Source organism: Balaenoptera musculus, chromosome 17 (assembly GCF_009873245.2).
Source record: "Balaenoptera musculus isolate JJ_BM4_2016_0621 chromosome 17, mBalMus1.pri.v3, whole genome shotgun sequence".
NCBI classification, from domain to species: domain Eukaryota; kingdom Metazoa; phylum Chordata; class Mammalia; order Artiodactyla; family Balaenopteridae; genus Balaenoptera; species Balaenoptera musculus.
Genome location: NC_045801.1, coordinates 62,525,465 through 62,669,643, shown reverse-complemented (window position 1 = coordinate 62,669,643; position 144,179 = coordinate 62,525,465). Strand labels below are relative to the sequence as shown.

The following is a 144,179-nucleotide window of genomic DNA, read 5'->3' as shown; positions in this document are numbered from 1 at the left end:
TAAAAGTTCTCTCTTAAAAAAAAAAAAAAGATATTTTGGAGACAACTGGAGAAATTTAAGCAGAAAATAGGTATCAGATAATATTAAGGAATAATAACTGTCTTTGTTAGATTTGATAATGATGTTCATTTTTAAATTTCCATAGCCATTAGAAATGACCCTCAGGTTCAAGGAAGAGATTCTCCTTCACCTCACAAACTACCCCCACCTCCATCTCCCTGGCAGAAAAAAACCAGGACATACACAAGCTGTGTATGTGCCTGAGGTCTTCCCTGCCAAGGAAAAGGCAGAGCCTGTGACACAGGGGACTAAAAGCAGCTGGACTTTCTGGCAGAAAAGGAGAAGAAATATGGGAAACCAAATAGTCTAATTTCTTAAAGGACCCACAAAGGGATCAATGGGCAAATCCTGCAATATTGATAATGTCATGTGATTTATGAATGCTTGAATTCTAGTGATTCAGTAGACCGGTGAGTTAGGAGCAGTCCTATGAGAATATGCTTGTTGGAGCATGAAGAGGCAGAGCTGACGAGTCCTTACTTGAGTCTGTGTCTCCCCAGAGTGGTTTATTCTTAGTCTCCCAGTGGCTGATCTCATCAGAGAAATAGAGGCAGTTTAGCAACCAGCAGCTTGGTTATTGGATTGGAAAAGGCAACAGGCCAGGAATCCAAGGCTTGTATTCTTATCCCAGCTCTGTCATTAGCAAGCTTGGTCAAGGCTCTTAACGTCTCTGGGTTTATTTCCTTATCAATAAAATGAGTAAATCAGACTGTAAAATCTTCAAGTTTTCTTTCCAGATTTCAAATTCCACGCACCTATCAGAGGGAATCAAAATTTGAAATGATTTGTTTAAAATACTATGTTTAAAAGTCTAAGATAAAATGCAATGGAAATGATGTACTATTTTGAGTTTTAAAAAAATCACTTTTATAAGTAAAATAAGGAACTTGGCTTCATTGTAATTTTTGTAGAAATACTGGGGTGCTTTAGTTAACAATTTAAAAATGCTAACGTAATCCAGCTGAGCTGTAAATGGGATTTCAAAAAGTATCAGGGGAATTCCCTGGCGGTTCAGTGGTTAGGACTCCCTGCTTTCACTGCTTTGGGCCCAGGTTCAATCCCTGGTCGAGGAACTAAGATCCCACACACCGCAGGGGCGCAGACAAAAAAAAAAAAGTATCGAAAACTCCAAATTCATGATTTAGAGTGATACTTTAAAAAAAGCATATCTACAAAAAAAAAGTATTATTTTTCTAATTTTGAATCTAAACTAGTCATTTCATGTGGATCTCCTAAGAAGAGACAACGAAAATTAACAAAATAACAGATGGTTTCTATATGTGACCTATTCTGCGTGACTTACTTTACATGTCAAAAACAATTGATTTATATACATATCTGGTTTGTAAATAAGATTGCAAGTCAGGAGTATTTTGTCTTCACTTTCTCCCCTTTCCCTGTGCCTCCCTATCAAGAATTCTCTTACCCAGGTCTGCAGACCTTGAGCACATTCCTTGCTTGCTTCTCCCCTAGACCTCTTAGAAAGTTATCCTTTTTGGGGGGAAGGAGGAACCGTTTAAAAACCGAATGAAAACCATGGACCCACTCCACAGAAAAATGCTCATACTCATAAAATTTTGTATTTTAGGGGGTTACCTGACCCTCAGAAGTCCATCCATTGGCGGAAGTTTGTAAACCTCAAGGTAAGAACACCTCTGCTGAAGAGCCAATGATGGATACCCTTTGCCCCTTTTAAAACCTGTCTATCTTTTACGTAGACACAATTTCATAGCACTTGTTTTCTTTTTTTCTCTTGTTTATTTTCCTGTCCTTCTGAAAAGCAGTGTGCTGTGTGAGAAGCTCTGGATTGGGAACCAGAAGAGTTGATCACTTACCTTGATTCTTCCCGGGGGTGATACTAAACTTACTTAACAACAGATGTGGCACAGGTACCAACTGTGCAGAACAGAAGCTGCTCAGTGCTGGAGAAAGGGCCTGGATGCTCTCTGCCCCAAGGGCCAGGTATCTGTAGTCAGATCATGGGTAGCTGTGGGGGGGATGCCGAGGCCACAGAAGGAGATTCTTTTGGGGGTCTGAGGGCAGTGGCTATTTACTAACCACTATAAAAGTATTTCAGTGTTTTCTTTCGGGAGTGATAGAAATGTTCTAAAAATTATGGTGATGATTGACCAACTGTTTAAATTTACCGAAAATTATTGAGTAATTATTATGGGTGACGTTTATGGTATGTGAATTATACCCCAATAAAGCTGTTTTAAAACAGGAGCATTTCAATATTTTAACAAAACAGCCATAACAGTAAGTCCCGGCTGGCCTTCAGACTGGCTTTCCCATTAATGATATAAGATCAGAGGCTGGTCAGGTGTCTCCCTGGGTCTAGATTTTTAATCTGTAAAATGGAGAGTAAATGGTTTCTTCAAAGCTTTCCAGATAAATTCTTTCCCTTGTCAAAAAATCCCATAATTGTGTTATCATAATTTATATTGTCCTTCTTTACCTACTTATAAAGCCGTCATTGCCCAAACACATATTTACCCTTCCTCTGCTGTTTAGGAGGGATAGCAACCCTAGTGATTTTGTCCCTGCCAGACAGTTCTTTCTTATCCTATGACTTTACCTCCTGCCTACCTTTCCCGTCCTTTGTGTGTGTGTGTGTGTGTGTGTGTGTGTGTGCGTGTGTGCCCCTTTTTCACCTATCTCCACTTAACACGTATTAGAAAAGGCACTAGGGCTTCCCTGGTGGCACAGTGATTAAGAACCTGCCTGCCAACGCAGGGGACACAGGTTTGAGCCCTGGTCCGGGAAGATCCCACATGCCACAGAGCAACTAAGCCCATGGGCCACAACTACTGAAGCCCGCACGCTTAGAGCTCGCGCTCTGCAGCAAGAGAAGCCACCGCAATGAGAAGCCCTCGCATGGCAACCAAGAGTAGCCCCTGCTCGCCACAACTAGAGAAAGCCCGCGCGCAACAATGAAGACCCAATGCAGCCAAAAATAAAAATAAATAAAATAAATAAATTTATTAAAAAAAAAAAAAAGAAAGAAAAGGCACTAGACTTGGAATCAGAAGGGCTAGACTTTGAATCCTAACTCTGCTACTTAGTTCTGTGACCTGGAGTTGGTCATTTAAGTTTGTCTGAACCGGGCTTCCGTGGTGGTGCAGTGGTTGGGAATCCACCTGCCAATGCAGGGGACGAGGGTTCGAGCCCTGGTCCGGGAAGATCCCACATGCCGTGGAGCAGCTGAGCCCGTGCGCCACAGCTGCTGAGCCTGCGCTCTAGAGCCCACGAGCCACAACTGCTGAGCCCATGAGCCTAGAGCCTGTGCTCCACAACGGAAGAAGCCACTGCAATGAGAGGCCCGCTCACCGCAGGGAGGAGTGGCCCCCGCTCGCCGCAACTGGAGAAAGCCTGCGCGCAGCAGCAAGGACCCAACGCAGCCAAAAATAAAATAAATAAATTAAAAACAAAATAAATTTCTCTGAACCTTAGTTTCATCATCTGTAAAATGGGGGTGAAAATGGCAACATGTGGTTGGTGGTGGAGTCCAGATGCGATCATGGATGTGAAGGAGCTTGGTGAATGGCACAACACCACATGGATGAGAGGTGATGCCTAGTTATTCTTCTGAATTACTCTGTTCTCTCTGCAGTGGACAAATGAGATGCTGGCTAAGGAGTGGAGTGTATGGCAGTGATTGAGAAATACCCATGCCAAGATCCCCAGATTTCACACCACTTTGTGAACATAGAAGAGACTGGACACTCTGCTCTGAACTGAAATTGCCATACACAAATATTCAAGGTTGAAATCTTGCATCTCCCCGCCCCACCATTGCCCTTTTCCACATGGCATCCTCCCAGATCCGCCCTTATTAATGACGATCAAGAGAACAGCTACCTTGGATTGAATATTTATATGTGCCACACAGGCACTGTGAGAGGCACTTGTATTTCCTATACTATTTAATCTTTAAAACAATTCCCATTTTATAGGCTAGGAAACAGGCTTAGAGAGGCTAGGTAGTTTGCCAGAGTCACCCAGCTTCTGAATAGAAGAGTCAGAATCTTACCTTGGAAACTCTAACTCCATTACTCTACAGATCGAGTTCATTAACTAGTATGCCATATTGTCCTTCCAAATCCATTCTCTTAATGACCCATGTAAGTGAGGTTTTAAAATAAAAGTAACTCTAATCAAATTGATTCATTTTAAACTATGAAACCTAACAGGCAAGGTAGACTTCACATTTTGCTAAGAATATCTGATGCCCCTAAATATATCTAATTGGTGAGTTTTCAGACAGTTTGACAAAATACAAAATACGTGGCAATTTTGTCCCCAAAGCATATATTGAATGCCAGGCATTGGGGATACAAAGATGATAAAGATAGCCTCCTTATTCACATTGCTTGCAATCAGGAAAACAGTTGAAAGAGAGGATATTGGTAGAATAGGGAAAAAGTTATTTACTGGCTATGACGGGATTATAAATGAGGGGCACTTGACCTTGCCTAGGAGCTGAAGATGGCTTCCTGAAAGAGCCAAAGCCTGAGCAGAGGTGAAAAGGAGAAAAGAGGCATTCTGTGCAGAGGGAGCATGAGTGGATGTCTACAGAGGATGGAAAACATTTTGGTGTCACCCAAAAGAAACTGATGGAAGGAGGTGAGAGACAAGAGGCAGGCCAGATCTGGTCATGGAAGGCTTTGTTGGCTGGCAAGGTTGGACTTTATCTTACAAACCACTTGGCGGGACTTCCCTGGTGGCGCAGTGGATAGGACTCCACGCTCCCAATGCAGGGGGCCTGGGTTCAATCCCTGTTCAGGGAACTAGATCCCACACACATGCCACAACTAAGAGTTCACATGCCACAACTAAGGAGCCCATGTGCCTCAACTAAGGAGCCTGCCTGCCCCAACTAAGACCCCACGCAACCAAATAAGTAAATATTAAAAAAAAGAAGAAGAAAGAAATCATATGGCAAATTTGAGTTATTTTCAAATGGGAGGTGGTGAGGCCAGATTTATATTTTGAAATGACTCTTCTGAACAGATTTGATCAGGTCAGATCAGAAAAGAAAAATCAGAAAAGGAGGCTATTGTAAGGGCCTGACAGATGGAGGATGAGGGCTTGGACTAGGGAACGTAGAAAAAGGACTCTTGAGATATTTAGGAAGGGGAACAGACAGGGCTGAGATTTGTTGCATATAGGGGACAAGGAAGGAGTTGAATGCCAGGTTTCTGATTTGAAAGTAAAAGAGTTGGTACAGACAGAAGAAATGAAAATAGAAGGGAAAGAAAAAATGATTCCATTTTGGACATATTTGAGGATTTAAAGTTTCCCATAGGTCATCTCTCATGCCTTTTAAAAATGAAACTTGTAAAATCTATCTCAAATGAATTCACTAGGAAATCCTGGGAACAGAGGCTCAGCTGATGTGGAGGGCCCTTTTTCTGTCAGTCTCTGTGGTGTTCAAGATGGCCTCTAGTCTCTAGACTCATATCCATCCTACCAGCTCAGTAACCCCAGTGGATTGTTCTAACAGCAAAGATCTGGGAGGGGGGTCCAATTGGCTTAGCTCTAATCGGCTTCATCTCTCAACCAATCAGTGATCTGATTGATCAGGCCTGGGCTGTAGCATGGGTGGGAGTGGAGCCAGCCCCACTCAGATCACATGAAATGAGACTTCCCATAAGAAAGAAGCTTCTTACACTAGGGTGAGGGGAGAGAAGAGGTGCAAGAGAGACAAAAAGTACAGATGTCCACTACTACATCTCAACTGGAATATATTCAGCAGACATTCTACACCACGGGCTTAAGCTGGGAGAGGATATGGAGGAGCTTTCATTTAAGTGAAGTTTTGGATTATGATGTAATACTAGACGGCCTGAAAATTTTAATGACTGATAAGAAACTGTTCTTTTTTTTAAAGAAACTGTTCTTGTGACAGAGGGACTGCAGATGTTCTGGCACCTTCCTGAGATTTCATCCAAGGCAAGGAAAACCCATGGAGCAGGTTTTAAAGGACAATGGGAGACAGCACCACATGGAGTCCAGCTCATTCAGTAAAATGATTACATTTGAAACCATGAAAATAAAGAGATCACTCCAAGAGAGAGTTTAAGGGAGAAAAAAACATAATGCTGAGGTCAGTGGCTAAAGGAACACCAACATTTAAGAGAAATGTGGCCTAGAAGTCAAAAGAGTCTTGAGGAGGGAGTAATTAATCAATAATGTAAATTCCTTCAAGATTTGTAAAACAAACACACAAATAAAAACTGAATTGGCAATGTGGAGTACATCAGTGCTCTTCATCAGATTACTTTTTGTTGTAGTGAACTGTGGAGCGAACTGGTAAGTGAAGATAAAGAGGCATCAAAGGCTTGGACTTCCCTGGTGGTGCAGTACTTAAGAATCCACCTGCCAATGCAGGGGACATGGGTTCGATCCCTGGTCCAGGAAGTTCCCACATGCCGCAGAGCAACTAAGCCTGCGAGTTGCAACTACTGAGCCCTCGTGCCACAATTACTGAAGCCCACGCGCCTAGAGCCCACACTCCGCAACAAGGAGAAGCCACTGCAGTGAGAAGCCCGTGCACCGCAACAAAGAGTAGCCCCCGCTCGCTGCAGCTAGGGAAAGCCAGCGTGCAGCAACGAAGACCCAACACAGACAATAAATAAAAAAATAAATTTATATTAAAAAAAAAAGAGAGACATCAAAGGCTTGGAGGAGATGAGAAAAAGGGAGATAAGACTGCACTAGTGACAAATGCAAGGTCAAGAGTAGGGAGAAGTTTTGTTTCTTTTTTGTTTTCAGAAAGTGATTTGAGCATTATCATAAGCTAAAAGGAGTCAATAGAGGAGGATATTTGAAAATGTTAGGCATTTAAAGAGGGAAGGCTGTGTGGGTCATATACCTTTGGTTTGATGTGGAGAAAGATTCCTATTAGCTTCTTAAATCATAATACGCACAATGAAGACCCAACGCAGCCAAAAAAAGAGAGAGAGAATCAATGACAGAATTAGAAGATCACTGTTTTGCAGCCACCAATGTAGTAACTGATTCAGGCAAAGAGCATCAATGGACACAAATTCCATTAGGTGAAATGTTGTTGAGGAACAGGATAGTCACAAAGTATCAAAGTATCAACCCTCAGATTCCTTGTCAATTTTAAAGGGGAAAGCTTATCTTTATTAATAGAGGAATCTGGCAGACAGTGCATGAACCAAGTGATGAAACCAATGATGAGACAAACTAAAATTATGTGCCTCCTGGTGGGATTTGACGGTAATATAGCATTACTCATTTAGTATTCTTTGACTAAAATTTTAACCTGAATCTAATCATGAAGGAACAATCAGTCAAATCCAGACTGTGAGACATTCTAGAACACAGTTGGCCTGGGCTCTTCAAAAATGTCAGTGTGACCAAAAAAAAAAAGAAGTGGAGGATGGCTCTGGAATTAAAGAAAAATAAAAAGACAAAACAATTAAAGGCAATAAATAATCTTCAATAAACGCTAGATTTAAATTTTATTAGAACAGGACTTCCCTGGTGGCGCAGTGGTTGAGAATCCGCCCGCCAATGCAGGGGACACAGGTTCAAGCCCTGGTCCGGGAATATCCCACATGCCATGGAGCAACTAAGCCCGTGAGCCACAACTACTGAAGCCTGCGCTCTAGAGCCCGCGAGCCACAACTACTGAGCCCACGAGCCACAACCACCAAAGCGTGCACACCTAGAGCCTGTGCTCCACAACAAGAAAAGCCACCACAATGAGAAGCCCGCACACCGCAACGAAGAGTAGCCCCCGCTCGCCGCAACTAGAGAGAGCCCACGTGCAGCAATGAAGACCCAATGCAGCCAAAAATAAATAAATTTATAAAAAAAAAATTTATTAGAACAGTTTGGGAAATTTTACTGTTATCGAATCAAAGTTAAATTACCTTGTCCTCACTGTATTGTGTTATGTCGGGGAATAAACTAGTCCTTAGTAGAAACATGTTCAAGTATTTATGGGTGAAGTGTCAGGATTTCTGCAACTTTCAGAAAATTGCAAATTTCACACACACATGTATATGTATTCTATATAATGAGAGAGCTATAGACATATAGAGAAATATATAGATTTTTTTTTTTTTTTTGGCTGTGCCGCATGGCATGCAGGATCTTAGTTCCACCACTAGGGATTGAACCCATGCCCCCTGCAGTGGAAGCGTGGAGTCTTAACCACTGGACTGCCAGGGAAGTCCCATATAGATAATTTTGATAGTTGATGTGTCAATTCAGCTAGGCTATAGTACCCAGTTATTTAGTCAAACACTAATCAAGGTATTGCTGTGACAGTACAGTTGGCTCTCCATATCCGCAGATGTGAAACCTGCAGGTAGAGAGGGCCGACAGTATCCATATTGTGCTATGCTATTTTATTTTATTTTATTATTTTATTATTTTTGGCTGCGTTGGGTCTTTGTTGCTGTGAGCGGGCTTTCTCTAGTTGCGGTGATCGGGAGCTACTCTTCATTGAGGTGCACGGGCTTCTCATTGTGGTGGCTTCCCTTGTTGTGGAGCACAGGCTCTAGGAGCACGGGCTTCAGTAGTTGCAGCATGTGAGCTCAGTAGTTGTAGCTCTCGGGCTCTAGAGCACAGGCTCAGTAGTTGTGGTGCACGGGCTTAGTTGCTCTGCAGCATGTGGGATCTTCCCAGACCAGGGATCGAACCCGTGTCCCCTGCAGGGACAGGTGGATTCTTAACCACTGCGCCACCAGGGAAGTCCCTGTACTATGCTATTTTATATATGCAATTTGAGCATTGGAGGATTTTGGTATCCACAGGGGCTTTTGGGTCTTCTGGAGCCAATTTCCTGGGAAAAGGAGGGACAACTGTACTTTGTAGATGAGTACATCTAAAATCCAGTTGACTTTATTTTTTTTTAATATTTGTTTATTTATTTATGTAGGCTGCACCGGGTCTTAGTTGCGGCGCTTGGGATCTTCATTTCAGCATGCAGGATCTTTTAGTTGCAGCATTCAGGATCTAGTTCCCCGACCAGGGATCGAACCCAGGCCCCCTGCATTGGGAGCAGTGTGGAGTCTTACCCACTGGACCACCAGGGAAGTCCCGCATGAGACAATTTCTTAAACTAAATCTTGTTATATATATCTCTATCTATCTATCTACCTATCTATAGAGAGAGGGAAGGAAAGAGAGAAAAAGAACTATATATCTATATAGAGCTACAGATTGATAGAAAGATAGATATGGATATATCCTATTGGCTTCCTTTCTCTGGAGAATCCTGACTGATAAAATAATAGATATAGATATAGATAAAGCAAATGTGGCAAATGTTAACAACTGCTAAATCTAGGTGAAGGGCATATGGATGTTCATTGTACTATTAACTTTTCTCAACATTTGAAAGTTTTTATCATAAAAATTGATGGAAAGATTAAAAGTGTGTTTTAATGAAAATTTTGGAAAGGTAATACAGCTCAATCAGCGCAGAGACATAGCCTAATAAAAATACTGGTATTTAAACATAAAGAGTGGTGATTGTACAGCACAGGGAATACAGTCAATATTTTATAATAACTATAAATGCAGTATAATCTATAAAAATTTTGAATCACAGTGTTGCATGCCTGAAACTAAGATAATATTGTAAGTCAATTGTACTTCAAAAAAAAAAAAAGAAAAAAGAAAGAAAACTGTAAATATTGCCTTAAAAAAATCAAGAACAAATCAGTTTGGCATCAGAATCCTCCACTTTAGTATTAGCAAACAGTGAATTAGTGTCTTAAAAAATCCTTGGAGAAGGGAAAATGTGGTCCTAAATTTTAGAATCATTTAAGCAAAAACTCATGGAAGTGGGAGCTCAGTAGTTGTGGTGCACGGGCTTAGTTGCTCCACGGCATGTGGGATCTTCCCAGACCAGGAATTGAACCCATGTCCCCTGCATTGGCAGGCAGATTCTCAACCACTGTGCCATCAGAGAAGCCCTGGTTATCTGTTTTAAATATAGCACTGTGTACATGTCAATCCCAAACTCCCAATCTATCCCTCCCGCTCCCCGACCCTTTCCCCCTGGTAACCATAAGTTCATTCTCTAAGTCTGTGAGTCTGTTTTGTTTTGTTTTTTTTAATTTGCCCTGCCTCGCAGCTTGTGGGATCTTTGTTCCCTGACCAGGGATTGAACCCGGGCCCTCAGCAGTGAAAGTGCGGAGTCCTAACCACTGACTGCTGGGAATTCCCATTTCTGGTTTGTAAATAAGTTCATTTGTATCATTTTTTTTTTTTTAAGATTCTGCACATAAGCAATATCCTATGATATTTGTCTTTGTCTGACTTACTTCACTTAGTATGATAATCTCCAGGTCCATCCATGTTGCTGCAAATGGCATTAATTTTATTCTCTTTAATGGCTGAGTAATATTCCATTGTATATATGTACTACATCTTCTTTACCCATTCATCTGTTGATGAATATTTAGGTTGCTTCCATGTTTTGGCTATCGTAAACAGCGCTGCAATGAACATTGGGGTGCATGTATCCTTTCAAACAATGTTTTTCTCTGGATATTTCCTCAGGAGTGGGATTACTGGATCATATGGTAGTGCTATTTTTACTTTCTTAAGGAACCTCCATATTGTTCTCCATAGTGGATGTACCAGTTTACATTCCCACCAAGAGTGTAGGAGGGTTCCCTTTCTCCACACCGTCTCCAGCATTTATTGTTTGTTGACTTTTTGATGATGGCCATTCTGACTGGCGTGAGGTGATATCTCATTGTAGTTTGATTTGCATTTATCTAACAATTAGCAATGTTGAGCATCTTTTCATGTACCTCTTTGCCATCTGTATGTCCTCTTTGGAGAAATGTCTACTTAGGTCTTCTGTGCATTTTTTAAAATTAATTTTTATTAGAGTATAGTTGCTTCTACCTATTTTTTGATTGGGTTGTTTTTTTTGATATTGAGCCACATGAGCTATTTGTAAATTTTGGAGATTAATCCCTTGTCGGTTGCATCGTCTGCAAATATTTTCTCCCATTCTGTGGGTTGTCTTTTCGTTTTGTTTATTGGTTTCCTTTGCTGTGCAAAAGCTTTTCAGTTTAATTAGGTCTCATTCATTTATTTTTGTTTTTATTGCCATTACTCTAGGAGATGCATTGAAAAAGATACTGCTGCGATTTATGTCAAAGAGTGTTCTGCCTATGTTTTCCTCTAAGAGTTTTACAGTACCCGGTCTTACATTTAGGTCTCTAATCCATTTTGAGTTTATTTTTGTGTATAGTGTTAAAGAATGTTCTAATTTCATTTTTTTACATGTAGCTGTCCAGTTTTCCCAGAACTTTTTTTTTTTTTTTTTTTTGCCCTCTCTGCTCAGCATGCAGGATCTTAGTTCCCCAACCAGGGATCGAACCCTCACCCCCTGCAGTGGAAGTGTGGAGTCTTAACCAGTGGACCACCAGGGAAGTCCCCTCCCAGCACCATTTATTGAAGAGACTGTCTTTTCTCCATTATATAGTCTTGCCTCCTTTGTCGTAGATTAATTGACCATCAGGTGCATGGGTGAGAATATCTAAATAAATGCAATACAACTACACCTCCACTAGAATGGCTAAAATAAAAATGTCAATACTGAGTGTTGGTTTATAAGAATGTGGAGTAACTGGAATTCTCATACACTGCTGGTGAAAGCATAAATTGGTACGACCACCTTAGGAAACCATTAGCCAAAAACGTGTAACACCAAGCATATGCATTCCCTATGAATCTGCAACTTGACTTCTGGCTTTTACACAAAATGTGTATCTATGAGCCCTAAAAGCCATGTACAAAAAAGTTCATAGCAGTATTTTTTGTAACAGCTCAAAACTGGAGACAACCTAAATGTCCATCAAAGGTGGAATGGATAAATAAACCTATACTGTGCTGCATGTCAATTATATCTCAGTAAAACTGGGAAAAATAAGCACTAGCCCTTCTTTTCTTGAAAAGGAGCAACTGTCTTGCCAATTACTGAATTAAAAAAGAAATCTGAGTTCTCTAAATAATATCAGTTTCTTGTCTAGTTCTCTTGTGATCCCCTCAAGGACTAATTATAAAGTTAAACCTCCAAAAGACCTAAATAAAATAGTGGTGGAAAAAGGAGATGGTGGGAAAAACAAAAAAGGAAAGTAGTTAACACATGTAAATATACACAGGGCATAGCAGGGAAGAATATAAAGGAAAGGTTGTAATTGTCATTTCTACAACAGGTAGTAAGGTTGAAGCAGGTTTTTATGATTTTCCTCTTCCATTACTATGTTTCCTTTGCCGTCAGCCAGTAAACCTCCTGGCTGGAGTTTTTTACCCAGTAGCGTGACTCGAACTTTTATTCCTGAGGGATCTAAGCTCCTGGTGATCTTGTCTTTATGGAGTTGGCAGTAATCTTCCATTAACTTTGATGCTGAATCCTGGGAGTCCCCAGGGATCCATTTGTAGTCTTACTCTGAAACAACGGCAGGTGAGGTGAGAATTACCTCTCCCCAGAAGATATCTCCAGGTATAAGGGAGTCCCTGCTTCTTACCAAAAGATGGTGGCAGATTGATTTAACTGTTGAGGAGGGTCATGAGGGGTTCAAAATGATCCCTGTTCAATTTTTTAGGTTACCACCCTTTTCTCAATCAATATCTTAAATTTTACATGGTAGGCATATAACCACCAGACGCTAACTGAACTGACATTTTAATTCTGCTTATTGGATCAATCTTCAAGTTTGGTTTTACAATGATCAGAAAGCTATCTGTGGTTAAAGAACAGAATACTAGAAATTTCCTAGGATTCTACTGTGCCTTGAAATTTGTGGGATTTGAGGTTGTCCTCTTTCTTTAAGCCATCCAGTACCATTAAAAGCAACCACTCCAGGGAATTCCCTGGCGGTCCAGTGTTTAGGATTCCATGCTTCCACTGCAGGGGGGCACGGGTTTGATCCCTGGTCAGGGAACTAAGATCCTGCAAGCCACACGCGTGGCCAAAAAAATAAAAAAGAAAAGCAACCATTCCACTTCTCAGGCTATAAATTCACACCGTTAACTCTTTTTTGTTTTTTTAAATTGAAAACAGGGTTTCGTTATTTTAACTGATAATTGGAGTACAGGCTAGTGGTAAGATAAAATCAGAAACTGAGTTTAGTACATTTTGCTTTTGTTCAGAACAAAATATCAGCTGATACGTTTTTAATTTTTCCTGAAATTATTTCCATTAGATTTAAAATTTTTATTTATTAAATTTTTATTGGAGTGTAGTTGATTTACAATGTTGTGTTAGTTTCAGGTGTACAGCAAAGTGAATCAGTTATATACATATATCCACTCTTTTTTTTTAAGATTCTTTTCCTGTATGGGCCATTACGGAGTATTGAGTAGAGTTCCCTGTGCTATACAGCAGCTTCTTATTAGTTATCTATTTTATGTATAAGAGTGTGTATATGTCAGTCCCAATCTCTCAGTTTATCCCTCTCCCCCTTATCCCCGGTAACTGTAAATTTGTTTTCTACATCCGTGACTCTACTTCTGTTTTGTAAATAAGTTCATTTGTACCCCTTTTTTAAAGATGCTGCATATAAGCGATATCACATGATATTTGTCTTTCTGTGTCTGACTTACTTCACTCAGTATGACAATCTCTAGGTCCATCCATGTTGCTGCAAATGGCTTTATTTTGTTCTTTTTGTGGCTGAGTAATATTCCATTGTATTTATATACCACATCTTCTTTTTTTTTTTTTTTTTTGAAAAGTTAAAAATTCCTTAATTTTTTATTCCTGGTACCACTACCACAATTTACAGGGCAATATACCTGATGTAATGAAAAGAAAAAGAAAAAGACAAAGCTACAACAGATAAAAGACCTCAGGAATGTACATCTAATTGACACTCCATTGCATTAGTCAATAGCTGCACTTTTTGCAAACTGTGGCTAGGACAGTCCTGAACAAGAAGGGTTTCCTGTTTAAGCTGCAGTAACTTTTCTGACTACGGATCATTGTTCCTCCTGTGGCAGATTTTTACAGTTCCTCTAAATGCATTTGGGACGACTGTCTCAAAGTAACCTGCAGCTTTCCTGACAACTCCTCGCTCTCTCTCCTTCTAAGAATTGTAGCCCTTTTCTTCTGAGTTTTTAGAACCTTCTGCTACCATATCCACCACTTCCACCACCAGGTCCATACCCACCACCATAGGGACTTCCCGAGCTTTCCACCAAAACTGCCCCCCTTCATGGGTCCATAATTTGATTGCTGTTGTCCACTAAAATTTCCAAAATCATTATAGCTCCCACCACCAACGTAGTTACCTCCAAAATTTCCTCCTTCATTGTAACCATCATATCCTCCACCACCGCCACCATATCCACCACCTTGGTTTCCATATCCTGGTCCACCACCACCATAGCCTCCTCTACTACTGTAACCAGGACCACCGCCATAGTTACCACCGTCGCCTCCAAATCCGTTATATCCACCATCACCTCCTCCATAACTACCTCTGCTGCCACCACCTCCACCACCATAGCCTCTTCTTCCACAAAAGTTTCCACCACGGCCAAAGTTACCTCCACCACCTCCAAAGTTTCCCCCACGACCCATAAAGTTGCCAGATCCACCTCCACGACCTCTTTGTGATCCAGCAGATTGCACTTCTTGTTTAGAAAGGGCCTTTTTCACTTCACAAATATGCCCATTAATAGTGTGGTATTTCTGAACAACAATTTTATCAACTGTATCATGATCATCAAAAGTTACAAAAGCAAATCCTCTCTTTTTTCCACTCTGCCTGTCTTCCATAACTTCTATGGTTTCAATCTTGCCATACTTTTCAAAGTAGTCTCTCAAATTATATTCTTCTGTATCTTCTTTAATACCACCAACAAAAGTTTTCTTCACTGTTAGATGGGCACCAGGCTTTACAGAATCCTCTCTAGAAACAGCTCTCTTTGGTTCCACTACACGCCCATCAACCTTGTGTGGTCGAGCACACATTGCTGCATCCACCTCTTCAACCCAAGAGTAAGTCACAAAACCAAAGCCCCTGGAACGGTTTGTTTGGGGGTCTCTCATCACCACACAATCTGTAAGTGTGCCCCATTTCTCAAAATGTTCTCTTAAGCTATCATCTGTAGTTTCAAAGCTCAGACAACCAATAAACAGTTTTCTCAACTGTTCTGGTTCCTTTGGATCATGGCCCTCCTCCCCCCGGCGGCGGCGGCGGCGACGGCCAGAGTCGGGCTGGGGGCGACCGGGCGGCGGTTTTACCTCCATTTTGAGACCGGCCTCGCCTCTTCCCTACCACATCTTCTTTATCCATTCCTCTGCTGATGGACTTTTAGGTTGCTTCCATGTCCTGGCTATTGTTAATAGTTCTGCAATGAACATTGGGGTGCATGCATCTTTTTTTTTTTTAATTTTTATTGGAGTACAGTTGCTTTACAATGTTGTGTTAGTTTCTGCTGTACAGCAAAGTGAATCAGCTATACATGTATATATATCCCCTCTTTTTTGGATTTCCTTCCCATTTAGGTCACCACAGAGCACTGAGTAGAGTTCCCTGTGCTATATGGTAGGTTCTCATTAATTATCTGTTTTATACATACTATCAGTAGTGTGTATATCTCAATCCCAATCTCCCAATTCATCCCACCCCCGCTTTTCCCCTTGGTATCCATACGTTTGTTCTCTATGTCTGTGTCTCTATTTCTCCTTTGTAAATAAGATTGTCTATACCAATTTTTTGAGATTCCACATATATGTGTTAATATATGATATTTGTTTTTCTCTTTCTGACTTACTTCGCTCTGTATGACAGTCTCTAGGTCCATCCACATCTCTACAAATGACCCAATTTTGTTCCTTTTTATGGCTGAGTAATATTCTATTGTATATATGTACCACATCTTCTTTATCCATTCCTCTGTTGATGGATATTTAGGTGGCTTCCATGTACTGGCTATTGTGAATAGTGCTGCAGTGAACATTGGGGGACATGTATCTTTTTGAATTCTGGTTTTCTCTGGATATGTGCCCAGTAGTGGGATTGCTGAGTCACATGGTAGTTCTATTTTTAGTTTTTTAAGGAACCTCCATACTGTTCTCCATAGTGGCTGTATCAATTTACATTCCCACCAAAAGTGCAAGAGAGCTCCCTTCCTCCCCACTTCCTCGAGCATTTATTGTTTGTAGATTTTGTGATGATGGCCATTCTGACCAGTGTGAGGTGATAGCTCTTGTAGTTTTGATTTGCATTTCTCTAATAATTAGTGATGTTGAGCATCTTTTTATGTGCTTTTTGGCCATCTATATGTCTTCTTTGGAGAAATGTCTATTTAGATCTTCCACCTATTTTTTGATTGGGTTATTTATTTTTTTGATATTAAGCTGCATGTGCTGTTTGTATATTTTGGAGATTAATCCCTTGTCAGTTGCTTTGTTTGCAAATATTTTCTCCCATTCTGAGGATTTTTTCATTTTGTTTATGGTTTCCTTTGCTGTGCAAAAGCTTTTAAGTTTAATTAGGTCCCATTTGGTTTTTTTTGTTTTTATTTTCATTACTCCAGGAGGTGGATCTAAAAAGATCTTGCTGCGATTTATGTCAAGGAGTATTTTGCCTATATTTTCCTCTAAGAGTTTTATAGTGTCCGGCCTTACATTTAGGTCTTTAACCCATTTTGAGTTTATTTTTTGTGTATGGTGTTAGGGAGTGTTCTAATTTCATTCTTTTACATGTAGCTGTCCAGTTTTCCCAGCACCACATATTGAAGAGACTGTCTTTTCTCCATTGTATATTCTTGCCTCCTTTTTCATAGATTAGGTGACCATATGTGTGTGGGTTTATCTCTGGGCTTTCTATCCTATTCTATTGATCTATATTTCAGTTTTTGTGCCAGTACCATACTGTTTTGATTACTGTAGCTCTGTAGTATAGTCTGAAGTCAGGGAGCCTGATTCCTCCAGCTCTGTTTTTCTTTCTCAACATTGCTTTGGCTATTCGGGGGTCTTTTGTGTTTCACACCATTAATTCTTGATGTCTTCCATCTTATTCTTTCATAGGTGCATTGAAATCATCCAAAGCCCTGTCCTCAACAGTAAAGAAATAACTTGAATAGCTATTTAACCTTCCTGAGCTCTTTGATTTCAGATTCCCATTTATGAATATTGTGGAATTGCCACCACTTTTGGCCCTACCTGGGCAAGGTAATCACAATTAGATTCCTCCATTTTCTGGAGGGTTTGTTGCCTGCAACCTACCCTCAATATCAATTTCTGTAGGAGTTATAATTCTCAACAGAAAGCCTAGGTAGAAAAGAGAAGGCAATTATTGGAAGGATGTGGAGGGTTCCTTGGTCATGTTCCTGTGCCCTGGCAGTCAGGAGGCAGGGAAGAAGTCTCCGTCTTTTTAAAAAATTTATTTATTATTTATTTGGTTGTGCTGGGTCTTAGTTGAGGCACGTGAGCTCCTTAGTTGTGGCATGCAAACTCTTAGTTGTGGCATGCATATGGTATCTAGTTCTCTGACCAGGGATCGAACCTGGGCTCCCTGCATTGCGAGCACGGAGTCTTAGCCACTGCGCCACCAGGGAAGTCCGCAAGAAGTCTCTTTTTTGATTTCTGTAGCAGGGTGGGGATGCCCCCTTCACCTGGATTTAGATAATGGGTATTTCCCAAACCCAGGGTGGGGATTTCTATGCTGTTCAGCCAAGAGAAAAGAAAAGAAAACATTCTACAAATGTCCACTACATTTTCTACTTCTCTCTTTTAGATTTCAGAATTTTTCAGTTGACACTTCCGGGATTTTCCTGTGAGATTCTATATTGCCTGAAGATATTTTTGTCTCTCCTTTTCCAGTATTTATACCTACATAAAAAAAATATACAGCAATGTCTGGATATTTCCAAGAAATGCTGAATAGTGTATTGATAGCAAGTATTCTTATGTTTTTTTATTTTGAAGTATAGTTGACATATAACATTATATTATTTTCAGGTGTAAAACATGATTTGATATTTGTATATATTGCAATATGATCACCACAATAAGTCTAGTTAACATCTGTCACTATACACAGAAAATTTTTTTTTCTTCTGATGAGAAGTTTTAAGATTAACTCTCTTAGCAGCTTTCAAATGTGTAATATAATATTACTAACTACAGTCACCATGCTGTACATACATCCCCATGACTTATAATTGGAAGTTTGTATATTTTGACCCTCTTCACCCATTTTGCTCACCCCTCACCCCCCACCTCTAGCAACCACCAATCTGCTTTCTCTATCTGTGAGCTTGGGTTTTTTTTGGTTTTGTTTTGTTTTTACATATAAGTGAGATTGTATGGTATTTGTCTTTCTCTGACTTATGTAAGTTAGCTTAATGCTCTCAAGGTCCATCCATACTGTTGCAAATGGCAAGCTTTTCTTCTTTTTAAAGGCTGAATAATATTCCATTGTATTTATATACCACAATTTCTTTATCCATTCATTCTTTGGTGGACATAGGTTATTTTCATATCTTGGCTATTGCAAATAATGCTGCAATGAACAGGGGGGTGGTGCGTATATCTTTTCGAGTTAGTGATTTTGGTTTTGTTTTTGGATAAATACCCAGAAGTGGAATTGCAGGATCATACAGTAGTTGTATTTTTAATTTTTTGAAGAACCTCCATACTGTTTTCCATAGTGGCTGTATCATTTTACATTCCCATCAACAGTGCATGAGGGTTCTCTTTTCTCCACATCCTCACCCACACTTGTTAAGTGGTCCTCATTTTCAATGAGAGCACCTCTGATAAATGTTTTTTGTTAAGTATGATAACTTTAGCTTAATGTTGCTTTAAAATAATAAATGAAACATTCTATTCCTAGTGTATTAGTTTAAAATTAGGAGTGGAAATGATATTTTGCCACATTATTTTTAAACCTCTATTGAAATGATCCTACATTTTTCTTTCAGTAACTTTGTATCAATAAATTTTCTTACCTTAAACCATCCTTGTTTTCTTAGAATAAACCTCATTATGGTGTAGTATACTTTGACTACAGTCTGGATTTGATTTGCTAGTATTTTATTTAGGATTGTTGTCTCTATATACCTGTGGTATAGGCCTATAGGAATTTTTTTTTTTTTTTAAGGCTACTATCTCAGAATTTGATATCAGGATTATACTAGCTTTGTAACAGGAATTTAGAAATTTGCTATCTTTGTGAATCGTGCTCCTTGAAGATTAAAAAAAATACTAGAATAATCTAGTCTTTGTTTCTTTGGGAGAAATATCTTGACAACTACTTCACTTCCTTTCATGGTTATTGATGTATTCAGATTTTGTCTTGGTTTAATTTTCATAATTTCTATTTTCCTAGAAAATCAATCACAATTTAAAAATTTGGTATAAATAATAATCTCTTATAATTTAAGAGCTTTTCTCTGTTTTGGGGTATTAACTTTCTCATAACAAATGTTGAGTATTATTTTCTATCTCATCCATATATTTTTGCTTCCTCATTTTTCTCTTGACATGTCCCATGTTTTTCTACTGCTCTGAACCAGCTCTTCTATTTATAAATGTTCTTCTAATTTACTAATTCCTATTTTCTAATTGTTTTTGCTATTTTTGTTAATTCTTTCATCCTGATTTCGTTGGCATTTGTTTCAAACATTTTGAATTTAATGCTTAGTTTGTTTTCTCATTCTCTCATATATAATAAAGGCTATGAATTTGCTTAGGATGGATAGCTGCACCTCATAAAATGTTACTCTATCCTTTCTTTAAAGAGTAGTCGTCAATCATAACTTTTTTCTCTGTGGTTATTTGATGTTTAAAAACTTCAACGGGTACTTTTGAGTATATACCTAGGCCTATACCATGATGGGTCACATGGTTTGACGTTTTGAAGAACCACCAAACTATTTTCTACAGTAGCTGCACCATTTTACATCTCCACCTGCAATGTTGAGTTGTAATTTTTACACATCCTGGTCAACATGTTAATGTCCATCTTTTTTATTATAGCTATCCTAGGGGGTGTGAAATATCATATTGTGGTTTTGATTAGCATTTCCCTAATGCCTCATGACTTGGGCAGATTTTCAGGTATTGTTGGTCATTTGTACATCTTCTTTGGAGAAATGTTTGTTCAGAGACTGCTATTATTTTTCGTGGGAGAACACCAAGAATCTAGTTCAGCAACAACAATCTTGAACCCAGCTTTCCTGCCTTCGCATTCAGTATTCTTCTCTGCAAATGGCGGACTGGATGATGTGTAGACATCTGCAGTTAGGCTCAGACAAATCTTTTATTTCAACATTAGTTAAGACATAAAACTGAAGGATCCAGTGGCATATGATTGAGGTACTACCTTTCCACACCAATGAGCCTGATTCAAGTCAACATTTATTGAACGCCTACCATGTTTAAAGCACCCTGCTAGGGACTGGGAGAGAGAATGAGATCAACACCCCCTCAAAATATGAAATAATTCCCTTCTTTGTTCCTGTTTTCTTACAATCTAGTTTTTAGAAGATAAGGCGAAAATTGCCATTAGGAAAAGAAGAAATACATAGCTGTATTTAAGAACAATCACATAACTTAAATTGTGCTTTCATTAGCTCTTGGCTTTTTATGACTTTACTATTGCCATTCCACCAGTCAAAGTAACTTCATAGACTCAGCTCTTTAGGAATTTAAGTTTTCATTGGAGAGTTCCTTCAGTATTTAAGGATGGAATGGTACTTTATCAGGTAGATCATACTCTTCCCGGTAACAGAAAAACGGTCTTTTTTATGGGGGTGGGGGGAACGTGCGGCCCGGCTTGCGAGATCCCAGTTCCATGTCCACGGATTGAACTTGGGCCCGGCAGCGAAAGCTCCGAGCCCTAACCACTGGTCTGCCAGGGAGTTCCCCAAACTGTCTGTTAATATGATGTTGCAGAGAAACCAAACTGCTGGAGGCACAAGGCTTAAACCTTGTCTACTTTGAACAAAGTAACACAGATGATGTTTTACACTGTAAGGTAACAATTTTATAAAACCCATTTGAATCACAACTTTGATGCAGCTTTTTAAAATTTGGTTTTGTGACATGTCATGCTACTGGCATGATTACTGGCTGCATGAGAAAGCTAGTCTAATTCCTTTAATTACATATCTTCTTCCTGACCTGGCCTGGCCACTCATCTTTATTCAGTAGGTTTGGATCAAAAACATTCATTGACTGTTGCAAAACATTTAAAGAAAAGCATCTCCCACCACTGAGGCTATTCAAAAGAACATTTATTATAAGCTCTGAAGTCAGTTCCAGAAACATTTTTGAGCAACAATAGCCCTACTAAGTGAAGGAAGATGTTCATTTGGATAGAAATGTTATATACTTTAAAAGGCATTTATTACTTTATAAGCCCAGCTCATGCATTAACTCCCTATCCCAATGCCACCATTTCAATATTCTGTATATTATTTTTCAATGCTCTTAACAAACATCTTTTCTGGATGTAGCATTCACAGGGTGTTTCTAGAATCTAAGCACCATGTTTGTTCTAATTTGAACTATGATCTGGATCTAGAATCCCACCATAAATTAGCTTGTGACCTTGGAACTACCATAACTTTTTGTCTTGGATCCTCATTAAAACAAAAACCAAATATCAAAAAGGAACATATCGGCTGATTCAAATGGTGGCTGTAAGAAACTAAGGAAACATGCATTTTCAAAAACAGCTGAGTGAAATTACAGAAAAACAAAAATTTTCTTTGATGGTCTGAAGAAAATGTACTTTACAATTCAAAATTATACTTGAGATGGATGTACAGACCCTTGAAGTTTTCTAGAGCAGAAATGACACTATACTGATTCAAACGGAAAATATATTTGATAAGTCTGCATCAAAATTTAATATGCCTGTAGTTAAAATTCTACTGATGTATTTTAAAAATCCTAACGGTGGATCTGGGCCAGCTGGTATGCATAGGCAGAATTAATCACAAGCTTTACTTCATGATGTAAAAGGCGGCTGAAATTAAAAAAATTTAGACAATTCTGGTTGAATAAAAAGACATGAAATTTGAATTTTTCTTATAAGCTGTCATCTTATACATGCTTCTCTAAATAATGAAGCAATAGATGCTATCACAAATAAAGGTGTTAGCATATAAATAGATACCTAATATTAACATTTTTGTATTAAAAATGATGGTAAGCATCTAGTACTATAAAGAGGGGAAAACAAACCTAATACTGATGCACCTGTGTCCTGTATTAGAATAATAACATAAACACAAAACTTATAGAACAATATGGTGATTAAGACCATGAGTTCTATCTCAAAGCAATATTAAAATTTTCCCAGTTTAAAAAACATAGTGTGTGTGTATGGGGAGGGGGGCGGGTGGGCAACTAAGGGAATGTGGAGAAAGGAAACAATATTCTATAGGGCATTAAAAAAAAAGTCTTCTGTTTTCAGATAAAGAAATATGGAGTAAATAAAGAAAATACATATGTACCTAATTGAGGACAAATTACTACATTAGAGCATAAATGAAAACTGAGTTTTGGGCTGACCTGGCATTGCATATACTGGTATGAAAACCGTACATAAATTTCCCGTTGTATCATAAAGTTAATGATGACCATCACTAAAATTGAATTTTCTTTATATAGCAGGCAATAGAAAACAAGTATCTAAATTAATCTAGTTAATGTATTTAGTACTGCTGTGTAATATTTAATGCTTAATCAAAAGTAGCAAAAGCTGAAATTTTTAGACTGTTACTTAAAAGATGTGGCAAGAAAGGCATTTTTTCTCATTTATAATTCTTCTAATCTGATCATCTGTAATGTTACAATCTTAGATTTAAGCAATATCCACAAACACAATCTTGTTCATTAAAAACTGTGGTAAACATCACCCTACTGATGTGTAGTCTCCTTAATTTCCTAGAAGTGAAATGAAGACCCAGTCACCTGTTCAAGATAACATGGCTTATTAGCACAAGATTTTATACTTTTTAACTCTTACTTTGGTGCTGTGATATAACAAAATACTTCTAGACTAATAAATATTTGTTTAAACCAACAAACCATTAGGTGTAATATATAATATTTAAGAGTTTCTTATTATAGCCTAATAGGAATATAAAGACTTAGCACAAATATGACTAGCCTGGAATTAAATCAGATTTGTATATTGCAAATAAAACACCATATATAAAATCAACCGCATCTATTGACTTCCAGATCTTATGTGTTTTACCAAACTTAGATATAACTAAACAGAAGCTCAACTTAGCACTGCTAAGTCTAAATACAACCAAGCTTTGTTAATTTGTATGAATTTTCCTCTACATAGATAGGAATTACTAGATTTAAACACTCTTCAATCTTTAACAGCAACTTTATATAATTTCTCAGAATACCTGCACCATTTTGAAATAATTGATAAATTTAGCAAAACGACCCACAGCTGACAGCTCCATATATAGCAAGATGTCTCTAAATGTATTTCTCTTTTAACATGAGCTGAATTTACTTATAGTAAATTGTATTCCTCAATATTAACAGCTCTTCAAAAGGAGACTTATCTGCCAATAATAATTGCATGAAAGATAAGCAGTCTAAAAAGCATATAATAATCTAGACAATACAAAAATGAAATATTAACTGAATAAAACAAAGGATTTTGTGGTACTATTTTCTGTGCAGAAAAAGTATTGGGTAGATTTGCACATAATTCAAAAAGTAAACTAATCACCAAGTGTCAGAAAACTATTAAGGTCTCAATACTATATAAAATCATCTCTTAAACTGAACCAAATAAAAATTCCTGCTATTCAATCATATGGCAAGATGTCCTGAAGCCAATAGTTTCATACATCTTCAGAAAAAGAGAAAATTAAGGCTAAAAAGATCAAACACCAAGTGTTCATCAAACCTTTCAGTCAATAGTCTTTATTAACATGCAAGTATCATTTGCCGCAAGCTATACAGTTTTTCCTAATCTTTCAGTTCTATTTCAATATTTTGAACTTAAGGTAACTTCTGGACCTAACATATAAAGTAACCTACTAAAATGGGTCAAAGTTAAACTGTATTCTAGCTATCACCTTGACCTTTAAGATCACCACTTAGGTTTATAATTGGCATTATTCGTCACCAAGTAGCAGAATATAATTCTTGTACTTGATAATTCTATACTAAAATATGTAACAGTGTGTCTTAAGATGTTACTAAAATATATGCAACTAACATTTATATTTAATTGCTTTCAATAACAATGTTAGGTCTTCTAAGAGGAAAAATTACTTTTATTGATCTTGGTTGTTTATGGTTTTTGCAGGTTCTAGAAAAACTGGTCCATATTGAACCAGTCTTAAAGAAGTAAGCTGAAGACGTAAATTTATAGACCCTATAATAACAGCTTTGTTTTACTACTAAGACAGAGACAATAATAAACCCAACTCTAGTGCTTCTTTTTCCACGACTAAGCAGAGACGCTCTATAATATAACGTTCTTCAAATTTTTTTTGTCTTAGTGTAAAAGCTGAATGACCTCTTCTATAAGTTTGAGTTCAGTAGAAGACCCAGATTATGGATATCATATCTAGTGGGACATACTTTAATTAACAGAAGATAATTAATATACTACATCAAAGTGCATTATTACTGCATCTCTCCACGTTTTTCTTATTTTATAACATTTCAGTTGAATGGAGGAAGACTGGAATTGTCAGAGAAGTCTTGCTCTTAGGATCTAGATGAAAAAGTTCATAGTGAGTCTTTTAAAACATATTTAAATAATGAGAAGTGTAATCACAACAAGGGACTGTGTAAGAATGAATATTGCAAAGAAAACTTTATAGTCAATGGACTGGCCGAAATGCACAATGCACATGAAACTTAAGTCATGTAGTTTACTTGTTGACCATGTGGCTACAGTTCAAAAAGTCTCTGCTCCAAAAGCTGTACCTAGTAATCTTCCAAAATTGATTTTAAATAAAGTTCTTAAATTGTAGCAATAAACAAAAAGACAAGAAACACTTAAACAATACTGCAGTTTATCAAAAGACACATAAGAAATTTCAACTCTCATGTCTTTGACAGTTATAAAAATCAATATTTTGGCTAAGTTATAAACATGTTTATAATGCAATTATATGCAATTGCATAACTCTAGTAATGCTAATGACAGCTCTAAGATCAGAATAGGTTTTTAAAAAAACACTAAAAACATAAAAATATGTAGCCCCATTATTTACCTGTAGAACGTGTTGAGCTTATGCCTAAATTTCAGCATTTACTATATCACCACTGCTCTAACTTTAAAAATCACATCCAAAGGATAAGGCAAAACCACCTAAGAATTGGCATATTTGTTTATTTCTCAATTTGTGAAAATGTCCTTAATTTGTTGATGTAGCAAACAAATTTCAACTCTGATTGCTATGCAAAAGAACAGAAGATAATCTGCTTTGCAACGAACTTTAAAGTTCAATTGCACACAGGCAACATGCTATATATGAAAAAATTACTAACTGAACTACGGGTATTAAATACTGAAAAAAGTTAACAGTTTATTATAATTTATTTTATTTAACAATCTAGGAAGTTTGCAGCCATCAGCAGTTCCAGTGCAATTTCAGGTGCAATTGGAAATTCAGGAATCTCCGTGGAGCTGTTAGTGTAGCGAACCTTGTAGGTAAAATACATGCATACTTTTGACAGCACATGTGAAGGGATCTCTCTAAAATTGACTTCATTCGTTTCGTTCTCAGCAAATTGACCTGGAAGAGAAAATGAATTTGTTCGTGATATATGGGCTGACCTGTGTTCCTCCAAAATTCATATGTTTAAGTCCTAACCCCCAATACTTGAATGTGACTATGTTTGGAGATAGGTAATTAAGACCCTAATCCAATATGACTGGCATCCTTATCAGAATAGGAGATTAGGCTGCAGACACACAGAGGTAAGACAACAATGTGAAGACACAGGAAGAAGACAGTCATCTACAAGGCAAGGAGAGAGACCTCAGAAGAAACCAACTCTGCCAACACCTTGATCTCAAATTTCCACCCTCCAGAATTGTGAGAAAATAAATTTCTGTTTAAATCATCCAGTCAATGGTATTTTGTTATGGCAGCCCTAGCAAAACTAATATAATGCAAAAAGGATAAACCCAACTAGCATCAAATGAAATATGTAGAAATATGTAGATTTCTGAGCAGAAACATAAAAAAAATCTTTATTAAAAAGATTCAGTCTAGGAAATTAAGTATTTATAGATCACCAGGAGCTCTGTGCTATGTTGTCATATAAATATAAATAATAAATGAAAACACTGTACTTAATCTTTTCAAGAAAGTAAATCCATTGTTTTCCCCTTTAGTTTTTAAAAATATGGTCATGTTAATGAGATCTCATAAGCTACTTCCTCCCTTTGTTTAATAACAGTTCATAAACTGTTTTTAGTGATCTCTCAGAATTTCTTTAGCTATATGATTTCTTTACTGTTGGGATAAAATATTTTCTTGGCAGTCTAGCACTAGCACTGTGCACTGAATATAAAAGGCAGAAAAATGTACTTTCTGAGAATGTAGTATTTTAAAAGTTTTCTAGTAATTGTCTCTTGGTTGGAGGTAGGATGGGATGCGGAGAAAGAAGCATTCAGCAGATAATTCATAGCAACGAGGTAAATTTTTGTTTGCCAATAACGAAAACTCTCTTTCTTAAATGTATGTACGAAATATTACCAATAGGCACTTATTAAGCCTTTGACTAGACAAACATTAGTGTTTTCTTTAGGTGAAATTGGTATAACAGCTGGGAATGTAAATTGGTATAGCCACTATGGAGAACAGTATGGAGGTTCCTTAAAAAACTAAAAATAGAGTTACCATATGATCTAGCAATCCCACTCCTGGGCGTATATCCAGAAAAGACGAAAACTCTATAATTCGAAAAGATACATGCACCCTTATGTTCATAGCAGCACTACTTACAATAGCCAAGACATGGAAGCAACCTAAATGTCCACTGACAGACGAATGCATAAAGAAGATGTGGTATATATATACATTGGACTACTACTCAGCCATAAGAAAAGAACAAAATGCCATTTGCAGCAACATGGATGGACCGAGACACTGTCATACTGAGTGAAGTCAGACACATAAAGACAAATATCAGATGATACCACTTATATGTGGAATCTAAAAAAAAAAGGGTACAAATGAACTTATTTACAAAACAAGTAGAGTCCCGGATGTAGAAAACAAACTTATGGTTACTGGGTGGGAAAGAGGGGGTGGAATGAATTGGGAGATTGGGACTGACATATATACACTACTATGTATAAAATAGATAACTAATGAGAACCTACTGTAGAGCACAGGGAACTCTACTCAATGCTCTGTGGTGACCTAAATGGGAAGGAAATCTAAAAAAGAGTGGATATATGTATACGTATGACTGACTCACTTTGCTGTACAGCAAGAAACTAACACAACATTATAAAGCAACTGTGCTCCAATAAAAATTAATAATAATAATAAAAAAAAGAAATTCATGTAAAAGTCACCATCTTAAGATGCACAATTCAGGGTACATTCACAATGCTGAGCAACCGTCCCCTCTATCTGGTTCCAAAACATTTTCGCCACCCCACGTAAAACCCACACCGCAGCCTCTGGAAAACACCCACCTACTTTCTTTCTCTATGTTTTTGGGGTTTTTTTGGCCACACTGCACAGCTTGCAGGATCTCAGTTCCCTGACCAGGAATTGAACCCAGGCCACAGCGGCAAAAGCACCAAATCCTTAATCACTAGACCACCAGGGAACTCCCCTCTACTTTCTGTCTCTATGGATTTATCTATTCTGGATATTTCGTACAAATGGAATTATACAACAATGTGTGTCTGGCTTCATTCACTTAGCATAATGTTTTGAAGGTGCATCCACCTTGTAGCATGCAACAGTACTTCATTCCTTTTCATGCAAACATTAGTTTGGCGCTGAAAGTTTGAAGCTTCAAAGATAAAACTCTTGTTTTTAAATTAAAGGAGATCAGGCTTTGTAAAAATCCTTTAATCTCAATTTTTAGTTAAAATTTTGTTGGCATCGGGATTTTTCCCCTAAAGTACATCCTAGTTCCGTCCAGTAGAAAAGTCTAAAAGCACTTCAACCCAGGAGCAATGAGTACTGCTAGCACCCACAGTGGGGTATCTAAGTACCATTTTCCACTAAAAAACAAACCGAAAAAAAAAAACTACCCCCCCCCCCAAACCCCAGGGCTCTTGAACGAATGGGTGTTTTTAGGATTGAGGAATAATGTACAAAATGAACCGGAGAAATTTTGTTATTACAGGAAGTAGTATAGCTATTCAAGACTAATAAAGCTGTGTCAAAAGGACACAGGAGCCAACCTGATGTGCTCCTTCTGGCATAAAAACGGAGCCATTTGAGCATCAGTAAGAATGCCTGCACCTGACTGAAAAGTATCCAATAAAAAGTATATACGCAAACAAACAAACAAAACAAACGTTCTTTACTGTTGGAGGATGCTGGAGAACCAATTCATTACTCTGAAAAATTACACGTAAAGGGAAAAAAAAAAATCAAACATTTATCTTTTCTTTCCCGTACAGACTATATTTCAGGGTAACCAAATAGTTCTTTATAGGAGAGTTCTAACTAATAAATGCAGAAGAAATTACAGAACTAGAAAATCTCTGTTTTATAATTCCAAATGAAGTAAATCTCAGCAATAATCACAGTGAACGCTAGAACTAAATATTATATGAAAGTATGACTGGGGAATTGCTCATGGACAAATCAGCTCGATAACCCTGGAACCCACTAATCAGTCTTGACATTGCTAAAAGACGTGATACAATAGGACTACAAGAGTTCCACCTATAAAGTATTCTTGCTAGAAAGATAAACTGGATTCTGCTCAAGGCTCTAGGGTTCTAATTATGAATTTACAAGATGAAACATGATTAAGTATAACCTGGATGTGGACATTACACAAATAACTTTGTTTCTAGTAAAATTGATAGTCTGAAAAAAAAAAGCAGGGGGGAGGTTGCAGGGGGACTATCATAGATTTTGCAAGTGAAATAACCTAATGTCAGGAATTTGCTTGAAATAACTCTTTTTAAAAAAGTTAGGATAATAGACAAAACAAGACTGGCAAAATGTTGACAACTATTGAAGCTAGTTTATGGGTACAGGAAGGTGTGTTATGCTATTCTCTCCAAGTCTGTGTATGTTCTAAAATCTCCACAGTAAAAAATATAGAAAAGGGATTGCAAAGGATCTGAAATAGCCAAAACAATTTTGAAAAAGAAAAACAAAGTTGGGGGCCTCACACTTCCCAATTTCATAACTTACTACAAAGCTACAGAAATCAAAATAGCGTGATAATGGTATAACGACAGATACATAGATCAATGGAAAAGAATTGAGAGCCCAAAAATAAACCTACACACCTATGGTCAACTGATTATCAACAAGGATGCCAAGATCATTCAGTATGGTCTCTTTGACAAATAGTAATGGGATGTCCACATGCAAAAGAATGAAGCTGATTCACACTATATGCAAAAATTAACTTAAAATCAAGAACCTAAATGTAAGCGCTTAAAACACAACTCTTGTAAGAAAACAGAAGGTAAATCTTCATGACATTGAACTTGGCAATGGATTTTTAGACAGGACTCCAAAAATCAGAAACAACAAAAGGGAAAATAAATTGGACTTCATCAAAATAAAAAACTTCTGTGCATCAAAAGATACTATCAAGAAAAAACAGCCTACAGAATGAAGAAAATATTTGCAAATCATTTATCTCATAAGGTATAAAGAATTTATAAAGAACTCTTTATAAATTTCAGAATTTATAAAGAACTTATAAAGCGTACAGAATTTATAAAGAACTCTTAAACTCAACAACAAAAAGACAAGTCAATTAAAAAATGGGCAACAAAATTGAATAGACATTCGTCAAAAGAAAATATACAAATGACCAGCAAGCACATGAAGATATATTCAACTTCATCAGTCATTAGGGAATTGCTAATCAAAATTACAATGAGATACCACTTCACACCCACTAAGATGGCTAGAATCAGGAAAATGGAAAATAACAAATGTCGAGAGGATGTGGAGAAACTGGAACCCTCATACACGGCTGGCAGGAACGTAAAATGGTTCAGCCACTGTGCAGACAGTTCAGCATTTCCTCCAAGAGTTAATTACCCTATGCTCCAGAAATTCCAATCCTCAAGAAAAATTTTCTTGAGGTAAAACGGGAACAGTAGATATGTGGGAAGCAATAACTTCTATAGGTAAACTTTACATGTAACCAGGAGCACAAATCACCAGAGTCCTTCTGTGGTGAACTGACCATGGAAGCATAAGGAAATGATCCTTCCTATTACAAAATAATCAATTAGGTTTTTTTTTCTTTTAATTTTATTTATTTATTTATTTTTGGCTGTGTTGGGTCTTCGTTTCTGTGAGAGGGTTTTCTCTAGTTGTGGCGAGCAGGGGCCACTCTTCATTGCGGTGCGCGGGCCTCTCACTATCGCGGCCTCTCTGGTTGCGGAGCACAGGCTCCAGATGCGCAGGCTCAGTAGTTGTGGCTCACGGGCCCAGTTGCTCCGCGGCATGTGGGATCCTCCCAGACCAGGGCTCGAACCCGTGTCCCCTGCATTGGCAGGCAGATTCTCAACCACTGCGCCACCAGGGAAGCCCCTCAATTAGGTTTTATTGAAACTATGGTAAATAACTGAAAACAGGAAATAGCAGAAGACATTTTTTTCCCAATGCAATATAACCATGCAGTAATTAATGTTAGAACAGTTACTGTCTTTCTTTTAATGTTATGAGTCATTTAATTCAACTTAAAAACACATTCATCAAACATTAAAAAAGTGAGGATATATTAAGAGGAAATAAAGAAATGTACCTACCTGGGCCACTCAACATGGCTTTTATTGTTCCTGATGTTAGAGCATGTTCTCTTTTTACAATAAATTCATGACCATCCGAAGATATCAATTTGACATACATGGCGTCAGGGCCCTCACAGCCACCATAGGTTTTCTCTTCTCCATCTAAAGTAAAGTAAGTAGTAAAATAATTTTTGAATCACAAAATTTATTAAAAGTAAACAGGTTTACCAAGGTTAATATCTGAATAACTCAGAGCGGAAACATTTCTGGAGAGTAATAGCCACCAAGATTTTAAAGTTTTTAACTCCTAGTTTTATTATTCTCTACATATTTTCCAATATCAGAATAAACTTTACATTCAAGAATGTTTACTTCATTTATTTTTATTTTTAATTTTTGGGCACACGGCTTCTGGGATCTTACTTCCCCGACCAGGGATTGAAACTCGGCCACAGCAGAGAAAGCGCCAAGTCCTAACCACTGAACCACCAGGGAACTCCCAAGGATGTTTACTTTAGATGAAAATTTACCAGTATTTTTCATGGATGTATTAACAATTTGTGAACACAGCAGCACATTCAAATTTGAAGACTAAAAGAAAATATTCAAAGAGTAAAACTTTAATTCTATGACTTGAAATACTCATTTCTAAAATAAGGTGCATAGTATGCTTATGAATAAATGTTTATATGCCATGTGAGCACAACTTCTGACAAGCCCTGTATTCTAAAATGTAGGGCCTTCTTTACTCAGCATTTTACTCTTGATCCGTAAAAAAACAATCAAAACATTTTACTGCCCAGTTTAAATTATTGCATGAATATTGAAATAATGACTACAGACAAATAATCAAGCTTTAAAAATTCAAAGTGGAGGTGAGGTAGCTACCAGCTACCCTCAATGCCACCATGCTGGCTTCAGCCACAGGAGTTGGCTCAACGTAACTTTTTGAGGGAGTATATATTTTTATACAACCCTTTAAGATCTTTTCTCACACGTATAACTTTACAATTTTATACTGACAGAATTTTAATTTTCATGGTACCAATATCTGAAAGAAAATATCTCTTAAGGCTTATTCTAAAAACTTAGGAAGACTTAGCGAGAAGAAGTACAGAGGATAAAGCTGAAGTACTGTTCAGTTACAAACATCCATTTACTCATTCACTTGTTAATAATTTAGAAATCCCTAAAACTGAGATTAAAAAATATCAAAATCACTTATGTACTACCGCTGCCAAAAATGTTTAATCTGAATCTACTCAGGAGGAAATACTCAGACAAATCTAAATTTAAATGAGTCATGAAAGACCTCACTCCTCACCCAATCCCAAAAGTAGGGAACTGTTTAAAAAAGACTATAGAGATAAATTAATGCAATAAGTAATCCTTGATTGGACCCTGGATTTAAAAATAATAAACCCACTGTAAAGAACACTAATCAAAAATTGAATGAAAAAACTGAAATTCTGAATATGGAATGAATTAGGAGATGCATGCTTAAGCATTTAGGTGTGGAGTATTACATGTACAACTAAATAAACAGAACAGAAAAAAAAGCTTATGTGTGTTTTTGTGTGTATATGTTGGTATATAAACACATACATACGTATACACGCAGGAAAAGCAAGTATGACAAAACGTTAATTAGTGAAGGCTATAGTGTATTATTCTTGCAACTTTTCATAATAAAAAGCTGAGGGACTCATAAAAATGCATGTAACTTCTAATTATAGACTTTTCAAGTGTACAAATTTTTAGCAGTTTTTGCCAACCTCTGAGAACAAAAATAAAAATAATTATCAATTATTTAAATTTATACTTCTAGTATTTTTTTTTCTTTTTTGGCAAGAGAAACCACTTTCTATGTCTGTTGGGAGAGTTTCTAATTTCCTAAGGTACAATAACTAGCAATCACAAATTAAATTTGGCATAATAATGTTACTGATCTGCCTTTCAGAAATATATAATAGGGCTTCCCTGGTGGTGCAGTGGTTGAGAATCTGCCTGCTAATGCAGGGGACACAGGTTCGAGCCCTGGTCTGGGAAGATCCCACATGCCGCGGAGCAACTAGGACCGAGAGCCACAACTACTGAGCCTGTGCGTCTGGAGCCTGTGCTCCGCAACAAGAGAGGCCGCGATAGTGAGAGGCCCGCGCACCGCGATGAGGAGTGGCCCCCGCTTGCCGCAACTAGAGAAAGCCCTCACAGAAACGAAGACCCAACACAACCAAAAATAAATAAATAAAATTTAAAAAAAAAGAAATATATAATAAACATAAGCTGCTGATTTAAACAACTAATTTCAGTCTACTCTACTTTCTTACTTGCATTTACTGACTTCAAAGGCCTATCTTTGAGAAGAAAGCTTCAACTAATTGAACTACAAAATGACTTTTATATAACTTACCCATTATGTTCTTATGAAATTCTACTTTGCGTCCACAGGAACTTTAGTAGTTTCCTGAAATATAACAATGCTATATTGAGATTAATGCCAGAATAACATGTTTTCCCGTTATTTTTTAATACGTCCTTGGTGTTACAAGTGCAAGGACTCTCTCTGCTATGTAAGTTTCCCAGCCACCACAATACGGAACAGTATCAAGTTTCTAAACATCTGAGAGAAGATGATCACCTCCAGGGCAGTAAAGTCTAAATACAGAGTTTTCCCCCACCTTTTTAAGGTAACTATTCTGACAACAGTTTAAAAATACATATGTTGTTCCTTAGGAGCTGAACTGAACTTGAAGGAGACACCCTTGGCCTTAATCATCTTTGTATACTCTATCTACTAGATACTGGTAAACATTAAAGCAAGTATCTGCTAAATGAATGACAACATGATAAATCCAAGGACGTGAAGTAGCTTTCATGTGAATAAAAAAGGTAAGGCTTGCCCTCTTCTTATGTAAGTGTGCACATCTATAATACATTTTACTGTTCCATCCCTTCTGCACAGAGGCTACCAAAGTTCTGAGATTTAACAATGAAGTGTTAAAAAAAAATTTAATTTTTGAGAAATCTTAAATTTCATGAAAGAAATGACTACCAAAGGAAAAGAGCTCATGTTTTCAGTAATTTGTATTTTAACAGCATTTCTTCAAAGGAGGATTTTATTTATCCGAATATTATTTTTTATGTCATTATCAGGAAAACAGTGTATCCTAATTATCCTGTTCTCTAAGAAATCCCTGACCAATAAACCTATGTAATCCCTCACCTTAAAAAACATCATTGATGTACAGAGAGGCTGAATGATTTGCTCCAGGTGTTGACAGAGTCGGTAAAAATTAAACGTTAGTCTAGAACACTCCCCAAGCATGAAGGGAGGTATTTAAAGTACCATGTCTAATGTGAGAGAAGGGCAGCAGGGGCAATGTAACGTTTTTACCAACGATTTGAGGGCCTAATGAGTGTAAACACTGCATTAAATGCTTTGCATACACTGTCTTATTTTAAAACAACACTTCTACAGGGGAATCATCATTCCCTTTTTTTTTTTTTCTTTCATCATTCCCATTTTAGAGATGAGAAAACACGACGAGGCTGCTACCTGCTCAAGGCTTCTACAGCTTAAGCGGCAACGTGAGAATTTAAACCTGGGTAGGTTTGCTTTAGAGCCCACGCTCCCTTCCATTATTCCATACCGCCATGGTAATAAATTCTGGCTCCTGTTAAAACTTCTCTTCCACTACTGCTGAGAGGTGCTGATATAAATCCTTAGTTATCTAAAATTTAAAAACAGTACTATGTCATTTTTTGGTCATAGTAGTAGGCAATTAAAAAATTTATCAGTCATTATTATTTTCTTCTGTTCATACTGCTTTGTACTCCTTCTAAAACGCAAAAAAAGGAAAAAATGCTAGAAAAGCTAGAAGAAGAAGAATTTCAAGTGCCAACTTTTCTCTGGAAAATCTCCAGAGCAAAACATCCAGGATGTTTACTTAACTAGCAGTAGCTAAGCAACCATGAAAAGTCACACCTTATAAGCCCTTTGCATAGCAACAGTTTTTCTACAGACTTCTTAATATAGTAAATCGAATCCATCATTTATACAAGGGTTAAGGTTGGGTGGGGGAGGGAGCTCCCCATCACTAACAAAGAAAAGAGTAAATCAACATTAACAATTAAGAGTAAACACTGATTCCTACGTGGAAGTTAAAAATATTTGAAATATGATTAAATTTGGACTTAACCCACAAATAACCTATAAAAATCTAAGTTTAGGGTTACAAAATCTCAGTGTGAACATCTGAACATCTACTCCATAACTGAATTAGGTATATATGAACAAGGGAGGTAAAAGGAAGTGGTTGAACAGTGGGTTGAGAACAGTTCCAGGCAGAAGACATGAACAAAGACTTGATGTCATTGTGCTTTTAGAGTGTTATATATAAACATTACTTTTTTATAGTTTTCTATTTTTTAGATTTTTATTATCTAACAAATACTTAGAAATTCTAGGTGAGCCTAGGGCCTACACTGAAATCAGTTTTTATCCTAGTATCTTTGAACACCAAAAAGATCTTTAAACGGCCCATCCCTTTTCTGATATGAAATGTTACCTTTATCATATACTATATTACTACATGGATTTCTAGACTGTATTCTGTTCCATCAGTCTGTTTATACCTGACCAATATCCCCACTGTTTTAATTACAATAGTGTGATAAACATGTTTTTGCTAAAGAGTTGGGCAAGTCCACATTTTGTTATTACACATTTCTTGTTAGGTCTACTTTTAGATACTTTACAGTTCCCATTATGAATGGGATCTGTTTTTTCGATTATACTTTCTGAAAGGTTATTGCTGGTGTTTTAAAGAAAACCTTTTAAATTCGGTAAGTTGAGCTTGTATTCCATGATCTTCACAAACTCTCTTATTAGTTCTAATAGTTTTTCAGCTGACTTGCTTGGCTTAGCTAAGTAGATGAGAGCAACAGCTGCAAATCTATTCTTTGTATCTTTTTGCTTTTTTACATTGGCTATTTACCTGGAAAAAATAAGGTTAGATGTCTAACTGACATCACTCACAAAAACACACTACAGATTAAAGAACCAAATGTAAAAAAACCCCACTGAACTCTAGAAAAATAGCAAAAGAAAAAATACAAATAGCTCATAGACCTGTATAAAAATGTTTGATCCCAATGGTAATTAAGAAAACGAAAACATTAAAACTTGCTAAGAACCAAGTTTTGGAGGGAAGGGGAAATGGGTGATACTAAACAAAAATAGTATATTTATACTTTTGAAATATTATGGGACAGTGAAAAGGAATAAGTTAAACCTATGTATATAATAACATGGAAACACCAAGATAAACTGTTAATTTTTTAAAAAGCAAATTAGAATGATAGGTACAGTTTGATGCCATTTAAGTAAAATAAGGGGTTTCTCACCTATTAACCTCACATTTTCTGCCAGAAAAAAAAAATATAAAAATAACCCTAAATAGCCAAAACAAGTTTGAGAAAGAAGAACAGAGCTGGAGGTACCACGCTCCCTGATTTCAAATCACTACTACAAGCTACAGTAACCAAGACCGTATGTAGAAAACAGTCACACAGATCAATGGAACAGAACAGAGAGCCCAGAAATCAGCCCACACTTATATGATCAATTAACCTATGACAAAACAGCGAAGAATATTCAGTGGGAAAAAGACAGCCTCTTCAATAAATGGTGTTGGGAAAACTGGACAGCTACTGCAAAAGAATCAAACTGAACTACTGTCTCATACCATATACAAAAATAAACTCAAATACTTAAATGTAAGACCTGAAATCGTAAAACTCCTAGGAAAAAACATAGTGCGTTCTCTGACATTGGTCTTAGCAGTATTTTTTGGGATATGCCTCCTCAGGCAAGGGAAACAAAAGCAAAGATGAACAAATGGGACTACATCAAACTAAGTAAAAAACTTTTGCACAGCAAACGAAACCATCAACATAATTAAAAGGTCACCTACTGAATGGGAGAAGATGTTTGCAAACAATCTGTCTGATAAGGGGTTAATACCCAAAATATATAAAGAACTCATGCAACTCAACATCAAAAAAACCCCAATTAAAAAATGAGCAGAGGACCTAAATAGACATTTTCCCAAAGAAGACACACAACACACAGATAGCCAACAAATACATGAAAAGATACTCAACATCATTAATCACCAGGGAAATGCAAATTGAAACCACAACGATACCACCTCAGACCTGTCAGAATGGCTATCATCATTTTTGGCAAGGATGTGGAGAAAAGGGAATCCTCACGCAGTGCTGGTGGGACTGTAAATTGGTGCAGCCACTATGAAAAACAGCATGGAAGCACTACCATAGGTCCAGCATTCCACTTCTGTGTATTTTTTCTAAGGACAACAAGAACACTAATTCAAAAAGATACACACACCCCTACATTCCTTGTAGCATTATTTACAATAGTCAAGATATGGAAGCAACCTAAGTGCCCATCGATAGATGAATGGATAAAGATATGATACACACACACATACACATTACAAGATTACTCATATAATGGAATATTACTCAGCCATAAAAAAAAGAATGAAATCTTGCCATTTGTGACAACATGGGGATTATACTAAGTGAAATAAGTCAGACAGTGAAAGACAAAAACTGCATGATTTCACTTATATGTGGAATCTAAAAACCAAAATGAATGAACAAACACAACAAAACAGAACCACAGACTCACAGATACAGGAGAACAAACCAGTGACTGCCACGGGGGAGGGGGTGGGGGAATGAGTGAAGTAGGCAAGGGAGATTAAGAGGTACAAACTGCCAGTTACCAGTCATGAGTCATGGGGATGAAATCTACAGCATGGGGAATATAGTCAATAATACTGTAATATCTTTGTATAGTGACAGATGACACTAGACTTATTGTGGTGATCATTTTGTAACATATAGAAATATAGAATCACTATGCTGTGCACCTGGAACTAACGTAGTGCTGTAGGTCAATTATACTTCAATTTAAAAAAAAAAAATCATAAAAATACGTGTTTGAAAGAACAAATAACTAAAAACCTATGATTTAAAACTGATTTTTTTTTTTTTTGAATTCCTTTTTTTTTAAATTTTTTATTTATTTATTTATTTTTGGCTGTGTTGGGTCTTCGTTTCTGTGCTAGGGCTTTCTCCAGTTGCGGCGAGCAGGGGCCACTCTTCATTGCGGTGCGCGGGCCTCTCACTATCGCGGCCTCTCTTGTTGCCGAGCACAGGCTCCAGACGCGCAGGCTCAGTAGTTGTGGCTCACGGGCCCAGTTGCTCCGCGGCATGTGGGATCTTCCCAGACCAGGGCTCGAACTCGTGTCCCCTGCATTGGCAGGCAGATTCTCAACCACTGCACCACCAGGGAAGCCCTAAAACTGATTTTTAAAAAGAAACAAGTATGTGGAACTAAGCCACTCATGAAGGAAACAATGGTCAGTCAGCCTGATGATTTGTTCTTAACAATATGTAAGAATATGATTAATTTGGAAAACGAAGTAAATTACATGAAGCAAAAATTATCTAATGTTTAGGCCTATTTGAAGAGGCAAGAAGAGAGGCTTTGGCCATTAATACAAATTGACAGAAGTTACACAATTCCAGTTTGTAACAAGACATCAGAATATCTTGCCTAGAACGTGCTTATAGTGTCGCTGAATTTATGTATCTCAGGATGAGATAAAATTCTCATTCTGGCTTATTCAACTTATAACAATGCTCCTATAGTACTTAACTCTTGTGTAGGCAGTTTTAATACTTTTGGCAAAGTAACTCAGTGTCGTTAGAAGTCCACGTTTGAATTTCTACTCTGCGCATTTCTATCTTGAGACCCAGATAGGTTAAATGATAAAACTTCTGTTTCTTCATCTCCCAAATGAGAAAACTGGACTCGACTGTGTCTAAAGTCCCTTCCAGCTCTACCATTTCATGACTGAACCCATGTGAAATTCACCCTCCCTCTACAACAAACTGCCCATAACTCCCAATTTCCCATTTTTATTAAGCAAGAGTCACTCCCACACAGCACACAACTCAAGAGTTCTAGAGTGCTGTGTGTTCCCACTGAGGCTGTCTTGTCTGCCTTACCCCGTAACCTACCTAATCTCCCTCTTAGACAATGATCTCCAAACTCCTTTGTTTTGGTCTAAAAGTACGAACAAGTACTTCACTATACAGTGTGTACCTAATTATAGATTCTACACACTATAAAATAATTAAAAAGAACCTTTAAATGATGGGCTGAAAATAAACAAATATAAAACCAACCCTGACCTTGCTTCCTCCCACTGTGAAGAGTCCATGAAGATCGGCACCATGCGTGCCTCAAGGTCCTTCCACCCGTAACTCCCTGCCCTCTCCTCGGATGTAGCTACCCACCCAAATCCCAACACTGGCCAAAGCCGATTCTCCACCGAGCTCAGGCCTCAACCAAAGACTGAATCAGCTGAAGAAAAGTCACAACCATTTTGACTGGTCTCAATTTTAAATTTATGGCCACACACTTTAAACAGATACTTGGTGTCGTACTGATCCTCCTACCTAGTAAACTGGCTTTCCTACTTTGAGAAAATTTACAGCATCTCCTAAACCTCCAACATACCTCTCCTCCCTACCCTGACAACTTCACTTATTTCACCAACAAAACAGAAACAAATCACTTCAACTGCCTTATCTTTCCACCTTTATCCTACCTGCGTCTATATACCATATACTTCCTGTTTCAAAAGTTGAGTAAAGGGCTTCCCTGGTGGCGCGGTGGTTGAGAGTCTGCCTGCCAACGCGGGGGACACGGGTTTGAGCCCTGGTCTGGGAAGATCCCACATGCTACGGAGCGGCTGGGCCCGTGAGCCACAATTACTGAGCCTGCGCGTCTGGAGCCTGTGCTCCGCAACAAGAGAGGCCGCGATGGTGAGAGGCCCGCGCACCGCGATGAAGAGTGGTCCCCACTTGCCGCAGCTGGAGAGGGCCCTCGCGCAGAGACGAGGACTCAGCACAGTCATAGATAAATAAATAAATAAATAAATAAATAAAAGAACGTGAATTTCTTAAAAAAAAAAAAAAGAGACAATTTCTAAAAAAAAAAAAAAAAAAAAAAGTTGAGTAAAAATCATCCTTCCTATGCAAGGCCAACCTTTCCACCTAAGCACAGTGATCCAAGGGCTTTGTCCTGCCACAATTCAACGTATCAAAATGCTGTAACTCATCACTACCACACGCTTCTCTGTAACCCACACTGATCAGACTTTTTAGACCTCCAGTCCATTCAAAGTGCTCTTGTCAAATTTCAACTACTTGGTCACTGGGTCAATTTTTTAAATTATTTTATTTATTCATTTAAAAAATATTTATTTATTTATTTGGCTGCGCGGGGGTCTTAGTTGCGGCATGCGGGATCTAGTTCTGGACCAGGGATCGAACCCGGGCCCCCTGCATTGGAAGCGCGGAGTCTTAACCACTGGACCACCAGGGAAGTCCCCTCTGGGTCAATTTTTAATCATCATCTTACTCTTACAGTTTTACAGTTGACTCCGCCCTCTTTTCTGAAACATTTTCTTCCCTTAGTATTAAGGATGCCACACCCTCCTGGCCTTTCTGCTTCTGTCACTGTTTGCTCCTCCTCTGACCCGAGTGCTCCCAGCCATCTGCCCTCTTCTCCACTAACACTCTTTACTTGATGACCTCTGGTCCATAGTTTTAAATATCACATGTAAAATATGACTCCAAGATTATCCCCCTAACCTGACTTCTCCCCTGAGCAACAGCAGTGGACATCCTACTCGCCTACTGCACATATTCTGAGCTGCATAAAGTCATCAACCTCAGTACACTCTATACAGAACTCCTGCTTTATCCCTCAGAAACCAGTGCACCTGCCCCAGTCTTCCTCATTCCAGTAAATGGTACTACTGTTCACCCAGATGCTCGGGCAAAACAGGTGACTCCTCCAAATTTTTTTTTGTCCTGGGGCGAAGGGAAGAACCATTTGGCTCCACCTTCAAATTACATTCCAAATCAGACCACTTCTCACGAACTTCCAACTCTACATCTCTAGTTCAAGCTACCACACGGCAACTGAACTACTACCAGCCTCCTTAGGAGCTGGTTTTTCCACTTTCCTCCAACTCCAGTCGGTTTGCCACTCAGCAATTAGTCATCAAAAGCATAAGCCAGATATCACTCCCCTGCACAAAATCCTCTAATGGCTTCTCATCACGGACAGAACAAGGACTGTAAAGTTCCATCTTATTTACTCCTTGCTAACCACTCTGATCTCATCTCCCATCACTCTTCCTTCATTAACATCCAGCCACATTGGCCTTCTAAGTATTTTATTCGGTCAAGTTCATTCCTCCCTTAAGGTCTATGCATTTACAGTTACTGCTCTCTGAAAAACTCTTCTTTCAGATCTTTATTATTTTAGTCTCCAGGCAAAGCATTAACTCCTCAGAGAGGTAGGTCTTCCTTCATCACTTCCCTTTCAAAATCAGACACCACACCCTAGTCACTCTAACTTAATCTAACTCTAATCTAGCTATAGTCTCTTCACATTTATCACCACCTGAAACTGTATTTGCTTACTTAATGTATAGCCTCCTTCCTCAAGCTCGGTGAGGGCAGGCCTCATTTAGTGCCTAGCATATAAAAGATGCTCAATAAAGAGTTGAGTGAATGGCACTACTGTTTTCTTAATCACCAAGGCTTGAAATTTTGAGCATCACTGGGTGAGCTTTTTCTGATCTTATTTAATAATGGAACAGTAAACATCTAGGACAGGTTAGCTGAAATGCATTAACACATACCAATGTAAATACAAAGATTTTCCAGATTATTTTCTAGTACTGAAAAAAATCTTCCCAAAAAAACCAAACAAGCAATTTATAAGATATAAATATTAACTTGGAGGGCTTCCCTGGTGGCACAGTGGTTAAGAATCTGCCTGCCAATGCAAGGGACATGGGTTCGAGCCCTGGCCAGGGAAGATCCCACATGCCACAGAGCAACTAAGCCTGTGCGCCACAACTACTGAGCCTGCGCTCTAGAGGCCGCAAGCCACAACTACTGAGCCCACGTGCCACAACTACTGAAGCCTGCACGCCTCGAGCCCGTGCTCCGCAACAAGAGAAGCCACTGCAATGAGAAGCCCGTGCACTGCAACAAAGAGTAGCCCCCGCTCGCCGCAACTAGAGAAAGCCTGCACACAGCACCAAAAACCCAACACAGCCAAAAACAAACAAATAAATAAATTTATAAAATAAAAAAATATATATTACCTTGGAACTTGATATACAGGACTGTAACTTCTGACTACAAACTACTGACTATATTACAGAATTACCATAATGTAATGAAACTAGTATCTTCCATTTGAAATAAATTTATATACATATATATTTTTTGGAATGGTAGATAATTATTAGGTAAATCTCACACTTAAGAAAAAAAAGACAGTCATTTAAAAATTAAGTATGAAGCCAAAATCATCACTGGCAATAAGCACTTAATACCCACGATGACAGGGACCATAGCTGTCTCCTTGCCACTGTATCTCCAAAATGAATGAATCCACGGGTGAACCGTGATATTTCAACATCATGAATTATACCACAATTATAATGTAAACGAGATCCGAGACGTATCATTTTAGTCCACTAAACAAAAAAGGAAACTAGTTGGGGATCAGAAAGCAAATCTGGCAGTTTGAAAATGAGGTTTTAAAACTCTAAAGGATTGCGGTTGTTTTCCACACTGAAGGCGATGCAGAGTAGAAATGCTCGCACTAATAACTCGAACTCCATAGCTGTATTAAAGAGGTTCCGTAAGAGACACTTAATGGCCACTGTACTTGACACTAGATACCTCCTTTCAGATAAGACTGGGAGGCAGATGCACGGCAGCCCCAAAACACCAAGTCGGGCAGAGATCACCCAACAACTTGGTAAACTTCTCGGGGTCCCGCAACTGGGAAGAACGAAGGCCCTCTTCTATAACTAGGGACTGACCCCAAGAAAAGAACGAATCTGAGTGCAGCCGGCGAAAGCAAAAAGGGAAAGCGACAGGGCTGCCATGCTCCTAACTCCACCCTGCCCGCGTTCAACCCCGAGGAGGCCCAGTCTCGCCGGCCGCCGCCCCTCCTTCCACCCTTTTCCAAGCCCACCGAGCAGCGCCAGGAAAGGTCCCGCCGCCCTCTTCTCCCCTCCCCCAAACCAGGAGCCGAAGAGGCCAGGGAAGGTTAAGAGCTTCCGTTCCTTCCCCGCCCAAATGGGAAGGGGTGGGAAGTGGGATGGCGAGCGCGCCCACTAGGAGCCTCCCCCGTCCCCCACGCTGGCCCGGAGCTCCGTTCCCACTCCAGCCCGAGACTCACTCGTCAGCCCCGCAGCAACCGCAGCCACCGCACCGGGTCCACGCGCACCGCCACAGCCCCTACACCAGGGCCGCCCCCCCCCACCCCCAGCTGCCTGCCGCCGTGGGTTCCGGGGCAGTTGGAAGAATCACTTCCGCTGGGTCACGGACGCTTTCTACGAGCGGGAGATTAGTACCTGCTGAAGCGGGGACTCGCTGAGTCCGTCGCCCGCCGGCGTCTACAGGAAGTGCGCAGCGCCCCCTCCCTTCTCCCACAGGCCAAGCCTAAGAGGACGGTCGTCCCTGGAAAGTCTCAACCAATCCTATTCTGGGTCTTTTGACTCCCAGCATGCAGCGCCGATCCTGATCTGATTTCCGCGGGGACAGCATCCTCAAAGAGGTGCTGGGGGGCGGGGGTGTGGGGGGCGGGTGTGTGTGTGTGTGTGGGGGGGTGGGTCCGAGGCAGCATTGCATCCTGGGATTTGTAGTTTCTCTGGCGGGTACTGTCGTATTTGGTTGAGGCAGCACTGCAACCTGGGACTTGTAGTTTCTCACGCTGAATGTTAAGAACCTTGTAATTTTGGAGGTTGTTCCTGCCGCTCGTTTAGGGGTACGCGTAGAGGTCGGAGACTATCTGCAGAGGAAAGATTGGATAGTGGGAGTGCGGTTGCTATGCTAACAAGATCGTGCTCTTTATGAAGCAGCTTGTCTTTTGTGAAAAGTTGCAGAGCTTGTTGAAGAGCATCCCAACAGCTCGCGAAATCGCTGGCATCATTTCCTCTCTTCCCGGTACCTTTCGGTGTTTACTGAAAACTAACCACGCCCCCCACCCCCACTCTGAGGCCTTTCCCCCACCTCCTGCTCCCTCCCAGCCACAGGGTTGCTCAGCTTCTGGATTCTGAAATCACTCACCGCAAGTCCTGCCACCAGTACTCAGTTCTGACACCATCTTTGTCACTCCACGACCCCTTTGCCCCTCCTTCCTCTCCTCTCTCTCCCGCTCTCTCCCCGGCGCGCTTCCCCCCACCCCCCAATCCCCCTATCATTTTTACAAATCTTACCTCCACTTAAGATGGGGTTATGTCCTGATAAGCCCAGTGGAATTTGAAAATGTCGTAAGTCGAAAATGCATTTAATAGACCTAATCTATTCAACATGATTTAGCCTAGCTTATCTTAGAATGTGCTCAGAATGCTTACATTAGCCTGCAGTTGGGCAGAAATCGTCCAATGGAAAGCTTATTTTATAATAAAGTGTTGATTATCTTAGCTAATTTATTGATTACTTGTACTGAAAGTGAAAAACACAATGGTTGTATAAGTGTATTGGTTGTTTACCCTCCTGTTTGGGTGGTTGATTAGGAGCTTAAACACCGGAGAGAGAGTTTCATACTGCGTATTGGTAGCCCAGGAAAAGATTAAAATTTCAAATTGTATATGGTTTCTACTGAATGCGGATAGCTTTGGCACCATGGTATAGTCAAGAAATTGTAAGTCGAACTATCGTAAATCAGAGCCGTCTTTACTCGCTTTCCCTTGGTGAAATTTAGGCACCCTTCCAGGAAGGGTGAAACAGCTAAATAAAGTTCACCCTCTGTTTACCGGACTGTGGCATGAAAGGAATGTAGGGCCAAGACTCTCACCATTGCAAGTTGCTCAACTCCGACTGTTGTGTAACGATGTCCGCAAAAGGAAAACAGATACAGGCGATCCAAAGTTTGTTGACCTAATTAGTGACTTTAGCCTGCAAGACTTTTTTAGTTCATTTGGCAGATAAAAGGTGTTGCAAAAGCAATACCGGACAGACCGTCCTGGGTTAATTTTTCAAAGCCTTTGCAAAAATTATTAAAGTTTTTTGGTTATAATAGCTCAGAGTAGAATTTGGTGGGGAGGAGAGGCAATGGGGTGAGAAAAGGAGGCTGTGGGCCCATTTTCAATTATACTTTTCCTCCTCTACTTCAGAAGTGTTGTTTTCTCCCCTTAAAACTTTCCCTTTTCCTCACTGCATTATCACCTTCCATAAGGGTCACTCTGTTAGTTGCCTAGAGAATGATAGAATTTTCCAGGTGAGGATACTGAGGCCAGCTAATGCCAGATTTAGGGCTAGAATCTAGTCTAGGACTGTTTTTTTAAAAAACGCAAAATTTTACTTAAAAATTTTATTTATTATGTAATCAATATAATACATGCTTATAAAAATGCAGAAATTGCAGATAAATTTGGTTTTTTAATACACTTTTACATAGATTATACTGTGTATGTATATGGTTCTTTATTTATTTTCCAACTCAACAAACCTCAATAACCCCCACTTCTGTAACCAAAATCTCAACAAGCATCATTTTTAATGTCTGTATATACTTACATTGTCCAAATGTACCATGACTCACTTAAGTATTTCCTTAAATGTTGGACATTGACCATATTTCCATTTTTAAATTACTTCATGTAATACTGTGTTCAGTATCTGCAGAAATCTTTGACCATGTTTCTATTTCTTTAGAATATGAACATTTTAAAAGATCTTGATAATCTGTTGACAAATTCTTTTCCCCAAAGATTCTCGTAGTTTATTTTCGAAACTAGTAATGTATAAAGAAGTATTTAGGGTCTTTATCAAAATATTAGCTTTACCACAATTTTTCTTTTCTTTTTTCCATCACACCATTCTGCCCTTTAGCTCATGTTAAAGGAGGGGAAGGGGGCTGGTGGATGGGGAGGAAAGACAGCCAAAAAACAAACAAAAAATACGTACAATAATGGTAGTCATACATTCTACAAGTGATAGCCATTTTCAATTTTTCCATCACCCTCCATCTTTAAAGGGACTCTCTCAGATGATATGAATGGGGAATCAAGGCTTATTTTGTAAACAGCCTTAGTATCATTCTAAAATCCCACTCAAGTAGTATATATTCAAAAATTGTCTCTAAACTACTAGAATTGGGAAACCTTTTTAACCATGAATGACAATTTCATATAATTCTATAGCACAGAATATTCAGAATATCATCTCATTTTAGCTACTTAAAAACCTTGAGTAGACCAAATATTATTATTTCCATTTGCTTATAGTTTCTGTAGGAAGAAACTAAGCTTAACAGAAGATAAAAATTCAGGTTCTCTCAATATATATATATATTTTTTAAATTAATTATTTAATTAATTTTTGACTGCGTTGGGGCTTTGTTGCTGTGCGGGCTTTTCTCTAGTCACTGAGATCGGGGGCTACTGTTCATTGCGGTGCGCGGGCTTCTCACTGCGGTGACTTCTCTTGTTGCGGAGCAGGGGCTCTAGACGTGCGGGCTCAGTAGTTGTGGCTCACTGGCTTGGCTCTAGAGTGCAGGCTCAGTAGTTGTGGCACACGGGCTCAGTTACTCCGCGGCATGTGGGATCTTCTCGGACCTGGGCTCGAACCCGTGTTCCCTACATTGGCAGGCAGATTCTTAACCACTGTGCCACCAGGGAAGTCCCTCAATGTATTGTTGAAGTAATCATACAAAGAGGCCATTAGACTGAGATGGTTCTGATGCCTTGGTAGTTTAGTGAGCAACCCAGAAGCTAAGCCAGATTCAATTCTTACAAATACCTCAAGGTATTTACAACCAATCACAAACAACCAATCACAAACAGACAACTAGATTTTCTCAAATAATGCAACAGCATAAGCTATAAGCAGGGACTTCCCTGGCGGTCTAGTGGTTAATACTCCACGCTTCCACTGCAGGGGGCATGGGTTAGATCCCTGGTCGTGGAACTAAGATCCTACATGCCTCACAGTGTGGCATAAGCTATAACCAATCAAATAATTTCCTTGCTTTGCATGTGCATCTTCTCCATAAAAACCTTGCCCCTAGCTCCTGTCAGTGGAGTGCTCCTGACCACTTCCAGTTTTGGTACTGTCCAATTTGAATAAATTTTTGCTCAAGTAAACTCAAAAATTTTAGCATGCCTCAGTTTATCTTTTTAAAGGTATTAAAGAAAAACACTATATGAACAGAAAAATTTACATACATATCAGTACAATATTGGCTAATTGATATTGTTTGTAATGTGAATTACACTAAAACAAGAGTTTTTGAAAGGTAAGTGGAAGATAACTTTAAAAAAGGGAAGTTACAATAGCAAAGACATGGAAACAACCTAAATGTCCATCGACAGATGAATGGATAAAGAAGATGTGGTGTATATATATATATATATATATATATATATATATATATATATATATACACACACACACAGTGAAATATTACTCAGCCATAAAAAAGAACAAAATAATGCCATTTGCGGCAACATGGATGCCACTAGAGGTTATCATACTAAGTCAGAAAAAGACATATGATATCACTTATATGTGCAATCTAAAATATGGCACAAATGAACCTATCTACAAAACAGAAACAGACTCACAGAGAACAGGTGTGGTTGCCAAGGGGCAGAGGGAGGGGGAGGGATGGACTGGGAGTTTGGGGTTAGTAGATGCAAACTATTACATTTAGAATGGATAAACAACAACGTCCTACTGTATAGCACAGGGAACTATATCCAATCTCCTGGGATAAACCATAATGGAAAAGAATATGACAAAAGAACGTATATATGTGTGTAACTGAGTCACTTTGCTATAATATATAATGTGCAGAAATTAGCACAACATTGTAAATCAACTATACTTCAATGAACAAACAAAAGAAAGAAAGAAAGTGAAGTTATCCATAAAGAAATAGTATAATTTTATCCTTCTGGATACCCAGAAAAAAATAGACAGGATTTGGAGTTGCGAAGATGATACTATTTTCGACTATTAGTTTGTTCCTCTCCTATGCCAATAACATATATATATTTTATTTTATTTATAAATTTATTTTATTTTTAGCTGCATTGGGTCTTCATTGCTTTGCGTGGGCTTTCTCTAGTTACTGTGAGCAACTACTCTTGGTTGCGGTGCACAGGGTTCTCACTGTGGTGGCTCCTCTTGTTGCAGAGCACGGGCTCTAGGCACGCGGGCTCAGTAGTTGTGGCTCGCGGGCTCTGGAGCACAGGCTCAGTCGTTGTGGCGCACGGGCTTAGTTGCTCGGTGGCATGTAGGATCTTCCCGGACCAGGGCTTGAACTCGTGTCCCCTGCATTGGCAGGCAGACTCTCAACCACTGCGCCACCAGGGAAGCCCGCCAGTACCATATTGGGTGAAAAACATGGTTCTGAAATACAAAACAAAAGCGTCCTTTACTAGTTGAATGCTCATCCCTCAATACCCAGCTGAACCTTTGGACATTCAGAGGCCAAATTAATCATTCTGTCTCTCGGGCCTCTGCAGCATTTTGTAAATTGGTATATTACAATTATATTTCAGCATTATATTTTAGCTAATTTTTAGGTGTTTCCCTCACTATGTAAGCATTGTGGATTTCCAATTTTATTCAGTATCTTTGTATCCTCTGCTTCCAACTTAGTCCTGGCAGTTGGCGAGGCGCTCAATATCTCCTTAACAAATAATGAACAATCGTGTAAACGGATGAGAGTGATTTCCGAAGACAAATTTGACAAGTATCAACATTATATGAACAAGTTCCTCTCATTTTCTACCAACCTACTGGTTGGATTAAATTACTATTCATTTTTGTTCAAACGTGCACTGTATTATTCCTCTGTGCCAACAGGTTAGAAACATTTTCCGCAGAGAAAATGGTTTTTTGGGCACAGAAAATGATGCCCACGAGAATGAAAGATTTAACCCTGCTTCCAGGCTTTGTCCTTCGCGCGTGTCTCTCCCCTCTGTCCTTCCACAGGGTTATAAAGAGCGCCAGACTCCGACGAGGGGAAGCAGCGCGCGGAATGGCCATTTGCTGGTCCCGGCAGCGAGGGTCAGGTCGATCTCAGCCCACAAGGAACGCGCGTGCCTGGGCAGGTTGCCGGCGGGCCGTCCATTCTGCGCACGCGCAGGCGGCCAGTGCGACCCGCGGACCTGCAGGCGGCGGCGAGCGCGCGGCTCGTCTCTGCCGCGGTCCGGTGAGGAGCTGCGCCTCGGCGTGCCCGGCTGCCGCCGCAGTGCAGTCGCCGCTTCTGGTCACGCGCGGGATGCTGCTTCTGGCGTTGGGCGGCCCGTGGGCGGCCGGCCTGCGGCTCGGTGGGAAGAGGACGGCACCGTGGGCAGCCACTGCGCTCCGAGGCCCTAGGGCGGCCGTCTGGCGGGCGGCTTCCTGCAGAGGCTCCTCGGGGCGGGGCGGCGGCGGGGGCGCGGGGCTGTCGGCAGCCGCGACGCTTCTGCCGTGTCGGGTGCGAGCGCAGGTCGGCGGTCAGAGGGCTCGCGGACCCGAGTAAGGGCGGGGGTGGGAGTAGCACCGGGCCTGGGGAGCCCGGCTCTCCCATAGCTTCTCCCCGGCCTGCACGGCGGCTCTGGTGCTGAAGGAGCCCCGTGCTGCGGGGCTGGCAGGAGTGGCCGGCTTCGGCCTGGGCAACAGGCCGGTGCTCCCGGGGTTCGCAGCCCCCGCGAGTCCAGCAGTGTCCCTTGGAAAGTGCTTATTTTCTGGGCGGTTCCAGTCACTTTACAGAGATGGTTGCAAATCCAGCGAGCTTGTGAGGACTCTCATTTTTTTTTTTTTCTGTCGAGCGCAAGCTCGGAAGGGTTAATTTGCAGCGAGATTAGATGCACCACGTGGAGACCGAACTGAAAGAACTCGGGGAACCTGATTTTGAGTTTGTTCTGTTTTTTATTAGGTGGCTCTATTTTTAGGAATTCCTTTGCTCCTTGGAAAAATGGGATGGAGACGTTAATCCTTCTCATTTGAATCTGAATAAATTGTCTCCTAATCCTGCGCTGTAAAATATTAGGATTAGCAAACATGGTTGAAATTTGGGAGGAAAGGCCAACGCTGGAATTGGAATGGCATTAAATTTCAGCATAAAGGGATTAGGCACGCCTTCTACATCTTGAAGAGCGTGTGTTGTGAAAGTCATTTGCAGAGGTTCAGGCAACTCTTTTGTTCCTGTGAAATTTGATGTAGGAGTTCAAGTAAAATATTTTCCTTGCGAGGAGCAAGGGATGGATACGAGACCCTTGGGGAAAGAGTTATTCTTTTTTTTTTTTTTTTAATACTAGCTATAGTATAAATATTTTAGAAGTATTAAAAGAAGTCTGGACTTTAAACTTTCTGAATTTGCAGTATTTTACTTACATAATTAAACTTAATTTTTTTAAAAAAGCTAATGCATTTAAATCTTTGACAGTTGAGCGAGAGTGATGTGGAATAGAAGAAACTATTCCACTAACTTTTTACTTGTTTAAGGTCACACTTTAAAATGCCTCTAGCTGGGATGCAAACCTAGGTGTTCAAACTCCCAATTCAATGTCTACTTGTGAGTGGAATTAAGGAAAGCCATTCTGTTACTCAGTTTGCTTTCTTTAGCTTCGTAGATTATTGGAAGAATTCCTTAAATCACCCCATGTGATAAGTTCTCTTTTACTCTTTATTATATTTTTCAAAATAAACTTAAAAAAATTTAAAAGTTGGCCTAAAATGCAATTTATCATGTACTCACATTATAATGGTCTCTGTTTCAATAGATACCTGTTTGTTGGGAAAGATGTGTTCGATGTTTACATACACAACTTGAAAAATCAGAAGATGGAAGGCTGATTTATACTGGGAATCTGGCCCGAACAGTATTTGGTGGGTAATCAGAAGTGAGGATATTTCCTTTTTTCCCCCCCTTTTACTTATAAAAAAGGTTCTTAGCATATGATACTTATTATTTTAGCACCTTGTAATTGCAAGACAGAAGGAAAAATTATAATTTTTTTCTTGTGGTCTGTTGATAAAAGATTTAGAGGTTAAGACCTTTGCATTTTTAGGAGATTTAAAAAGGTTTTTGTAGACTCTTATGACTTTCTGATCTTATGGCTGGGCACTAAAGATTCCATCCTTTGGTCACCTCTCGGGATGTTTAGCAACAAAATAAAACAGAACAAAAAGTGTATGTTTATGTAATATTTGAATATGCAGAGGAAAAAAATATGGGCGAATACCTCTTAGTAGTTATTTCGGGTAAGTAGACATTTACGGTATATGTTTTTAGATTTTGCAGTTAAAATGAGCAGTAATACTTTTATAATTCAAAGATATATTAACTTTACATTTTTTTAGGTCATCTTAGAATTTTCAGCAAACATATTTACTTAGTGGTTTTCCAGGTAGTAGGGAGTTATCGTGGAGAAGGAAAGGGCAGTGTATTAGATAGCTACAAGTTTAAAGCTCTTTCCTTAGGTCATAATTCAGTATTTAGTATGGAATATTTTAGTAGGGAAAGTCAGAAGAACTTAAGTTTGTGATTTGTTCAAGTTCCTGAGGTTGTATTTCATTTTAATAATCTTAAAAAAAAAAGTATAACCTGAAATATCTGGAGGATTACTTTATAGCCAAGTTGGCCACAAGATTTCTGTGCCCCATTTGCATGTGTGTTTTTGATCATGCTGGTGTTAACCAGTTGTCTAAAATTTAATCTGGACGTCTGTAAGTTCTCAAGAGTGTGTGACATTAAAATAGAGTATGTTTAAAATACAATTTTAGCTATTTAAAACTTTTTGGGAATAAGGACTGATTATAATCAGTATTGAGTGGCGTTCTGAAGTTATTGGAATAATCAATTTCGGATGGTAGAAATTTCTTCAGAAGTCACAACATGAGTGGGCCACTGAGCCTGTTTCTCATCTCTGGATTGAGCCTGGGATACCTAGATTGATGCCCTTGAGATGTGTTCACCGTGACCCCCATGGTACCCTTCTTTCTGAATACAGACACCGTTCCTTCAAATGAAGGGAAGGCTTAATCAATTTTTTTCATGTTCCCACTTGACTCAATTCTGAAGAGAAGAGAATATAGATAGGAATTAATTTTAGTGTGGGTACGATATAATATTTGTGGAAGAGCAGAGCTACGCATGATATTCAAAGTTCTAGAACTGTAACCTGTAGAAGAATTTAATGTTTGAGTTCCTTCAATATTATATTAATAAGAAGTCACTGTACTTATCAGGGATTAATATTTTTTCTGTGTAAAACTGAGTGAGAGACATTAACATAGCGGTACCATTTAAACTACCAAATTGGGTCCTAATTTAAAGATATTTGAAGGGACTTTTAGTTGACGGTTCTTGTTAATTCAGCAGCAAATAATTACGGATGTCATAATATTCTCATTTTAAGATGAGTAGAATTTGAACATGAAGACGTGTGAAAGAAGGGCATCCCAGGCACGGAAGTAGTATGAGCAAAGGCATGAGAATATGTTTAGAAAATAGCAATTACTTCAATCCAGGCATAATAAAGTGTATGTATGTATAAGTTTCCTAGGGCTCTTACAATACATTTCCACAGGCTTGGTGGATTAAAACAACAAAAATTTATTCTCACAGTTCTGAAGGCTAGAAGTCTGAAATCAAGGTGTTGGCATTCCGTGCTGTCTGAAGGCTCTAGGAAAGAGCTTGTCCTTGTCTCTTCCAACTTCTGGTGGCTCCCAGCAATCCTTCATGTTTCCTTGGCTTGTAGCTGCATAACTCCAGTCTCTGCCACCTACTTCGCACGGCGTTCTCTGTGTCTCTGCTTGTCTTGTTCTGTCCTTTTAAGGATACTCTCATTGGACGTAGGGCCCACCGTAATCCAGTATGATCTCATCTCAACTTTTAATTGTCTGCAAAGACCCTATTTCCAAATAAGGTCACGTTCTAAAGTTCTAAATGGATGTGAATTTTGAGGGGACACTATTCAACCTACTATAGTGTGAAAGAGTAATGGGGAAAACAGGTAGTTGGAAGGGCTAAGGAGGCTTTTATATAGAAGGCAGCTTGGTCCCCATTGAATCCCATGTGTACCAATGTCATGGCATCTACCTGTGGGGGGAAGGAATTATTTTTAAATTACTGATGCAAAATAAGCCTTCAAGCAAGAGTGAGGTATGAGAGTGTCTGCTTTGTTATAGCCTCACCAACAGAGTATGATGTCATATTTTTAGTTTTTGCCAGTTTGGGGGAAAAACGGTATCTCACTGTGGTTTTAATTGAATGTTTCTTATGATTGAGGCGTAGCATCATTTCATCTGTTGAAAGGCCGTGTGCATTTTTGTTTCATTGAACTGTCTGCTTATATTTCTGGCATGTTTGTTTATTGGGTTGTTGATATTTTCTTCTCATATACTAGAAACCTTTTGTGTATTGGGGATATTAACCCTTTGTCATATAAGCTGTAAATATTTTTCTCATTTGTCTCTTTGTTTACGGTATTTATGTCCATGTACATTTTAAAAAGGTGATCAGGTGTATCAACTTTCCCCTTGATTGCCTCTGTATTTTCGGTCATAATTAGAAAAGTTTTCCTATTCTTAGATTATAAAGGACTTCACGGGTATTTTCTTCTTATACCTTTCTTATTTTATACACTTAAATCTCTGGATTATTTGGAGTTTTCCTGGTATATGGTATGAGGGATAGATTGAATTTTCTCTGAATCTGGTTGTCCCAGCACCACTTATTTTAGATTGTATCTTTGTTCTATACTAAATTTCCATATGCAGTTAGGTTTGTGTCTAGATTTCCCGTTTTTTCCCATTGATCTGTTTATGTACTGAGCCAGTACCACACTATTTTAATTATAGAATCTTATGTTTTAGTATCTAACCCTCCCCCCTTTTTTGCTTCCTTTGTTTTTCCGAAATAACTATAATCAACCCTTCTAGGATCTCAACTTGTCTGTTTTCCAAACAGATGGTATTTGATCATGTTAAAATTGTACCTTCAAACTAAGAAAATTTACATTTTAAGTTATTTATTTATTTGCTGTGGTAAAATAGACATAAAGTAAAAGTTACCATTTTGACCATTTTTAAGTATACAGTTCAGAAGTCACTGGTTTTTTAATCTTTCTAACGTGATAAGTAAAAATATCTCACTATTTTAACTTGAATGTTTTTCCTTGGTAAAGAAGTTGATTACCTTTCCCATATGTTTCTTAACCACTGGTGGTGTTTTTTGTTTGTTTGTTTTTTAATTTGCTGTTTTAATGCTGGGCACTTAGCCTGAAAAAGTTAGCCTCATATTTGAACATTTTATGTTAGATCTGTGGAAGTGCTTGTTAATAGAGAGCTTTATTTGATTATCTGCTGACTGAATTAACTTTTATAGTATTCATAAAGATTTTTGAGTAATAGTAAACCTTTTATTGGGAACTGAGATAGAAGCCAGTCAACCCTAAAGCGGACTTCCCAGCTGGAGAGGCAGTGCATTGTAACGGCCAACAGCCTGGACCCTAGAGTCAGATTGCCTGGGTTTAAATCCCAGCACAGCTACTTGGTAGCTATGTGACATTGAGCAAGTACCTCATATTGTCTCATCTTTTAAATGGGAGTGATGATGATGATAGTCATACATCAGTCTCATAGGGCTTTTTTCTAGATTTCATGAATGAAATATGTAAAGTGCTTAAAATAGAGCCTGGAATATAATAAGCACTATATAGGTGTTTTGGTTTTGTTGTTTTGATGATGATGTTGTAGGGAGAAAGGTGGAAGAATTAATTGGATAGGTTGATTCTTTTATAAAAGTTGAAAGTGTTAATCTCCCATTTTTTTTTCTTATTTAGGTGTGAAATGTTTTTCTTACTCTACAAGTCTGATCAGCCTTGCATTTCTACCGTACATTTTTGCACAAAATAATATTATATTTGGAAGTCTGCCTTTGCAAATCTTATTTTATGGCATCATAGGAAGCTTTACAGTGATCACTCCAGCACTGCTTCACTTTCTTACAAAAGGCTACGTCATTCGGTTGTACCATGAGGCCACAACAGACACTTACAAAGCCATTACTTACAACGTTGTGCTTTTGGAAACAAGTACAGTGTTCCACCAGAATGACGTGAAGATTCCAAATAGCACACATGTGTTTACCACCTTTTATGCTAAAACAAAATCACTGTTAGTTAATCCAGCACTCTTTCCAAACCCTGAAGACTACAACCATCTAATGGGTTATGACAAGCCATTCACTTTTGATGTGGAAGAAGCCAGTGAAAAGAAACAGCTTAAAGAAGAGAAATGAGTCTATCGTTTTTATGTTTGTGCTTAAATGTGATTTATGTTCCAGTGTATAATAATTGCCTTTACTTTTGATTTTTGTTAGTGACTGATTGTTAAAAACATAATTTGAAATTGTATCACAGAACTTTTAATTTCCAGAGAACTATGTTCCTTTATAATAAAAAAAGTTATGTTTGAAAAACAAAACATACAATACTCTTATCATTTGTGTTAAAAGGGTGCTCAGAGGCAAAGAATATACAAATCAATTTTCACTGCAAAGTAAAGGAGCTGTTACAGTGGAGGATTACTGGACTGAATGTCAATATTATGACATAGTATGAGTGTGTTTCATGTTTGGTAATTGCAATCGTTGCTTTTGTTGTGGTCATCCATGTACAATGCTTGGTGTCAGTCTATCTCTTGTAAAAATAAAATACAGTGTGTGTGTGTGTGTGAAAAAAAAAAGGGTGTGAAAATACATGTGTATGCTGACATATGCATGGTTACTTTTATATAATAAGTGTGATTGCCTCTCAGCTGAGGATTGGATGTCAGAAGCAAATGGGAAAGTTATTTTTCCTTTGTGTTTGGATTTTTCTAAGGATGTAGATATTACCTTTGCCCACATTGAAAACTCTTTAAAAATTCACAGATTATGGGAAACTGTTAATCTGCTTGCTTTGGCTCAGAGCACAGGTTTTTGCCTATCTTCTCTGGCATGGCTGCCCACGTTAAAGATATCCATGTCCAGTAGGGTGTGGTTAGCTCTTGGGGAAGTGGCGACCTAAGTAGTATCGTCCTCAGTGGTTCCATTTGTCCCTCCATGTGCACTCTCCTTTGTTACACCCTATCACAGTGGGAAAATTGCATGTACTACATAGATGGATAGTACCTTTTATAAAATAAAAGTCTCCATGCTAATGTTAAGTTGGTTCTTGTGAAGGATTTTCAGCCAGGAACAAAGGGCCTCAAATCATGCTATTTAGACTAGTAGATACTGATTAAGTGCCTAGAGGGTGTCAGGTACTGGGCTAGTTGCCAGAGTCACAGTTAAGAACAAAACACCCAGTCTGTAGAGAGCTGCCTAACATCTATCACCTGCCACGATGATTAATCTTTCTGGCTTGCCTGTGTATGAGGGAGGTGGGTGGAGAAGCAGCAGGGACATCACTAGTTCTTAGGGGAAAGATCATTCAAGTCTGAAGCTGCTAGAAGGTTATAGGAGACAGCTTAAGGTAGAACAGTGCTCATCTTTCTGAGACTTAGAGCCTGCCCTCTGTTGGATCAGCCGGCTTGTGGTCTTAGTAGAGGGCGGGCTCTATTCTCAGATGAACAAGCTGCCACCACCTCTGTCCTCAGTTTGGGCCTCTGCCTGTCTGCTTTTCTGTCCTCTGTCACCTACATATGGACCTGTTGCTATCTTAGCAGTTAATGTAATTTATATCTTTCTGTAGAAAGATTATTCCATAATCAAATACTCATTATCAAATGTTAGATAAATATTAGAAGAAAACAGTGTTGTTAACATTTCAAAGTTTTCTCTCAAGGGTCAGTTTTCTCATAACTTGTTTTTAGTACATCCTATCTCTTTCTTTAAATGTCCCGTATCCATGCAACCATTTTGTCACCTGTGGAGTGGAGTGAAAATCCTATTTTTATGAGTATCAATAATTCCTCAGGGGCTTCCCTGGTGGCGCAGTGGTTGAGAATCTGCCTGCCAATGCAGGGGACACGGGTTCGAGCCCTGGTCTGGGAAGATCCCACATGCCGCGGAGCAACTGGGCCCGTGAGCCACGACTACTGAGCCTGCGCATCTGGAGCCTGTGCTCCGCAACAAGAGAGGCCGCGACAGTGAGAAGCCCACGCACCGCGATGAAGAGTGGCCCCCGCTCGCCGCAACTAGAGAAAGCCCTCGCACAGAAACAAAGACCCAACACAGCCAAAAATAAATAAATTAATTAATAAAAAAAATAATTCCTCAGATTGTTTAGAGAAAAGAAAAAAGGCTTAAAAGACTACATGAGAAAGATGACTTCTCAAGGGCATGATTTGGAGTGAGACCAAGATGTAGAAAAGGATCAGCATGCATAGGATACCATAATGATTCATCACTGAAATAAGTCTGCAGAAACAGCTCAGGCCAAGGTAAGAAATATACGCACGTCCTTCCATGCCACTTTACTACCCTCTCCCCAGGCAGAGTAATCTTGGAAAGATTAGGAAGGTGGTGAGTCTCCCTCTACCTAAGGGAAGGATATTGAGTCAGTTTTATTTGAGTCTCAAAGGGCAGGGTGATCCCATTGGACCTCTGGGTTACATCAGATAGTATACCCTTTGACAATAAGATGTAATCCTTTTCCTCAACGTAGATTACATCGTACTGAAAGACTTCAGCTTTTGGAAGCAAAAGTAACAAAACGGTCATTAGGTATGAATGACAGCCTTAGCTTGGACACATTCGTTAAAATTGTATTCTGATTTTTTCAGAAAAAGTGACTCTATCATCCAGATTCATTGTTTCATCTAGACCACTTGCTCTCTACTTTTATTTGGAACCAAATCCCAGACATCATAAGATTTCTTTCTTAAATATTTAATTTTGTAACTCTACAAGATAAAGACTTAAAAAAATAACAATACCATCATAATACCTAAGCTGCCCTTGACCCCAGTGTTATCAAATATCCAGTCTGCTTAAATTTCCAATTGTTTCATAATTTCCCCCCCCTCCCCCATTTTGTTTGGATTAAGATCTAATTAAAGTTCCCACCTTATTCACACCTATTTTCCAAGTGTCTTTTAAGACTTCTAATCTATGGGCCCCTCTATATTTTTCATTTTGTTTTTGTTTTTTCAGGCCCTGCCACACGGCATGTGAGATCTTAGTTCCCCAACCAGGGATCAAACCCAGCCCCCGGCAGCAGAAGCACGAAATCCTGACCACTGGAGTGCCAGGGTATTCCCTCTTTCACTTTGTTGCCCACCCCCACCCCCCCACCCCTTGCAAATCATCTGTTGAAGAAACTGAGTTTTTTGTCCTATATTATGTTTTCATGGTCTAGATTTTCTGATTATATCCCCAAGGTGTAGTTTACCATGTTTGTCTGTCTACTGTATTTGCTATAAATTGAGGCTTCATCAGGTTGAGGTTTGATTATTTTGGATAAGACTGATTCATAGCTGATGTTGTTTGTATTATTTTTCTATTGTTGCATAACAAATTGCCCCTAAAACTTAGAGGTTTAAAACATCAACAAACGTTTATGATATTGCACAGTGTCTGTTGGTCAGGTATTTGGGAATGGCTTAATTGAGGGGGTGTGGCTCAGGTACTCTCATGGGGTTGCAGTCAAGATATCAGCCGGTGCTCCTGTCATTTGAAGGCTGGGCTGGGGCAGGAGGAACTGCTTCCAAGGTGGCTCACTCACATGAATGACAAATTGGTGCTCGTCTTTTGGGAGGAGGCCTTGGTTTCTTGCCACATGGATCTCTCTTTAGAGCTACTTGTTTCCCCCAGAGCAATTGATCCAGGAGAGCAAGGTAGAGGGTAAAATGTCTTTTATGATCTACCTTGGAAGTTGCACATTATCATTGTGCAATATTTTCTTAGTTACGCAGTCACCCTCATACATTGTTGGAGGGGGCTACACAAGGATTTGCATACCAAGAAGTAAGGATCATTGGGAGCCATCTTGGAGGTTGGCTACCACCATGTTCATCCATCAAGAAGTATACAATGTCTTTCTGTCTCTCTCTCTGTGACGTTAGCAACTAATGCTCAGTGCCCAAGTTTACTAATTCATTAGGTGTTGCAAAATGGTTATATTCTATCATTCCTTTTTCATATATTAGCTGAAATACTTTTAAAAGTAGAGAAAAGAGTATGAGAAGGCAAGGGAAGCTTGCCTCTCTGTACTATTTGGTTACCAGTAGTTCAGTTTCTATAGAAAAGTCAGGATAAATGCTTGATTCTTTCCCTTTATCAGTTTTCAAAATAGAGTTGGTTTCCTAGCATCATCTGCTGATTAGACTTTAAAAAAATTATTATGAACTTATTGATTTGAATATATTTGATATATTTCAATTCATCGCAGTTACTATCTTATTAATGATAGTAATAGTCTACAGGTAGGCTGAATGTTCATGTCTGGAAGCTGTGAATGTTACATTAAATGGCAAAAGGGATTTTATAGGTGGATCTTGAGTTGGGGAGATTATCATGGATTATCCAAATGGTTCCAGTGTAATCACAGGGTCCTTATAACAGGGAGGCAGGGTATCAGAGGAGAGGCGATGTGATGATGGAAGCAGAGAGGACAGTGCTGAACTTTGAAGATGGAGGAATGGAAGGATTGCAGCTCTCAAACTGAAAAAGGCAAGTAAACAGTCTTCCCCTGGAGTCTCCAGAAGAACTGGGTATGCTGACTCCTTGCTTTTAGCCCATTGAAACTGATTTCAGACTTCTGACCTCCAGAACTGTAAGAGAATTCATTTGTATTGTGTGTGTGTGTGTTTTCTGCATAGCATGGCTTGTGGGATCTTAGTTCACCGACCAGGGATCGAACCTGGGCCCTCAGCAGTGAAAATTAGAGTCCTAACCACTGGACTGCCAGGGAATTCCCCATTTGTATTGTTTTTAGGGCACTAAGTTTGTGGTTATTTGTTACAGTAACAATAGGAAACCCATCTTTGGTCAATGGGACTGTCATCAAATTGGGTGTCTAATATGATCAGATGTTTTAGGCTCATCTTGAACCTTTCCTGCCTCAGACCTGGAAACAGTAATTTCTCTAGAGTATTTGTTCCCTTTAGTGGGAAATGGTATTTTGAGACTACTAGAAGCGTTCATGGATTTGTCCTCTTTTTTTCCCCCCACTTAAAAAATATATTTTTAAATTGTGGAAAATACGTATAACATAAAATTTACCATCTTAACCACATTTTTTTTTTTTTTGGCCACACTGGGCAGCTTGTGGGATCTTAGTTCCCCAACCAGGGATCAAACCCATGTGCCCTGCAGTGGAAGCATGGAGTCCTAACCGCTGGACCTCCAGGGAATTCTCCATCTTAACCAATTTTAAGTGTACGGTTCAGTAGTGTTAACTGTATTCACATTGCTGTGCAACAGATCTCTAGAACTTTTTCACCTTGCCAACCTGAAACAATACCCATTGAGCAACTCCCCATTTCCCCAGACTACGCCCCACCCCATGGATTTTTACCTTTAAAAAAATGGGAAAGTAGTACAGTTCTTTAGTAAAACCTTTTACAAATATGATTATTTTCCTCTAAACTTGTAGGTTTTTAAGGCCCCGACTCCATGCCATTTTTTGGCTACTAATCCCAGACCATGTCCTTTAAAGAATTTCAGGTAGCAAAGCATCTAAAGCGGTGGCTGTCTTTCTAGAACAAAGTGAGAGTTTTGGAATGAAATACATTCCACACACAAAATAATGACCATTTTAAGGTATTCCCTGGACCTGTAGTTTGCTAAAGTGAGTGCATTCTCAAGCCTGGTGAGACCCTCCCACCCACCATGCAGAACTACAGCTAATGTCCTGTGTCTGGGGTCTCATCCAGCCGGGCTCTACCCTTTGGCTGAACCTGTTGCCGAGCAGAAACACTTTGCATGAGCCTGTTCAGTTCAGAGCTTTAGGTTCTGCTCTCTGGCCATGAGAATTGTTGTATAAAGAACTTGTGGGAGGGAATTCCCTGGCGGTCTAGCGGTTAGGACTCCACGCTTCCAAGCCCAGCAGCATGGCCATAAATAAAGAAAGAAGGAATAGGAGGGGGTGCTTAGGGTTTAAAAAAAAAAAGAACTTGTGGGAGAGAGAATAGCAATGCAGAGGGATAAAGAGTGCTAGTCTTTTGATCTTCTAAAGAAGACCTACAGGCTGGTTTTTTTACTATTGATTGGGAAGTACTGGTTTTGTTTTTAAAGCTCTGTGCTCTCATTTGTATCATGTGTTCGCAAAGAGTACATTCTGAATCATTTTCCTTTCCTCTTGCAGGAAGTGCTCAGATATTAAACACACACACACACACACACACACACACACACACACATTCAAAAGAGGAAACAGTTGGATAGGAACTCAGAAATCATGTGACTGATGACTAAGTTAAATTTTTTCTACTTATTAAAAAGGAAGAGTCTGATGATTAGTTACTGATTGTCGTTGCATTTTTAAAGTTTTGAAGATACTGAATCATGTTCCCATTTATGCTTTTTTCCACCCTGTTTTCTTCCACATTTACTGAACCTGGAGAGAAACTCTGGATCTGCAACTCCTCTGACACAAGTGTTTGGTACTCCTACTGTGGTAAGTACGAGAGCAAAAGCAGGTACTCATAATGTCATCTGTTCCAAGGGCAAGTTTTCACAGGAACCTTTTTCCGCTGTCGCCGGGATGCAGGAAATGACCGTATGTTCCAGCTGCCGGGGAGGCTGCTGGCAGCAAAAGTGATGTCTGGTTCCTGCCCTGGGTGGATTTTCTCCATCCGTCACCGGCCTCACAGGTCTCTGAACTGTGTTGCACTTGACCTCCAAGTGCTTCTGTCCTTTCCTGTGGTCAGCTGTCTCTACCTTGAACCCAGTTTCAGATTCTTCCCAGTCTGGGCAGAACTATCTGCTTCTGAGATTTTGCCTCAGGCCCAAGACTGACCCGGTCTTCTTGAGAAGGTAGAACAGTCCTAGCTGCTGCTTGGAATTGATTATAGCTCCAGGCAATGATTTTTTTTTTCCCCAACGTTATGTTGGGTGTATAACAGGTGCTCTGTAAGTGTTTCAGGCTGTGGTTTTTGAAGGCTCTTGGACTTACCTCCCTAATTGGTTGTAAGGCTGATTCTGTCAGTTACTGTGTGACCTTGAGCAAAGTCTTAGCCTCTCTGTGCCTCAGGTTTTTTATCTGTAAAGTGAAAGTGATTTTTGAACCCATTTTACAAGGATTGTTTTGAGGTAAAATTTTTAGCACAGAGCCACATAGAAACAATAATATTGATTACTTAAAAAAAAAAATCAGCCACACTCTAATGCTATTTACTGGTTGGATCACTGTTGTTTTGTTTTATCTTGTTTTGTTCAGTTTTCCCTCTTTCTCTACAAATATCTGCTGGTCTGAAAGCACAGCTTCGGGGCTTGACTACTGTTTTGGTTTGGTGCTTTGCACTGTGTTGTTCACCATAGATTGGTTGGCCTTTTCTACCCACTAGTGATATCAGAAAGGTTTAAGGGGATGCTCCCGAAAATACTTGCTAGCTGAAATCCTCATGGGAAAAAAGGATTTATGGTCTAATCATTTGGGGGAGATTTACAAATGTACTTTGAGTTCTGAGAAGTTCTGCAATAAAGAAACCTATTTAATCCCCCAATTTTCCGTTTTATTTTGTTTTATTTTTTGAGTGTGTGTTTACAATCCTGCAAATGCACTCTGGCAAATATTAATATAAAGTTACTTCTGGGGAATTAGGGTAATTGCCAGATGTGGGAACAAGACCTAAGTGTGTGACTAGTCTCAGACTGGTGGCTTTTTTTTCTGTCTGTGATTGTGCTGAATTCCCTGAAAATTCCCCACCCCGCAAGGTCAGTTTACACTGCCCTGTTCCAGGCCCTCTTCAGCGCACTTGGCCCCCTTCTCTCCTCTCCTTTGGCGCTTCTACTCCATGCATTGATTATGCCACCTTCTCTGTGCTGTATTTCCTATGGCCTTTATTTATATAACACTTCATATTATTATTTAGCTTTTAATCTTCTAGTAACACTAACTCAATTTGTCTTCTGATTTGATTTTTGAGGAGGGATTTTATCTGTTTCTCTCCAATGCTGAGAAATTCTGTGGTCCTTTCCTGCTGCCCCACGGATGTAGGGACCGTGGAGAGCAGGTGGGACGTACAGCTAAGCGAGACCCTGCTTGCTGCCGTGCCCCTCTCCCCTGCCCCTGCCACGTCAACCTTTCCCTGCCTTAGAGAATCCGTCCTGGCTGAGATGGAAATGCGTCATTTGTGGGAAGCACTGATCCCTCTAGGTATTATTGTCAGGATGTTGGTGACGACAATTCAGTCCCTTCTGTGAGGATGATTCCCATTTGGCCAAGCTACTGGGCATACACAGTATACCTGTTTGCTGGGGCTGCCATAAAAAACATCACAGACTGGGTGGCTTAAACAGCAGAAATTTATTTCTCACAGTTCTGGAGGCAGGAAATCCAAGATCAAGGGTCAGCAGGTTTGGTTTCCTTCTGAGGCCTCTCTCCTTGGCTTGCAGATGGCTGTCTTCTTGCCATGTCTTCAAATGGCTTTTTCTCTGTATGCACTCATTCCTGGTGACCCCCTGTATGTCTAAATCTCCTCTTCTTCTAAGACACCAACGGTATTGGATTAGGGCCTACCCTAATGACCTCATTTTAACTTAATCACCTCCTAAAGGCCCTGTCTCCAAAGACAGTTACATTCTGAGGTACTGGGGATGAGAACTTCAACATATGAATTTAAGGAGAGCACAGTTCAGCGCATAACATACAGAAATGGCAAGAATTGGCTGTTTTATCCTCCACCTTTGGAAAAGGCAGAAAATGTGGCTGTCTGAGTCAGTCCGCAGAGCCCTGGACACACACCGTCCGCAACCTAGAGTTCTTAGGCTCAGCTCTAACCTTTTTTTGGCTATGGATAGTCCTGAAACTTAAGGAATTAATGGATTATTTAATTAAACCAATATTCACTGAGCACCTGGCATGTGCCTGTTCTAGACACTGAGGGTATTATCTAGCAGTGAACAACAAGACAAACGTCACGGCCCTCCTGGAGTTTCGATCAGTGAAATATTCAGCATGTCAAATGGTGGTGATTGCTGTGAGAGAAAAATAAAGCAGGGGAGGGGATAGAGAGTACCGAGATGGGGATGGGGGTTGCATTTTAAATTAGGACGGGCAAGGAAGGCCTTACTGAGAAGGTGATGTTCAGCGAGGACAGGAATAGTTGAGGGAGTGAGCCACGCCCATATCCAGCAGAAGGGGTGGAGGGAAGAGCAAGAACAACGGCCTTGAGGTGGGAACACGGCTGGTGATGGAGGGATAGCAAGGAGGCCAGCGTGGCTGCGATGGAATGAGTGTGGGGGCAGGTAGCAGAAGATGACATAGAAGGGAATGGGCAGAGGGTGAGGGCCATGTAGGTCAGGGAACGACTTTATCTTTTACTATGAGCAAAGCCTGGTCTGACTCCCGGGTTGATAATAACCTGTAAGGCGGCAAAGGTGGAAGCAGGCGACCTGTTGGGAAGCTGTTGCAGTAATCCAGGTGAGCGAGAGAATGGTGACTCGGACCGGAGGGGGAGCAGTGGAGGTGATGAGGAGGGGTCTGGTTCTGGAAGTATTCTGTAGATGGAGCCGACAGGACTTGCTGACTGATTGGACGTATGGTTGCAGCATGGTCCTCCCAGCTAAGTGAGTGTATCTTGGCATCTGGAGGGTCCCCCCCAACTCCAAGCAGGCCAGCCTCTTTACTGGCCTTTATTTATACTTCTGTTGATATATATGTGTACTATTCTCTAACCTGAAATATTCGTGTCCATCTTTCTGTTTCATGGAAACCTCTGAGGTCCATCAAAAGTCCTACCTCCCTTACAGAGCCTAGTCAAGTCAGTTGAATTTAATTCAGTTTAATACGTCTTTAACAGGCATTAGGTTTCATTATTATGCTGAGGAATACTGAGAATGCAAAGGTTATGTTAAGATGTAGCTGGTATCTTCAAGGAACCTCTGGCTTTTGTCTTACTTATGTGTAGTAGGAGGGATAACTATACATATCACCAGGATTCATTTGTTTATTCTGCAAACTCAACATGGCCACTGGTAAGTCTAAGAGCCATTTGGAGGTAGGACTCTTTTTTTTTTTTTTTTTTTTAAATTTTTTATTTATTTATTTATCTTTGGCTATGTTGGGTCTTCGTTTCTGTGCGAGGGCTTTCTCTAGTTGCAGCAAGTGGGGGCCACTCTTCATCGCGGTGCGCGGGCCTCTCACTATCGCGGCCTCTCTTGTTGCTGAGCACGGGCTCCAGACGCACAGGCTCAGTAGTTGTGGCTCACGGGCCTAGTCGCTCCGCGGCACGTGGGATCTTCCCAGACCAGGGCTCGAACCCATGTCCCCTGCATTGGCAGGCAGATTCTCAACCACTGCGCCACCAGGGAAGCCCAAGGACTCTTATACTCCTTTCCAAATCTGTTTCTTCCTAAATCTTCCCTATCTCATCATCCACCTAATTCCTTACCCCCAAACCAAGGGTATCCTTAATTATCTCTTTCCCTTATTTTCCACATCGAATTTATCGATGATTCCGTTTTTAATATCCCCAGAATATATTCTAAAGCCAACTACTTTTTTTTTTTTTTTTTTTTTTCTGGCCCCACTGTGTGGCTTTTGGGATCTTAGTTCCCTGACTAGGGATTGAGCCCAGTCCATCACAGTGAAAGCACCAAGTCTGAACCACTGGACCGCCAGGGAATTCCCCAACTACTTTTTTTTTTTTAATTTGATTTTTATTTTATATTGGAGTATAGTTGATTTACAATGTTGTATTAGTTTCAAGTATACAGCAAAGTGATTCAGTTATACATCTACAAATATCCATTCTTTTTCAGATTCTTTTCCCATATAGGTTATTACAGAATATTAAGTAGAGTCCCCTGTGCTACACAGTAGGTCCTGTTGATTATCTATTTTATATATAGTAGTGTATATATGTTAATCCCAAACTCCTAATTTATCCCTCCTCCCCACCTTTCCCCTTTGATAACCGTAAGTTTGTTTTCTATGTCTGTGAATCTGTTTCTGTTTTGTAAATAAGTTCCTTTGTATCTTTTTTTTAGATTCCACATATAAATGATATCATATGGTATTTGTCTTTCTCTGTCTGACTTACTTCACTTAGTATGATAATATCTAGGTCCATCCATGTTGCCACAAATGGCATTATTTCATTCTTTTTTATGGCCAAGTAATATTCTATTGTATATTCCACATCTTCTTTATCCATTCCTCTGTCGATGGACATTTAGGTTGCTTCCACGTCTTGGCTATTGTAAATAGTTAAAGCCAACTACTTTTCACTTTCCTTTGCTCACCACTCATGTCACCTTCGTCTCTTCTCTGGCCTCTGCAACATCCTCTTAAATTGTCCTTTCTCCACTTTAATTCTTGCCTCCATACAATCAGTTCTTAGCATAGAGACCAGAGAGATCTTTTAAAAATGTAAATAAGTTATATAATGTTATTTCAATTGCTTAAAGCCCCCCAGTGGCGTTTCACTACAATTAGAGTGAAATCCCAACTTTGTACCAAGGCGTCCAAGACCCCTCGAGATGGCCCTTGCCTACCTGTCTGATTCCTATGATTCCCATGATTCCCACCCTCCCTCATTATTTTCCATTTACACTGACCTATATTATTATTATGGTTATTGTTTGTATTACCAATATAACCAGCATAAAATTTACCCTTTTAATGATTTTTAAGTGTACAATTCAATGATATTAAGTACATTCACATCACTTTGCAACTATCACCATTATCCATTTTTGGAATTTTTCATCATCCCAAACAGAAACTCTGTACCCATTAAACAGTAACTCCCCATTTCTTCCTCCCCCCTAGTCCCTGGTAACCTCTACTGTCTGTCTCTGTGACTTTGTCTATTATATGTATCTCATGTAACAGTCTTTGTGTATCTATGTGTGTGTGTTTGTTTTTGTTGCTTGAACATGTCAAAGTCATTGTCACCTATGAGTCTGTACTCCTGATTACAATGTCCACAGGGTTGGTTGCTTTCTGTCACTCACTTACTGGATACTGTAGTTGAGGTATCTCTACCCATTGCCACCCCCAACTCCTCCATCCCCACCGTACACTCAGTCTTTCTCTCATGGCCCTGTTTGATTTCTTTACTAGAGTGCACATTTATCAAGAGCCGGGCCCTTGCCTGTCTTGTTCATTGTTTCTCTAGTGCCTAGAGCAATATTTGGTGCTAAGCAGAAGTGAATAAACACACATTCATTATCTACAGTGTGTTATGCGCAAGAGACATGAAAAATGAATGAGACATGCTTCCTGCCCTCAAGGCTTGTGCTATTTTTATGAAGAAAACTGACATGCAAGCAAATAATTGTAGTAAACATTTTAAATGACCATCGAAGGATGATCAAGTACTGTGAATGATAGTGTGTTTGTGGCTGTCGGACTGGGGAGGTGTGGAGGAGTCAAGGAAGACTTAACAGCACTGTTGATATTTGAGTACATTTTGAAGGCAGACAAGGAGTTTCTAGACCGATGAGGACAGGGCATTCCTGTCAGAAGGAACTGCATATTTATGTAATGGAAATTCTGTTAAAGAGGTAAAATGAAGTGCTGTGATGGTTCAACTCCAGCTAATGCTTCCTCCCTTGATCTCCAATAGTACTTAATACCAACACTCAGGGTGGCACTGGTTTCATTTCCTGTGCCAACTGCAGTTGCCTGGACTCTTGGGTTAAGAAGGATTCTGAGGCAGAGCTCAGTGGGAAAAAGTGCTATGGTGGATTCGCAATGCTGACATTTGTGGTTGCAGGGGACACCAGAGGCTCTTGTACTGTGCTTTTGCTGAACCTCGTCACTACTTTCTGTGGTATTTAATAAACCAAATGTAGAATTTTACCATAAACATGGTGACTTTAAAGTAATAAAGCTATTTTCCGTTAGCTCCCAAACCTTTGCAAATAAATTAAAAATCACATGCTATGTACTGTTATGTGATCTTTTGATTCTTATATCTGATTTTTTTAATGTATGGTGGTCTTGTCTTCCTAGAAAAATCTTAGGCTTCCTGACATAAAGATTAAGGTTACCCTTCTATTCTCCACCCTCATCCCACCCTACCCCACTCTGCCTTGCTCTGGTGCTGGCTTAACACTGAGCACCCATAGGGGTATTCTGAACATTTGCCTGATTGCATTGACTTGTCGATGGTTTCATCATAATCAGACCAACTTCAGACATGTGGGAACCTTAACTGAAGATAGAGAATTGCCCTTATGACATACAACATGGCCCTGGTGATTCACTGCTTTTAACTTGTTCCCGGCTTTGCTCCAGAGTCTTGGTTGGCTTGCTCTGAGGGTCTTCTACAAGCTTATCACTGAGAAAGAAGAGACACATTGCACTGTGCTCGGTAATGCATATGAAAGTGCCCACGTTTCAATACCATGTCAACCTTTCACGGTAAGAAAGTTAATAAGTATATTAATTATGCAAACCTTCAAAAATATAGGTGAAAAAAAAAGAAAAGAAGGCACCATAAGCCTATCACAGTTAAGAATTAACCACTATGAGCATTCTGATATTTTGGTAAATATTCTTTTAGATATATAATGATATATGTTGAAAACAGTAAAAGTAGAACCATATTGTATATACTGTTGGGTAACCAGCATTTTTTAAACTTGATAGTATACCATAAACGTCTATAACATTAAATATCCTAAAAATTCATGTTAATGACTGTATATTAATTCAGTAAATAGATGCACAATATTTATTTATTCAGTCACCTCTGAGCATTTTTTTACTTGCGATATAATGGATATATAACATTATATTAGTTTCAGGTATACAACATGATGCGGTATTTGTATATATTGTGAAGTGATCACCGCGATAAAGCTAGTTAGCCTCCATCACCGCACATAGTTACAATTTTTTTCTTCTTTTGGTGAAAACTTTTAAGATGTACTTTCTTAGCAACTTTCAAATATGTAAAACAGTATTATTAACCACAGTCACCATGCTGTACATTACTTCCCCATGACTTATTTATCTTGTAACTGGAAGTTTGTACCTTTTGACCCACTTCATTCATTTCTCCGATCTTCCACCCCCTACCTCTAGCAGCCTCTGTGTCTGTGAGTTTATTTTTTGTCTTTTGAGTGTGTTCGTTTTTTCGATTCCACATATAAATGAAGTCATACAGTATTTGTCTTTTTTTTTTTTTTTTTTGGCTGTGCCACACGGCTGATAGGATTTTAGTTCCCCAGCCCGGGCCCTCGGCAGTGAGAGCTCGGAATTCTAACCACTGGACCACCAGGGAATTCTCTGTCTTTCTTTGTCTGACTAATTTCACTTAGCACAGTGCCCTCAGGTTTCATCCATGTTATTGCAAATTGGGCAGGTTTTCCTTTGGTCATAATCCACACAGGAATAAACATCTTTGCATCAAATGTTTGTGAACATCCATGATTCGATAAAATGACTGTTAATATAGCTCATTCTGTGAGACTTTTATTGCAGGCAAACTCAATTCATTGAATGAGAGCTGTTAACATTAATTTTAAGGGTTGCATTCAGGGGCAAATTAAATAAAACTGGTTTAGTCTCTTTCCCCTCCTCCTCAGGGCTTTTATAAGCTCTTCTACATCCTTCTTAAAACTTCTTATTTAGGAAGATTTGTTTATTAACTCACTCATTCATGTATTCAGTCACTTACCATTTACTAGAATTCTAAGTACTTGATGTGTATTTTCTATTTTTAACCAATGGAACATACAGAAAGGTGAGGAGAGTATAGAAAAGAAGAACAATGTAGAAAAGAACAGGTTAAAAAGTATGAAAATGGAACAAGTAATTTTATGAAAATATGTTTTGGGGAGTTCACCCCCTTCCCCACAGTTTAAAGTAATTCACTACCTTCAACCTCCACCTTAACAATGTAAGGGCATTAAAATACTAATCTGTTTACATTATAGGGAGTTTTTTTGGTATTCGTACAGTATTTTAAATTTTATCTTACTGTGGTAAGAACATTTTACATGGGATCTACCCTCTTAAATTTTTGAGTGTACAGTACATCATTGTTGACCGTAGCCATGAAATTGTACAGCAGATCTCTACAGCTTATTCACTGGCTTGACTGAAACTCTATGCCCATTGATTGGTAACTCCCCATTTCCCTCTCCCCTCAGCCACTGGCAACCACCATCCACTCTTTGATTCTATGAATTTGACTATTTTAGATACGTGGGCTCAGGCAGTATTTGTCCTTATATGACTGGCTTATTTCCTTTAGCATAATTTCCTCAAGGTTCTTCCATATTGTAGCATATTGCAAAATTTCCTTTTTTTTAAGACTAAATAGTATTCCGTTGTATGTATATACCACATTTTCTTTATGCATACAACTGTTGATGGACATTTAGGTTGTTCCCACATCTTGGCTATTGTGAATAGTGCTGCAATGAATTTAGGAATGCTAATATCTCTTCGAGATCCTGATTTCAATTGTTTTGGATAAGTACCCAGAAGTGGGATTGCTGGATCATATGGTGGTAATATTTTTAATTTTTTGAGGAATCTCTATATTGTTTTTTATAGCAGTTGTACCATTTTGCATTCCTACCAGCAGTGTGCAAGCATTCCAGTTTCTCCTCATCCTTGCCAACTCTTGTCCTTCTTTTCTTTTTTTGATAATAGCCACTCTGACTGGTGTGAGGTGATATCTCATTGTGGTTTTGATTTGCATTTTCCTGATGCTTAGTGACGTTGAGCATTTTTTCATATACCTGTTGGCCATTTGCATGTTTTCTTTGGAGAAATGTCTATTCAAGTCCTTAGCTCATTTTATTTTATTTATTTATTTATTCACACACACTGTATTTTATTTTTACAAGAGATAAATAAACTGACACCAAGCATTGTAAATGGATGACCACAACAAAAGCAACAATGATTGCAATTACCAAACACAAAACACACTCATACTATGTCATAATATTGACATTCAGTCCAGTAATCCTCCACTGTAACAGCTCCTTTACTTTGCAGTGAAAATTGATTTGTATATTTTTTGCCTCTGAGTCCTTGTGGGATTTTTTTTTTTTATTCAAACAGAAAGTCACAGAAATTATAATCATCCTCATCAGTTCACTCAGTCCCATGTAATTAATTTTTTTTTTATCTTGATCTTTTGTTAGTACTTTTATGAATTCATCAGTTTTCCATTAGAGTTCTGAAAATGCTTATTCATTCAGTTCAGCAGTATAGTCAGTTACCAGAAACCTGTACTTGTCAGAGTCTTTTCCATGGATTCCTTGAAGGTGAAACCCTTTTATAGGGACATTTTTGTGAAAGCATCAGAGTACACCCAGAACTGTCTATAGATGACAAAAGACGTAAAAATGACCACAGTTAAAGATTTGATGAAAGTTCATAATAATGCAATTGACAAGGAAATTTAGTTATTTCTGAGATATACATTTTAAAGTAATAACTAGAATTATGACTTATAACATAATACCAGAACATATAAGATTTTTAGAAATTTCATGTAATGTCTGAAACATTTATATTAACATATTTCCATACAAGTAACCCAAAGAAAGTTTAGCATTAGTTTTTTTGTTTGTTTGTTTGTTTATACCGCAGGTTCTTATTAGTCATCAATTTTATACACATCAGTGTATAAATGTCAATCCCAATCGCCCAATTCAGCACACCACCATGCCCACCCCACCGCGGTTTTCCCCCCTTGGTGTCCATACGTTTGTTCTCTACATCTGTGTCTCAACTTCTGCCCTGCAGACCGGTTCATCTGTACCATTTTTCTAGATTCCACATACATGCGTTAATATACGATATTTGTTTTTCTCTTTCTGACTTACTTCACTCTGTATGACAGTCTGTAGGTCCATCCACGTCTCAACAAATGCAAGTCCTTAGCTCATTTTAAAATCAGGTTATTAGTTTTATTACAGTTGAATTGTTGGAATTCCTTATATATTTTGGAGATTCACACCTTATCAGATACATGCTTTTCAAGTATTTTCTCCCATTCCATAGGCTGCCTTTTCACTCCGTTGATTGTTTCCTTTGCGGTACAGAAGCTTTTTAGTTTGATATAGTCCCACTTGTTTATTCATGTTTTTGCTGCCTTTGCTTTTCATGTCATATCCATGAAATCATTGTCAAGACCAATGTCATGAAGCTTTTCCCCTGTATTTTCTTCTAGGGTTTTTACAGTTTTGAATCTTATGTTTAGGTCTTTAATCCATTTTGAATTGGTTTTTGTTTGTGGTATAAGATAAAGGTCCAGTTTCTTTCTTTTGCATGTTTCGCCAGCACCATTTGTTGAAGAGACTGTCCTTTCCCCATTGTGCATTCTTGGCATCCTGTCAAAGATTAGTTGACAAAATACACATGGATTTACTTCTGGGCTCTCTGTTCAGTTCCATTGGTCTATATGGCTGTCTTTTTGCCACTACCATACTGTTTTGATTACTGTAGCTTTGCAGTATAGTTTGAAACCAGGAAATGTGATGCTTCCTCTTTCGCAAGATTTTCTTGCCTATTTGTCATCTTTTGTGGTTCCATATGAATTTTAGAGTTGTTTTTTCTATTTCTGTAAAAAATGCCATTGAGATTTTGATAGAAATGTATTGACTCTATAGATTGCTTTGGGTAATATGGACATTTTAATAACATTAATTCTTCCAATCAATGAACATAAGATAGTTTTCCATTTGTTTGTGTCTTGTTTAATTTCTTTCATCAATGTTTTGTAGTTTTCAGCATACAAGTCTTTCACAAACTCCTTAGGTAAGTTTAATCCTAGATATTTTATTCTTTTGGTGCTATTGTAAATGGGATTGTTTTCCTAATTTCCTTTTTGTATAGTTCATTGTTAGTGTATAGAAATGCAACTGATATTTTGGATTTTGATTTTGTATCCTGTAACTTTACTGAATTTTTTGATTAGTTCTGACAATTTTTAATGGAGTTTTTAGGGTTTTCTAGATATAAAATTATGTCATCTGCAAACAGAAAATTTTACTTCTTCTTTTCTGATTTGGATGACTTTTATTTATTTTTCTTACCTAATTCATCTGGCTAGGACTTCCAGTACTATGTTGAGAGTGGGTATCCTTGCCTTGCTTCTGATCTTAGAGGAAAAACTTTTAGTTTTTCACTGTTGGGTATGATGTTAACTATGGACTTTTCATATATGACCTTCATTATGTTGAGGCCATTTCCTCTAATTCTAGTTTGTTGAGAGTTTTTATCATGAAAGGATGTTGAATTTTGTCCTCTATTGAGATGGTCATGCGATTTTTATTCTTCATTCTATTAATGTGGCATATCACATTAATTGATTTTTGTGTGTTAGACCATCCTTGCATCCCACGGATAAATGCCTCTTAGTCATGGTATATGATCCTCTTAATGTGCTGTTGAATTCAGTTTGCTAATATTTTGTGAGGATTTTTGCATCTAAACTCATCAGGGATATTGGCTTATAGTTTTCTTGTAGTGTCTTTGTCTTGCTTTACTATCAGGGTAATGCTAGCCTCATAAAATGAGTTTGGAAGGGTGCCCTCCTCTTCATTTTTTTGGCAGAGTTTGAGAAGGGTTGGTGTTAATTCTGACTTAAATGTTTGGTAGAATTCTCCTGTAAAGCCATCTGGTCCTGGACTTTTCTTTGGGAAATTTTTGATTACTGATTCAGTCTCCTTACTAGTTATAACACTGTTCAGACTTTCTTTCTTTAGTCCTCTGGGGATCTCCTTGGAAAATTTGGGGCTCTGAATGCATGAACCAATCTCTTCTCTCTGAGTGAAATTGAGGGGTAGGTTATCTCTTCCTAATTATGCTATGCCAGCAGCAGTGTCTCTTGTGAGAGGTGTCCCGAACCTCAGTACTGAATTGGTGAGTCTGGTTTTACATTCTCCTGGATGCCGGAAACTTTCGGTTGGTTTCTGATTTCTCACAAAGGGAAATTGTCCGTAAATTTTTGCTGAACTGGTGTGTTGGTCAAGGGAAGGAGGACTTTTTACTCTACCATCTGGCTGACTTCACTCCTCTGGGGAGGGAGATATTTTTAACTACCCTCAATTTTTCTCATTATAAAATTTTAATGCTAAAGGTAGTTTTGGGGAGCTGATATTCAGAATACTTATTGTAAATGATTTATAGTAATTTTATTGACATTTTCTTTCTTCCATTTAGATAACTTGAAATTCCCTATTTCAGTAAATTCCGAGCCCTGTATAACACTGAAGGGAGGCCGTGGAAATCTGTATCTTTACTACATTCCAAGTAAGTCCAAAGTTTTGTTTTTGTAGATCAATTAAAAGGATTCCAGAAATATCAATGAAAAATGATGGTGTTCTAAATGTATGTGTATTAGTTTTCTCTTGCTATGTAACAAATTATCACAATCTTAATGGCTTAAAACAGGACATATTCTTTATCTCATAGTCTTTGTATATCAATAGTCTGGGCGTGGCTTACCTGTGTCAGCTTCAGGAGGTCTCACACAAGGCGGCAATCAAGGTGTTGGCCAGGGTTTCTTCTGAAGGCTCAACTAGGGAAGGACCCAATTCTAAGCTTATGTGGTCGTTGACAGTGTTCAGTTTCTGTCTGACTGTTGGCCAGCCCTCAGTTCCTTGTCATGTGGGCCTTTTCATCATGGCTTCTTGTTTCATTGAAGTTAGCAAGGGGGACAGTTAACTAACAAGATAGAAGTCACAGTCTTATGTAGCCTAATGATGAAAGTGCCACCCTATCACCTTTGCTGTATTCTGTTTGTTAGAAGCAAGTCACTAGGCTAGCTTACACTCATGAGGAGGGATTACATAATGGCATGGTAAAAATTGAAATAATTTGAAACTTCTAACCATCTACTAGGTATATCCATTGTCAATCATTAGATATTCAGCTGATAAGTAAACTTGGGTTTCCATGAGTCAAGGATTTGTGTATGAGCAAGCCAGGACTTTTTTTCCTAAAGGTGACCTTTCTAGAAAAAAATATGATGATGATGATGATATGAAAAAAGGCAATGATTTTTGTTTTGTGTTATTTCTTCTTTTTCCTCTCTATGAGTTTACTTGCCATCATCTTATAAAAGTTAATTGGGTGATGGTGATAGCATTGGGCTGGATCTGAGTGTTTGTGAAAACACACAAAACTTTCATCCTCTCCTACTGGTCAGCTGTTGCCTGTAAGGATCCCAGGAAATTCAGCTGTAATCATCATCATTATCATTATTGTTTTCATTTTCACTATTATATTATCATTTACATCCTAGCTTATATTTGGCGCTTATACTTTAAAATGTGCTTTTACATAAATAAGCTAAAGAAACATATCACCCTGATTTTAGTTCTCCAGCTTACAGGAAAAAAGGTAGTTGAGAATCTAGAAATGATAGACAATAAACTTATGCTTTAATTTCCCTGAAAACCTGTATCTTGACACTTTGTTTCTGCATTCATTTATTCATTAAAAAATACTTAGTAAATGTATAGTTCATTTCAAGTATTATGCTAGGTGCTGTGAATTCATTGATAAATAAGACATTCTCTTGACCTTCAAGAATCTCTCAGCGTGATACGAGAGACAGATGTGTAGATAATATAGTATGATAAGTGAAATGATAGCAATAAGGCTTAGTGGTAGCACAGAGGAAAGAACAGTGAGCTACTTGCTCCACTTTCTTGGCCAAGGGTGAAATAAATAATCTAAACTTTTTTTTTTTTTAATTGAAGTATAGTTGATTTATAATACTATATTAATTTCAGGTGTACAACATAGTGCTTCAGTACTTTTACAGATTATACTCCATTTAAAGTTATTACAAAATAATGGCTATATTTCCCTGTTCTATATGATATATCCTTGTTGCTTATTTTATACATAGTAGTTTGTATCTCTTAATCCCCTAAAATAATCTAAATTTTTGCCCAACGAAGGCTCTACAATTTCTTCCTCTTTTCTCAGGTTTTGTTTTCTGGTCGACGTGGTGTGCTTTACCTCTAGGTGTTTGCAAAAGCGATTATTTACATAATGAATGACCTCATTTTCAAGTGATCCCCTTCCCCTTACACACAGGAAGCAGGCCTTCCAGACCCAAGTAATAATAATACAGCACAGTTTCACTTAGGGTTCTCTGAAAAGCAGATACCAAGAAGGAATTAGACATACAAAGGATATTTTGGGGGGAAATGTTTGTGAACAATAAAGGAAAGAGGAAGCTAGAGCAGGCAAGGAGAGGATGCAGATAGAGGTGTTGGTCTGATACCTTTGAAATGAGAGAGAAGGAAGGATAATTTGGTAGGATGGTCATCAGACCAAAATGCATCCCTGAGACATCCTCAGCCAGGTCAGTGGGGAGTCTTAGAGCAAAGATAGCCTGTCACACGTGTCCCACGATAGGCAGGAGTAGGCTGGCCCTAGTGTCCTTGTTGTGCTCTGTCGTTATAGGAGCAGACTGTTAGGGTCTGGCCTCCGGATGAGTGCTAAGATATATCTGAAAGTGCAGTAGCTGATGGCTGTCTGCCCACTGCCCTCCTCCCCACAGATTCTTTGGAAGGGAGTCTTAAGCAGCACACCTCCATGGTCACCGCAAATACCCTAATCACTTACTAAATATGACATTTATATAACATGGTATTAATTCAGTAATGAAAGAATTATTCAGTCATGTTTTTTTTATAATGCTTTGCAGTTATGACCTGAGTTTCCCTAGAATATACTAGAACATCTGTATAAAATGTGGGCCACATTCATAGAAATCAACCTTATTTTTGTAGCCCTATCTCTACTTAAATTCAGTGAGAGCTATAAGAGCAATCTTGTACCAAAAATAGGTTGGGAATGGAAATGATCTGAGACTTCATAGCCTTGCTAATAAATTATATGTCACTATTAACTAATTGACATATACAGCTGGATCATAAGCCTTCCTCAAAGTTATTTCCAGAAGTTCCCAAAGTTGTGTTAGGTGAGCTCAAAAACAGTCTTCTTTGCTAAACCCCCGAGAGCCACCATGTTTCTTGTCTCTCACTCCAACACCCACATTGATATCTCTGGCCTGCTGAGCCACGCAAGTGGTACCTCACTTCAACCACTGTTCACGTGCCTAACATGACCACAGTGATATCTAAGGGCAAGAAGCTTCTCAAGATGTAAAGGGTTGAGATGTCAAAGCAGCACTTCCTTTCTTGGAATCACTGAAGACTGGAATCATAGTGTGTTCCACCCAGAAATGGAAGAAGATTCTTTGTTCTGCATTATCATTGGATGCCACGCTACCATGTGCTTGTATCTCAAGGCACCCCTTGTGAAAACAGCTATTCAACTTCTGTACACATCCCTGCTTTGAGAAAGGTTCAGGTCCATGTCCATGGCGTGGGCCACGGGGCCACTGTTTGAAACAGACTGTATAACGTTCTTCTTCTCTACGCTTTACCCTGAAAGTAGAGAAGTGGAGACAAATAAGGAAGTTTGGTGGTACTTTAGGCTCAGAGTAACGAGAGCCTGCATTAAGATAGTGGTAATGCGGATAAAAGGGACGCAAGTAGGATTGACTGGGATTAGGAATTCTAGTGCTGATTTGGTGATGAAGATAAGGAAATCAATTTTGGATCTTTTGGGTGTGGTAATAAGTGACATTTGAGTAGAGATATTGAATGCACACAGGGGACAGATGCTTAAAAGAAAAGTTGAGATTAAAGATGATGATTTGGGAGTTATTACCCTATGTGGTATTTAAAGCTGGGGAGAGTGTGCAGTGTGAAAACTGAGAAGCACTGAGATTAGAATCCTAAGAAAGATGAGTCAGTGAGCTAGACTGGGGAGAGGAGTCAGAACGGTTGGAGGACAAGAAGAGAGCAGTAGCACCAACACCAAAGGAAGGACAGGGTTTTGAGGAAGGAGCTGGCAGTTCTGTTCTGCACAGCCAAGGTCAAGGTAAAGATGGAAAAAATTTTTTTAATTTTTATTATGACTACAATGAGTCATGGTGACTTTGTTAGAAAAATACTTTCCATGAGGTAGTGGTTACAATAATTGTTTTCATTATAAAAAAGATTGTGCATCTTGTCCAGTTGGACCAACTGAGTAACTTAGAAGAGTTGAGCAAAATGCATTTCTTCCTGGAATTTTCCATCTTCATTGGTAATAAAGAGATCCTGAGGAAATAATAAATAGCTCATCTATTTAATTTTTAATCAAAAGGTTCAATTTTGTTCTCCAAGAAATCTTTCATCAAAACAACCTTCCTGGGCTTCCCTGGTGGCGCAGTGGTTGAGAATCTGCCTGCCAATGCAGGGGACACGGGTTCGAGCACTGGTCTGGGAAGATCCCACATGCCGCGGAGCAACTAGGCCCGTGAGCCACAACTACTGAGCCTGCGCATCTGGAGACTGTGCTCCGCAACAACAGAGGCCACGACAGTGAAAGGCCTGCGCACCGCGATGAAGAGTGGCCCCCTCTCGCCGCAACTAGAGAAAGCCCTCGCACAGAAACGAAGACCCAACACGGCCAAAAATAAATAAATAAATTTATTTAAAAAAAAAACACAAAAAACCAACCTTCCGGGGGCTTCCCTGGTGGCGCAGTGGTTGAGAATCTGCCTGCTAATGCAGGGGACACGGGTTCGAGCCCTGGTCTGGGAGGATCCCACATGCCGTGGAGCAACTGGGCCCGTGAACCACAACTGCTGAGCCTGCGCGTCTGGAGCCTGTGCTCCGCAACGGGAGAGGCCGCGATAGTGAGAGACCCGCGCGCCGCGATGAAGAGTGGCCCGCACTTGCCGCAGCTAGAGAAAGCCCTCGCACAGAAACGAAGACCCAACATAGCAATCAATCAATCAATCAATCAATAAATCTTTAAAAAAACAAAAAAGAAAAACAAAAAAACCAACCTTCCTTTCCCTTCCCTCTCTTTTGAATTTCCTAGTGGAACTATGACTACAACTGGAAATTTTATATTTTCATTTGATAGTTTTCTCAAAAATATAGGTTATTCTATTTTTAGGCATAGCCCACATAATTCTCACTGTGGAACAGCCTATTTGATTACAATCAACTAGTGGCCCTGTCAGAACTTCAGTTTTCTCATCTACAAAACAGGATAATAATATCCACATTATGGGTAGTTGTCATAATTAAATGAAATAATGTAGGAAAAGCACAGGGCATATTTTAAGTATACAGTAAATGTTGGTTATTAAATATTTATTAAAAAATACCTTATTTGAGGGGCTAATGAAATTTTTTTCTTTTTAAGGAAGAGACTTAAAAAGCTTATATTTCAATATCTATGTATCTTTTAAGTCCGTGAATTTCCCAGTGCGCAAAGAAGTTATTTGCCGAGGATCTGATGATGATTATTCTTTTTGCAGAGCTCTGAAGGGAGGTAAGCATTCAATTCATATTACCCTCAGAATAGAGTATAATACCTTATGAGAACGCTATGAAAATTAAATATGTTAAAAATGTGAAGCTCCTTTTCTGATAATAATTCTTTATTTCCATCCAAAGTTTTTCTTTTAGCAGTTTAAACAATATTTTACAATTATGTGACTGGATTATTATTAAGATGACACTTATTTGGTGTGTTTGAAGGGATATTAAAATTTTTACCTTGTTCAGATTAATACTGTATATTTACCTTTGGTTATGTTCTCTTTTTCTAAACATTGCATTTATTATTTTTCATAAAAACACAATAGATTTTTCTATGCAGCTACATTCGTTCCTTCAGTGTCTTTTCTCCCTTTTTATCCACCCTGCAATTATTCACAGAATCATAAAATTTCAAACTTTAGGAACTTAAAGGTCACTTACTGCAAACCCATGAATTTTTCCTTAATAATTTTTAAACTAGTATTTTAAATAGTTTAAAAAATTCTATATATCATATTGTCACATTACCAAAAATTAGAAAATGAAAACAATCAAAAAGTCACAGAATCAAAAAATTCTATAATCATATTGTCACATTACCAAAAATTAGAAAATGAAAACAATCAAAAAGTCACAGAATCATATTTCTAAGAACATTTTGGTGTATTTTGTTCTCATTTTAAAATTCATGCATATTGTTATGCAGTTGTAAGTATACTGTACTATAATTATTTTCTTTTTAAAAATTAATTAATTATTTGACCAGATAATGCATGTGGTTTAAAAATCAGAGTATAAATGTTACATAATGAAACATCTCCCTTAGTGGGTATGCCCTGGTTTACTTAACTATTTTCCTATTAGACATTTAGTTTTCCTCTGATATTTTTACTATTATAAATAATATAATGCATATATAAATATTCTCATATTTTAGATTTGAATATTCTCATGTTTGGAAGAAGGAGTTAACACATAACTCCAAGGGAGATTCCTGAGCTTAATTGGTTTGAATCTATGTGGTTTTGTTTACATAAGGCCGAATTGCTTTTCTGAAAGATTGTATCAGTTTATACATTGTACCACCGCCAATGTATACATATAGTAGTTTAATCTCTTGTCTTGTTAACATCGGGCATTATCATTTTATTTTTTAAAATTTTTATTGGGGTATAATTGCTTTACAATGGCGTGTTAGTTTCTGCTTTATAATAAAGTGAATCAGCTATACGTATACATATATCCCCATATCTCTTCCCTCTTGCATCTCCCTCCCACCCTCCCTATCCCACCCCTCTAGGTGGTCACAAAGCACTGAGCTGACCTCCCTGTGCTATGCAGCTGCTTCCCACTAGCTATCTGTTTTACATTTGGTAGTGTATATATGTCCATGCCACTCTCTCACTTCGTCCCAGTTTACCCTTCCCCCTCCCCGTGTCCTCAAGTCCATTCTCTGTGTCTTCAGAACCATTTTTTTTTAGATTCCATATATATGTGTTAGCATACGGTATTTGTTTTTCTCTTTCTGACTTCCTTCACTCTGTATGACAGTCTCTAGGTCCATCCACGTCACTACAAATAACTCAATTTCGTTTCTTTTTATGGCTGAGTAATATTCCATTGTATATATGTGCCACATCTTCTTTATCCATTCATCTGTCGATGGACACTTAGGTTGCTTCCATGTCCTGGCTATTGTAAGTAGAGCTGCAATGAACATTGTGGTACATGACTCTTTTTGAATTATGGTTTTCTCAGGGTATAGGGCATTATCATTTTAAAAAAGAAGTTTTTAAAAAACTTTATTAGGTTAAAAAACTTAAGCCTAATTGTTTTTTATTAACATTTTAAAAATTACTATTGCAGTTGAATGTTTTCCCCTATAATTATTTACCATTAACCAGTGCCCTCTCTTGTTTAAAAAAAGATTTCAGGTAGTTTACATGCATATGTTAATTTGAGCAACATAATATAAATTAGATAGACAAAAATTAGATGGGACAAAAATGGAAAATAAGGGTAGAGAATTAATGGAATGAGAGTAATATAAAAATTCTTAACAGAAAGGCTTATACTTGCTTTGACAGGGACATCAATTGGATTATACATTTTTTAGCAGTCAATAAAAAAAAAAGTTTCTGGGAGTTCCCTGGCGGTCCAGTGGTTGGAACTCTGCGCTTTCACTGCCGAGGGCCCACATTCGATCCCTGGTTGGGGAACTAAGATCCCACAGGCTGTGCAGTGTGGCCAAAAAAAAAAGTTTCTAAGTAAACCAATCTGCTTGCTATGCAAATGAAGCTTCAAGATATGTCTCCCAGCCAACCAACTCTCCGCATCTCTAACTTGTCTGCCATCCCCAAGCCACATACACATTGTGGAGCTGGCATTGCTTATGAGTCTGGGCTCAGAGCCATAAACACCTGAGTCTGTGTCCCAGCTTTTCCACCTATCAGCAATGTGACCTTGGGTGTTATTTAACCTCTATCAACCTCGTTTTCCTCATCTGGGAAGTGGCAACGGTGAAACCTATTTTACATGGTTTTAAGGATTAAATTAGAGAATGTGTGTTAAAAAGCTTAGTACAGTGCTCAGCGTGAGAATTCAAGAATTATGGTGATTAAGTATTCATGTGCATAATAGGATCCTTCTTTTGTTCCTGACTTTATAGTCCTGTCATTTTTATAAGTGAGGAAACCGATGTCTGCAGTGGTTCAGTAATGTGCCCTTGGTCATTTGGAGATCTGGTAATGGAGTAGACTCCTAACTCTTAAGAACTACTCTTCCACTGGCCATGCTTTCTTTCCCTTTGAAAGAAATCCTCGGGACTTCCCTGGTGGTCCAGTGGTTAGGACTCCACGCTTCCACTGCAGGGGGCATGGGTTCGATCCCTGGTCAGGGAACTAAGATCCCGCAAGCCTGCACTGTGGCCTAAAAAAAAAAAAAAAAAAGAAACCAAAACAACAACAACAAAAAAGTGAAAGAAATCCTCTTGGTAGATTACTGTTGTTTAAAAAGTGTCCATTTCTCTCATACAACAGCTTTACAATTATTTCACTTAATCTCTGTGGGATTATGTTGACATTTATGTGAATTTTCAAAGTTTCACTTTCTTGAGATCAAAGATGTATTAGACTCAACCCAGCCTGCCTGCTTCTTCCCACCTCCCCTCCCTGCCTTCCACAAACATCTGTTGAACCTAATTTGAGCGGGTCATGATTTAGGTTGTGGTGATCCAAAGTTGAATGATAGGTTCTCCCTCTTCAGAAGGTCACTCTGTTCTGGGAAAAATAGTCATGGGAACAAATGTTACAAGGAAATGTCATAAATGCTAATAGATTATATGCTCTTAGTCTTAACTGCATAGTTACCAACTTACTGTGACAGGAGAACTCAGATAAGCCTTCAGAGAGTCTTTTATTAGAATCTTGAGTCTGAGAACATCAGAGAGTGAGGAAAAAGGACATCCCCTGAGAGGAAACAGCATATGCAAACGTATCTAGCCATGAAGGAATATGTTTTATTTGGGGAGTAGCTTTTTTGTAGCTGGAGCAGAATGTGTTTGTGGGGAATTGCTGGAGGTGAGCCTAGAAAAGGGGGAAGGAGCCAACATGTAAGTCATGCATAAAATATTGGCCTGCACCTTGTTGTTAGTGGGTGGGGATGACCCACTGAGATTTCCATTTTTGCAGATAACTAGGGTCCTTATGGAAGTGTTACCGACCAGGGTTCTTAGCCTTCCCTGATCGATAGAAATTGATAAGAGGGACTTCCCTGGTGACGCAGTGGTTAAGAATCTGCCTGCCAATGCAGGGGACACGGGTTCGAGCCCTGGTCCGGGAAGATCCCACATGCCGCGGAGCATCTAAGCCCGTGCGCCACAACTACTGAGCCTGTGCTCTAGAGCCCGCGAGCCACAACGACTGAGCCTGCGCTCTAGAGCCCGTGTGCCGCAGCTGCTGAAGCCCGCGCGCCTAGAGCCCGAGCTCCGCAACAAGAGAAGCCACTGCAGTGAGAAGCCTGCGCACCGCAACAAAGAGTAGCCCCCGCGAGTAACAGATTCCCTTGCTCATTCCCCGAGAAGGGGTGGGCGAGCTTGTTTCTTGTATGGGGTGACGGTAGGGGTGTGTCCAGGGGTCGGCCGGAGGCGTGGCTTAGGTGGTCTGCCCGCCCCTTAGGTGGTGGTGTGTGCAGGGGGCATGCGCAGTACTCTGCTTTTGCTCCCGACACCCGGTTTTTGTTTCCGGCTCTTCATAAGTGGCAGTTGGGTTTTTTTTTGGCCTTTTTGTATCTTGTTGTCCATAATTTGCCCCGACTGGGCCTGCATGCAGTTATTTTTCCTCCCTTACAGTTTCTCTATGATTTGTTGCTGGAGGAGACGTTAGTCCAGGTGCAAGCACTGCAGCAAAGGGTCCCAGGTCCCAGCCTGTCTCAAAAGGAGGTGGGGTTGGCTGAGGTAAGAAACTTGGACGGAAGGAAACACAGCTGGGAGGCTGTGTGAGGGACCACGAGGGCGGCCCTGGGAGTAAAGAGGAGGAGACGAAAGAGAGCGTATTGAGGAACAGGACAGGCAGGAAGTGCTGACTGATCTCATGTGGCAGGCAAACATTAGATAAATCAGGAACTGCTCCAGGGCCGTTGACTGGATGGACGGAAGTGCCATTATCAGAAATGATGTGTGCAAGAGGAAGGGGCAGATTTTTAAAGGATAACGAGTTCTGGTTTGGCATGTTGGGCTCAAGGTCATTTGGGAACATTCAAATAAACATGTCCATCTGGCAGCCAAATATATGGGCTTAGAGCTCAGGACATTCTGATTTAAGAAGCATTAATGCTGTCAACCGTCCCTTGAAAATTTGGGAAGCAAATGAGTACGGAACATACTTACCAACTTTTAAAATAACTTTCCTTTCTGTTGTTGTTACAAAGATCATACATTTTTAGGATATGATATTTAGAAAATATGGGCAAGTGAACATAAAATAAAAATTACACATAATCATTCCACTTCTTTTATTTTTTAAAAATATTTATTTAATTAATTAATTTATTTTGGCTGCGCCGGGTCTTAGTTGTGGCACATGGGATCTTCGTTGCGGCATATGGACTCCTTAGCTGCGGCGTGCATGTGGGATCTAGTTCCCTGACCAGGGATCGAACCTGGGCCCCCTGAATTGGGAGCACAGAGTCTTAACCACTGGACCACGAGGGAAGTCCCTCCACTTCTTCTACACACACACACACACACACACACCCCTTCATTTCTTTCAAAAACACGTTTATGAATAAATAAATGGATATTTCAAAGGTGTTTTAAACTTAATAAGTCTGTTAGCCCTACTTTCAGGATTTTGCAAGGGTTGCTGTAACAAGGTGCCACAAACTGGGTGGCTTAGAACAACAGAGATTTATCATCTAACAGTTCTGTAAGCTAGAAGTCTGAGATCAAGGTGCTGGTAGGGCTGTGCTCCCTCTGAAGGCTCTCGGGAAGGATCTGCTCCAGGCCTCTCTCCTAGGATCTGGCGGCCCCAGGAGACTCTTGCCTTGTAGATGACCATCGTCTTCCTGTGCCTTCATGTGGTCTTCCCTCTACGCATGTCAGTCTGCATGTCCAAATTTCCCCTTTTCATAAGGACACAGTCATATTCAATTAGGGCCCACCTTAATTACTTCATCTTAATTTGACCGTCTGCAAAGATCCTATTTCCAAATAAGGCCATATTCACAGGTACTGGGGGTTAGGACTTGAATAGATCTTTTGGGGGGACACTGTGCAACCCCATAACACCATCCGAGGCTTGGGTCCTGCGTCCTGCATAGTTGCCAGGAGACCTGGACTGGACCACCAGTGAGCTGCATGGATCCCTTCTGGGAAGAGCAGAGAAGGGCCTAAGCTGAGGTTCTGTCTTCCTTTTCTCTGACTCTGCCTTGGTTCTCTCTTGGCTCCTTCACGAGGCTTCAAGCTAACTTCCCGTAAGAGGAGAGTGGGAGATATGTCCTTCTCGGAAAGAAAGACAAAACAGTTGAAGAAAGAGGGCTACTCCACAGAAGAGGTTAGAGCTCCTTCCCACGTGACCTGGTAAACATTTGGGCAGTTTCCCCAGGTAGAAATTTGGGAGTTACTTTTCTTTTTTTTTTTTTGGCTGCACAGTGTGGCATGTGGGATCTTAGTTCCCTGACCAGGGATTGAACCCATGCCCCCTGCCGTGGAAGCTCCGAGTCTTAACCACTGGACCACCAGGGAAGTCCCTTGGGAGTTACTCTTGATTTCTTCCTCAAACTCAAGTCCCATCCATCTCCCTCCCTCCTACAAAGCTGACAGGGTTTGCTTCACAACCAGGGCCCCATACTCAGAAGGGCTTCACATTTGGGGTTTACTATTCTGGGATCATGTTCTTGAGATGCTTAGTCATTTTATCTTTGAGCGTGTGTTTTGTACACAAAGTGTGTTGGGACAGTGGTGTATGTGCCCACCTCCCCTGGACAGGTTCTTGGCTTCCTGCTGTTCACTACCTGCTGGCGCCCTGGGCCTGCCTGGCATCTCCACTCTCATCCCATCCAGTGACACCTGCTGCCCTGTGCCCCTGGTGGAGGCCTGGAGCAGGGAGGGTCAGGGTCAGGCATGGTATCCTGCAGTACCATCAGGGCTGGGGTATGGCAGTGGCCGCCCCACCTGGGCTGGCAGCACCGCGGCACTGTTTAGTGGGTGACTAGGTGGGGGCCAGACGGTCTACCCCGCGGCAGGTAGCTCGTGGAAGTATTGCACAGAGGTTGCAAAACCCTTGAGGGTCACTTGTGCATCTGCAGGCCTGTGGTAAAGAAAGATGCCCGATTTGGCTTCCTTGCCCCGCTCTGGGGTATGAGGCATCTGGCAGCATGTGGGAGGGCGACCCTGTCAGGCAGCTGTCAGGCCCAGGCTTTGCACAGGTGTCCCCCCACCTCCCACCCCCAGGTCGTTGTGGAGCAGCCCCTGGGTGCCTGTGAGCTTCTACACTTACCTTGCGCCCTGTGCCAGGGAACATTCCCTCAGATTCTTTCATGCCTGGGGGACCTTCTCTTCCTCCTTCCAAACTTCCTGAGCCTGGCTTAGGTCACTTTCTCCTGACCAGCTTCAGGCACCTTCTGGGGATGAGCCACGAAATATAAATTGTGAAACTTCAGTGATTCTGCCTCAGAGTTAAATGCTCTGATATTTGTGTTTACGGTTGGCATTGTACAATATAAAGGGGAATGGTAAAATTCATGCTAATGATTAAAATTTTTGTTTTATTTTGAATACATTAAATAACAAACAAAAAATATGGCAGTGACTGTAGTTAGCGCTGCTGTGTGGTATATCTGTAAGTTGCTAAGAGAGTAGATCCTAAAAGCTCTTATCACAAGGAAAAAAACCATTTTTTTCTTTCTTTCTTTCTTTTTCTTTTTTTTGGTTTTATGAGGTGATGGATTACCGTGATAATCGTTTTGCAGTGTATGTAGGTCAAGTTATTATGCTGTACAGCTTAAATTTCTGTGCTATATGTCAATTATATCTCAATAAAATTGAAAGAAAAAAAATTTTTTAACTCATGGCAAGTCGAGAGAGAGGGAGAGAGAGACTATGGAAGAAAGGAAAAAACTTTATATTTTAGTACCTTTAATGGATGTTTCCCCTGCTTTCTGAATAAGTGCCCTTCCATTTTCATTTTGTGCTTAGCTTTGCAAATTATGTAGCTGATCTGGGAGCCAGGTATGCAGGGACCAGGTAGTACCAAGAGCTGGAAATTCAGAAGTGACCAAAGCAAAGCCCCTGTCCTCATGGAGCTTGTAGGCCAGTGGAGGAAACAAGATGGTAACTAGGTCACAAAAGAAGATAAAGATGAAAGTGAAATAAGATTCAGTGTATGATAAGTGCTCTCAAGGAAAGCAGCAGGATGACGAGACAGAGAATGATGGGGGAGGTTACCTGAGATGGAGGTCACGGGAGGCATTTACTTCCTCTTCCCTTCACCACTGTCACTGCCTCGTGGGCTCTCACGGGTCTCCCTGACTTTCAGTGCTCCCCTTAAATCCAGCTACTGTACAGTCGTGTGACTCATCTCTCTAAACAAACTCTGACCATTTCACATCCTTGGATGTTTCCCTATCACCTCCATTCTCTTAGTGTGGAACCTGAGCGCAGTCACGCTTACTTCTTCAGGTTTACTTCTTAGCACTCCTGCTGCTTCTTTGCTTTAATAACATTGAGCCCCTTGCAGGCATACGTGTAAGCTATACTGATTTTCACCTTCCTGCCTTTGCTCCTCTTTTTCCAGCCACGTGGAATGTACCCCCTGCCTTCCTTCCCATCTTTTATGATGGTCCTACTGTCACAATAACAATAATATTAACATCAACTATAATATTCATAACATTATCATTATTATTCTCAAGATGCCATGGGAGGGGTGTCTAGAAAGGAGTAACATTTAATGTTATAATAAATGACATTTGAATGTTAATAACATTTAATGAGTGCTATGTTCCAGGCCTTGTTCTGAGCACTTACGTGTATTAACTTATATAGCCCTTGTGGACAAAGAATGTCACCTGCCATATCAGTAAACAAAGAATGTTGTGACCATCAAGGCTTCAGCCACTGCAGCCGCCCCCTCCTTCCTCTCCCTTTCCCCCCACCGTGGTAGACTGTGAGGGGGTTCAGGATGGAGAACACAGGATACCGGCCCTAGATAGCTAAGGTGCACATCAAAGGAACGATTCAGTGAGCCCAGACTCTTGCATCTTCCCATACATGGAAAAGTGCTAAATTCATGAACTTGAGAGGTCTGGTTTTTCTTTAATTAACAGTAATCTTTTGATGTTCCGACTACCTCAGTTTTTTTTGGAAAAACTTCTGTATATTGTGGCTCCTCGCTTACCTCTTTGGAGCAGTGCCTCAGAACTATCTGAGAGACTGTCTCCCAGGCCTAAGTCCTCAGTACGTCCACCGAATAAAACATAATTCTCAACTATAGGCTGTGCATTTTTTTCAGTTGACACCCTCATAATAATCCTACGGGGTAGGTGTCATTATCCACTGTCATTTCACTGAGGCACAGAGAAGTTAAGTGACTTGCCCAAGGTCACACACTGAGTAAGTAGAGGAGCTGGGATTCAAATCCAAGCAGTTCAGGTCCCAGAGCCATCACCCTTAACAAAAATGCTATCCTGCCTTTATCCTTACTGCATCTTTTCATTGCACATTGTATTTGGAATGGTTTCTTTGCATGTCTGTGTCCCCAAAAGACTTTAACTCTTTGAGGGAAAGGATGGTATTGTACTAACCCTTGTCTCCCCAGTCCCTGGTACATAGTAGGCTTTCGATAAATATTGGTTGAACTATTAAATTTGAACTGGATTAGCCTTGAATGAAAGATCGTAAGATCATGAAGATATGACCACTTTACTAAGTTCAAGAACCAACATCTGAATGTATTAGTACCCCTAATAAGAATACTCCCAGAAGCAAATAAATGCTTATTTGTGAGAAATGAAGGTATAGATGTAGACATAATCTATTCATTTGCTGGTAAGGATTGTCTTTAGCCAACTTGGAGAAAAATAATACAGTTTGCACTTGACTATTTATATTACTTTAAGAAAGATTTTTGGTCAATACTGCTTTTGTTAGAGGTTCGGAACATTTCTCTTTCTATCCCTACCCTGTAAGTTCACTCCTTTGTTGTTTCTGACTGGGTCAGTGGAGTGTGGTTTTTCCTGCATTTCTGACTCCATCCCACAGCTTCCTCAGGGCCAGGCCCATGGCTGTGCATTTCAACAGTGACTACATATCTAGGCTTCTCGGTGGTGGAATTGGAAGGAGCTTTGGTATCCTGGCTGCCTCCCAAATCTCTCCTCCACCTTTAGGAAGATTTTTCTTTATCATTCCCTGATAAGAGGCAGCAACAATAAATAAGCACATATGTAACTTGGGATGAAGCACATTAGTACTAGCTTGTTCATCATTCATTCATTATTGAGACCAGTGGGCCTTACAAGTTTGTATCCGCTAAGGGATGAGATATAGGCTGATACTGAGAGGGACTCAGTGTGGCAGAGGAAGCCGTAGGAGAATCGTAGCCAGGGTATAAGATTCATTATTTCTCTACAATTTTGCTTGGGATTGCTTCTGCCAGTAGTAAAATTGTAAGAGGTGGACTCCGTACTACAAACAAACAAACAAACAAGCAAGCGAACAAAAAAAGTCACCTGATGTTAGCCAATAACTTTTTGTATTTTGTATTTTGGTTGCAGAGACTGTGAATACAACAATATCATTCTCCTTCAAGGGAATACGATTTTCTAAGGTATTGTTCAAGTCATTTTGTACTTCCTTAACCTTTTGCAGTAACAGATGTGTTAAGAATTTGAAACAAGCAATTCGCAACTTCTGAAAATATCGATTCAAGATTAAGATGTTCAGGGCTTTTTTTCACTTCTTTTTGGTTTTGGATATTTTGCTATTTCTTCTTTCTGTGGAATGTGGAAAAATAGAAAACTTACACCGAAGAAAGTCCTCTTTAAATTTTATTTTTTCCTTCCAGCATACCTTGCTAAAAGTAATGCTCATTGTTAATATGTTGAATGATCTTTGGGTGAAAGCACTGTAGGACCATTGTGTATAACTCAGTAACTGCCTCCATGGATAATAATGATGTAATTCTAGATATTTGCATTAGAAATGCAATGAAATTTTGCACATGTTTCACTTTCGGTAACAATTTTAAGATAAACATTAATAATGCATATTCTTTACCTATTTTGTTACAAATTATATCTAATGTTTGAAGATTTCATAGGCTAGGCTAGAAAACTGAGAAAGTAAAAACCAATTCAATTTAAATGGGTTTCTCCTAGTAAGATAAAATTCTTATAAAAGTCTTACAAAATAGAAGCATCTAACATTTTATATTACTTGTATTTCTTACTACTCGTTTTAGGGACGATACAATTGTATTACAGAAGCCATCGCTGGGAACACTGAAGAAAGGCTCTTTTGCTTGAACTTTACCGTCATACACCACCCTGATTTCAGTTAGAATAAATCGAGTATATGTTTTTATTTTTCAAAGGTTTTATTCTTCATTTAAAATCTTTTTTTTTTTTTTATAAATTTATTTATTTTATTTATTTATTTTTGGCTGCGTTGGGTCTTTGTTGCTGCGCGCGGGCTTGCTCTAGTTGCGGCGAGCGGGGGCTACTCTTCGTTGCAGTGCACAGGCTTCTCATTGCAGTGGCTTCTCTTGTTGTAGAGCATGGGGTCTAGGCGTGCGGGCTTCAGTAGTTGTAGCACGCGGGCTCAGTAGTTGTGGCTCGTGGGCTCTAGAGCACAGGCTCAGTAGTTGTGGCGCACGGGCTTAGTTGCTCCGTGGCATGTGGGATCCTCCCGGACCAGGGCTTGAACCCGTGTCCCCTGCATTGGCAGGCAGACTCTTAACCACTGTGCCACCAGGGAAGTCTTTTCACTTAAAATTTTTTTTGCACAGTGTATTAGTTTGCTAGGAGTGCCATAGCAAATACCAGAGACTGGGTGGCCTAAACAACAAATTTATTTTTCACAGTTCTGGAGGCTGGAAATCTGAGATCAAAGTGTCAGCAGATTTGGTTCCTTTTGAGGCCTCTCTCCTTGGCTTGTAGATGGCCTTCTCCTCCCTGTGTCTTCACATTATCTTCCCTCTGTGCCTGTGTCCTAATCTCCTCTTCTTATAAGGACACCAGTCACGTTGGTTTAGGGCCCACCTGAGTGACATCATTTTACCTTAATTACCTGTTTAAAGACCCTGTCTCCAAATCCAGTCGCATTCAGAGGTACTGGGGGTTAGGGCTTCAGCATGTGAATTTTGAACGTTCACAGTTCAGCCCATAGCACACATAGACACATAGCCCATAATACAGCCTCTTCAATCGGTCGACTTCTCTCCATTTCCTGCCTCTACTCTGGGACAAGTTGCCAGCCTTGCTCCCCTGGACGCCTCTGCTGCCTCCTGACTGATTGTCCTGCACCTGGTCGGGTGCCTCAGGTAAGTCATCCTCCACAAAGGTAGTTTCAATAATACTTTCAAAATACAGGTCCTGTCACGTCACTGCAGTGCAAATGGAACAAAACAAAACAAAAACAAACAAGGCCCTTCCTATGGCTTTTGATTCCTTTCGGGATAAAGCTGGAATCTTTCGGAGAGTATGCCAGGCCCTGCCCACCCTTTCCCTCTCCAGCCCCTTTTCCCACCGCCCTCCCCTTGCTCTCTGTGTTCCAGAATGTGCCATAGTCCCTCCTACTCCAGGACCTTCACCCACACAGTTCCCTCTACCTCAGCTCCGTGCCTCCACATTACCCTATGCGACGGTCCCGACGGAGAGGGGTAAGGGACTGAATAGCACCGTGAGTATGGGGTCAGAAGAACCAAGACAACTGATGGTTGCAAGGCACTTTATTTAGAATCTACTGAATCTTATATAGACAGAAGAGGAACTCATTATTAGACAATAATCCCATGGAATTGCTTATCGTCTCAGTTCGGTCACTACCACGGACGTCAACAAGTTTACAACAACTATCCTTGAACATTATCTTCCCTTAACCAGGCTCACACACAGCCCCCAGCCATAAGGAACAACCAGGACTCTCAGTTCCCTGAGGTCTCCTGGCTTGAGATAGCTTTGCTGATCTCTTTTACATTCCTCAGGCCTGGGAAAAAGAGTGCATTCCAAGGTAAGGGCTTTGCTTTTTGTGAGAGAGATACTGTCTCCTCCAGGAGTTACCTCCGGCTAAGACTGCGTGCTTCCCACAACCCGACCTTTACCCCTTCTCAGTAACAGGTGTGGATCTTCATTGGCTCAGGTGCTACTTTCTCAGGGAATTATCATCAGATAGCATGCAGCACACCTCTTACACTTTTGATACTGGGCAGAGGCAGTCCTGAGTAAAATCCTGCAGAAACTATATAACATGAAGCCAGGCTTCCAGTCTCCTGTGGCTTTCTTGGTCCCCCAGATCCCTTTCCTCCACCCACCTTTACCTCATCCAGGCAGGCCCAGCTTTCTTTGTGATATGCTTTTGTCTACCTGTGTCCCTTCCTTCCAGTTCTTGACACTCCTTTTGTCATTATGTCAATCATCAGTCACAAGACTCAACTCCATGATCCCAGGCAGGGTAGTCAGCTCAGTTTTGCTCAGCGCTCTTGACCCAGCACCTAGCGTAGTACTTAGGCTTGAACTTGCTCTGAATCCATATTTGTTGAATGGATAAACAAACATTTTCTTCTTAGAAAATATTCAAATAATACGTTAACTATAGAAAGCAATATTCCTGCAATCATTCAACTAGTATTTATGGAGCTCCTGCTATATGGCAGGCCCTGTTCTAGATGCTGGGGATACAGCATTTAACAACCCAGGCAAGAAATATCCCTGTCCTCATTGAGTTTATATTTTTGTGGGAAGAGACTGACAACTAAATTACTTTAGAAGTGAGCATGCTTTGTAAGTGCCATGAAGAACAATAAAGCAGGGAAGGGTGTAGGGACTGGGGTGAGGAGGTAGTGATGGTTGTGCTTTCAGGCTGGTCAGGAAAGGCCCCACTGAGAAGATGATATTTGAAAGAGTTGAGGGAGCAGGCCATGTGGCTTTCTGGGAGTAAAGGCATTGTAGCTGAGAGAACAGCTGATGAAAAGACCCAGGGGTCAAGGAAGAACAGGGAGCTATTCAGATTAAGTGAGTGAGGGGAGATGAGGTCAGAGAGGTGTACGCGTTGGCGGTGGGTAGGCACGTGCTGTAGAGTTTGATAGGCCGTTGTTAGGGCTTTGGCCGTTGCTCTGAATGAGATGGAAAGCTCCTGGAGGGTTCTATGTGGGAGAATGATGTCAGCTCACATTTTAAAAAGGCTTATTCTGGCAGCCATCTGCTTAGACATGGGAAAAAACTAGGGAGCTTTTTGTGATCATCTAAGTAGGGAAGGAAGGGGAAAGTTGGGAGACTTTTGAAGCAATCCAGGTAAAAGATGATGGAGGAGGTGGTGAGAAGTGAGCTACACTGGATATATTCTGTAAGTAGAGACAACTCCAAAAATACTTTTGTCGATGGGTTGTATGTAGGATATGAGACAGAGAGTAGAGTCAGGGATGATTCCAACTTTTTTGCTTGAGCAAATGGAAGGATGGAGTTGCCATCACTTGAGATGGGGAAGTCAGGAAGGAGCACGTTTTAGGGGAGGAAACCAAGAACTTCATTTTGGACATGTTGAGATATCATTAGACATCCAAGTGGAGACTTTCTAAAGGCACTGGATAAATGAGGAGAGGTCTCCTGGGCCAGAGACCGACATTTAGAAGTTGCCAACACGTAGAGAGAGAAAATAAGAGGTCCAAGGGCTGAGCCCTGGGGTTCTCCCTCATTGGAGAGTGGAAGGTTTAGGAGGAGCCAGCAAAAGAGAGGGAGTGGTCATGGAGGTAAGAGGAAAACCTGGAATGCTGGCCTATTGGAAGTCAGGTGAAGAAACTGTTTCCACAATTTTGATCTGCTGATCTGTTAAATAAGATGAAGACTGAGTGTTGACTTTTGGATTTTGCATTGTGGAGGTCTGTGATTTGATAATGTCACCAAGAGAGAGTCCCCTGAATTTTCTAAGCATCAGTTCCAACCATGTGCCACCCAAATGTGGGAGTCATTTATTAAGCTCTCTGCAATGCTCTGTGCAATCCCCACTCACTAAGGTTTGAGGTAGGAGGGCAGATCCTTACCCACCTCCATTTCGCCCTTTAAGAGGAGGGGTTTGGGCTGAGGGTCACAGCACAGCTTCCTCTAAAAACACTTCCACAAATCCCCTTTAAGATCCTCCCTTGCATAAAAGATCCCTTGACCCTTTTTTTATACTTGATGGAAATACTTTTTATTACTTGATGTAAATTTTTTTTTATATACTTCATGTATGATAGCTCATTCTGTAACTTTTGAACTCTTGAGAGGGTTCCAGAGCTGTGGAATGGGTTATCAGACATTCCCTATTCCCTGATGTTGTTTTGGTGTAGCCACAGCCCTAGCTCCAGGAATGGATCCTGATTTGCTAGATCAGCCAGTGTGGGGTATTCCCCAGGGAATTATTGGTCCAGTTGGGCACATGACTGAAATTGGCTCAGTCAGACGGCAAAAAAGTACTAAAATTCCTTGGCTGTCTCACTGGATATAAACAAGGAGGATATTGCCTCCATTTCTGCTGACAATCATCTGATGACCAAAGGGGAACCAGACTTTAGATGAAGCCAATGCTGTGGACAGAAGAATAGAGAATTAGAAAGAACCTGCAACTCTGCAGAGACTGTTGAGTCATTGAGTCGACTAAGCCAGACCCTGCCATACCTCTGGACGGTCCTGTTACTGGTTTAGTGAGTTGGAGTCAGGACTCTATTACTTGTCGCTGAAAGCATTCTCGTTGATTTACAACTATAGGGTCTGACTCATCCCAGAAGTCAGATTAATTTCAGATTCTGGAACTCCCTTTGCTCCCTTCTCACTTTTTCCATTGCTTTTTTTTAAAATTTAATTTTTAAAAATTGAGGTGGCGTTGATTTATAACATTGTATATTTCATGTGTACATCATTATATGTCTACTTCTGTGCACCCTACAGCAGGCTCACCACCAAAGATTTAGTTTCCATCTGTCCCCATATGGTTGATCCCCTTTACCATTTCACCCTCCCCCCACCCCTCTCTGGTAGCCACTACTCTGTTCTCTGTATCTACAGTTTGTTTTTTCCATTGCTTTAACCCTTCCATTGCTGATACTTGCGGGGCAACTTATCTATTAGGCATAGTGGGCACAGTGCTTAAGGCCCTCAAAAATGTTTTTAAATTGCCCCTCCCCCTTCAGCGTCGGCCCCGAACCCTCTTTTCTTTTTACATTTGCGGGGAGGAGCCACCACATCAGCAGCCATCATCAACCAACCAGTGGGATCTACTTAGCGGTAAATGGATTAGCTGTTTAAATGCTAAGGGTCCCTGGCCTGACCACACCACAGCATGGCCACTCAGGTTCCTGCAGAGATGGCCTCAGTTTCCACCTTTGCCCCCAAATGTTTACTTCTTGCCTGATTGAGGAGGAGGGTTTCGAGACCCCAGATTGGAGGCCACTGAGCTCTTACCCTGCCTTGCTGTGTAGATACATGATATGAAGTGGGAATGGGGGGGCTAAGGGGCTCTGACTGTCATTTGGAGATACTTGCCTCACGTAGATCAAGCCTTAATGTTTTTCTCACATCCTAGTGATAGCAGACCCTACAGCAAGTGGATATCAGAGTTAATACTGTGAGGAGACAAAATAACGAGAGTAGTTTTACCAAAGATAGTAAAATATCGCACAATGTCTACATTTTACCATTGATTTGAGTACATCCTTAGAAAACTGAATGTAGCAAAAACCCAGGACATTTTTAGAAATTGTATGCTCTCTAGCAACCTTGTGTGAATTTTTATACAAGCACTGTGTTTTTGAGTTATATAAAATGTTATAAAAATAGAAAAAAATGTTTAAAAATTTTAATTTCTCTTAAAATCAGAATTTAAAAAACAAATATAATAATGAATATATAATAATGAATCTAGTCTGGGTTATATTCATCTTTATGCTAAGTCAATTATAAAATATACTTTACAAAAAGTTTTATTTGTTTATTTGGCTGCGCCGGGTCTTAGTTGCGGCACATGGGATCTTTGTTGTCTCGTGAGGGATCTTCAGTTATGGCATGCTGGATCCTTTTAGTTGTGGCATGTGGGATCTTTAGTTGCGGCATGCGAACTCTTAGTTGCAGCACGTGGGATCTTTAGTTGCAGCATGCGAACTCTTAGTTGCAGCACGTGGGATCTAGTTCCCTGACCAGGCATTTAACCCGGGCCCCCTGCATTGGGAACGTGGAGTCTTAACCACTGGACCACCAGGGAAGTCCCAAAATACACTTCTTAATATATGTATTTTTGAAGCAGAAAGGGGGCCCATGAAAGCAAAAGCACTAGGACCCAAGAAAGTCGTAACGTGGTTCTGACGCTTGGTTACTACATTCACTGCTTTGGGGACTTTTGCTAATATTAGAAGGTTGCTAGATGAATAGACTTCTTCAGTGTTTATTTAATGCCTATTGTTTTCCAGGCACTGTGCTAGGCCTTGAAGGTGCGGGGGTAAACAAGACAAACAAGAATAGTTCCTCCCGTCACAGAATTTTTGATCTAGTAAGAAAATCAAACAACAAAACAAGTGATTATTGGAAAATATGATGGGAGGTCATTGTTGGAGGGGAAGAACAGAGTGGTGGGGCAAGAGACAAGAGGAGAATTGAATCTAGTCTAGGGGATGGGAAAAAGATCTCCTGGAGGCTGAGAGTTGGAGGATGAGTTTGAAATTAATCCAAGTGCTATATTCCAGGCATAGGAAAGAGCAGGTGCCAGGTGTAGAGGTGAGAGAGATACAGCATATTCAAGATGTTGAGAACGTCTAATAGTTACTGATGCTTATCATGCCAGATGGTGGCCACTTTTCTAGGCATTTTACAAGTAATAAGGCATTTAATCCTCACAGCAATCTAAGAGATAGGTACTAGTATTATCACCATTTTACAGGTGAGGAAGATAGAGAAGAAGCACAGAAAATTAAAGTAACTTATTCAAGGTTATACACCTAGTAAGTGGCAGAGCTGGGGTTGGATCCTGACAGTCTGGCTCCAGGCTTAGGTTTCTCCCCTTCTTTTCAGGTATAGCTGGGAGTTAGAAAGTGAGAGAGAGAGAGAGTTGTCGGAGGTGAGGCAGGGGACAGCGCTGCATTGCTGGGCCGTCCTACCCCTGTCCCCCAACCCTGAGCGGGAGCCCTGCTCCTTCTTGACCTCTGTGTTTATCTCACCACATCCATCACATCCTCTCTCCTGGACCACTGCAATTGCCCTCTTAATTGACATCTACTCTTTTACTCTTGTCTCTCATTCCCCAAACCCTCCAATGGCCCATCTAATCATCCTTAGAATGAAATCCTACCATTTGGCCCATAAGACCTGACATCTTCTGGTCCCCAAAGTCCACCCTTCCAACTTCATGGCCTACTTCTGTTGGCATCTTTCATTTGGTTCTGGCCACACTATCTCCTTCCTTTTCCTCCAAAATGTGTAACACATTTTTATCTCTGATCTTTGCAATCATCCTTCCCTGAGCATGGAATGTCTTCCAGATATTTACATAATTTATTCATTCTTTCCATTCAATTTTCTGCTCAAATATAACTTCTTCAGAGAGTCCTTCCCTGGTTGGTCTATATAAAATAGAACTCACTTTCTGCCGTCTTCTCTAGTTTACACAATATATCTATTTATTTGTTTATTGTGTGATTCTGCCACTAAAATGTACTCCCTGAGGGCAGGAATCTTGTTTTGTTTATTGTTCTATGCCCTGGGATTATAAAACCCAATAAAGCAGGAGCACTTCTATCTATCTTGCCCCAGTCTCTGTTTCCTAGGCTAAGACAAACACAGAAGGTGTTAGATAAGAAGCACCGTCTTTCAAGCTCTATGAAAGTCACCTGCTAAGATCCATGCAGCTGAAAACTAGGAGCCTGAGTTTCTGATAATTGTTATGGAGTTGGATGTCATACCAGCTCTAGACTGCCCACTCCTGTCTTCTGGTTTTGAGGGAAAATATACCCCTATTCAGTTAAGCCACTTTAGTTGGGTTCCTCTTACGTGCAGCCAAACACAGTCTTAACATATGCAGCAACTGCTTATTATAAGGGCATAAGGAGAAGAATTCAAAGACCACTGAGTTTTCAAGCTTGTGTGACAGGGGAGAATTCCCCAAACATAAATAGGACAATCTGACAGTGGAGCTGATTTTAACGGCCTAGTGAAGGATTTTATTTTATATATATATATGTGTGTGTATATATATATATATATATATATATATATAATTCCTCATTAGCTGTCTTTCAGTTTGATTTATGGATGCTGGGGTGTCACTTTGATTTTACTGACAGCTCATTTACAAGCCTCTCTTGCAGCATGGCTGATGACTTTGGAGAGAAACGCCCAGAGAAAGGACTTTGGGTTGTAATGTCTTGGTGAGATAGCCATGTTCTGGGAGAACAATTCTCTGTTTTACAGAAGGAAAAATCCCTCAATTTTTTCAGTGAATCAGACTTCATCAGTATTAGTTGGGATGCAAGTTTGGCTCCTAGGACAAAGACCCTATATAACAATGACTTAAATCAGATAGAAGCTGATTGCTCTCTCATATAGGACTGATATGGCACCTTGAGGACCCAGGAACCATCTAGCTGGCCCTGGTCTGAATGGACCAAACAGTTCTTCACTATATCTGTGACCCAGATGGCACCTTTCTGTTAACAACACCATTTAAAAGACACTTTTATAAAGTTATCAGACATCACTCTTTTTTTTTCTCTCTCTTTTTAACATCTTTATTGGAGTATAACTGCTTTACAATGGTGTGTTAGTTTCTGCTTTATAACAAAGTGAATCAGTTATACATATACTTATATCCCCATATCTCTTCCCTCTTGCATCTCCCTCCCTCCCACCCTCCCTATCCCACCCCTCTAGGTGGTCACAAAGCACCGAGCTGATCTCCCTGTGCTATGTGGCTGCTTCCCACTAGCTATCTATTTTATATTTGGTAGCAGACATCACTCTTTTAATTCTTGTTTATTACTGCTCCTTCATTGCCCATGAAGAGTAAATGACTTATAAAAATATTGCTTAGATGTTGACTTTTTATTCTGTCTCTTGGAGTCATTTTAGGGTTTTCAGCATATTTACTCATTGAATAAATAATCCAGTGAATAAATATAATTGTTTTTAGAAGCTTCTTCTTGATCTACAAACTTAATTCAAGGAAGTCCTGAAAATAGCAATTCTTTTATTTAGATCAGTTTATGGCAGCATCATAAGTGTATCATGGAAAACCCCATGGTTTGTGGAAGTAGTCTTTCCCTCACCATTGATTTCCTTTAGGAATTAAGAAAAGACAGTGGTTGTAGTGGTTTACTTGTGTGGCCCTGGGCAGCTGAGGCTAAGAGATTTACATGGATTGCTGTGCCTCATAAGGAGAGCTGGGGTGGCCAATTTTCAAATGAGCCAGAAGGCCCAGATTAACAAAAGCCAGGAGAGACCTAGCAGGTGGTTATTCTATCCAAGGTTGATCCCTTGAGGTCAGAAGATTCAGGTCAATCTCGCAAGTCTTCCTGCAGAGCTGCTTTAAAGTAAACCTTTTGTGATATTACTTCAAGATGAGCCCAATCAGAAGGTTTTAAATGACCTATTTGCTATATTTACTTTAAAATTGTTCTTCATATCGTGTTTTCAAGTTTCAAAAAACAACAGGTGGAAGGTTCTGTAAAGCAATTCTTTAATTAAATTTTTGGGTTTTTTACAATTAGAATTTCTCTTTAGATAAAAAAAAAATTTGTTGGCCTCTTAGTTACCACATAGTGCATTGCATTGTAACAGTTTCACACAGTTTGTAAATGCAAAAAGCAACAAGTAGAACTTCTCTTTTCATTTCTTTCTCTACACTGCTTCCCCAAAACCATTTTTACAGTTTAGTATGTAACTTTTCAGACCTTTGTTTCATACGTATGTCACACTATACATGCCATTTTTATACACATGTATATAAACATGCACATTTTTAAACATGAAATTACTGTATGTTGTTTTTTATTTTGAATCTGGGAAATATTTCCAAGTCAGAACATATAGATCTACCTCATTTTTAATGACTGTGTAAATTTCTATTGTTTGGATATACCATGATTTAGTTACCCATTTCCTTAGAGAATCTATAGTATAGGATATAGTATAGATGTAGAATATAGTACTAAACATTATACAAAGTATTATTTAATTCTCACAAGTCTCCAAGAGGTAGATATTATTATTATCTTCATTTTTTAGGTGAGGGAATTAAGTTTAGTGAAGTTAAGTAACTTGCCTAGAGTTACACAGTTAGTAAGTGGAAGATCTAGGATTTAATCTCCATATTGTAAATCTCCAAAATCTGTGTTACGTTGCCTATCATTTTGGTGGGATTATAGGTATCTTAGATTTTTTTTTTGGCCACGCCGTGTGGCCTGTGGGATCTCAGTTCCGCAACCAGGGATTGAACCTGGGCCACGGGGTTCAACTGGAAACAGTCATTATGGATAATTTTCAAAGTAAATCATGATATCATTAATACACATTATACAGCATTTTAAAAGAATGAGATAGATGTAGATGTACATGTACTAATATGGATAAATCTCCAAGGAATATTATTGAGTTAAAAAGTTAAGCTGCAGGGACTTCCCTGGTGGTGCAGTGGATAAGACTGCATGCTCCCAATGCAGGGGGCCTGCGTTTGATCCCTGGTCAGGGAGCTAGATCCCACATTCATGCTGCAACTAAGAGTTCGCATGCCACAACTAAGGAGCCCAGGAGCTGCAACTAAGACCTGGTGCAAACAAACAAATAAATAAATATTTTTTAAAAACTTAAGCTGCAAAATTCATCCTAAAATTCATATGGCATATCAAGGGACCCTGAATAGCCAAAACAGTTTTGAAAAAGAACAAAGTTGGAGGACTCACACTTTCTTATTTCAAAACATATTACAAAGCTACAGTAGTAAAAACAGTGTAGTACTGGCATAAAGACAGATAAATAAACCAATGGAACAGAATAGAGATCCCCAAAATAAATCTTTGTCTATATGGTCAAATGACCTTCAACAAATGTGCCAAGACCACTCAATGGGGAAAGAACAGAATATCCACATGTACAAGAGTGAAGTTGGGGGACTTCCCTGGTGGTGCAGTGGTTGAGAATCCGCCTGCCAATGCAGGGGACACGGGTTCAAACCCTGGTCCGGGAAGATCCCACATGCCACGGAGCAACTAAGTCCGTGCGCCACAACTACTGAGCCTGCGCTCTAGAGCCCACAAGCCACAACTACTGAAGCCCACGTGGCACAACTACTGAGCCCGTGTGCCTAGAGCCTGTGCTCTGCAACAAGAGAAGCCACCGTGGTGAGAATCCCGCGCACCGCAACAAAGAGTAGCCCTCGCTCTCCGCAACTAGAGAAAGCCCGCGCGCATCAATGAAGACCCAACGCAGCCAAAAATAAATAAATAAATAAATAAATAAATAAATAAATTTATAAAAAAAAAAAAAGAGTGAAGTTGGACCCTTGCCTTACACCATAGACATACATTAATTCAAAATAGATTAAAGAACTAAATGTAAAACCTAAAACTATAAAACTCCCAGAAGAAAACATAGGGGCAAAGTTTTCTGACTTTGGACTTGGCAATGATTTTTTGGATAAGATGCCAAAAGCATAAGCAACAAAAGCAATAATAGAAAATGGGACTACAACAACCTTAAAAACTTTTTTGCGCAAAAGGACACAATCAACAGAGTGAAAAGGCATCCTATGGATGGGAGAAACTATTTCCCCATGATAAGGGGTTAATAGTCAGAATATACAAAGAACTCCTACAACTCAACAACAAAAAATCCAATAATCTGATTTAAAAATGGGCAAAGGATTTTATTTAATAGACATTTCTCCAAAGGTGATATACAAATTGCCAAGAAGCATATGAAAAGATGCTCAATATCATTACATCAGAGAAATACAAGTCAAAACCACAATGAGAGGGAATTCCCTGGTCATCCAATGATTAGGATTCTGCACTTTCACTGCCGAGGGCCCGGTTCAATCCCTGGTCCTGCAAGCTGCGTGGTGTGGCCAAAAAAAACAACAACAGAACAAACAAACAAACAAAACAAACCAAAAAAAAAACCCACAATGAGATGACACCTCACACCCATGAGGATGGCTACTATCAGAAAACCCAAAAAATAGCAAGTGTTATCTGTGAAGTTATTTGTGGATGTGGAGAAATTGGAACCCTACTGCACTATTGGTGGGATTGTAAAATGATACAACTACTATGGAAAAAAGTAAGGGGGTTCCTCGGGCTTCCCTGGTGGCGCAGTGGTTGGGAGTCTGCCTGCCAGTGCAGGGGACACGGGTTCGAGCCCTGGTCTGGGAGGATCCCACATGCCGCGGAGCAACTAGGCCCGTGAGCCACAATTACTGAGCCTGTGCGTCTGGAGCCTGTGCTCCGCAACAAGAGAGGCCGCGACAGTGAGAGGCCCGCGCACCGCGATGAAGAGTGGCCCCCGCTTGCCGCAACTGGAGAAAGCCCTCGTACAGAAACGAAGACCCAACACAGCCATAAATAAATAAAATAAATAAATAAATAAAAATTAAAAAAAAAAAAAGTAAGGGGGTTCCTAAAAAAATTAAAAATAGAACTACCATGTAATCCAGCAATTCCACTTCTGGGTATCTATACAAAAGAATTGAAAGCAGGGTCTTAAAGAAATATTTGCACACCTATGTTCATAGCAACATTATTCATAATAGCCAAGAGGTGGAAGCAACTCAAATGTCCATCAGTGGATGAATGGATAAACAAAAGGTGGTGTATACGTACAAGGGAATATGATTCAGCCTTAAAAAGGAAGGAAATCCTGCCAAATGCTACAACACAAAAGAGTCTGGAGGACGTGCTATGAGAAATAAACTAGTCACAGAAAGACAAATGCTGTTTGATTCCATTTATATGAGGTATCTAAAGCAATCAAAAACCAGAAAGTTGAGTGGTGGTTACCAGGAGTATGACAAAGGGAAAAGGAGAGTTGTTGTTTAATGTGTAGAGTTTCAGATGTGTAAGATGAAAAAAGTTCTGGAGATCTGTTTCACAACAATGTGAATATACTCAACTGTATTCTTAAAAGTGGTTAAGATGGTAGATTTTATGTGTTTTAGACCACAGTAAAATTTTTTGCCAAAACATTAAAAATTCTGTTGTTTGTAGATGTATAGGGAAATGGAAAAATAGTAAAACTAGTATTTATTTAGTATACTGTAATTTAAAACATTGGAAACACTGAGTATTAAAGTGCTTTACTTCTTTGTAAAAGAATAGTTAAGCTGCAGATAGACATGTACTATATGATACATTGAGAAAAGCAAAAGAAAAAATCAAAACCTACCAAAGTATACAGTGTACTTTCTACAGGGACATATATTCATATATAAAGACAGTAGGTAAAAATTGGAAGGATATACACAAAATTGATCACAGTAGTTACCCTTGGGCAAGGGAAAATGGGTCCAGATTGTGGGTGATGGTTAAAAGGGTGCTTCAAGTTTTTATGAATCAATTCATGAATTATTTATATAAAAATAGCCTCTAAACATATAAAATGACATTCATTCTCATAAGGAAAACTGAAATTAAAACTCCATTGAAATACCATGTTTCTTTCTTCAGATTGGCAAACATTCAAAAGCTTCATAATATATTCTGTTGGTGAGGTTAGGAGGAAACGTTTGTTGATTCTTGGAAGGCAAATGGTACCAGGCTTACAAAGGGGAATTTGGCAATATCTAACAAACCCAGCCATCTACTTCTGGAAATTCAACATGAACATGTACCTCAAACAATACGAGGATAAATTCACAAGGTGATTCACTGCACCATTATTTGCAATTGCAAAATACTGGAAACTACTTCTATGGCCAAACTGGTTGAATAAATGTTGGAAGACTGGTTGAATAAATGTTGGTATATACTCATGATGGAGTTCCATGAGAGAGATCTCTGTGAACTGATAGGAAATGATTTCCAGGGTATATTAAGTGAAAAAAGCAAGTTGCAAAAGTGTATGTAGAGTATGCTACCTTTGTGTAAGAGAGAAGAAGAAATTTTTTTAAATGCATGTATCTGTTTATTTTCACAAACCCAAATCTAGTAAAATTGGTTACCTACAAAGAGTGTGTATAGAGGAGGCACAGAAACTATAGAGGTAGGAGTAACATTTCTCTGACTACACCTTTTAATATAATTTTCACTTTTAGAGTTATGTTAATGTTCTAGGTATTTCAAAATGAAAATACATCAACAGGGATGAAGAATAAAAACCCTAAAATTGAAGGTAAATAGAAGCATATAAGCCCAACTATGTTTTAAAATGAACATCATGACCACATTGAAATAGGAAGAAAAAGAACTAAGTAACTTCTGAATATAGTAATTTGTCTACATATCCTGTATAAAGAAAAAAAAAAAAGGTGCAAACAAATCTTGAATTCTTCTTAGTAGTTTTTCTCCACAGTAGTGTGGGAATAGCAATTCTAAACCTACTTTATGTATTATAGGATTGATCAAAGGAATAAATATATTAATTTGTTGGGAGCTAGGTTTCCCACTATATAAGGAAGGAGATATAAATATGGACAGTGGGGAGGTAAAGAAGAACGCTGTAAACCAGTCCTGGAATTGGTATTGGTTAAACTTATGATTTCTAACATCTTTCCTAACTTTTCATTGAAGGGGCTTAGGAGCAAGGACACTCCAGCACAAATTTAGCGCATATGATACCATTCCCTACTAACCCACTAATAGGAATTGGTACTCTTTAAGCAATGGGTGACTCAAGCTTGGGGTAGGGAAGGTCCAAGATGAGCCCAAATCATCATATCGTTCCAGACAGTAAGGAAGTGCTAACAAGAAAAAAAAGAGTGTCATGTCAAAAACGCTCAAAAGCCGGCTTGAAACGTTCACTGTCCAAAACCAGGTCATTTAGTGCATCAAAATATATAAGAACAGTAATAGATTATTATCTATTAAAATATGAAGAGTCTTTAGAGGTGTACAAGTAATAAATAAAAGAATAAATAAATAGGAGAGAAGGGAGTGTTCTATCTTACAGTAGAACGCCAACTAGTAATGAAGTTAGAAGGAATAATGGAGTTACAAAATTACCATATTTTAACCATCACAGTAAAGTTTTATTCAGTCAAGAATCATCAATGAAAAAAAAAAAAAGCATCATCAATGGATGCTACATCTAGGGAGGGAAAGTGTTAAGAGAAACGAAGTATTTACCCAAAGTACCCTCCACCGTTACTTATTAATTACAACACGAAAAGTAATAACTATCCAGTGGAGAAACGAGAAAACACCTTCACAAAGCAGTCACAGTTGACATCATCAGTAAAGTGTAAGTGGACATCCTGTGTCTCCCGATGGGACTCCTTGAAAAGGACACAATGCCATTCATGTAGCATTGCAGGCAAAATGCACTGAGCTTATCATGAGGACACATTAAAGAAACACAAATTGAAGATTATTGTATAAAATAACTGTTTTTTCTTCCAAAATGCCCATGTCATGAAAGACAAAGAAAGGCTGAGACATGGCAACTAAATGAAATAAGTAATCCTTCATTGGATCCTGGCCTAGACAAAAATTGTTTATAAAGGAAATTATTAGGACAATTGAGATGAAATGTGGACTACATATTAAATTCAAATTCCTTATTAAATTTCTTGATTTTAATAATTATACTATGTTTATGTAAGAGAATATCCTTGTTTATAAAGGGTAAAGGGGCATGGTGTATATAATCTACTCTTGAGTGGTTTAGAAGAAAAAATATATATGCACAAACATCTTATATATGTACACATACACACATATATGCAGAGAGAATTATAAAGCAAATTAGTAAAATATTAAAAATTGGTTAATCTAGGTATACAAGAATTTAACCATTCCTGCAAATTTTCTGTAAATTTAAAACTAAATTCTGAAATTAAAAATTTATTTTAAGTGGTCTGTAAATTAAAAAATTTAAATTAATTAAAAAAAAAGAAATAAACGGGCATTGGCATTATACTTATTTAGTTAAACTAATAGAAGTTGAGATGTGGACTCACTCAAAATTCTGCTCCTTTACACAAGAGCCCCAGTGTATTCCAACAAGAGTACAGTACTCAGGTAAGATGAGAGAACTTGGAACACGGTAGGTTTACCGTAAATATTATTTATCTTCCTTAACCTCCCTCTTCCATGTTTTCTTTTTTTAAATAATATATTATAGTAATCACACTATATTGACAGTTTTTTCTTTTTTAATAATTTTATATTTATTTATTTATTTGGCTGTGTCGGGTCTTAGTTGCGGCACGTGGGATCTTCACTGTGGCATGTGGGATGTTTTTGTTGTGGTGCACGTGCTCTTTGTTGCGGTGCACAGGCTCCAGAGAGCGCGGGCTCAGTAGTTGCGGTGGGTGGGCTCTCTAGTTGTGACGTGCGGGCCCCAGAGCGTGCAGGCTCAGTAGTTGCGGCACACGGGCTTAGTTTCCCCACGGCATGTGGGATTTTAGTTCCCTGACCAGGGATCGAACCCACGTCCCTTGCGTTGGGAGACGGATTCTTAACCCCTGGACCACCAGGGAAGTCCCATGTTTTCTTTTATAAACTACTTGAAGATGGAAATTTCCAGTGCTTTAGAGTAGAAATCAGAGCCTCTAGGCTGCTTTTTTCCCCCCATCTTCATTTTTATATATATATATATATATATATATTTTTTTTTTTTTTTTTTTTAACTTTTGACCTCCTTCACCCATTTCTCTTACCCTCCACCCCCGGCCTCTGGTAACTAGCAATCTGCTCAATGTATCTATAAGCTTGGTTTTTGTTTTTGTTGAGATTCCACATATAAGAGAGATCATATCTATCGTATTTGGCTTTCTCTGTCTGACTTATTTCACTTAGCATAATGCCCTCCAAGTCCATCCATGTTTTCACAAACAGCAAGACTTCCTTCTTTGTTATAGAAAAATAATATTCCATTGTATACATATATGTGTGTGTGTGTACATATATATATCTTACATCTTCTTTATCCATTCATTCATTGACAGACACTTAGACAGACTGTTTCCATGTCTTGAGTATTTATTGTAAATAGTGCTGTCATGAACATTGGGGATCATATATCTTTTCAAGTTAGTATTTTTGTTTTCTTCGGATAAATACCCAGAAGTGAAATTGCTGGATCATACAGTAGTTCTAGTTTTAATTTTTTGAGGACCCTCCATACTGTTTTCTATAGAAGCTGCACCAATTTACATTCCCATCAACAGGGCACAAGGGTTCCCTTTTTTCTACATTCTCTCCAACATACTTGTTATTTTTTGTCATTTTGGGAATAGCCCTTCTAACAGATCTGAGGTGATATCTCATTGTGGTTTTGATTTGCTTTTCCCTTTGATTGATGGTGTTGAGCATCTTTTCATGTACCTGTTGGCAATCTGTATGTCTTCTATAGAAAAACGTCTCTGCATATCTTCTGCCCATTTTTCAATTGGATTGTTTGTTTTTCAGGCTTCTTTTTTATGTCAGTGGCCTTTGTCTGTCACCAATCACTACTGCTTGTACTGCTGTGCCAGCTCCAGGGTCTGGCCAGTGCCTATCGGCCACTGGGTGGGCTTCAGATCATGACTGGGTCATGACCAGGTGGGCAGAGTTCTCTGTCACTGGACTAGTCCAGGTGCACAGAACCCTCGCTCTAGTTGGTTTGCTGATGGAAGCCAGGAAACATTGATCCCAGACCTGGCTCTATCACGCATCTGACCTCAGGCTTTATCATCCTCACCTGCCAAGTGAGAGGTTTGGACTGGATCATCTCTAAAGGCCATGGCTTGATGAAACAGGAGAACCTAAAACATGATTTACCCTCTTAAAGAATTCTATTACTTTCTAATTTTATCTTGGGTGTTTTATGTTCTTAGAGCATAGAGAGTGAGTCAAAAATTAGACATGAACCCAAACCCTCACTTTCCATTTTAAATTAAATTTTTGTTCACAGAGAATAGTGGAATATTAGGAATGTAAAAGAAATCCTTCAAGTTGACAACCCACTGGGTACAAGACAGCTGAAATGTATGAGACAGAAGCCATTTCTTCTTCTTTTTGTTAAAAGTAAGTTAATGTGGTTAACTCATGACTGTTTAAGTGGGATAATTTGCTCAGAGGGGAAAAAAAGTGGTCATCTTTGAATTTTTAAAGGGAAATTATAAGGCAATGTAAGTCTGTGAGCATCTCAGCTTCTGATTGTCCCTGATCAAGCTTTTATATGCTTTGCCCTCTACGCAGAAACACCTCTTCATCTCTCTCAGAAGAGTACTGTCTGATGATCTTTGTTCCCTAATAACTGTGAGCAAGAATAGATGTGATTCTCCATTCATTCAAAATACCTGCCCTGAGTTCTGTTCTGTGCCAGGTGCTGTGCATGGAGGATACAAATAGAAAACACTTCCCTGGCTGCAGGGCCTTCACAGGCTTGTCAGTCCAGAAATTAGAGGATAAAAAGTGAATCAAGCAAAGATCAAATGGGAAAGAGTGGCTTCATGCCCTAACACTACCTAACAATAAAAATCTCTCAAAGAACAACAGGTGAAAATGAAAACAAAAACACAAAGGGTACAAAAACAATGCCAGTGACACGAATAAAGAGATTGTTCATTTCTACTTGCAGCATGGTGACTCAAAATCAAACATGGACACTTGCATGGTGTCCATGGTCTATTGTTTTAAAAAAAAAACAATTTCAGAAAGTGTTAACGAAGTACAAATAAATTAATGAGAAACTTTAAAAGTTTTAGCTGTAAGTTATTACTACTGTGTCAGTCAGGGTCCCAGCAGAAAACATGACACATTTAAATTAGGATAATTTAAGGAGCCTTTAGTAAAGAAAGAGTTTACTGAGGCCCAGGTGTGGGGAAACCATGAAGATTAGTGCAGGACCCCAGGGCTAGAAACAGAGGAGCTCCATTATTGCTTTAGGTCAAGGGTAGGGGACCATGTACAGGAACTGGGAGGTAGAGGGTCTGTCTGATGGAAGCTGACATCCCCTACATCCTTTATGCAGCTAGACTAGCCAGAAGTAACCCCACAGGGAGGGACCTCACTCTGCTTCCTCCCTCAGATCTCCTGCTGGGGTCCCCGCTGGCTGAACCCAGTGGAACCAGAAGGCGTGGAAGCAAGCTGTCTTCATCCTTACAGGTCAGCCCCTAGGGCACAGAGCAGGGAGGAGAAGGGAGGGGTGAGTGGAAGATGTCCAGAACAACTCCATGACAGGAAACTGAACATCAGCATTCACAAAGACATCAGATCACCTTCCCAGCCAATGTTTGACAAAATCCTAGAACAGGTCACTTAATGGTTACTGAATGTGGATGACACACCTTGACAGTGCATCCACCAACAATTTTGCCATGTATTAAGGACACCTTTTCCAAGGTAGTAAGGCAGGGTAATTTAAACAAAAAGGATGTTCTGCATGTGAGAAAAACCACTTCCTTACTAACCATAAGCAGGAAGCTGTCCTGAATATTTTTTGGTACTGTATGATCAATAACAAAGACCAGGAAAGCCTTACTAAGAAAGTCAGGCTATTCTTGGAGCAGGCTCTGCTAAATCGTGAAGGGCAAATTGTGAATTTGCCTTTGTCATCCTTCCCGTTTTCTTTCAGCAATCCCCCATCTCCTTTCCTACATGGCTGTTTGTGTGTTTGTTGTTTATTAGAACTTTTTATCTTCATGGCCTTTTGGGGGAGGTGAGCACGTTTCCTGATCCACTCATCCTCTGGGGATTTTCTACAGGAAAAGATTTTGTTTTAATTTAATGGAAGAACCGGTTCCCTGAACCAGTTCCCATCCTTAATGAGCCCCCAGGAACAACAGCACAGAATCAGAGGGTTCAAACAACATCATTTGACTTCTTTTTTCTTTTTTTGAGATAAGCACTGTTATTTTTCCCATTTTAAGGAGTATCCACTGTCTGTAACCATGCATTCTATTTCTATTTTACTTTTAAAATTTTATCAAAGTATAGTTGATTTACAATGTTGTGCTAATTTCTTCTGTAGAACAAAGTGACTCAGTTATACGTATATATATTCTTTTTCATATTCTTTTCCATTATGGTTTGTCACAGGATATTGAATATAGTTCCCTGTGCTATATATACAGTAGGACACCTCGTTGTTAATCTGTCCTATATATAATAGTTTGCCTCTGCTAATTTCAAACTCCAATCCTCCCCTCCTCTCTGCCTCCCTCCCCCTTAGCAACCACAAGTCTGTTCTCTATATATGTGAATCTGTTTTTACTTTGTAGATATGTTGATTTGTGTTGTATCTTAGATTCCGCATAAAAGTGATATATGGTCTTTGTCTTTCTCTTTCTGACTTACTTCACGTAGTATGATAATTTCTAGGTCCATCCTTGTTGATGCAAATGGCATTATTTCATTCTCTTTGATGGCTGAGTAATATTCCATTGTATATATGTACCACATCTTTATCCATTCATCTGTCGATGGACATTTAGTTTGTTTCCATGTCTTGGCTATTGTAAACAGTGCTGTTATGAACACAGGAGTGCATGTATTTTGAATTATAGTTTTGTCTGGGTATATGCCCAGGAGTGGGATTGCTGGATCATATGGTAGTTCTATTTTCAGTTTTCTGAGAACCTCCGTCCTGTTTTTCATAGTGGCTGCACCAATATACATTCCCATCAACAGTGTAAGAGGGTTCCCTTTTCTCCATACCCTCTCCGGCATTTGTTATTTGTAGACTTTTTAATGATGGCCATTCTGACTGGTGTGATGTGGTACCTCATTGTAGTTTTGATTTTGACCACACATTCTAAAACACCCACTATTGCTTATATATCATGGCTTAAACTAAATCTAGATTTATTAGTTGTAATTTACCATTTGACCTCTTTACACAGCCAAAGAGGCATGGTGGACCCTGCCCGTCACACTGTGCTTCTGGCCCCATGACTTATGGGTGAGCCCAGAGGCCGACCCAGGAGCCTTTCTCCACTGGAAACAGTAGAAAGATTCAGCATGGAGTGACTGAAGGATGGAAGAAGATCTCAGTGGATCAAGTTGCTTGCCTCATTTTGAAAGTTGGGTAAAGCATGGTGCCCAGTAACACAATCTTTGCGCACAAGACACAAGAGAATAGCTATTCTGCTACCTGAGTCCAGTGACAGGCAACTGGTAAATAAATTCTGGGTGTCCTGGTCAGGCCTGGCTTTGCATCCTGGCTCAGCCACGAACTGTGTGATCTATGCCTCCATTCTGCACTCTAAAATACGGCTGATAATAATATTTACCAGCTCAGGTGGTGGTGAGGATTACCAGCACAATGTATGTAAAGTGCCAGTGTCTGAGATGCAGTAATCTCTCCACAAATGATGGCTATGAGGATGATAATCAAGATAATTCCATCAACCAATGTATCGAGTCAGATCCAAGTCCAGGTTATCTTAAATCTCAGGCATGTTTCCCATTTGCTCCCTTGCTTCTATTCTCAGGCTGCTACCTAGGCCAGGCTTAGATCTCTCTCTCTCTCTGCTTAATTGGTCTTCCTGCTTCTAGGCTTGTCCCCTCTTACCTTTCTGTCACTCTGCAGCCTCAGATTCTTTGTCCTCACCCCTTCCCACCTATCACATCTCTCCATATAGTTCACCTTCTCCATCTTTCTAACCACTCTTCTAGGTCTTTTTCTTGCTTGCTTCCTTGCTTGCTTGTGAGATGCAGCAGGCATGCAAAAACATGTACAAAATCTGTACACAGTTTAAGGAATGATCATAAGCTACTCCCTAGGTTAAGAAATTCAACACTGTTGCTCTCCAGAACCCTCTCCACTCCTGTGTGCCCTTCCTTGGTTACAAAACCAGCCCTCTCTCCAAGAGGTAACCACTATCCTGATTTCTGTGATAATGCTTCTGCTTTTCTTTTTACTTTTACCACCTATGTATGATGAATCACTAGACGATATATCTCACTTTAGTGAATCCAAGAAGTTCTCTTTTTTATATTTGAGCATATCTGAAGTGGAGACGTGCTTATGATGATGGCTTGTCAAGGTTTAATTGGCAGCACTTTTTTTCCTTCCTAGAAGAAGAAATATAAAATATAAATACAATAATATAAAATAATGGTGTGTTTTACAATTAATGGCACCTTAGATTTGATGTAGGCTAGTTTTGCTTGTTTTTGACCCATATGAGTGAAATTATACTGCATGTGTTCTTTTACCTCTGTCGTTTTTCTTTTTTGGATCAGCAGGATGTCTGTGAGACTCTTTCACTGTTACTACAAGCAGTTGTAGCTTGTTCATGTTGCCTACTACAAACAACAACGCTGCCATGAACAGTCTTGTGCCTGTGCCCTGGGCTCACAGGTGTTGCAACACTAGGAAAAGGCACCATAATTTCTCTCTCAACCACTTGCAATTTTTTTTTTATTTTTTTGGCTGCCCCGCACCGCTTGAGGGGATCTTAGTTCCCCGAGCAGGGATTGAACTCAGGCCATGGCAGTGAAAGTGCGGAGTCCTAACCACTGGACCTCCAGGGAATTCCCTCAACTACTGCAGTATTATCCAAACATAAGCTTAACGTTAATCCCAACTAGAGCAATGTGTTTGAAACACAAATCTGATCATCTTATTCTCCTGCTTAGAACGTTTTAATGGTTTCCCACTGTTCTCAGACTAAAGATCGACATCTCTGATACAGCTTTCAAGCCCTTCAAACCCAGTGCCAGCTCCCACCATCATTCTTATACATTTCTCCTCTATGCTCTACAGCTACAGTGGTCTTCTTTCAGTTTTTTAAACAAGCCTCCCCCAGGCCACTCCTACCCACCCCACCGCAGCTGGTTAAGTCCACCCATCCATCAATCTAAGCTCTCACCTCAACTCTTCAAATCAGCACAGGTCATGACCCTTTACTGCGTCTCCTCGGAGAACTCTCTTCTTTTTAGAATATGTATTAGGTAGGACATGGATCTGCTGCTGAAACAGAGACTCCGGTGACATTAATGTGATAGAAGTTCATTTTTTGCTCAAAATACACTGTGTGCCTAAGTAGCTGAGGATTTGTCTGGAGGCTCTGTTCTGTCGGGAGCCCAGGATCCTTCTGCCTTGTTGCGTTGACATCTCTAGATTGTTGCTTACCAGCCTGCTCTAAGATGATTCACCACCATCTCACACTCCAGCCGGTGGAAGGGAGAAGGAGGGAAGGGAGGGCACAATCACTCCTTTTAAGTATGTGAATCAGGAGTTCCAATTATTACTTTTACTCACCTCTTACTGATCAGAACTTGGTCATGTGGCCACACCTAGCTGTAAGGGAAGCTGGGAAAAGTAGCCTTTATTTTGGTTGCCATATGCCTGGCAATGAACCTGGAGATCTGTTCCTATAGATGGAGTGAATGGATATGGGGACACCTAGTGGTCCCTGTGACATAACACCCAACCCTGACTGCAATGCTACATTAATTAGTGTAATTATTTGATTGATGTCTGTCTATCCCACCAGACTATAATCTCTACAAGAGCAGGGACCGTATCTATTTTTGCTGACCATTGTGTCCTCATCATCGAACCCCATGCCTGACACCTAGTACGACCTTAATAAATATTTGTTGAATGCATGCATGAATGAAGAGATTGGGTCTCTGACTACCTCTTGTTATTTCTGGTGTCACACTTGACACTCCAGCCAGACCAAACCACTTGTGGTTGCCTTAATTCATTCTCTATAAAAAAGAAAAAACATTTTTTTTTTTTTTTTTTGCTAATCTGAAAAGCAAAAATAGTCATCTCATTGTTTAACTTTCTTTGATTTTTGAGATTACACACATTTTCACATATTTCCATTAATACTTCTTGTTTTGAGATTTGATATAACCAATTCTAACAACATCCTTTGAAGTACACTAAGAGCTTAACACAGTAGATTTTAGTCAAAATTAGACAGCATACTCAGGCACTTGCTTGATGAGGAGTAAAATATAATGCTTGGATTAGGGCTTTCATGCAATTCTACCTGAATGCTATTTCTTAAACCTGAGCTTTCCACAAGAGTTGAGAAGCAAAGAGTTAAAGGTTACATTCCCTGTTTAGAACCTGGAAGGTTGGTGTGATGTTGTGATTTATAATAAGAAATCTGTATTTGGTCTTCCTCTCATTTCTGGCACAGAGCTCCTAAAATCCTTGGCATTTCCTAAGCGTTAAGAGCAATTTAGGTGCCTTGATACTCAGAACAAAGCCCTTTCAACCACACCTGAGTTTATGTTAATGAGGTGACTTTTGGAAAGGATCTAAGGTTAGGGGCTTGTTGCCAGGGGAATGGGATTGGAGGGTTGGAAATTTCAGTCCCACCCCCTGACCTCCAGGGATGGGAGAGGGGGAGAGGGGCTGGAGGTTGGCCAATGGCCAATGATTTAATCAATCACGTCTGCATAAAGAAGCCGCCATAAAAACGCAGAAGGAAGGGGTTCAGAGAGCTTCCAGGTTGGTGAACGAGGATGCAGCTACACTCCGGGCCTTACACTCTACGGGGACAGAAGCTCCTGCACTGGGGACCTCACCCTATGTATCTCTTCATCTGGCTGTTCATTCGTATCCTTTAATATCCTTTGTTATAAACTGGTAATCTAGTAAGTAGACTGGTTTCCTGAGTTCCGTGGGCCATTCTAGCAAATCAATCAAACCTGAGGTGGAGCTTGTGGGAACTTCCGATTTACAGCCAGTTGATCGGAAAAAGCACAGATAACAAGCTGGACGTACGACTGGCATCTGAAGCGGGTGGGTCTGGTGGGATTTGGCTACTAACCTGTGGCATCTGAGGCTACCTCCAGGTAGATAGTGTCAGAATTGAGTTAAATCGGTGGGACACCTGGCCAGTGTCCTCTGAGAATTAACTTAATTTCCTGATGGTGTGGAAAAAAACACACCCACTGGAGGTGGTGTTTTAAATTGCTCTTTAAGGGAATATCCATGAGTTTCAGCAGTCAGTAAAGATTAATGTTGTATTGATAACTGAATAAGTCTGATTAAGGCACGGTGGGAAGGATGGCCAGCTCGCCCACGATTACCCAACCACACCACCTACTACCAGATGTTTTCCTTTTTTAAGAGATAATAAGAGTATAGACACACAGGGATTGGAAAGGGTGGGATTAGAGCACCAGAGGGAAACTGTCCCTGAAAACGAGAGAAGCGCGAAAGAGCTGGAGATCCAGCCACTGGTCGAGCTCGCACTTGGCGTGAGGACCTATTCAGGTCACAGCAGCGGTGATTACCAAAGGAGACTGACAAAAGACAAGTACAAGAAAGAGCTGAAACACCTAGCTCTGTGCCGACTGCCTTCGCGTCTGCATGTCTCCGACGGTCCATGCGCGGGCGGCCGCCGTGATGCTGTGTCAGTTCCAGGCCACAGTCACCAGCCGCTGCAGCGCAAAAATCAACAGAGGAGAAGGCCGGCTTGGAGCTGGAACGGGGAGGTCGGCTCTTCTGGTACTCAGCAGGCTTTTAGCCTGGCGCTGATTCTCCCAGCTCTCTGGGTGATCCCACCACTCAGGGGGAGGCGTGGGTTCATGTCAGCAGAGTGGAACAGTTGAAGTTCTCCCTTCAAAGTTGAGAATGCTACTTTCTAGACCCTTCCATCTCACCATATAAATAAACCAAGCCTGGAGAGTCTCCAAGTCACCTCTGTTAAACAAGACAGAATTGAAGCTTCTCCTGAGAGCTTTCTGGTAACCCGATTTCCATTCCGGTGAAGAAGTAAAGGTACGCCCACCAGTGTCATGGTGACAAAGCAGAAAAAGAATAGGAGAAGCTGCCTGTGGACACGTGTTCCAGTGGTTACATCATGCACATGGATTTCCTGTTTCTTAGTAAAATAGATATGAATATTGTCACATTGAAAATTCACAAAGTTCCACGTATTTGGTTTCATCCTCACCTTCTTTGTTGATGAAGTAAAGTAGGAATATTCTATCCAAAAAAAAAAAAAAGATAATAAGAGTATAACAAATATAAAATACTTTAATATAGACACACTGAATGAAGCTATAGGAAAAAAATGGAAATATGTGAGGGTGGTGGGATTTAGGTTTTATTATCGTCATTTTAACATTTTTTTTATATTGTTGCTAATGAAGCTAAATCACAGCACCATTACCATCTCCAAAACATTATCACCACCACCAGTTCTGTTAGCAATGTCCTTTTTTTTTTTTTTTTTAATTTATTTATTTATTTTTGGCTGTGTTGGGTCTTCGTTTCTGTGCGAGGGCTTTCTGCAGTTGCGGCGAGCGGGGGCCACTCTTCATCGCGGTGCGCGGGCCACTCATTATTGCGGCCTCTCTTGTTGCGGAGCACAGGCTCCAGACGCGCAGGCTCAGTAATTGTGGCTCACGGGCCTAGTTGCTCCGCGGCATGTGGGATCTTCCCAGACCAGGGCTTGAACCCGTGTCCCCTGCATTGGCGGGCGGATTCTCAACCACTGCGCCACCAGGGAAGCCCAGCAATGTCCTTTTAAAAATACACAAGACCTGGGAATTCCCTGGCAGTCCAGTGGTTGGGACTCAGGCGCTTTCACTGCTGGGGCCGGGGTTCAATCCCTGGCTGGGGAACTAAGAAAAATACACAAGATCTATAAGATATTATGGGTAATAGAGAAAAGGAGACAGGCTGTTCTAAATATAAGCATGAATGTGGCCAGTGTGCGGAAGACACATTTTCCTGTATAAGATTCAATTATAATTCTGAAAGCCAAGAGAGGAAGCAATAATTCCAGGGAAAGGAAGTAAAGGGCTTCTATTTCCTTAGTGTTCATGAGCAGGCATTGACATTACTGCTAATGAGAACAGCACGCTCTCAAACAGAAAGTACGTGCGTACGTGCCAAGCTTCTGTGCGTGGATACCCAGCACAGCTCCAGCAGTCGGGAACTCAGCAGTTTTGCTCCTGAACCTCACTGAGAGTGACCTCTTAATAAATTGTTCAGTGACTGCTCAGAAATGCATTTGACCATAGATGCCCCAGTGCACACATATTTCCCGCTCGTCATGTAGTTTAGGAAGCTTCTCCCTCGTAATGCCAAAATCTTTAGCAGGGTTCAATTTTACTCACTTCTCAATTCAAATGCCTGAGTTTTCAAGTTCAACTAATGTCTGAGTAAAATTTACTCATACAGCTGTTTAGAGAGGCTGAATGTGCAGAAAAAGAAACAAAGAAAAGGACTTGGTAATATAGCTGGGGAGAGAAGATTATTTCAGAGCAGGGAAGGAGATTTGGGTAGATGGACAATTTTGGCCAATCGGAGGATACCATGTGAACAGGTACATGTGAGTGTGTGTGTGTGGGGGGCAGATAAGAGGGGCTAAGAAAAGAAAGTAGACTTGTGACATAACTGCCTCTATTACAATTTTATGAGAGCACTGGTGGCAGCCCTGCATAAGCAGATGTATCTGGAAGGCTGTAACTAGCTTCCTCCAGTTTAGCCCAGTTTGCCCTGACTAGGCTGATGCATTTCTGACCCTTCCTTTCCTGGTCTGATGGAGGCCTACCCCTCTGGTATTGGAAGGGACAAGGGCGAAAAAGACAAAGGAAGGGGAAAATGCTCAGAGCTTATAGGCAGTGGCACCTGAAACCAGGCACCCCTTTGGGGACATAGTTGAAGCTTCAAGCCCAGCTACAGAAGGAAAGAGTGGTTGGTTGTGGCAGGGGCTCCAGATGCTACTAGAAACGTACCTAGAAAGTGAGGCACCTGGGAATGATGGGAACTTCATTCATGGGATACTTACTTCTCTGACATCAATTGCATCAATAAGAGAGGTTGCAAATTCAGATCCCAAATCAGGCCAGATAGAGCTTGCTGCGTGTAAGATAATGGGGAGGGGTGTGATTATGGCGAATAGAAGCACGCGAGGACATTGCAAGTTTACTGTAGGGGGATGTAGAGTACAAACGTATGGACACCAAGGGGGTGAGTGAGGGGGTGGTGGTGGGATGAACTGGGAGATTGGGATTGACATGTATACACTAATAGGTATAAAATAGATAACTAATAAGAACCTGCTGTATTAAAAAAAATTTGCTGTAGGGGAACAAAATTTGCCACCCCAAAATGTCTCGTTGATATGCAGATTATTTCAGGCTGAAAACAATCAAATTCCAAAGGACTCAAGAAGAAACTTTGACCTTCCCCCTAACTGCCTAAAGAATGTGGAGAGAGGACCTGTTCCAGGAAAGGAACCATCACCGTAGATAACTATACAGATGACCTAGGTGTGTAGACGGGGAGGAATCTAGCAAAGTCTGTTTGTTAAAATTCCTCTCTGTGTCCCACTGTCCCTGCATACTCCGGAAAACATTTGTTTACCAAGCATTTGCTTTTTCATCTCCATGTCAGTTGCCTTTCTCCCCTTCAAGTTCCCAAACCACTATCCCCAACATCCTCTTTTGTCTTTAGCTGAAAACAGTATTTAAAGTGAGGTTTCAGCCATTTTGGTGAGTTACTCAGTTTTCCTGGGTCTCTCACATGTATACATGTTGTTAAACTTTTGTATGATTTTTCTCTTGTTAATCTGTCTCACGTCAATTTAACTCTCAGACCAGCCAGAAAAACCTAGAAGAGTAGAGGAAAATTTCTTCCTCCCCGACATCATCATATGAGAATCCTGGCCCAAATTATTCAGATCTTCTGACATTTCAAGACAAAGTATAAATTTGAATTTTTATGCAAAAAATTTAATCACAAAATGTTGACAATTGATTTTAAAAGTTTAAAAGTACCATGTGGGACAGATGTTGCTGTACCTGCCAAACCACGTGTGCACATCCCACAGCCCCTGAAACTCAATATGCCAAAAATGGAACTCATTAGTCTCTATTCCCCATTTCAGTGAATGCTTCCACTGACTGCCAAGAGCTCAAGTTAGAAAGATGGGCATCAGCCCTGATTCCTCCCTCCCCCTTACTCCTTACATCCAACTGGTGACCTAGCTATGTGGATTCAACTTCTGAAATCTCACTTATATTTGTCCCCTAACCTACTCTCACTGGCTTTGTTTAGGTTTTCACAATTTCTTTCCTGGCCTAATCCATTTCTCAGCCTTTAGTCTCATCCATTTCCTTTTTTAAATGAAGATTTTTAAAAAAAATTTATTTTGGCTGCACCGGGTCTTAGTTGTGGCACGCAGGATCTTTGTTGCAGCATGCGGACTTCTTAGTTGCAGCATGCGTGCGGGCTCTAGTTCCCTGAACCAGGGATTGAAGCTGTGCCCCCGGCATAAGGAACGCGGAGTCTTACCCACTGGACTCACCAGGGAAGTCCCTAGTCTCATCCATTTCTAATCCTCTAGTGACCTACCTAAAATAAAAAAATTGAAGCAAGTTATTGCTTTGTGCAAAAAATTCCATCTTCCCTACTACCTGTTGGGTAAAGTCAGCGTGGTTTGGCATGGCACAGAGCTCCGTATTCTGACTCCTGTCTACATATTCAGCCTCATTGCTTATGTGCCTTTGTCGACTGAAAAAAAATGCACAACCTAAAAGTTGAGAATTATGTTTTATTCAGTGGCCTTACTGAGGACTATAGCCCAGGAGGGCAGCCTCCCAGATAGCTCTGAGGGACTGTTTACTTCAAAGAGGTAAGAGAAGAGCCACGATATATAGGAGTTTTCATTGCCAAAAACAAAAAAACAAAAAACCAACCATGTAGTCAAACATCAAAATATTATTGCTAATCACAAAAACCAGACATCTCAAGTTAATGATTTTAGTGCTTTTCCATGTATGGGAAGATGCAAGAGTTGGGCTCCTTGAAATTATTCCTTTGATATGCATCTTATCTAGGGCCAGTGTCCTGTTCTCCATCCTGAATTTCCCTCAGGACACACAGCTGTGGGAGGCTGTAGTGGCTGATGGCTTGATGTTGGGCAAATTTTGTTATTTACACCTTCCTCCTCCTGTTTTATGCTCAGATACTGACCTGCCTGCAGTTCCTCTAAGGGTCGTGCTGTTTCGTTCCTCTCTACCTTTGCCCTCACTGCTCCTATTATCTGGGATGAATGCCCTTGCCTTTCTGTATCAGGATGTGTTCAGTTCTAAGTAACACAAAACCCAATTCAAACTGGCTTAAATAATAAAGTAGGTTTATTGACCTATGCAAATAGTAGGGTAAGCTTCAGGGTTGGTCTGATCTAGTGGCTCAGTGATGTCACCAAGGACCCAGATTCCTCTTTTTCCATCTTCTATTGTTATGTCTTCATCTTAAGGCTGGCATTACAAGACAGCCGCTGACAACGCCTGGGCTACCTGCCTCTTTGGCCACATCCTAAATAGGGGTAGTGGTAGAGAAGAGAAGAAAATGAGGTAAACATATTTTAAAATCTTTGATCTGTACAATTAAGATATGTGCCCTTTATAATATCTAAGTTATAGCAATAAAGCATTTTTTAAAATTCTGCATTACTCATCGATACATTCTTAATTGGATCTGTGTCTGTGTTTTTGATTAGATACTTCTGAGACTGAGCAGATGTAGCCTAATAAGACACAGTTACATGTGAATTTTATATATAAGTAATCATAATAAAATTACCTTTGCAGGCTTATCTCTAGCACTTCCCAGCATATACATTCCATTCCAGCCAAATTGGATTACTCATTCTTCCTTGAACATCCTGCCCTCACTTCTTTGTCTTTGCTCATATTCTCTTTATATTAATTTTTCATAAGTTAAATCACATTTTAAATGAACCCAAAAAGCTTCCTTTGGAAAGGAATCAAATCTTGTTAGACCTTTTGCAAAATGAAAAATCTCAAATTCTCACTATGCCATTTATTTTTTGGAAAAACCCAGATTTTCATATATTGAGCTTGTACAAAATGAAAATCTTATTATCCAGAAATGTTCACAAATAATAGCTAGTAAAAGTTAATAGCAATAATAAAAACAGCTAAAAGCAATAATTCCGAGAGGCAGTGTAATGTCAAGGAACAAGCATAGACTTTGGTGTTAGATGAATATGATTTTGATTAGTTTTTGCCGCTTACCAGATGTGAATTCACCTAAGTCAATTAGGTTCTTTTGGATAAATAGCAGTAGCTTCCAAAAATCACTGATAGTAATGGGTCTATGTCTCCTTTCAGCTTTTCTGTCAGTTTATAATGATAGCAAGTTTTAGACCAATTTCAGTCACACAGAGATATTTATAAATAAGTGGGCCCAAAAGAGTCATTTATACATTCTGTGCTCTGTGCCCTCTGTGTTCTTTTAGGTCTTCCAACAGCATCTTGCGGTAAATGCGACAACCGTCTAAGGACAGGATCCAGCTCATTGGCTAACTGAAGTCAGATGACCAAAAATCTTCTTAATTGGTGGCTAAATTTGGGACTATTCATTCAGGAATCATGCACCATTTCTAAGGGTATGGATACCAGGGCTTGCTGGATTTCTATGCCCTGGTCACGCATGGATAGAAAAGCCGGTGAACTAGTTCTTGAACCACTAGTTTCACCACTGAAAAACCATTTATAACCCCACCTTGCTAGTAAGTCACATTCTGTAATTGATCAGAGAAAACGATTTCAGAAGCTCTGATAGTCTCTAAATTGGAGCATATCCTTTTGCTGCCATGTTAGCTTACCACCCTGAGTTCATATGCCTAATAGGGCAATCCATTGCTTCTTGGGTATAGTGAAAACGAACACTCATACTTTACCCCATTTATGCTGAAGCATTTGAAAGTAAATTATAGACAAAACAACAATGTTGGTAAGTTACTTTTCCTCTCAGAACTTGAGACCCTGAGATGGGTATCGTATTTTCTTCTTTTTTTAAAAAAATTAATTAATTAATTTAGGCTGCACCGGGTCTTAGTTGCGGCACATGGGATCTTCCCTGCGGCATGTTTAGTTGCGGCATGCGGGATATTTAGTTGCGGAATGAGGGCTTCTTAGTTGCGGCATGCGGGCTTCTTAGTTGCGGCACGCGTGTGGGATCTAGTTCCCCAACCAGGCATCGAACCCGGGCCCCCTGCATTGGGAGCGCAGAGTCTTACCCACTGGACCAGCAGGGAAGTTCCTCGTATTTTCTTTCTCATCACTTCTACCATCCCAAACATCTGATGAGCTCTGATAGTTTGCACAGCTCTGGGTAGGTTCTACACGTGATATTAAGATTAGGAATAGAGGAACTTGGACTTTTGCAACCTCTTGGCCAGGGTAATGTTCTCATTTTACATTGTGCTGTGTAACGCTGGGTTGAGAGTGTTCCAGTCTCTGCCCCACCACACCTAATTTTGACAGGAAGAGCAGTATAGATACATGAATCATAATACTGAAGTATAATTTTCAGAAGGTTAAGAGACATGGATTTTATGCAAATGTAAAATAAATATGTCAGAGGTTTTATTCAACTCATTCATTAATGGGAGAACAAGTAAGATGCTGTAACCAGTTTAAAGGGAATTTGAAGAACCGACATGCATAGGTAATCAGGAATGCTGAAATGAATTTACTACTGGATCCAAATCTGGCTAATATCCTATAGGCCAATAAAATGAAATATTTGGGGGTCATCCTTTTTATAGGATGGAAATCAATTTTATCTCTGTTGGCAAAATTCGTTTGCATTGCTGCAGACAAGAACGTATGGCTCATTACATCTTAATTTTTACTTCTACAGAGTTGAAAGCAAGCCTAGTCAATAGATAGACACCCATATAGAATCAATAATTGGGGAGGCTCTATATAGTGTTTAAAAACATGCCCACAAATTCTTTGATACTCTTTGCTTCAAGAGGTGGAGCTTAATTCCTCTCCGTTGAGTGTGGGTTGGATTTGATGACTCACTTCTAACCAACAAGATGGTAGAAATGATAGTGTGTGATTTCTGAAATCAGGACATAAGAGACATTGTAGCTTCCTTCTTCCTCTTCCTCTTCTTCTTCTTTTCCCCTCTCTCCTCTTCCTTGTCCTCCACCTCCTCCTCTTCCTTTTCTTGTCTCCTCCTCCTTCTTCACAGCATTATTTAGATATAATTTTATAATTCACACATTATACAATTAATCTATTTAAAGCATCCAGTTCAGTGGTTTTTAGCATATTCAGAGTTGTGCAGTCATTACCATAATCGATTTTATTTCATGTTTTTCTTTTCTTTTTAAGACTTTTTTTTTTTGAATTTTATGTATTAATTTATTTATGGCTGTGTTGGGTCTTCGTTTCTGTGCGAGGGCTTTCTCCATTTGCGGCAAGTGGGGGCCACTCTTCATCGCGGTGCGCGGGCCTCTCACTATCGCGGCCTCTCTTGTTGCGGAGCACAGGCTCCAGACGCGCAGGCTCAGCAATTGTGGCTCACGGGCCCAGTCGCTTCGCAGCATGTGGGATCTTCCCAGACCAGGGCTCGAACCCACGTCCCCTGCATTGGCAGGCAGATTCTCAACCACTGTGCCACCAGGGAAGCCCTATGTTTTTCTTTTTTACATTTTTTTTAGAATTTATTTATTTTTGGCTGCATTGGGTCTTTGTTGCTGCGTGCGCGGGCTTTCTCTAGTTGCGGCGAGCGGGGGCTACTCTTACTTGCGGTGCACGGGCTTCTCATTACGGTGGCTTCCTTTTGGTGCAGAGCACGGGCTCCAGGCATGTGGGCTTCAGTAGTTGTGGTGCACGGGCTCAGTAGTTGTGGCTTGTGGGCTCTAGAGTTCAGGCTCAGTAGTTGTGGCACACGGGCTTAGTTGCTCCGCGGCATGTGGGATCTTCCTGGCGATCCAGGAAGACGGATCCAGGTGACGGACCTTAAAATAGGGGAAATTACCCTGGATTGTCCCCTTGGGTCTAATTTAGTCACAGAAGCCCGTAAAAGCAGAGGACCTTCTCTGGCTAGAGGCAGAAGAGACACAGCAGAACAAGGAGTCAGAGGGACACCAAGCCTGGGAAGGATTTCTGCACCACTGCTGACCCTGAGAGGTAGGGGCCACGTGACCATGTGTAAGAACTGGAGAGAGGCCCTGGGAGGTTGAAAGGTGATGCTGGCTGACAGCTAGTAAGGAAACGGGGATCTGAATAAGCCCAGAAGTGGATTTTCCCCCAGAGCTTGCAGGTGAGAGCTCAGGCTGGTTGACAACTTGATTTTGGCCTTGTGAGACCCAGAGAAGGGAACCTGCTGAGCCCACTGGACTCCTGACTTACAGAACTGTGAGGGAATAAATGTGTGTTACCTGAGCAGTGGGCTTCTTTGTGTTAAGCCACTGGAATTTGGGGACTACTTGTAACTGCCTCCTAGCTTATCCTAACTAATGTACTAGTTCTGTAAATGTAAATATTTACCGATTGGGAGAAAATAGTTTAAGCCCCCAAATGCCGTCTACTTTTTTCTCCTATAAAAACATTACAACGAGAACAAAAACAAATGAAAATGGAAGTGTGTGGGAAAGGTTCTTGGCAGAAATACACGGAAATCAGTCAGTATGTATTCATCATTTCAATTCATTAAATGTATATTGAATATCTGTAAAAATATATTGGGCTGTGGCAGCACTGGATACAGGGATATGCTGTGTAGTCCTTACTTTTGACGAGCTTGTGGCTGGATGGTGAGGCGTAGAGGCAAGGGTATACTGATATCTATACTATGTTTAGAGATGAGAGAGTGGCATAAGTCATGTGATGGAGTGATGCAGGTCACGTGCTATCACATTTAGAGAAGAGAAACTATTCAGGGTTGAGGCTGTCAGCAGATTCATGGATGTACACGAGGAATATGCTCTTGGCTCCTCCTTGCCACCTCTACTTCTTTTTTTTTTTTTTTAATAAATTTATTTTATTTATTTTTATTTTTGGCTGTGTTGGGTCTTTGTTGCTGTGCACAGTCTTTCTCTAGTTGTGGCATGCAGGCTTCTTGTTGCGGTGGCTTCTCTTGTTGTGGAGCACAGGCTCTAGGCACACAGGCTTCAGTAGTTGCAGCACGCAGGTTCAGTAGTTGTGGCTCGTGGGCTCTAGAGCACAGGCTCAGTAATTGTGGCACATGGGCTTAGTTGCTCCGCAGCATGTGGGATCTTCCCAGACCAGGGCTCGAACCTGTGACCCCTGCATTGGCAGGCGGATTCTTAACCACTGTGCCACCAGGGAAGCCCACCACCTCTACTTTCTCTTCTCTCTCTCCTGTTTTTGTTTATTCCTGGGTTCAATATTGTCATCATATCATCACAGAATTCCGAAGTCTTAAAGGAACTTAGAGATTATCTACTTACAGATGAAGAAACAAAACCAGAGAAGTTAAGTGTGTCATCACAGCTAACTTCAGTAGGTGCACAGTGAAAAAGATTGATCATTTGGTGGCCATTAATATAATAATATTACGTGAATAATAATATTGATTAATAATTATAAAAATTAATTTTATTGATAATTGGTAATTTCAGTCCAAAAAATCACTAGTTTCTTAAATATTTTCCGTCCCGAAAGATGGGGGAGCATGGGTGCTTGTGTGTCATGCACTCATAGGCTTGCTTAGTAGATGCCTATAAAATTCTTCATTATGACTATTTCAAAACTTTCTGTTCTCCTCCAGCCCGACCCAAACCCCATTCTGTGATTCGAAATCGCTGGGGTCCCAGCAAAAACAGATAATACTTTCAAACCAACTTTGAGAGTTTAATAAGAGGATTTTTATAAAGATATGGGCAAGATTTAAGAAAACCAGTGGCGGATTGTGCAGTATCTCAAGAGGTAGCGACAGCGGGGGAGCTATTACCACCTTAGTCCTGAAGGTACAACAGGGGGGAATGGTTATCAGAACATTGGGAGGGTAGTTACATGGAGAAGCAGCCTGGCAACATTTGTGGCCTCGGGTGCAGGTACATGGCCAACTCATGGTAACTGGCAGGGAGGGAGCTGGGGGAAATACAACCAACGTCAGTCTACTCCATCCCTTCATCTCCTGTCAAGGTCTCCCGTTGGCTGATCACATCCTGATGTGGAGGCAAGGGTGTCGTTGACAGAGTTCATACAATTCAGCCTCCCAGGCTCAGAGTAGGGTAGAGAAGGTTGGAGGTCAGGCAAGATAGCCAGTATACCTTCTCTTGACCCAAATGAAGACGTCTTCTATTTTCCTGAAAAGATTAAGGCTTCCTAAGTTTAGATGTTTCCAATTCTTTCAAGTCTTTGGATATTTATCCATCCTTTTTCTTTTTCACTCCTATCCCACAGGAAGTGCTCCTTTTTTCAAGGTTAAAATCGTTCTCTTCATCTCCCCTCCATGCCCGCTTCCATTTATCCTCCCCAGATGGAAGGATAAATAGTTGCTGCAGAAATTCTCAGTGCTCTTCCAGTAACTCCTAACACTCAGAATGTAAAACAAATACCGTCATTGGGACAAATTTGGATATATTCTAATTTATGTTAAATAGCAAATCAGCAGCACACTTTAGTGTTCTCCCTCTTAGCTTAACAAATTATCTGTTGCCCTCATCACAAATGATCATGACATAAGACTGGGATTGATGAACTCCAGCAATGATTTAAAGGAGAGTGGTAACCTGTATTTTAGAGCAGTCATTGGCCATGTTAGAATGGATGAAAGACTATTGAGATTAGAGGTCGGGTGGTTGAGTCTACTGTGGTAACCCAAATGAAGGCCACAGCAGTGGGGATGAAGTGAGGGGCAGAACATGGAGATTTCAGGGAGGCATCAGGACAAACATAAGGGAAGTGGGGATGAAGGACAGGAATGAGTGCAGGATGACTCCTGGGTTTTTAAGTTGGGTGGCTAAGTGGATAATGCTTGGAATTAGTCATTAGCCAGATGGTAGGATGCTTTGAGCTGCAAGGAACAAAAGCCCAACTAACAGTGGCTTCAGCCAGTGTTTGCCAACCAGTGTGCCTAGCACCATAGTGCGCAGCAGGTGTGTCCCAGGTGCTCTGAGATATTGACCCACTTAGTCCTTGGGGCAACCAGGTGAGAGCCTGAGGTGGCCGGGAGCCCCTGGAGACAGTTACCTCTAGCCATGAGCATCCTCATCTGCTTACCCAAGTGTGTCCTGTGAACATCACTTTTTAGTATGTGGTATGAAATAAAAAAAGCTTGGGACTGGCTTAACCATAAACCACATAAGTTCTGGTTGAAGTTAGATCCAGGATTGGTTAATTAGTAGCAAAACACAGTTGTCAGGAACCCAGATGATTTCCATCATTCCATTCCACCTTCCTCAGCATGTGAGTTTTCATCTTCACGCTTGTTCCCAGATGATCCCTGGATATAGGTCAGTTGTTCCCATAATGTCCCTTGATTTGGGCTTTTCCAATGTTCTTCATGATGGAATTCCGGCAGGAACATGTCTTTGTCCCCGCCCCCCCTCCCACAAGAGGAAGGAAATACTTCTCAGAAGCTCCCCATGAGGCTTTGCCTCATGTCTCCTTGGCAGAACTTGGTCACGCATCCACTGCCAGGCCAGTCCTGACAAAGGGGAATGAAATCACTGTGACCTGCTTGCCAAAGCCAGATGTGCAGCCACAGCTTCCCCTGGTGCTACGCCCTCAGAGTCATCTCCACATTATGAATCAGATTCTCGTGCTCCTACCTTCAAGCCCTGCAATGCTTTTCCGTTCACCTAAGCCATTAATTTTGATCTGACATTTGCTGTTCCCGTAATCTCTTCCACCACTACTCTTCGTTCTCAGTGTTTAGTCATAATGAGCCTTTGAATGGTCTTCTGAAGAACCATCTCTCTCTACCTTGCGGTTCATACATGGTATTCCTATCGTCTATTGTCCTACTTGGATAATTCCTATTCCTATTGTCTGAAACATTTTTACCTCCTCTTTGCTTCTCTTTGTCTTTTCTCAGCCTTCAGGTCTTGGCTTAAAATTCACTACCCCCGGACATCCTGACCCTCAATTTGGTTGTTATATCACAACACTTTTCACTGTTAAACCATCTTTGCTGTTGAACACCTAGGGAGTAAGCTCTTTGAGAGGAGGAAACAGTGTTGTTTTTTTTTGTTTGTTTTTTGTTTTTTCTTCCCACTTTTGAATCTCTGTTTCTTGCACTGAGGTGCTCCAAATAGTTGTTGCAAGACTGACCAAACTGAATGAATAAACCCAAATCCCTTGAGCACCTTCCAGGCTCACATCTGTCTTTACTTTGCGAACTTAGGGGTGGATGTTGGAACTTACAGCCAACTTTACTTCAGGTGACTCAAACAGATACTTGTACACCAATGTCGATTGCAGCATTATTCATGATAGCCAAAAGGTGGAAACAACTCAAGTGTCCATCAATAGATTAGTGGATAAACAAAATGTGGTATACACATACAGTGAAATATTATTCACCCATAAAGAGGAATAAAGTTCTGAGTGTGCCTTTGAACACATGGATGAACCTTAAAAATAAAGTGCTAAATGAAATCAGCTGGACCCAGAAAGATGAATATTGTATGATTCTACTTATATGAGGTACTTAGAGTAATTAAATTCATAGAAACAGAAAGTAGAACAGAGGTTACTAGAGGAGAGTAAGGAGGAAGAGTTATTATTTAATGGTTATTGTTTTAGAGTTTCTGTTTGGAGTGATGAAAAATTTTGGAAATAGATAGTAATGATGGTTGCACAACATTGTGAGTATACTTAATGCCACTGAACTGTATACTTAAAAAATGGTTAGAATGGCAAATTTTTTATTGTATATATTTTACCATAATAAAAAAAAATTTTTTTTAAGTACTGGATTACTTGTAAGACTACCCCCTTTCCCGCTCTCTTTCCTACTCCTAATACAACTCATTCTTAATTCCTTTTCAGGTTTTGAGTCCTTCTGCTTTTTAAAAAAAACACCGTGATTACTGTTTTATCTAGGAATTCTCCTTTTCAGAGGCACATAACAGAGTACTCAGCATGCCAGGCATGTTTTACATGCTGTCCCTGAGGCTGGAAGCAGAATGATCATTTCTCTCTGTCAAGTGAGACTTCTTAAGAACATAAATGGGTCCAGGGTCACAGAATTTTATGGCGGGGTTGAATGCTTCCCTTCTCCCCCACTTTGACATCTTAACAGGAATGAAAGTTTAAAGAAGATACAAAAAAATGGATAGTGAAAGTCTGTATCCTATTACTCAGGTAAAACCTTACTTGTGAATTTTCAACTTTGCTAGTATTGCCAAATTGCTCTCTAAAATAGCTGTACCAATTTATACTGTCACCAGCAAGATATGCAAGCTCTTGTGTTCCACATCTTTGCCAATATTTGATATTAACAGAGCATTTTCTGGGGGTAAGGGTAGAGTGAGGGTGAGGATTGGCTTTTTGTGTGTATTGTGTTATTTATTTATTTAAATTTTTGAATTGAAGTATAACATGTTCGCAAAAAATTTCTCATATCAGAGATAGACATGTTGGTAAATTATCATGCAGTGAGGATGCCCATCCTACCGTCACTCAAGCTAAGAGTTTATGCTTTTTGCTGATTTTATGGGGAACAAATAAGGCTCATTGCGGTTTTAGTTTGTTTCACTAATTTCTAGTGAGGTTGATCATCCAATTTACATTCAGATTTACTCTTTTGTAAATGGATATCAGCAGCTAACACTTCCCGAATGCTTCCTGTGTGCCAGATATTCTTCTAAGTGCTTTACTGTATCAACTCACTTCATCCTCACAGTGGTCCTATGTGGAATGCTATTATTATCTCCACTTTACAGATGAGTAAACTGAGGTCGTTACATGGGTAGTCACTTCCCATAGTCACATAGTTAGTTAATGGTGAAGCCAGAATTGGAATCTAGGCAGTCAGACTTGGCATTTGGGTTTGTAGTCACTCTGCTATTACTGTATAACTTCATGTACTAGTTATCTATTATTGCATAATTACTAGTTATCTATTATTGCATAATAATAGATAACTCCTAGACACAGCAGCTTAAAACAGCAAACATTTATTAACTCATAATCTCTGAGTGTCAGAAATCTGGGAGTGGCTTAGCTAGGTTGTTCTGTCGGGATCTCTCATGAAGTTGCAGTCAGGATGTCAGCTGGGACTTTGGTCTTCTGAAGATTTGACTGGGGCTGGAGAAGTTGCTTCCAAGATGGGTCACCCATATGGCTATTGGATGGAGACCTCCATTCCTTGCCACAAGGGCCATTCCCTAGGGCTGCTTGAGTGTCCTCATAACATGGTGGTTAGCTTCTGCCAGATCAAGTAATCCAAGAAAGAGCAAACAGAAAGTCATGATGCCTTTTACGACGTAAAAGTCACACATAGCCATAGAAATCACACATACGCTTCCCATCATTCCCATCTTATTCTGTTTGTTGGAAGTGAGTTACCAAACTCAACTCACACTCAAGGAGAAGGAAATTAGCTCTATCTTTTGAAGCGAGTATGGACAGAATTTGTGGACTTTTTTTTTTTTTTTTGGCTGCTTTGGGTCTTCATTGCTGCACATGGGCTCTCTCTAGTTGCAGCGAGTGGGAACTACTCTTCATTGCAGTGTGCGGGCTTCTCATTGCGGTGGCTTCTCTTGTTGCGGAGCATGGACTCTAGGCACGTGGGCTTCAGTAGTTGTGGCATGTGGGCTTCAGTAGTTGTGGTGCGTGGGCTCTAGAGCGCAGGCTCAGTAGTTGTGGTGCTCGGGCTTAGTTGCTCCACAGCATGTGGGATCTTCCCGGACCAGGGCTCGAACCCATGTCCCCTGCATTGGCAGGCAGATTCTTAACCACTGTGCCACCAGAGAAGTGTGGGCATATTTTTAAACCACCAAATATACTGCCTATATTCTTACGGTTTTATTTGTTTTTTTTTTTAATTTGTCTTTTGTGATTCTTTTTTTTAATTAAAATTTCCCCCAATTTTATTGAGATATAATTGACATATAGCACTTTATAATATGTTCAGCATAATGATTTGACTCACATACATCATGAAATGATGACCACAGGAAGTTTAGTGAACATCCATCATTTCAAATAGACACAAATATTTCTTTCCTTGTCATGAGAACTCTTAAAATTTACTCTCTTAACAACTTTCATATATAATATACAGCAGTGTTATATTTATCATGTTGTACGTTACATCCCTAGTACTTATTTCCCTTATACCTGGAAGTTTGTACCTTTTGATTGCCTTCATTCAATTCCCACTCTTCCTGTCCCCTCGCCTCTGATAACCACAAATCTGATCTCTTTTTGCTTGTTTATTTGATTTTGAAGTATAATTTACCTACAACACTATGTCCATCTTGTATGATCCTTTATATATTCCAGATACACATTCTTTTTTGGATAAATGCACTGCAAATATTTTCTCCGAGATCTGTTGGGATTATGATTGGAATTGCAATGAATGTACAGATTACTTTGAGGGAAACTAACAGCCTTATAATACTGAGTCTTTCCATTCATGAATATAGTATATCTCTTTATTTAGGTCTATAATGCATCATATAATTTTTTATGATTTTCTTCACTAAAGGCCCTACACATCTTTTGTAAAATTTATTCCTAATTATTTTTAAAATTTATATTTCTAATTATTTTTTGCTATAGTATAAGAATATAATAGACTTTAAAACACTGAGTTAATATCTAGCCACTTTTGTTGAACTCTTTTATTACATTTTGGATTTTCTCCATAGTCAACTAGATTGACTGTAAATAATGGCAGTTTAGTTTCTTCCTTTCTAATTCTTGTGCCTTTTCTTTTTCTTGTTTCACTCTGTTAGCTAGGACTTCCAATATAATAAAGCACATACTCACTCTTAAGAGAAATCCCTTTCTTAAGTTCTTACTAAAGAGAAATTCTTGCCTGAGGAGCCATGTATAACAAGTAGCTTTTCTTCTAGACAATAAAAAACAAAGCAAACAGAACCAACCAAACAAATATAAATAAATAAATAAAAATAAAACATAAAATGAAAGCCAAAACAAGAGAAAAAATCCAGAATTGTCAACCATATCCATTAACAAGGGAATGAATGAATAAGCTGTGACATAGTCATTCAATGAAAAGTTATACAGCAGTGAAAATGAATAAATAAGACTACATATATCAACATAGATAAGTCTCAAAAATACAATAGGAGGGAAAAATGCAAACTGTTGATGAATACATACCATGTGATAATATGTTAAAAATATGGAATAATATTATACCTTGTTTACCACATATACACAAATTGGAAGGATCAGGACCAACTAAACATGGTGTTTACTAGGTGAAGGGAATGCTATTGGGGGTTTCAGCTTTATTTGTGTTGTATTTCTTGTGGATGGTGGTACATGAGTCTTGGTCATATTATCTTTTTCTAAGACATCACATGAGGGAAAGAAAAGAGAATTGCAAAGTACTATGAAGACAGAAGTAGCTGTCAAAACGCAAAGCTTAATCATGTGGGCTCTGCTGTGAGACTATTTGGCTTCAAATTCTGGTGCTCCCCCACTTATTATATTACCTTGGCCAAATTCTGTAACTTCTCTATGCCTTAGTTTCCTTGTCTATAAAATAAAATTTAATAACATTACCTAATTTTTTTCTTCTCTATTTTTTAAAAATTGAAGTATAGTTGATTTGCAATTTTGTGCCCATCTCTGCTGTATGGCAAAGTGACTCAGTTATACACATACATACATTTTTAAAATTTTAAAATTCTTTTCCATTATGGTTTATCCCAGGAGATTGGATATAGTTCCCTGTGCTATACAGTGGGACCTTGTTGTTTATCCATTCTAAATGTAATAGTTTGCATCTACCAACCCCAAACTCCCAGTCCATCCCTCCCCCCACCCCCCCTCCCCCTTGGCAACCACAAGTCTGTTCTCTATGTCTGTGAGTCTGTTTCTGTTTTGTAAGTAGGTTCATTTATGTCATATTTTAGATTCCACATATAAGTGATATCACATGGTATTTGTCTTTCTCTTTCTGACTTGCTTCACTTAGTATGACAATCTCTATTTGCATCCATGTTGCTGTAAATGGCATTATTTCATTCTTTTTTATGGCTGAGTAACATTCCATTGTATAGATGTACCACATCTTCTTTATCCATTCATCTATCAGTGGACATTTAGGTTGTTTCCATGTTTTGGCTATTGTCAACAGTGCTGCTATGAACATAGGGGTGCATGTATCTTTTTGAGTTATAGTTTTGTCCGGGTATATGCCCAGGAGTGGAATTGCCTGATCATACGGTAGTTCTATTTTTAGTTTTCTGAGTAACCTCCATACTCTTTTCCATAGTGGCTGCACCAACTTACATTCCCACCAACAGTGCAGGAGGGTTGTCTTTTCTCCACACCCTCTCTAGCGTTTGTTATTTGTAGACTTTTTAACAGATGGCCATTGTGACTGGTGTGAGGTGGATAACATTATCTGTTTTATAGGAGAATTGAGATGATAAACAAGGCCATACGAACCACTTATGAAGCATTGAATAACAGTAGCTATTAAAACAATCTTCATAGCTGAGAGTGCATTTCTGCATTTCTATGACATGCATTTCTGTGACATTTAAAGCAAGAGGCCACATTCTGTGCTCTGGTGATGGAGAGATGCTCTTGGAGTTGAATGCCAGCCCTGAACTTTATTGGTGAGTACAAAGGTGAAATTGTTAACATGGTATACTTAGACGTATAGGACAATTCAAATCTATCCGGGCCGCCTATGTTTTTATTTGGTAAATCTGGCAAACCTGGATGTGAGGGAAGGGCACTTGAGGCATGAAAGAGAAAGGTGACTATGGGAAGTATCACAGAGTTCAGTATGGCCTTGGCATAATGTGGGCATGGGGAAAGTGGATGTGCATTTGTATTTCGTGTGCGGGTGCAGTGCGGAGAAAAGAAGCATGAAGCAAAGCTGAAAAATAGGTAGAATCCAGGGTTTTTTAAGCCTCATACCTTTTTTCAAAAATTAACTTATCTTGGCTGCGCCGGCTCTTACCTGCGGCATGCAGGATCTTCATTGTGGCATGCATGTGGGATCTAGTTCCCTGAGCAGGGATCTAACCTGGGCCCCCTGCATTGGGAGCACGGAGCCCCACCCACTGGACCACCAGGGAAGTCCCAAAGCCTCATATCTTATACTATGGATTTTTTTTTTAATTTTATTTATTTATTTTATTTATGGCTGTGTTGGGTCTTCGTTTCTGTGCGAGGGCTTTCTCTAGTTGTGGCAAGCGGGGGCCACTCTTCATCGCGGTGCGCGGGCCTCTCACTGTCGTGGCCTCTCTTGCTGCGGAGCACAGGCTCCAGACGCGCAGGCTCAGTGATTGTGGCTCACGGGCCCAGTTGCTCCGCGGCATGTGGGATCTTCCCAGACCAGGGCTCGAACCCGTGTCCCCTGCATTGGCAGGCAGATTCTCAACCACTGCGCCACCAGGGAAGCCCCTATACTATGGAATTTGTACTTTAACCTGTTGGCATTGGAGAAGCATTGAGAGATTCAAGGAAAGCAGGGAAGTAACATGAACAGATTATTGTGTTAAAAGATCCCCCTGGAGGCAGAATGGGGTGAAGGCGAGAAACTGAGGGGGTGTGGACCAGCAGCTACAGTTTAGGCAAGCTGTCTAGGTAACAGTCTGGGTAGGAGGTTGGAGGCTTAATGGAAACAGTGGAAGGTGAGGAGTGCCCAGATTTAGCTGATGTTCAGGAGCAGACTTGGCAGAATTTGAGACCATTTGGATCTGGTGGTGGTGAGGGAGGTGGAGGCATTCGGTGGATTCTGAGGCCGGTGCCTTGGCACGTGGGTGAGCGATGATGACTTTTTTAAAAAAATTTATTTATTTATTTATGTATTTTATTTTTGGCCGCGTTGGGTCTTCGTTGCAGTGCGTGGGCTTCTCATTGCGGTGGCTTCTCTTGTTCGGAGCACGGGCTCTGGCATGCGGGCTTCAGTAGTTGCGGCACGCGGGCTCAGTAGTTGTGGCCCATGGGCTTAGTTGCTCTGCGGCATGTGGGATATTCCCGGACCAGGGCTCGAACCCGTGTCCCCTGCATTGGCAGGCGGATTCCTAACCACTGCGCCACCAGGGAAGTTCCGAGCTATGATATTAACAATGGTGAGGCACAGGCTGAGGAAGGTGTTTGGTGAGAGAGAGACAGTACCTTCATTTCTGGGCATGCTGACGTGGCATTTCCTGGAGCAGAAGCAGGAGAAAGGTGGGGTTCAGGGGTGGGAGCTGTCATTGTCTAATGTGGCTGCAACCATGGGGTCCCTGAGATTTCCTCTGGGAGAGAGGAGCCTGAGACGAATATTTGAAGAAGCAGAAGGAGACCTGGGAAGATAAGTATCACTAAGTGAGGTGAGGGGTAACAAAAGGGGTGCCAGCTATGAAATCAGCCAGAGGTTAAGCTGAAAAGAGACCACGGGCTAGCTAGGCTGTCGCTGGTGACCTTTCAGAGAGCAGTTTCACCCAAGTGCTTCAGGGCAGAAGCCAGAAGGAAAGATAAATGAAAAATGCTTGGGGCCCAGTGTTCATGCTCTTCTTTTCTTTAATTTAGATTTTATTTTATTTATTTACTTTTTAACTTTTTTTTTTTTAACATCTTTATTGGAGTATAATTGCTTTACAATGGTGTGTTAGTTTCTGCTTTATAACAAAGTGAATCAACAGAGAAGAGACTCAAAGCACGGAGATGCTGAGCGATTAACAATGTGATTATTCACAATGCACAGCAGCTGACAATTTCCTTTAACTTGTTTTAGGTTGTGCTCTGGTATGAGAGGCTGACTCATGTTTAGCCAGTCTCCCCCCATTTTGTTGCAAAATCAACTTTGTTTCCCCCTTCCCAATATTCTTCTGAGAAAACAATTTTATGCGTCTTTATTAATAATGTATTTCATACCCTAAATCAGAAATTTTGCTGTGAAAATTCCCAGCCCTTAATGAACTGCTGAATTTTTCATGACACTGTGCATTGGGGAAAACCTATTCAATAATACAATTCTTGAATGATAAACACAAAATGTAGAGAATAAAAAATAATTAAGGAGACAATTTTACCTCTCCTGTATGACAAATTAAATCCCTAGAGCATGACATGACTTCATTAAAAAAAAAAGTCTCCTAATTCTCTGGTTCATTGTTGTATCTCAGATCCAATCTTGTGCCTTGCACTCAATAAATATTTGTCAATGAATTAAAGATATCACCCATTTGGTATTAATCATATGCTGCTTTGCATTTAAAATGAATATGTTTAGTAAGTCATGGGGATGTAATTGTACAGCATAGGGAATATAGTCAATAATGTAATAACTTTGTGTGGTGACAGATGGTAACTAGACTTATCGTGGTGTCATTTTTAATGTATAAAAATATCAAATCACTATGTTGTACAATTAAACATATAATATTGTAAGTCAATATTACTTCAATTAAAAAAAATCAAATGAATATGTTTAAATCTCACTCCAAATAAGGATGTTTCTTTTTTTTTTTTAAGATTTTTAAAAAAAAATTTTTATTTATTTATGGCTGTGTTGGGTTTTCGTTTCTGTGCGAGGGCTTTCTCTAGTTGTGGCAAGTGGGGGCCACTCTTCATCACGGTGCGCGGGCCTCTCACTATCGCAGCCTCTCTTGTTGCGGAGCACAGGCTCCAGACGCGCAGGCTCAGTAATTATGGCTCACGGGCCCAGTTGCTCTGTGGCATGTGGGATCTTCCCAGACCAGGGCTTGAACCCGTGTCCCCTGCATTGGCAGGCAGATTCTCAACCACTGCGCCACCAGGGAAGCCCAAGGATGTTTCTTCAATGACTATGTTTAAAACTTTATCACCAGAGTTTTTGTATCCCTGAAGTCAGGATCTATAAATTATATCTCCTTGCATCCCAGATCTGGAATTTGGTAGGTTAAACAATGCTTCTTGAATTGTAGAGCAAATCACATTAGCTATAAAATGGTAGCACCTATATGTATATTTATAGCTAATACTAACTAAAAACTTCCTGCTGGCTTTTTGTGGATCCCCTTTATCAGGATAAGGATGCTCCCTTTTGTCCTAGAGCACCAAACTTAAAAAAATTATGAATGATTGTTGGGAATTCCTTGGCAGTCCAGTGGTTAAGACTCAACGCTTTCACTGCCAGAGCCTGGGTTTGATCCCTGGTGGGAAAACCAAGATCCCGGAAGCTGTGCAGTGTGGCCAAAAAAAAAAAAATTATGAATGATTGTTGAATTTTACCAAATGACCGATCTCTAGATAATCATGTATTTTTCTCCTTTAATTTGTTAATATGGTAAATGACATTAATTGTTCAACTAATGCTAAACTGATTTTTATTCACATACTGCAACTAACTTGGCCATGAGAGTCTTTTGTTTTGTTTTGAATGAGTTTTTGTTTTTTGCAGCACTGGATTCAGTTTGCTAATATTTTTAATATTTTTAAACCAACTTTATTGAAAAATAATTTACATAAAATACACCCATTTTGAGTATATAGTTTGAGGAGTTTTAATTAAATATATACATTTGTGCAACCAATACTGCAATCAAGATATAAAATATTTCCATTACCCCCCAAAAGTTTCCTTGTTTTCCTTTCCTTCCAGGTCAGTGTCCTGCCGCCTTGGGTCTGGCAATCCAGTAGTCTGTTTTCTGTCATTATAAATGAGATTTTCCTTTTCTAGATCTCATATAAATGGAATTATGTAGACTGTGCTCTTTTACTCAGTATAATGCTTTTAAGAGTCATCCATGTTGAGTGTATCAAGAGTTTGTTTCTTTTTTTGATGAGTAGTATTCCATCATAAAGATATACAGTCATACCTCATTTTATTGTACTTCACTTTACGGCACTTTGCAGATATTGCATTTTTCACAAATTGAAGGTCTGTAGCAATCCTGCATAGGGCAAGTCTATTGGCACCATTTTCCCAATAGCATTTGCTCACTTTGTGTCTCTGTGTCACATTTTGGTAATTCTTGCAGTATTTCTAACTTTTTTTTTTTTTTAACAGTGATCTGTGGATAGAGATCACAGTTTCCTGGTGGTTCTTTTTTTTTTTTTTAAATTAATTAATTAATTTATGGCTGTGTTGGGTCTTCGTTTCTGTGCAAGGGCTTTCTCCAGTTGCAGCAAGTGGGGGACACTCTTCATTGCGGTGCGCGGGCCTCTCACTATCGCGGCCTCTCTTATTGCAGAGCACAGGCTCCAGACGCGCAGGCTCAGTAATTGTGGCTCACGGGCCCAGTTGCTCCGCGGCATGTGGGATCTTCCCAGACCAGGGCTCGAACCCGTGTCCCCTGCATTGGCAGGCAGATTCTCAACCACTGCGCCACCAGGGAAGCCCTCTAACTTTTTTATTATGATTTATATTTGTTATGGTGATCTGTGATCAGTGGTCTTTGATGTTACCCTTGAATTGCTTGGAATGCCATGAACTGTGCGATATAAGACAGTGAACTTAATTGATAAATGTTGTATGTGTTCTGACTGTTCCACTGACCAGCTGCTCCCTCATCTCTCTCCCTCTCCTCAGGCCTCCCTATTCTTTGTGACACAGCAACATCGAAATTAGGCCAATTAATAACCCTACAGTGGCCTCTAAGTGTTCAAGTGAAAGGAATCATTGCACGTCTCTCACTTTAAATCAAAAGCTAGAAATGATTAAGCTTCAGTGAGGAAGGCATATTGCAAACCAAGATAGGCCAAAAGCTATGTTTCTTGCACCAAACAGTCAAGTTGTGAATGCAAAGGGAAAGTTCTTGAAGGAAATTAAAAGTGCTACTCCGGTGAACACACGAATGATAAGAAAGTGAAACAGCCTTATTGCTGATATGGAGAAAGTCTTAGTGGTCTGGATAGAAGGTCAACTCAGCTACAACATTCCCCTAAGCCAAAGCCTAATACAGAGCAAGACCCTAACTCTCTTCATTTCTACGAAGGCTGAGAGAAGTGAGCAGGCTTCAGAAGAAGTCTGAAGCTAGCAGAAGTTGGTTCATGAAGTTTAAAGAAAGAAACCATCTCCATGACATAAAAGTGCAAGGTGAAGCAGCAAGTTATCCAGAAGATCTAGCTAAGATAACTAATGAAGGTGGCTAAATTAAACTACAGATTTTCAGCGTAGATGAAACAGCCTTACATTGGAAGAAGAGGTCACGTAGGACTTTCATAGCTAGAGAGGAAAAGTCAGTGCCTGCCTTCAAAGCTTCAAAGGACAGGCTGACTCTCTTGTTAGGGGCTAACGCAGCTGGTGACTTTAAGGTGAAACCAATGCTCATTATCATTATGGAAATCCATAATCCTTAAGAATTATGCTCAATCTACTCTGCCTGTGCTCTATACAAATGGAACAACAAACCCTGGATGACAGCACACCTGTTTACAACATGGTTTACTTGAATATTTTAAGCCCACTGTTGAGAACTACTGCTCAGAAAAGAAGATTCCTTTTAAAATATGACTGCTCATTGACAACGTACCTGGTCACCCAAGAGCTCTAATAGAAGTGTACAAGGTTCATGTTGTTTCCATGCCTGCTAACACAGCATCCATTCTGCAGCCCACGGATCAAGGAGTAATTTTGACTTTCAACTCTTATTTAAGAAATCCGTTTTGTAAATCTACAGCTGCTATACATAGTGATTCCTCTGGTGGATCTGGGCAAAGTAAATTGAAAACCTTCAGGAAAGAATTCGCCATTTTAGATACCATTAAGAATATTCGTGATTCATGGGAGGAGGTCAAAATAGCAACATCAACAGGAGTCTGGAAGAAACTGGTTCCCACCCTCATGGATGACTTTGAGGGGCTCAAGACTTCAGCGGAGGAAGTAACTGCAGCTCTCATAGAAATAGCAAGAGAACTAGAATTAGAAATGGAGTCTGAAGATGTGACTGAATTGCTGCCATCTCATGATAAAAGTTTAACAGATTAGGAGTTGCTTCTTGTGGATGAGAAAGAAAATGGTTTCTTGATATGGAATCTACTCCTGGTAAAGGTGCTGTGACAATTGTTGAAATGAAAACAAACGGTTTAGAATATGACATAAACTTAGTTGATCAAGCAGTGGCAGGGTTTAAGAGAATTGACTGCAATTTTTAAAGAAGTTCTACTCTGGGTTAAATGCTTATCAAACAGCATTGCATGCTACAGAAAAGTTGTTAGTGAAAGGAAGAGTCAATTTGTGAGATGTCACTATGTGGCAAACTTCATTGTTGTCTTATTTTTAAGAGATTGCCCCCGCTACCCTGCCAACCTTTAGCAACCACCATTCTGATCAGTCAGTAGCTGTCAACATTGAGGCCAGACACTCCCCCCACCAAAAGATTATGACTTGCTAAAGACTCAGAGGATGGTTAGCACTTTTTAGCAATAAATTATTTTTAAATTAAGATATGTACATTTCTTTTTAAGACATAATGCTATTGAATACCTACTAGACTACTTCTACTATAGTGTAAACATAACTTTTATATAAGCTAGGAAACCAAAGAATTTGTGTGACTTGTTTTGTTGTGGTGGTCTGGAACTGAACCCATGATATCTCTGAGTCATGCCTGTACTACAAGTTTTTATTCATTGAAGGGGATCAGATTATGCCGCTTCAGAATATGCCACTTTGGCATAAGGATTATTTTGATCTGAAGGCAATTGAGAAACAGCAGATGTGGAAAGAGTTTTCTGCCCTCCTATCTGCCTAAAAGCAGGGCATAAATTTCCCTTTGTGAAGGTGTCTTCCCTGCTCTCTCCCGTATCAGGAAGGGAAAACAAACTCTTATTACTGGAGACAGAAACTTGGCATCAAGATGGGTCTTCACAATAAATATTACTAAAATAACTTTTCTGTTAGTTTCCCCATATGTTTACCTTCTCACAATTTACCTCCCCTAGAAGCCCAAAGCCCCTTTCCTATGTCTTGCCATTTCTTCACAGTTTATCACTTTGTTAAGATGGTATATATAAACCTCAAATTCTAACCACCCCTTTGAGTTAGTCATCACTGAATTCTCCTGCATGCATATGCATTATACACATAAATAAACTGTTTTTTTCCCTCCTGCTAATCTGTTGTTTCTTAGTTTAATTTGCATGTCCCAGCCACCGGATCTAAGAAGACAGAGGAAAAGTGTGTTTCCTCCCCTATACCATTTACCTTTTGACAGACACTTGCATTGTTTTAGGCTTGTGCTATTATGAATAAAGTTGCTATGAATATTCATGTACATATCTTTATGTGAACAAATCATTTCTCTTGAGTAAATGCCCGGGAGTAGAGTTACTGGGTCATATGATTAGTATACATTTAACTTAAAAAAAGAAAAAACTGTCAAAATGTTTTCTGAATTAGTTGTGCCTTACATTCTCACCAGCAGTGTGTAAGAAGTCCAGTTACTTCACATCCTCTCTTTAACACTTGATATTGCCAGGCTTTGGTTTTAGCCATTACTGGGTGTGCAGTGGTTTCTCACTGTGGGTTTTTTTTTGTTTTTTTTTTTTTGTGGTTTATTGTCTATGTTTATAATTGAATACAATGAAAAATTTTAGTTAAGTGTTAGGAAAATAAAGATGTAATTTTTTCCCAGCCAAGCTTACATCCTCTCTCCCCTCTCATTGTGGTTTTAATTTGCAATGATGTTGAGCATCTTTTCATGTGCTCCTTGGTCATTCATATATCTTCTTTAATGCACAGTCTGTTCAAATCTTTTGCCTATTTAAAAAATTGAGTTTCTTGTTACTGATTTTTAAGATTTCTCTAGATATTCTGGATACAAGTTCTTTGTCACTGAAGTGTATTGTGAATATTTTTGCTATGTGATTTCTCTTTTCTTTCTTTTAATGATCTCCTCTGAAGAGCATAAATTTTTAATTTTCATGAAGTCCAATTTATTATTTTAAAAAATAGTTTGTGGCTTTTGTCTTTCCCAAGGTCATGAAAATGTTCTCCACTGTGTTCTTCTAGAAGTCTTATCGTTTTAGGTTTTGGACTGGGATTAATCTCAGACTGAAGGTATGAAGTGGACATGTTTTTGGCTCGCATGTCTCAGAAGCGTTGTTGTGAACTGTGTATCCATATCATCAGGGATCTGGCTGTTGGGGGGACAGCAACCTGATCAGCAGGGAACACTGATGTTCCTTGCTTGTGACCAAGAAGAGTCTATGTGGTGTTCCTTTAGCATCATATGAAGGTCCATTTCCTTATCAACCATTCTCCTAATGCTTTTAACCTCCGTCAGTCAACAGTCAATTCATTCATTTATTGAAAAACAAATCAATAATTTCATTAGGGGCTGTGAAATGAAAATTTTTAATTAATCCTGTTATTCCTTCTATATTTATTAGCTGGCATTCTTCTGTAAAATAGAGCCATTTGGCTCTCCTAAAATACATTTTATACTAGAAAGCCAAGGTAAATGCTTAATTTCTTCCCTTTACCAATTTTCTCAGTAAGAATTTGGTTTAACAGCTTCTTTAGATGGTGACAAATGAGTTCCTCCTCCCCCGCAGCTTTATTTTTTTTCAATACAATGGAATTTTTGGTTTTAATATAGTCAATGTGTGTCATTCAAGTATAATCATTCTTTTTGATGCTTATAAGCCCTTAAGATCACCTTCAACTTACTCCTGTGTCTTTTTTTAAAAACAGAATTGGCTTTTTATTATTTTTTATTTTATTTACTTACTTTTGGCTGTGTTGGGTCTTCATTGCTGCACATGGGCTTTCTCTAATTGTGGTGAGCGGCGGCTACTCTTCATTGCGGTGCGTGTGCTTCTTATTGTGGTGGCTTCTCTTGTTGCAGAGCACGGGCTCTAGGCGTACGGGCTTCAGTAGTTGCGGCACATGGGTTTAGTTGCTCCGCGGCATGTGGGATCTTCCTGGACCAGGGCTCGAACCTGTGTCCCCTGCATTGGCAGGCGGATTCTTAACCACTGTACCACCAGGGAAGTCCCACTCCTGTGTCTTTTTGTTATGATTCCATTAATCTTTGAGAGTTTCGCTGGTTTCAAGAACTACAAAAATGTCACAGGCTCCCTTTGTATCCTTCCCGTCCTCCCTCTGAATCAATTCTTTCTCTGAGGAGTCCTCATTTCTCTTCATGGGAAATGGAACTAGAGACCAAAATCAGGATACAAGTTGTTTTTATTTTCTTGCCAGTTTATGGATACATTTTAAAAAATAAAAAATATTTTATATACAATATTGTATACTGTTTTGAGTTTGTTTTTGGCAGGAGTGTTGTTCTGGGTACTAGTGTACCATATTGCCAGAAATGAAAATTTTCTTACTGAATATCCAGTGTCAAGCATTTTACTACACAGACTATTCTCACATCAGTGAAATATGGTGGAACTCTTATTAGCATGCTCATTTTAAAGATGACAAAATGAGACTGGGAGACTAAGAGACTTACCTCAGGTAAGTGGCAGGGTGGTCTTTGGAGCCTGGCAGTTGGACTTGGGAACATGGGCTTGTTACCACCATGCTATGATGCTGTCCAGCTGCTCAGAAGTATTACTCACAGGAGGCTTGGCAGGAAGTAATTTACATGGCATCGACTGACTTGCAAGAATTTTTTTTTTTGAGAAGCAAAGCTTACGAAATATGCAGAAACAGGGTTAGAACAAACAGATAAAGATGTTTCTGTAGAATCGGAAAATCGTCCTAAATAGTCCTCCTTCTTTCAGTATTTTATACTGCCAACAAAGTTAACCCTTCTGTTGTGACACTCCAACCAATCCTCCTCTGGTCACTCAAAACTGAACACACCTGACACCAGAATGTCATTATTTAAAAAAAATTGATATATACAAAAGATGACATGT

General features: G+C 39.8%; 3 protein-coding genes and 1 pseudogene across 10 annotated transcripts; 2 read left to right on the top strand and 2 right to left on the bottom strand.

The window, feature by feature from the left end:
• Window positions 1-14,125: 14,125 nt before the first annotated feature.
• LOC118883492 lies at window positions 14,126-15,343 on the bottom strand (annotated as a pseudogene).
• Window positions 15,344-23,975: 8,632 nt separating this feature from the next.
• Window positions 23,976-44,295, bottom strand: ELOC (elongin C). 5 transcript variants are annotated; one of them, XM_036830152.1, is made up of 5 exons: window positions 43,387-43,473; window positions 34,561-34,735; window positions 33,415-33,468; window positions 31,023-31,166; window positions 23,976-25,827 (listed from the first exon to the last, which is right to left on the bottom strand). In XM_036830152.1, the coding sequence occupies exons 3-5, from the start codon at window positions 33,416-33,418 to the stop codon at window positions 25,637-25,639; spliced, it is 339 nt and encodes a 112-aa protein (XP_036686047.1). In that variant the 5' UTR covers window positions 33,419-33,468; window positions 34,561-34,735; window positions 43,387-43,473; the 3' UTR covers window positions 23,976-25,636. The 5 variants fall into 5 exon arrangements, with proteins under 5 accessions (XP_036686047.1, XP_036686049.1, XP_036686048.1 ...); XM_036830154.1 differs by lacking the exons at window positions 34,561-34,735; window positions 43,387-43,473 and adding an exon at window positions 44,277-44,295; XM_036830153.1 differs by lacking the exons at window positions 34,561-34,735; window positions 43,387-43,473 and adding an exon at window positions 43,562-43,696.
• A 4,890-nt stretch (window positions 44,296-49,185) lies between these two features.
• TMEM70 (transmembrane protein 70) lies at window positions 49,186-55,499 on the top strand. Of its 3 annotated transcripts, none has more exons than XM_036830150.1 (3): window positions 49,186-49,374; window positions 50,930-51,035; window positions 54,995-55,499. In XM_036830150.1, the coding sequence occupies exons 1-3, from the start codon at window positions 49,201-49,203 to the stop codon at window positions 55,450-55,452; spliced, it is 738 nt and encodes a 245-aa protein (XP_036686045.1). In that variant the 5' UTR covers window positions 49,186-49,200; the 3' UTR covers window positions 55,453-55,499. The 3 variants fall into 3 exon arrangements, with proteins under 3 accessions (XP_036686045.1, XP_036686044.1, XP_036686043.1); XM_036830149.1 differs by having other exon boundaries at window positions 49,306-49,641; XM_036830148.1 differs by having other exon boundaries at window positions 49,306-49,653.
• A 6,057-nt stretch (window positions 55,500-61,556) lies between these two features.
• On the top strand, window positions 61,557-90,709 carry LY96 (lymphocyte antigen 96). 2 transcript variants are annotated; one of them, XM_036830474.1, is made up of 5 exons: window positions 61,557-61,756; window positions 74,471-74,536; window positions 79,514-79,642; window positions 89,902-89,954; window positions 90,588-90,709. In XM_036830474.1, the coding sequence occupies exons 1-5, from the start codon at window positions 61,645-61,647 to the stop codon at window positions 90,684-90,686; spliced, it is 459 nt and encodes a 152-aa protein (XP_036686369.1). In that variant the 5' UTR covers window positions 61,557-61,644; the 3' UTR covers window positions 90,687-90,709. The 2 variants fall into 2 exon arrangements, with proteins under 2 accessions (XP_036686369.1, XP_036686368.1); XM_036830473.1 differs by having other exon boundaries at window positions 61,558-61,756; window positions 74,447-74,536.
• Window positions 90,710-144,179: the final 53,470 nt, after the last annotated feature.

Bases quoted from the DNA above. Each gene is read 5' to 3' on its own strand.
- LY96 (XM_036830473.1), top strand. From the start codon at position 61,645: ATGTTCCCATTTATGCTTTTTTCCACCCTGTTTTCTTCCACATTTACT. The intron at 61,757-74,446 runs GTAAGTACGAGA...TCTTCCATTTAG, and splicing joins TGTTTGGTACTCCTACTGTG to ATAACTTGAAATTCCCTATT. The intron at 74,537-79,513 runs GTAAGTCCAAAG...TTTCTTTTTAAG, and splicing joins GTATCTTTACTACATTCCAA to GAAGAGACTTAAAAAGCTTA.
- TMEM70 (XM_036830148.1), top strand. From the start codon at position 49,444: ATGCTGCTTCTGGCGTTGGGCGGCCCGTGGGCGGCCGGCCTGCGGCTC. The intron at 49,654-50,929 runs GTCGGCGGTCAG...CTGTTTCAATAG, and splicing joins CGTGTCGGGTGCGAGCGCAG to ATACCTGTTTGTTGGGAAAG. The intron at 51,036-54,994 runs GTGGGTAATCAG...TTTCTTATTTAG, and splicing joins TCTGGCCCGAACAGTATTTG to GTGTGAAATGTTTTTCTTAC.
- ELOC (XM_036830154.1), bottom strand. The intron at 25,828-31,022 runs GTAGGTACATTT...TTTCTCTTCCAG, and splicing joins AGCCATGTTGAGTGGCCCAG to GTCAATTTGCTGAGAACGAA.